Genomic DNA, 143,876 nt, shown 5'->3' on the forward strand with positions numbered 1-143,876 from the left:
ACAAAGCTGATCAACAACAAGCAAAAGCATTTTCTGGCTCCTCTTTTCAGGGACCTGGTCCCGACTTTGGGCAGTTCAGATCTGATCTCACAATCTGCTGTCACAGCCCCCTCCCTCACCCTCTGCCCCTTGCAGGGCTCCCTCGGTCTCCCAGCCTACCAGGCTCCTACCCTTCTCCTTCCTGCCATGTGGACCGTCCTTTCTCCAGAAGCTCTGGCCGTGCACAGTTGAGAGCACAGTATTAGAGCCAAAGACTTGAGTCTGAATTCCAGCTCCACCAGTTACAAGCTGTATGGCTTAGTAACTGTGCAAATTACTGAACTTCTCTAAAGTTCAGTCTCCTCATGTGAAATATGGATGGGATTCAGTGGAGGATCTCAGATGAATGGACCTCGTGAGTGTCCATTGGTAGACACTTAGCTCTTACTATGTGTGTGGACCCGATGCAGAGGGGAACAGGCTGTGCTGATAAACCACACTCTGCAAAAGGAGAAAAAAGCCCTGATTTGTGGCCTTTGCCACTTTCCATGTTGTAAATATCCCTACCTTGGACGATTTCAAGTTACCAAATGTCTAACAGGTTGGCAAGAGTCACACTTTTTGTCCCCAAAGGACAAGCTTGGTGTTGGTCTTCATAGAGCTCGCAGCTTTTTAAGAAAATCAAGAGCTATTTGTATAATTAATTATGATATATCTGTCCTGGCTCTAGACTAGAAGCTCTGGGATGGCAGGGGCCATGGTTTTTTTTGCAAAAAAATATTTTTTCACTATGTTATCCTCAGTCCTGACAGATACTATATACCTAATAATATGTATTGAATGAATGAATGAATGAATTGCTTCAATGACAAATAAAAACATCAAAAGTTGAGCTAAGAGCTGAGATGAAGATAGTAGGAGTAACTCTTTTAAATAGGCAGGCTCTTAAGGAAGAGAGATTTAAGAATTAGATGAAACAAGAATGAAGCACAATGTCTAGAATTGTAGAAAGTACTTATTAACTTGGTACATGGTACTTAATAGTTCCCTTTTTTTGTTCTTGGGGGCCAAATCTCACTAATATCTCAGGTCTCATGGTATGTCATTTCCTGGAACAGTATCTTCCTATTTCCAGCCCTGACTGTTGTCCTTGTGGAGACACCCATGTGGCCTGGAGGTACCTGTGTCTTTCCCTTGTCCCTGGCCTTGGCAACTGAGTTGGGCATCTTCACATTCCCGCATCTGTGCTCTGGAATGATCCTGGCTATTGGTGCCCAACATGGAGCATCGATCTTCTCTCCATCGGGGGTGGCTGGGGAGCCCGAGGACGGTGGGGGGATGCTTGCCAGGGTAGAACCGGTGTGGTTGTGAGTTCAGGTCTGTTGTGGGCACAGTCCAGTGATGAAGTCCTGGCAGATTCCTGGCTATCAACTTGGGCAAATCCCTGCCCCTTGAGGCCTCAGTTTCCTAATCTGTTGAAGGAAGGTTTGGACCCAATAAAGTCTGAGCCTCCTTCCAGATCTAACATATCAGTGGACATCTATGAAATGTCCTGATGTTTTCAAACTCTCTGGATCTCAAGAACAAGTTGTGGCTTCCAGATGGCCACAGAAGAGCCTCCAGATAGGACACACAGCCTAGACCCCAGTGTCCTGGGAGGAGGCAGGTCTGTGGAACAAGAGTCCTGGTGACCCCATCACCTCCGCTGCTCTCTTCCCCCTGCTGCTTGTTGTCCCCCGAGGGCCGGCCTCCCTGGAGTGCCCTGCTAGCTCCACATGGCTCAGCAGGATCTCATGCCACTGAGTATGCCCATATTTGCCAGTCCTCTCTTAGTACCCCATGTGTAGAAGTCCAACCTCTGCCAGAGTGCCTCTATCCCCTGGGAGCTCTCTACCATACAGAAAAAGATTTTCTGTTGGTTGGGGGCTCTGAGAGCATGGGATGGAGCTTGACAGGAGAAAAGGGAGCCAAACTCCACTAGGTGCCTACTAGGTGCCAGCCGTGCAGGCACAGCTTTCTGTGAACCATCTCATTGAATCCTCCTAACATTGTTGGGAAGCATGGCTAATTATCCCCATTTTAGAGATGAGGAGATCTAGGCTCTAAGACACTGGTTCACTTGCTCAAGGACACACAACTGGGATGCTCAAGCCTGAGTGGCCAGCACTGTGCGCCATGCTGCTTGGCACACAGAGCTCAAACCTGGCCTCACCAGGATGGCAGTCCTGTACCTCTTCATCTTCAACATGTCCCCTTTGCCTACCCCATACTAATCAAAACTCACACGACTCTCACTGATGTCAGGGGACCCAGGGAAAGGGAATTCTCTCCTATTGGGTATTTATTAGGTGCCAAAAATTCACTCATTTGCTTTTCTTCTATTATATCATATACCCCTTAACACAGGCTGTGGAGTTTATGGTTCATAAGTATTTGTAGAGTGGAAAAAGGCATGTCCCTTGCAGAGACAGAAATGGAGACTCTAAGAGGCTGGGTGACATTCTGGTCCCACGGCTGGTGAGGAGAGCTGGAACTTGAATGCAAGACTAGCTGGCTCGGGGCTCAGGCCTTGTCTCCATAGGAGGCCACATATTTCCAAGCAGGGTGGATTTGTCCTCCAGCCCAAAGTCCCTGGGGAGAATAGGGCTAATCAGCTGTGTTTACAAAAGGCAGGTGCGGAAGGCCCTAGACCCTGGTTACTCATTATATTTTATTAAATGCTGATATCGCAAACCCTCATAAATAGGCCAAGGGGTGGTAAGTCACCAAAAGGCCAAACCAAGCAAATAAGAGCCTTACTGATTAACAGACTCCTGCTTTCCAGGCCTGCCACCTGCTCAGCAATCGTGGAGGAGACCAAAGCCACTGCCTCTGCCACGGTGGCCGAGGATCAAAGGCCGGGCTTGTTTCCGGGCCCAGCTCTCAGTAATCTTGAAAACTAGCCATGAAAGGGGGCCCCTTGACATTGGCACTGACTCCTGGAGCCTCCTAAGGGCGTCGTTGCTGGGTGTCCTGCTTCCTCTGACCCCAGGAAGCACATTGTAGGGAGATGGGCTTTCCTCCTGCCCTCCTTGGGAATGTTTTTTGGGGCTTGGCTATCTTCCCTCCCACTGGACTCAGAGCCTCAGCTGCCACCACTACTACGGCCCTCAAGCTGGACTGGAGTTGGGGACACTGGCAAACATTCTCTGGTACCTCCAAGATAAACCCCAAAGTCTTCTTGGCTTCAGAATTTTCAAGAATAATCTTTATGGAGAAATAGAAAAAAAGAGAAGAAAAATGACTACCAAGAGAAGCAAACAACAGCTAAACAAAAAGTCTGCACAGTCACGGTCGTGGTTGATATTTGTATGAGCTTCCTATGGCTTCTGTAACAAGTGGCCACAAATTTAGTGGCTTAAAACAATGTAAATTTATTATGTTAAGGTACTAGAGGTCAGAAGTCTCAAATGGGTCTCTGTGGGCTGAAATCAAGGCAGGGCTGCATTCCTTCTGGAAGTTCTTTGCAGCTTCTAGAGGCTGCCGCTGTTCCTTGGCTTAGGGCCCCACAACACTCCAACCTCTGCTTCCATCAATGTGTGTCTTTCTCTGACTCTGACCCTCCTGCCTCCCTCTTCAAAGACCCTTGTGATTACATTGGGCCTGCTCAGATAATCTGGGATAATTGCTGCATTTTAATAAGATCTTTAATCTAATTACATCTGTAAAATCCCTTTTGCTATGTAAAGTAGCATATTCCCAGGTTCTGGAGATTAGGACATGGGAATCTTTGGGGGCTATTTTTCAGCAGATCACAGTGGGTTTGAGCTTTTTCTGTGATAATCACTGACAGACCTTTGTCCTAAAGGTCACCAAGCTTCTCAATGACCCAAAGACACAGCATCTCAGTCTTCTTTCTTAGGGCCCCACCCCCCGGGCTGTGTGAGCAGGCATTGGAGACCCTTCCCTCTGGGTGACCAGGTGCACCTTTGGGCCTCCAGGTGGGGAGGTCTTGATGCCAGCAGGCTTCAGCCCTTCAGCAGTGCCCCCTTGGAGCATTTCCCCATCCTCGGATCCTGATGGAACCTTGGCTTCTATTCTCAACCACATCTCCTTTTTGGGCTTGGTTTTAAAACCAGACTTGGCCATGCTAAGGTCATCATGAGTGACTTGGAAAAATTACTGCCTCTTTCTGACCTTCCATTTCTTCATGGGCACTAAAGGGCCCAATACCATCTCCTCACCAAGGCCATTGTGAGGATGGGCTAAAATGGTGCACATACAACTCAGACACCAGTAATGGTCTCCTTGCCCCTTGGAGTGAGGACAAGATATCTGAGAAGCACAGCTCGGATTCCAGTGTGCCCCCACTTTAACTGCTCCAGTGGTGTCCCATAGTGCTTACAGTCTAGACCCAGAGGCTCCCTCCTGCACGAGCCAATCCCTGCCCCCTTCTCTAATCTCACCCCAAATCATCGGTCTTGGCTTGAGAGGCAGCAGCCACCCTGGCCTCCTTCCTGTTTCCTGAACACTCCCAGCTCAGTCCCACTGCTGGGATTTGTCCCTGTTTCTCCTTCTGCCCAGAACACTCTTCCCAGCAATGTGAACGGCTGGCTCTGTACCAGCCTTCAGATCTTAGCCCACATCTCAGCTCCTCAGACAGGCTTGAGTCACCCCTAGGTGTGAACTCGTGCTGCTTTACTCCCTGGCTTGGTATCTTGTGTATTGCATCATGGCGCTTGTCACATTTCTGTCCTCCCAGGCATCCAGCTGTACCACGTCTCTCAGCCTGGTTTGCATGAGGTGTTGTTGGAGTCAGCGGGACTGAAGCCATGTTGGACCCTAAAACTGCATGGGCTGTAGGCAAATTTTAAAGACAGTTTTCTTCTTGGCATGCATTTCTCTGAGTTCCCTCCTTTCCATGGTTATTTGATATTGAATTTTGGTTATGGGACAAAATGACATTAGTCACATAAACGTGAAGTTGTTTTTCAGCAGCCTGGAGCTGCAAACTTGCATGTACTACCAGACCCTGAGGTAAGGATGGGAGCAGAAACCAGACAAGGCCTTGGCAAGACTTTGTACTGACTCATAGACACGGACCCCTCATAGCTCTCGTCCCCTTCTTTCCTGCTTTTCACTTTCCACGTTCTATTCCCTCACTCCCCTCTTTAAAAGTCCCTCAGTAAAACTGAGTCTTTGAGATAGCTTTAGTCTGGCCAGTCTCCTTCAGGTTTACTGGAGAGATGGGTTGGCCTAACATCTCTCCTCAGGTCACTGGTATTCCTGAATAAAAGCTGATTTCCATTTTACCAGCATTTGACTTTAGAGTGGTTTGCTTTTGTCTGAGGGCAGGCAGCCAGAACTGTGAGTTTGGTACAATTTTGGGGAGACTCAGCCAGGAGCTGATTTGGCCCTGTAACAGTGCAGCCCTGTGACTATGCCCTGGCCAGTGGTACGTGGGTGGGAGGGATGTGTCCTATGTCTAGTCCTGGCTTATGAACATCCTCTACATTGGCCCCTGTGTGCTCTCCACCCTGTCTGTAAGACCACATACAGGAGATCCAGTGAGGACCAGGAGTTCCTCACCGATGGTAGGTCATTGGATAGTAGAACCTGCTCCCCCAAATCAGAGGAAGGCCTCGTGATAAACACCCACATTAGCTCTCTCCGTGGGTGAGCAATAGATGTCTTTTGTGTTAAGACACTGAGATTTTGGAGTTGTTGGCTACTCATATTTGCTTATTTGTGTATTGCCTGGCCTTTCCACTAAAATGTATGTAAACTCCTTGAGGGCAGACCCTGGCTAACCTCAGCAACATGCACAGTCTCTGGTACATTGCAGGTGTATGACCAAAGCTTCTTGAATCAATGAATCAATGAATGAACAAATAGAATTGGCCCGAAACCCCTTTCTAGGCTCTGTGAAAGCCCAAAGAATCACCTAAGTTTCTGTAAGCTCCTGGGGAGTTAGGCTCAAGGACTCTGAGTTCCGGGGTTTTGCTTTCCTTTCTGCTGAATTCATTAAGTTTACGAGTCGCCATTCTGTCTTGATTCACGTTACAATAAGCCAGATCTGGAAGTCCATCCCTTTCTGTGACATACACACACACACACACACACACACACACACACACACACACACACACGCATGCACGCACACCAGAACAGCCCAAGGCCCTTGTGTGTCCAGGTACTTGACTAGAGTCTGTGGAAGGCAGAATGAGGCGTTCATCCCACAGCAATGCCTGCAACTTCCAAATAAAGCCAGCGATCCATTTATAAAGTTCCAGGGCCACCCGTGCCCTGCCCAGGCGTTTTCACCGAGAATTCCCTGTGCACACCGTTTTCACCATGGGCTAGTTTTCTGGTTTTCCTCTTCCTCTTCCACCTCTCCTTTATCCCCTTGTGGAAGGTTGTACTTTTTTCCCCAAAGATGGTTGCAACAATATGTCTTTTCTTGCATGCTCTTCTGCCATGTGACCCTGCCACCCTTCCATCCAGAGGTATGTCTCTGTCCCATCCCCTTGACTCTGGGAAGGCTGAATGCAATATGGAGGAAGGGATGTTCGCTGACTTCTGAGGCAAGGCAGCTTCTGACTCACCCACTGGGACTTGTGCTTTAGGAAACCTGAGCAGAAGCCACCATACTGTGACGAAGTCCTGACCACATGGAGAGGCCATGACAGGTGCTCTGGTCACCAGCCTGGCCGAGGCCCCCTGGGTAAAGACTGGGAAGAAAAGATCCTTTCAATGGCTCCAGCCTCCTGCTGTTGAGTCACCCCAGCCGAGGCCCCAGACATTGTGGCGCAAAGATGACCCCCCTGCTGTGCCCTGTCCTGATTGCTGGCCCACAGAATTTGCAAGCATAATGAAATTGTTTTACATCACTAGGTTGTGGGGTGCTTTCTACACAGCAGCTGGAGCGTCCCCAACCTGCTCTCCGAGGCAGAGGCGATTCCCCTGTTTTCCTAAGCAGAGCTGTGCAGCCATCTCTTTTGCTTTCTCTGTTGCTGCCCTCAGGGTCTCGTCCCCTGCCCCACATGGCCAGTAAAGGGGTTTTCCTAAACAAAACTCTTTAAGAGGTGCTCTGATAGCTTCAATTGAGATAAGCTGTTTTATATCTGCTAAGTTTTGGGGGTACAGAACTTGGTATGTACAGATGCTCAATTAATGTTAGGTCTTAATTCTGTATTCTTCTTTGAACTCCTGGGGAGTGGTAAGGTGGGTAGAAAGCTAGAATAAGGGAGTAACCTCAGGATTCCAGAAACATGCCATTGGCTCACATTGGACCCAGTATCTGTATCAAGCAACACCCAGCAATAAAGAGCTCCTACCAAGAAGTTTTACAGAGGAAATTTAATACAGAGAATTAGGTACAATGGTTTTGGAAGAGTTGAGAAGCCTTACAATGTAGGGTTGCCAGATAAAATACAGAACTACCAATTAAATTGTTTTTCAGATACACAATGCATTTTTTTTTCTCATGTAAGTGTATGCCCTGTGCAATATTTGTGAATACTTATACTAAAAAATAGATTTCTTTTTTTTATCTGAAATGCATGTTTAACTGGGCTTCCTGTATTTTTATTTGCTAATTCTGGTAACCCTACTCCAGAGGGACTTGGAAGCAACGTGGTGGAGGTTGCAACAGCAGGAAGCTTCCTTTCCTGAGGCTGGAGGGTGGGGCTGAGGCTGGCCAGCAGAGATGGAACCCTGGCAGGGGCTGTCAGGCAGAGACTGGAACAGGGGAGGAGATAAGCCACTGCAGAGATGTTGCCTGAACCATATCTATTTCTTTCCTCCTATCTCCTCTCTCCCACTGGTTTCTCCTACCCGAAGCTGTCGGCAAGGCAACCTGAGAAATGTAGTTTGCAGAAGTCAGGCCTCTGGGACACAGGCAGAGCAGGACAAGGGTGCTGGTCTCACACATAAGTTTCACCATATGTATCAAAATACCGTATTAGATTTCTACAACCATATCCTGAGCCCTCATGACGTTTGTGACACCATATCCAGCAATTTATATTACCTGCTTCAATCCTTAACCAAACTTTGAGGAAGGTGCTATTCTTTTTCATACTTTACAGATGAGGATATTCAGGCTCAGGGAAATCGAGAAACTTGTCCCAAATTCTCCATAAGAAGTATGTGGCAGAGTCAGGTCTTTGCTACACCAGGAAGTTTCAGATGGGGAAGGGCACAGTCAGAGAACACGGGGCAGTGTTGACTCATTGCAGAACATTGGGGCTGCCAGGGGTGTCATCTGAAACCATGTCCAAATGCTTCAGCTAACACTGTACCTGCAGTGCCTTCTCACGCTCTCCCTTCCTTAAAGTATTAAATTCACGAGTTCTTTCCTTCCAACATTCAAAACGCACATGTTGGCAGCCAGGCGTGGTAGAAAACAGCAGAGTATGGTAGTTAAGAGCTTGAACTCTGGAGTCGGATGGCCACTTCCAGTCCTGGCTCTGTCCTTTACTAGATCTGTGACTTTGGGAAAGTTATGGAAGCTCTCTGTGCCTCTTAATCTTCATTTAAACAATGGGGCTGACAATGGCGATGACGATGACATCTGAATTACAGGCAGGCCCACCGTGCACAGTCATGCCTGTTGCTCCCTGTTCAAGGGAGCCTCTGTGTCCTGGGCCAGCAGCAGCCCTGCCCACTGATGTGAAGGCTCGTGAATTCATCCACATGAAGCACTGGCACAGTGCCGGGCACCCAGTCTACTTCCAATAAATTTTTGCTGTTATGCCACATATTACAGAATCAGCTAAGTGCAGGGCCGTGTGGGAAGTATGGAGAATGCTAAAGTCCCCAGGACCATGTCATGGGGGAGGTGAGAGGTGGCAGGGACCACACCATTTTAGCACATTGTACTGAGTGCTCATTCGGGTACTGTCATTGTCAGGGCAGACAGAGGACAGAAGGGCCCAGTTCTGGCTGGAGGTGAGTTGGCATTCCTGTTAGGACCATGGAGGAGCGGGTCATGTAGAGAGTGCAGGGAAGGGCATCAGAGGTGGGGAATAGTCAGGGCGAAGGCATGGAGGTGGGCAGGCACACATGTGGGGAGAAGGGTGAGATGTGGGGTACAGTGAGGGAAAGATGGAGAAAAGGGGTGATGGGGCACAGAGACTGGAGAGTTAGCAAGAGGCAGGTGTTGTGGGTCACGCTGAGAACGCTGGCTTGTCTGCAGAGGCAGGAAAGATTTTGTACGTGGGAGGTTGCTTGTACAAAGCTCATGTCAGCACCCCCACCCACCCTCCCAGCCCACTCTCAGCCTTGGCCTTGCAGCTCCTTTCCCCCTGCCCTCAGATAGCACCCAAACTTGCAGGTGCTACATCCCAGAGTTTCCAAGCCTAGCCTGATCCCTTTAAAACCCAAACCTATCTGAACTCCATCCTCAGCCCTCAGTACCCTGCTAAGGGTTGAGGAAAACATGCTGCGTAACTTACACAAAGGGGCCCTGACATCCTGACCCACTGAGCTCCTTCCGAGCCGCTTTGCATTTGGACTGAGACCTTCAACATCTAATGGGGACAGCCTGTACTGTTTTGCTGTGAGCACTTGGATAAGTCACTGCACCTGCCTAACTGTGAAGCAGGTGGACTCTGCACCCTGCATCTCTGCAAGGATTGTGGGAAGCAAATATGACCGTGGACAGTAAAGTATAAGAAAAAAGTCAGCATTTGTGCATACTGCACAATATTCCTGGGAACACCTGAAGTGAGCACAAAGGATCCCCCTGTTCTAGGTCACCCCAGGTGGACCTTTCCATAGAAGGCCACTGCCGAAAACTCCACTGTCCCGAGCCTTTGACCTTGGGAGAGTCTCCTCCATGCCACCTAAAGACATGGGTTCTGAGCCTCATAGAGAATCAGAGCAGGAAAGGTCTTCCGAGATCATGCCACCCAAACTCCTTATCTTATAGATAAAACACCTGGGTCGGAGGAGGGACGGGGAGGTCCTATGACTGTCCAGTGGGTTAGAAATGATGCAGAGAGGGCTCTCTGATCCTGGCTTCTAGTCCTCCGCCCTCACATTCTGTTTCAGGAGTTCTATTTACCCACCTACGTATCCACCCAACTTTTAAAAAAGTGATGCCCTTTTCCATTCAACCAACCCTTATTGAGCACTTGGTGGATGACAGGCATTGAGAACACAAAGAAAACTGATTAAGAGCTCCCCATCGAAGGAGGTAGACACTTCTGATAAAATAAGGGCGGATGATTGTAGTGGGGGCTCTGGAAGCCTGGAAAGGGTCAGAGAGAGGTGACTGATCCCCCGGCCAAGGCTGGAGAGGGTAGAGGATGGTTTTCCAGTGGACCAGAAGCTGCTCCCACCTGGACGGCTAGGTCAAGGGCAGAGAAGGAGACACACCTGGCAGCCCAGCAACCAGCTCAGCAGGGCCGGGGGACGGGTGCTGGGGCAGATAGGGCCTTTCTGCACAGCTTGAACTCGATTTTGCAAGAGTCCAAGCAAAGGGATAACCTGATCAGTCCTGCTCTTTCTAACACGCCCACCCTCTGCTGTGCCTACGTGCCTCGGGACAAGGAAACTCCGCTCCTGCTGTCTGTGCAGTGATGACTGGAGTGTCTGCACACGCTGCATTTTCCAGCTTGACTTGGAAAGTTCGGCTGGTAAAGGGAAGCCACATGTATGTAACGGGAAGTCCAATTTCCAGGACGTGCCATGCAATAAGAGCTCTATTTGTGGAACAATTCTGTGGGCTCTGATTTCCTCAGAAACCAGATGAAACCTCCACAGGCCGAGGGACAATGGAAGGGCTCAGCTCTTCTCTGTGGCTGTTCCTGGTTCCGACCTCCCTCCTCTCTCCCCTCTCTCCCCGCCCCTTCTATCCCAAAGGTCTGCTGCTGGGAATGGATAACCTACACCCCTTAATCAGGGCTTCCAGAAGAATCCCCACCCATCCAACACAGGTCTGGGCAGCTGCCCTGAGACCCAGCCTGGAAGGTCTCACATCTCCCTGAACTCTGGTCATGGGCCCAGCAAAGGAGACGGTCCCCCAAAGCAGGACAGTGAGGGGATGGGGGTCTAAACTTTCCACTGCTGCTCACACCCTGAGACACCCTGAGCAAGTCTTTTAACTACTCAGGGCCTGGGTTTCCACATCCAGGAAAGGCGATTATTAACACATATTCTGGCCACCTCATAGGGCTCATTTTATCAAATGAGAAAATAGATGAAAATGTATTTATTTATTTTAAATTATTTATCATTTTTAGCATTTTTTAAAATTAAGGTGAAATTCCTATTACATACAATTAACCATTTGAAAGCACACTCCTCAGTAGTATTTAGCACATTCATGGTGTGTAACCACCAGCTCTATCTGGTTGTACAATATGTTCATTAACCCAGAACAGAACCCAATACCCGCTGGGCAGGAGCTCCCCACCCCCCAACCCACACTGGACACTCAATAAGGCACATCTCCTGGAGAAAAGCTCTCCATGCCGGTTCAGATGGGGTTTGGGAAATAATATTTCAATGTGGAGAATAATGGTTATGAAACAACAGGCCAATGAAATAAAATGCAAAAAATAGACCCCCTCTACGAGGGCAATTCTATTAACATACACCTGAACGCACGAGGAAGGGAAAGGAGGGCCGGCCTCCGGGCTTCTGGAAGGGAGGCTTGCCTTTCCTGACTTTCCTCTCCCTCCCCACCTTCCTCCCCTCCCAGTTCAATTCCTCACCCATGCATGCTACACCTGAACTAGGCTCGCCTCATTTCTGGGAATCCAGGGGTGGTCCCAGTCCTGAGGGACTCCAGTCCAGCAGGGGAGCTGCACGTCCCCCCGCCATGCTAAACCCAGCAGGGCTGTCTGGAGAGTGCGGGGCACAGAGAGCCTGACGCCAGCCTGGGCTCCACACCCCTGAACCTCCAGGTGGTCTCAGATCAGATATTTCATCTGTCAGAGCCCAGGTTTTCTAAGTTGCTCCTTTCTGGGGGTGGCTCAATTGAGAGCAAGAAGGTGAAGAAATTTTAAAAATGTGCATGTTATTTACATACACGTTCAACTACCACACCCAGTTTTCTCTTGGTGGTGGCACGGAAGCTTTCCCTATCTGCCCTGGCCTGTGCCCTTCGGTGGCCCCCCTTTCTCTTGGGATAAAGCCCACTTTCTCTAAAGATCCTGAGAGGCCTGGGTCCTACAGCCTGGCTCCCCCTCTTGCTACGGCCTTCCTTGTCCCTGGTGTCACGACACTGAGCATCATCTTCTTTGTGACTGGGACCTGCTGTCTCTCACCTCTGGGACTTTGCACATGCTCTTTCCTCTGCATGGCACGCCCTCCCCTCTTGCTTGCTTGGCTCACCAGCCCTGTCCCTTACATCTTGGCTTAATGGCCTCTTCCTCCCGGAAGCCCTCCTTGACTTCCCTAGGTGAGCTCAGGCCCTGTGCTCCATGGAACTCTGAGCCCCTCCTGTCACTTGTCACACTGTCTTCTGAGGGCCGGGTTGACCATCCCCAATCGGAGAACACAAGGGTTGCGTCAGGGCAGTAATGGAGCATCCTGCCATGGCTGTCATGGTGCTCTGAGCACAATAAACTTGGGTTGAATGAGTAAATGCACTCCTTATCCCCAGGCTCTCCTGGGGCATGTGTGTCCTCAGGCCAGGGCCAGGCCAATTGCCACAAACCCTGGGATGCTGCAGCCAAGACCAAGGTATTCATGCACAGGGAGGTGTTGGTGGTTACGGGAAGGGCAGGTCCCCTTCTCAGCTGACAGCCTTCTAGCCTCCTGTCCACCTCCCTCGAGCCAGTGCTCTCTGGCCGCATCCCATCCTTTCACACAGGCCAGAGCTGGGGCCGCCTGAATGCTGCCTGCTCCCACCTCACCCCCGTCAGGCCAGGCCTGGGAAGCATGTAGCCCATCTATCCCCTCCTCTGCCCCCTTCTTTGGGGGGAATAAATGTTTGCCAACCTCCATGGCCTTCTGATGCCCCGAATTGCCAAATCCAGCCACGCATGGGCTCCAGAGAGAAAGAGAGAATGCTGTCACACTGCAGATGCCTCGGGAAGACACCTGGGCTTTGAGATCAGGGAGACATGGTCCTCGTCGCAGCCCTGCCACCAGCTAGCTGGTGACTTGGGGCCAGTTATTTAGCCTGTTTAGTCTCATTCTCCTCATTCCTCTCCCAGGAACACCCCGCCGCTGCCCCTGCCAGCTCCACCAGCCCACCTGTCGCTCCTCACACGCTGAGCCCTCCCTGCTCTGCATGGCGTCCCGTGCCTGCTGTGCACCAGCAGCTCTTGCACTGACGCAGGGGAGACAGGCGGGAGATGGCAATGGGCTGGGACAGGAGACAAGAACACGGCATGTTTGGAGGATAAATACATAGACAACACAGATGAAGAGAAGGGTGCAGGTGGGGGAGGGAAAGAGGACTCAAGGGGAGTCCCCGTGGCTTCAGCAATTGAGTGGAGGGCACCCTTTACTGAGATGGGGAAGACTTGAGGACGTCTGGAGGTGGTGAGCCTGCCCCACCAGGACTGCCAGAGTTCCCAGCACACCTCCTTCTCTGTCGGCAGTGCCTGTCACCCTCCACCTGTAGCCTTGCTCCATCGTGGCCTCACTGTAGGATGAAGCAAACGATGCCCTTAGTTGCCATGGTGATTGGAAGTGGTACCTGGTGCTCCCAGTGTAGGTGCCCCCTGAGTATTACAGCTCCTGTTGCTCGACTTCCCTTCTGGGCCAGGCATGGGCCAGGCTCTGAGGATGTCACAAACACAAACTGATCCCGGGTTTCAGGGACCCCACCCCAAGGGTAGAGATGGATGAGTAGAGAGATCATTTCAACAGTGGAATAAGGAAGCTTTAGAGACTTTAGAAGGCCTCTGGGCTCCCATGGGGCAATCAGGGAAGACTTCCTGGAGGAAATGACATCTGATCTGGGATCTGAAGGTTGGCCAAGCCCAGAAGAGGCAGAAGAGCACTTTAAGAAGTGCCAACAGCAGACACAGGGCTCCTGGGGAATTTCATGCAGCCAGTGTGGGGCCTGTGGAACACGATGACAACGGAGGGTGCCGGGACCATCTCCTGGCTCTCTTAGAGACTTCGTCTTTTCCTTTTTTTCCTTCTCAGTATTAGCTCAAAAAGTGTCTATCAAGATAAGTAACTCTTGAATATTTACTAAATGTATACACACTGCTTTGTAATTAACCCTTTATATGTCCCTCAAATAAGTTTCCTCATTTTATAGCTATGACTATCAAGTCAAAGAAAAGGGACCAGGAAGACCAGGGATCTGCTGCAAAGCCGTGTGTTTCTCACCAGGTCGCTGTCCTTTAATAAATGTACTGAAGACAGAGAAATTCCACTAGAAGGTGGAATTTTTGTCTGTGTTCTTTATTGTTGTATCTTCAACCCTACAATAGTGCCTGACACCTAGTGTGCACTCAATAAGTGCTTGGTGAATGAATGAAGTGCTTTGAAAAGAAGTCTATTTTTAACTTTTCTAAATTTGCCATGGCTTCCCAGTGAGAGGACTCTCTTCTCTCACCCTTGACTTTGGGCTTGGCTTCTGTTCTACTTATTCATTGCTATGTAACAAACTACCCCAAAACTTAGTGGCTCAAAATGACAATACTAATTTGCTCAGATCTCAGATCTGTACTTGGGGCAGGTCTTGGTAGGAATCTCATTGCTGCTCCACATATTGTCAGCTGGGGCAGCTTGACAGGGACTGGAGTGTCCTCTTCCAACATGGTACATGCATATGGTTGGCAAATTGGTGTTGACCTTGGTTCCTTCCCTTATGGCTCTCTCCACGGGGCTGCTTGAGCCTCCTTGCACTATAGGTGCTGAGTTCCAAGAGTAAGCATTCCCAGAGATAGGAATTGGAAGCTTCCAGACCCTTATGGCCTGAATCCATAACTGGCATAGTCACCTCTGCCAGTCTGTGTTGGTCAAAGGAGTCATACAGCTTGTCCATAGTCAAGGGGAGGGGACACTGTTAGTGGGAGGATGTCAGAAAATTTGTGGCCAACTTTAATCTGCCTTCACCTACAATTTTCTTCAGCTAATCTGATTTTAGAGGACATGACACAAACAAAGGCTTAAATGTGCTTTTGCAGTGGGACTTGTGCCCTGTGCTCCTGCTTCCACAGATGAGCAGGCCAAGAAATGTGAGAAACACATGGAGAAGACGTGGATCCCACCTGCAGCCTGAAGCCCAGCGCGAGTGAGCAGGAGCCTGAAGTGCAGCCCTGCGGTTCACTGTGGTCTTGTGGTTGGTCCTGCAACAGTGTGTGGCAATAGCTCACTATATAACCAGGTTTGGGCTTCAGACAGACTAGTCGGTACACAGTGTGGAGGAGGGACTGGAGACTGGCAAGACAAAAAGCAAAGAAAGAAATTTATTACAGATGCAGAATGGCCAGGGACTGGTGACAAGACCACCATGAAAAGAGAAGGGGAGCACCAGGAGTGGTGGTCTATTCTCTGCCTTGCTCACTGGGGACTAGTATGCTTTTCCTGCAATGGAGACCCTCTTTTGGTAAACGCCTATTGCGCCTGCAGCACCCAATTTGGTATGACCGCCCGCTCTTCTCTGTCTCTGCTCAGTGCTCTTGACCAAGACAGAAATGTGCTTACCTGGGCTGGCTCTTTGGTGGTGAAGGAGCTCACCTCTAAAGTGCCTCTGTTTGGAGGAAAACTGAAAGTCCCCTGTCCCCACAGCCTTGGGGGGATGGAGCATGTATAATCATTAGCCAGGACTCTATCACTTCTAGCATAATTTCTCTCCAGGAACTTGACCTCCTTGGGCCTCACACAGCATCAGGTGCCTTGAAGGTGTATTTTACAGCATTTTCAGGGAGCTTTGAGGTGGCCCATGGTGGGGGCTTGGAGTGCGGGCTCAGAACCTGACCGCCTGGTTCATATTTGGGGTCCACGGCTGCCGAGCTGTGTGACCCTGGACAAGGTGGTTCCCCTTTCAGAGCACTAGTCCTCTCATCTGTAAAATGTGCATGTCAGAAAGACCACCTGCCCCCAGGGAGTGTGAGAAGCAGCTGAGTGACCTCATGTAAACACAGGAATGGCTGGAGCATGTCAAATACTCAATAGATATCAGCTTTCATTCTATTTAAATAGAACACATTCTAAAAGGCTGCTAGTCAACCAGCGCAATTCTTGTTTGAATGCCTTCTATGTGCCTGGCATTGTGCCTGGTGCTGGGCATTCAGAAGAGACATGCCTGCGAGAATGGGAAAGGCCTGGATTAATCAGCACAATCCATCCCTTTTCCAATATATCTTCTCTGACACCCACATTGCTCTACAGCATCTCCAAAAACTGTCCTCCAGCCTCTGCACATAGAGCTCCTAGGATGGGGCTCAGTCCCTCCTGAGACACCAGCTCTTGCCATCGCTGGAGAGTCTGCACTGGGAAGGTCAGTCGTGCACAGAACGAGCCAAGTAGAGATAATAGTAACAGCCACCAGGAGCACACAAAGCTCCTCTTCCACACAACAGCCTGTGGATAACAGAAGGCATAGACTGAGACTGGGTTGAACAGCCTTGATCCTACCGCTCTCTGACTCTGGGCCTCCTGTCCCCTGGGGTCCCTCCCTAGGTCTGTCTGCATCCCACTGAGGCTGAAGCATTGAGCACCGTGCCCAGGTTCACTCAGGACTGACCAGAGCAGCTCCAGCAGGCTTCTCACCTGCCAGATCCAAGGCCAGGGTGTGGGGTTTGTAATATCTAGATCTGAGTAGAGATAGTTAGTATCCCTCAACTACCAAGATGCTGCTTCACACCTTCCGGCTCCCCCTGTGGTTCTGTGTGGACAACGTGGCCCATCTGGCCACCAGACCTTGAATGGAAGCGACGGGCATCAACTCCAGTGGAGACAGTGAAGAGCTAGTGAGAGGTCTCCAGCTCCTTTTCCTTGTGCGGTGACCTTGAAGGCATGAGCTGCAGTGAAACTTGGAAATGTCTCAAGGTGAAAACAGCTGGGGAGCTGGAGTCGCCACATGGGAGGCTCACGTAGAATTGCGAAACCCATTAGACTTTGACCCAACAAGACATAAGCCTTTGCTGTTCTGTTTTAAGTCACTGGGATTTGGGAGTTTGTTACTGTAGCATCAGCCTGTGCATCCTGACCAATGCAGAGTCAGAGCTGGTCCTTAATCCTGGCTGATCAGTTACGAACTATGTGGCCATGAGCAAACAACGCTGAGTCTGTGTGCCTCACGTCTTCCATGTGGACAGCACCACTATTAATTCACGGGGTTGTTGTGAGGATTCAATGAAAAAAATGCATCTTAAAGCTTAGCACATGAAAAGGACTCAAAATGATGCCTGCCATGTTTGCCTAATATGCACTATGTCATTTCATACCCTTTTACCCATTGAGAAACTATGGTTCAAAGAGAGGTTGGGTTTTCTCATAGACCACACAGCTAGGAAATCACAGGAGGGTCAAGGAGAAGAGGCAGGAGTGGGAAGCCAGTAGAAATTCCAAGGTCCGGGCCAGTTGTGCTTTCTGGCAACACAAGGCCATGGAAAGCTCGTCTGCCAGTCCACACTTGCTGTGGGCTTTCAGCTTTTCCAGTCGGGCCTGCACTTTTTCTCTTAACCTATTTGCTTGGTTGAATGACAGAGATATCAATCTCCTTTTCTGGAAGGTGTTGGACTTTTTAGCATTTAAGGTCAAGTCCTTTTAAGTTCTGATCTTATACAGGGGTGTGCCTTTCTCAGGCAGCTTTCAAACTGTTTCTGGGTCCTACCCAAACCCTGTGTTGAAAGAAATCTAGCTGAAGGTGGGTCCATGGAGCCCTCTGGTGGCCATCACTAGGCACTCTCGGCCAGGGTCAGAATGAACCAGGCAGGCAGGGCTGGGCCAGCTCAACTGGTGAACCAGCCCATGGGCGCTTATCTCCAAAGTGCTCAGGTTGGGTTTGGAGCCAAGCTGAAAATCCCCTGTCCCCATAACTCTGAGGGGAACAGAGTACTGGTAATCACTACCCAGGACTCAGGACCCCAGCCCTTGCTTTTTAAGTCCTGTCTACACTCCTAACTCCCTGGCAAGTTGCTTAACCTCCTTGAGGCTCAGTTTCCTCTTTAAATTCTCCTCCACAGAGAGTCTTGTCTCCTGGCAGGATTGTTGGAGGATTAAATGAGATGCATGCAGGTAAAGCGCTCGGTCCATGTTGCTGGCGTGTGACGGGGAACTATGGTCATAATTAATGAGCTCCCACTTTTCATGGGTGCTGCTGCTGTCTACTGTCTGCCTGCCCTCGTGAACCCATGCCTTTTTTATTTTATTTTTTAAATATTGTTTGGACATATTTGTAGGGTATGGTGTGTTGTTTCAATGCTGCATATACTGCACCATTAATCCACCACTTCCCTTCTCCATCCCTGGCCTTCTGATGGAGAAAGAGACTTTGCTCAGCTCTGTAGCACCAGTACATATTTGCCAAATGAAACATACACAGAAAGTCCATTAGTTCATCCCAGTCCCAGGAGGCAGTCAAATCAGGAATCATTATTCCCACTTTGCAGAGAGGGTTATCTTTGAATCCAGGCTTTTGACTCCTGGGACCTGTGGGTACCCATGGTCCAGCCTCACCCTTCCCCTTACAAAGGAAAGAAATCTTCCAGCCATCTACAAATCCATACCAAGTATAGCTCCCTCCCTGTTTGGACAAAGCTTCAGAAAAGCCAGTCCAAGAGTTCTCAGAATGCTTAAAGTTGGACCTTCATATCTGAGATCTAAAGAAACCTCAGGACAACCCGCTTCCCACAGTTACAGGCTACAGGGAAACATCCCCTCTCGAGGGCTCAAAGGCGGTGTTCTGATCCCCTTTTCTGGTTCTTCTGTGTGCCAGGAGCATGCCAGCCAGGCACTGTGACATCCAGGGAGCCCCCAGCCCTGCAAAGAGACAGGGTCACTCCCCTGACTCATGGAACAAACCTGGAGAGTCCTGGGACCTGCAATGCCACCCCCCGCAATTACCCCAGCCTGTGGCTGCTCTTGTCCAACTCTGACAGCAACATCTGGGGTAAGGACTGATGTTTCTGCATCTTTCTTTGCTGCACATGCCAACTGGATGCCCACCTTTCCACATTTCCTAGTGCCAGCATCTGCCATCCTGCAGCCCACGGGCCCTCACACATGGCAGACTTTGCAGATGGACAAGTGTGTTTCCATCCAGCTTATGTCTTTATCCTGTGTGACTGTAGTGTCCCGTGGAGCTCACACACAGCCCCTGCCCTCGGAGGCCTCAGGTGTCTGCTCCCCCACACCGTCTCTGTGCCCTCTCTCCATCACCTGGAGCTGCTCCGTCTTGAAAACCACTCGTTCAGACACCACATGCGCACGGCCTCCCAGCCTGCCAGCCCTCGAGGGGCTTCTGTAAAGATCCTGGGTCCAATGTCTGCAGGCTCTACTTCCTCTCCTGCCTGCCCAGCCTCCCCAGCCAGCCTCTATTCCCACGTGCTCCCTCCTGCACCCATCGCATTGCAGGGTCTCCAGCTTTTTCGCCCATGGTGCTTCCTCCCAGAGGCCCCCTGGATGAGGCCAGCTGTCCACTTCCTATGTCAGGGCCCAGCCTCATGGACTGGCTCTTCCAACCTTAGCTGGGCCATCAACACCAGCCACCAGCTGACTCCATGTGAATTCCCTTCTCAGTTCTGCTCTGCATCCTCCTGATTCCCCTCATGCCCAGCCACCTACCTGTCCTGCCTCCAGGGAGAAAACAAATCTACCAGATGCCAAGGACCCTGAGACCGGGGTGTGTGCAGGAGTGGGCGGCTGGGGGCTCACGCCATGCTGAGCCATCCCAGTGGGGCCGACTGCAGTGTGTCGCCATCTTGTGGTCATGTGCCCACATTGCAGGTGTAATATGAGGCCAACCAGGGAAGAATTTGGGGGACACGAGGTCTGGGATGGAGTGGAGGGCTGGGGGTGTCTTAACAACGGATGAGAGGAGGGCTTTCACAGGGTGGGGACAGAGAAGTGACAGGGAAAAGGAGGAGAGGGAATTCTGGAATTGAACAAACCACTATAAGATGCAGAGGGAACATGAAAGCCCCAGCAACAAGGGCAGGAGGTAGTATCTAGAGAGTCAAGAAAGTAGGGAGGGGCAAAAAAAAAAAAAAAAAAGTCAGACTGGGCTCCTCAGCAGAGCCTAACCATCCATTTCAGTTTTGCTGACAGCTCTTTCTTCACTTGCGTGTTCAATTTTATTATAGCTAGCATTTATTTGAGGCTTGTCCCAGGCTCTTTTGTAAGCCCCATTGTTTAACACATTTATTCCTTAATGCATGTTTATATGTAGGTGTTACATTATCATGACTTTGTCCATGAGGAGATTGGGCACAGAGAGGTTAAGTAACTTGCTCAAAGTCACACAGCTAATAATTAGGACCCCATGCAGCCTGGCTCCAGGGCACCTGTGTGAATCTCTGCACCATCCTCCTTCTTGGAACTGCCTTCAGGTCACCAAGGATAAACATCTCAAAGGAATTCAGGAAATGTTTTCTTGCCTGAGCACAGAGTAACGCAGAAGCAGCAGAATGAACAGGAAGCTTGGATCCAGAGAGGGAATGCTCAGTCTGAATCCTCCTCTGGCTCAACCACTCACCAGCCCTGCAGGGCTGTTTCAAGAATTCAAAGGGATCATTCCCAGGGCGGTTCTGTGCAAACTATAAAGTGCCACACGAGTTGGGAGGTATCATTACTATTTACACCAATTTTACATTAGAGTCCCAATATGGATTTATGGATCTACTAAACACACACACACACACACACACGCACGCACGCACACACAAATGGGAGATCCGTGCCAGCTCTGACCCATGCTTGTGTCCACCCCCGCATGTACCTATCTCTGTCGGGGGAGGACAGACACTAACACAGCCCACATTAGGCCTGGCCAACATCATTTCATTCAGCACATGCTCCAGTAGCTGGTGTGTGTCTCCTTGGGCCCCAGAGATGCTTTGGCTTTGACCTCACACCGATGGCTGGTATTGTCAGGCAGCTGTGTACTGCTCCATTCTGCTCCTGAACCTTGGGGCATTTGGGAAGGGGGGACACTAACCCAGGAGGCCCTCAGGCGATGGAGCCTCAGCCATTTCAGGATTAAAATGATCTCAAATGAAAACAGCAAGAGGCAGCACCAACACACGACCCTCGCAGAAAAACAACAAACAAAACACACTCAAACGATAAAATAGGTCTTTTTAATTCACTTTGATTTGAATCATTGGAAATATTCAACAATAAATAAAACAGAACAGGAGCCCAGGAAGGCCGACTCTTGCTACCGTCATTCAAAATGCATCCTATGAGCAGCTGCAAAACAAACACAGAGAAGCGAAGGGGAACTGGAAGCAAATTTTAAAACATCAACAACCAAGCAGACAAGACTGCAAAGAAGAAAAAGTGCTCAAGAAACTTTGGCTTTGAAGGGAATTCAGTGAAATACAAAAGCAATTGTGCAGGAGGAAGGGAATGAACCCACGGTCATCCTAACGTGGCAGGCAATTCCTGACGCAGGTTCGGGGGTTCAAGCTGGAGTCCTGGCCCAGGACCATTGGCAAGTGGCAATCAATGGCAGTTTTGTGCTATGACAGAAGCTGAGTGATGGAACTGAGTTCAACCCGAGTGTGGATCGTCTGATGGGCTGGGAGGGAGAACAGGCTGGAATCAGGCTCACTCCCTGTAGGAAATTCAGTGCTTTTTTGGTAAGGAAAAAAAAAAAAGTTGCTAATGCCCTGAAATTGACAAACTGGGAGATACTTCTCTGCCTGTTGCTGCCTTTTCCTCCCAACTCTCCCTTCTTTTCTTTGCACGGGTGTCAGGTAGCACCCAGGGGTGCAAGAGGGGGTGTTTTCACTACAAACAAGAGGAGAGTTGACCCTCAAATCTGGCTAGCCCAGACCACGGGGAGGATAAGCAGCCTGGCGTGGGGACACGTTTGCTGCAAGCCAGATGACCACAATGGACACGACAACATCCCTGAGTGCTTCAGAGGGGCAAGGACAGTGGCTAATGTCTCATGGCTGGCATCCAGCCACCTTGAGCTGGGCAGTGGCCACTCAGGGCTTGGGCTTCTCTGGAGAAAGCATTTCCCATCATAAGCAGGCAAGGGAGAGTGGGTTCTTTCCTGTTTTCCACTTTACTTGTTTTCAGGCTACCCTGACTAGAACAATGAAAGCAAGCATCACAGTTCTAACCGTTCCCTGTGGCTCTGTCCCACCTTGGACTCAGAAGCCCCCTTCAGGATTGCAGTTCCATCTAAGGCTCCCAATCCGCCCTTTCCCCAAATCACCCAGATCTGACCTGCCCTCTCCCCTTTCTTATCTGCTTTTCCTATTGATGTTCTATCTTTTTGTATCTGGCTTCTTCCACTAACCCCAGCCCCTGTGGTTTGCTGGATGGTGCCTGACAAAGCCATTTCAAAAGGTGTCCATTTGAAGACTTTCTTCTTTGCCACGGATTCCTCCAGGGAGCCAGGGGCTACAGATCCTTCCTCCTTTCCCCCCTAACAGGTGGGTGAGGGGAGGGGAGGGCCATGCAACTCCAGCTGTAGGAAATCAGCGTCCTGGCTCGCTGGGGGACCCCACAGGCTGGGTGTTATATGAGATCGCTTGGGCCACCCGCATCAGCCCTTGCCTTTGAGGCTTCAGGTTCAGCCCCATGTGCAGCAGGCAGGGACTCCCCTGCTCCCTGCCCAGAGCCCCGAGCTGGGGTCCAAGGAGCTCTGCACCTGTGGAGTGGATAGAGCCCTGGGCTGGGACTCAGGCCCCGAGGGAGCCCTGCCATTGCCTCAACTGGTGCATTTAACCCTGGCCACAATGACTGGCTTTTATTCAGTTAAGTACACTTTGCTAAGCCAGTGGGACACAAGGAGATGTCTGTGGGGCTAAGGGAAAGATTATTGTCTCTTCCAGAGGGCCATGTGGGCACCCTGAGAAGGAGCTAAGCGCTGAGAGGCAGAACAGAGACTCAGTCACCCACTTTTCAGTTACATTTTTTCGTGATGCTAGGAAAGCCCATATCTGGATATTTTAAACATGAAACCAATAACATCCTATTTTTGTTCCACGTCTTTGACCTGTTCTGTCTTTTAAGATGGGTTCACTCTCGTTCTCTGGGCCTTGCTTTTCTCATCTGTAAAACGGGAGAGCTGAATTTGGTGGGCTTGAAGATATCTCACAGCTTGAACGTGGGGAGGGAGAGACCATACTGACCAGACAACTGACCTGGGCTGCATCCAGCTCAGACATGGGCACATCTGCACTTTGAAGACCAATTCTCACTCAGTAAAACCCAAAGAAGTAGATTGCTCAACCCGAACTTCCTAATTAGACTCAGCTTGTGGGAGAAGGGAAGAGTTCAGGGATCAACACTGCTCCCTGTGTCACTGCTCACTTTTCTCCAGTTTGTCCCCAGGATTAACCGCCAACTGACAAATGTGTACAGAGGTCTTCACATCAGCACACTGTGAGGTCCAGCCTTTGAGGATGTCTGCCCAGAATTATGACCTCACAGCAATCTATCAGCCTCTATCAGTCAAAAGAGTCATATGGTTTGGAGAATTTTAAAGTTGCAACAAGTTTTCTTTGTTTTTTGTTTGTAGGGATTCTGAATATTTGAGAATCTAATAAAAACTGTGGAAACTCTCCCCAGAAAAATGTTTATATGCAGACTCTGGGGAAAAAACAACTTTGGTGTGCAACTTCCGGGGACTCTTGTGAATGGCCGGAAGCCATCTGTGGACTGAGTCCTCCCTTCCCAGGATCCTGTAATCCCTCCCTCCCAGTTTTCAGAGGGGGACCCTGTGCTGGGGAGAGCAGGTCCCACATCTTCTTCCAAGACTGCATCCGTCCCACTCTACCAGGAAAATGTCACACACACACACCCCAAAGGAGCAGTGGCTTTTATGGAAATGCTTTCAACAGAAAAAGTGGTTTTTCTGATTAAACATCAGTAACCGGAGCCGACGATCTGATGCCTGTGGCTCACCCCTCTCTACCTGGCCCCAGTGAGGTTTCACTGAGTTCTGTAGACTCCTAGCCTGAGAATGAACTGATGTGCACAATGAGAAAGAAAGCAGGCGGGCCGGAAGTGAGGCAGCACAGGGCATTTCACAAATCCTCCAACCTGCCATCACGGGATCGCCCACCAGCAAACCCACACACCCTAGACACCCCCAACACCCCATGTCTGAGGAACCCTACAACCATTCTTTAAGCTCCGCATTCCCCAGCTACTGGTGAAGCAATAGCAAGCTTGATGAAAACACCAGGACCAGCAACAGAGCCCCAGAGTGCACACAATGTTTGTTGAATTTTTTAAAAATCAATAAATAATCAGGAAGACTAAAGAGGGAAAAAGAGAGTAGATGGGGAGTGAGAAGATGAGGTATGTGCCAGTCACCGTTGTTCCTTGGATGCCCCTACCCCAACCCCCAGGATGCCACAAAGGTGGCCAGCAGAGACTTGGGTCCTTGGGGAAAGTGCTGGCTGCTGGAGGTCCCTTGTGTGGTCTTGGAGGGTTACGGGCACCAAATCCAACAGTCTGTGGAAGTGTCAGTGGACATTCCATGGCTGATGTACCTCTGGGTGGCCTTGAGTATCACCTGAGCATTGTTCCAAATCAGGCCCTGGCTCAGGACTCTAGAAAAGATGTTCTCAGCTACAGAGGAGCGGGGGCTGCTGGTGGGGACCGGCTTTCCCGAGTTGGGGTTTTTGCCTCATTTCAGCCAACGCATGCATTTCTTCCCCAAAGGCACGTGGAATTAATCAGATCTGCACTCAGCCATAATCATAACCACCGAGAATGATCACTCCAGGGAACATCGACTTGGGAAGAGGGATCTTCGGGAGTCAGAAACACGTTTCTATGAAGATCTTTGGGGTGGGCAGCCTCTCCCCATCATAAATGAGCTTTGGGAAGAAAGGAATGACGGGGTTGTCATACCAAGTGAGAGGCCAGGCTTTGTGCAAAGGACATCATCTCGCCCTGAGTGCCAATGCAGCCCAGTGTGACTCTGTCCTGGAGGTAACTGTCACTCGGAAACATCCCAGTGAGAATCGGAGGTTAAGAGTCAAACCTGCAGCCCTTGGCAGTGGCATGTCTCTCTGCCCATCTCCCCCAGGAAATTGTCCTGACTTTCAGAATGTGGGAGTCTTTAGTGTTTGTACCCCCACCCCTGCGGCAGATGCCAGACTATTTCGTGTTTGGAGACTGGACCTTTCCCAGCATCTCCCCAGCTTGGAACAGCAGTGGAGGAAAGTTCTCTCCAACCAAGGCAGGTTCTGAGACCTGCTCTGCAGCCCAGCAGAGTTCCATGACCTTGCTGCGTAGATGCTGCTGGAGGATGGGCGCGAGAGGCTGTGTGTGGCACCTGGGAACAGCCCCAAGGCTGGACCTCAAGGCTCTCAGAACGGACGACCCCGGCCAGATGTTGGAGCTGGAAATGGAGAGGCGCCATCCGGTGCGTCCATCCTCGACTCTTCACAGCATCATCTCCCTGTGAAGATCCGGATTTTGTTGATGGAAGCCAAGGTGGCTGTCACGTTGTACTCAAAGTCCGCATCATGCACCCCCGTCTTGCGAAAAGCCCCTGCTGATGGGTTGTTCTCCCAGTAGTGGTGCCAGTTCCCTTTGCTGTCTGCCCCGAAGCCGTACAGGTCCACCTGCAGGGGAAAGCCAAGGTCAGAACCAGACAGCAGGCGGTGGGGGGGATCTCTGAGAAAGGGAGCCTGTAGACATTCCCAGAATCCAACCCGACAGTCAACACCATTGCCAAGGATTCAGATCAACCCTGCACTAGGTTCCTGGAACTCTTGAGGGCTTGGGAAAGCAAAAGCGTGGAGGTCCAGTGCCAGAAGGTGCCCGAGAAGGCACCTGCACATGGGTTCCCTGAAGGGCTGGGTCTCACCACTGGGGAAGGTGCAACCTCTTCTCCAAGGCTTGAGGAGCCACGGAAGGAGGAAGTGGAATGGAGCTGAGTGCAGAGCAGGGCTCTAGGGCCAGGCAAAGTGCCCCAAATCCCAGCTCTGCCACGTACATGGTGGACCCTGGGTGAGTCACATCACCTTTCTGAGCCTCACTTTCCTCATCTGGAAAATGGGACCAAGAATCGGGATCACAACAGGGCAGGTGGGAGGCGCTGATCCTTTTCTGCTGAGGCCAGTATCACCTGGTCCAGGGGCCCTCACTGTCGAGTGGGTGGGGGGCCTTCCACACAGGTGGCAACACTGATGGAGCACTTACTGTGTGCCGAGCACAGTGCGGGACATATCAAAGTCCAGGCACAGCTTTCACAGGGGCCTCCGGGTGGGTGCTTGGGAAAGTGGGGACCAACTCAGGTCTCAGCCTTCAGAGCTTATAACTGATGGTGATCATCAACTGAGCAGTCCCTGGAGGGACCGGCTGGATTCAGGGCTCCCACAGTACAGAGGAGGGGACAGTGACCCGAGAGGCCAGAGGAAGCTCCTCTGAGGTGACATTTGAGGTGGGTCTTGTAAAATGAGTAGAAGATGACCAGGAAGAGAACATGTGGAAGGACTTCCAGAGAGAGGGCATGCTATCTGGGCTAAAGGACATTTTCATACTTGAGAGCTGGAGACAGTGGGGGCAGGGGACAGCTCCGTGGCAAATGCAGCTTTTTCAGTAAATGCCAGCATGGACACAAATCTGCCCAGAGCAGGGACATTAGTGTCAGATAGGAGGAAGGAGATGAGAGTCACATTTCTGAGGCACAACCCCAAGGGGTCTGTGACCAGTGCGCTGGAGGTGGGGGGTGGGGACATGGGAAGGAAACCCACATTTCCAGCTGCAGCCACTAGTGGCTTGTGGGAAAACAGCCGAGGCCAAGAGTGCGGACCTACCGCGCAACCCCCTCGGCCCTTCCTGGGATTTCCAACCTCAAGCCCAGAGGGGTGGGGTTGGGGCTGGGATGCATGTGACATGAAGGGACATCAGAATGCCCTGCGTGAACCCAGGACCAGAGAGGAGGCTGGGGAGGTGGAGGAGGCGGTGTGGCCCTCCCTCCTGCTCCTGTGCCCGGGGTGGCCGCAAGCCTCAGATTATCAACCCCATGGACGGCAAGGCAAGGCTGTGTGGGAAATGCATGCTCCAAAGCTGCTGGTTCTCAGCCTCGGTGGACAGTGGAACCCCTGTGTGCCCTGCTCTCACCCCAGGAATTGCGGTGAAATTGGGCCAGGATGTGGCCTGGGTGCTGGAATTTAGCTCCCCAGATGACTCTAAACGAAAAACTGAGGTGGAGACCATGGCATGACACCACTCTCCCTGATGGAATCCGATCCTTTATTTCCCTGCTACATCCGAGGGTCCTGGTTCTACCACAGGCGCTCACACAGAATGTGCCAGAACTTGTGCTCCTGAGAACTTTCTCATAGAGCACTGTCACTCCCTAACACCCGCTGTGAGACAGCATCACAAGCCCCACTGTAGGAATCTGGGCTTCTGGAAGACACGGCTAGGCCCTCTTGCCCACCCTCTCTCAGGAACACAGAGTGGTGTGCCTCCTCCTCCGGGCAGCCCCCCGGGCACGGGGCAGGGTGGCCTACCTCATCACAGACGTGCATGGAGAAGATGACCGAGAGGATGCCGGTGGACGGGTAGCGGCCGTGGCCCTGCAGCCAGCTGTCGAAAACGTACTTGATGAAGGCCGGGTGGTAGATCAGGATCTGTGGGGTAGATCAGGAGGATGTGGCTCTTCATGAGTTACGGTCGGCAAAGGACATGAAGCATCTATTAGGTGCCCCCCCACTGTCATGGCCGTGGGGACACAGCCACGACAGACCTGACATATACCCCTGCACCTGTGGGCTTCCGTGAGCGTGGGAAAGGTGGGCCCCGCCTGCATCACTAGAGGGTGCTTGGAAGTGAAAAGACCGGAGAGAGAAATAAAGTGGAGCAAGGCCCTAAGGCACGGGGGCGAGGAGCACGTAGAGGTGATATTTCAACAAAAATCCAAGGAGGCCAGGGAGTGAGACATGAGGCTGCTCAGGAGGACGTTCCAGGGAACAGCATGAGGTAGACAGGGACAATCAGAAGACACGTACACCCAGCCACCCCTTCTACCTTCACTGGCCAGAGTCATCGCCAATCCTTCAAAGGACCCTATGTGCTAGGTTTCCTTCTCCTCGTGTTACAGAGGAGGAAACCGAGGCTCTAAGAGGTTAAGTGACGTGCTCAATGTCACACAGCCGGCAGTGGCCAAGCTGGGAGGGGTCCCAGTATCAGGCTTGGTCTTGGTTCCACCACCCCACAGCTGCCTCGAGGACAGCAAAGAGGACTTCTCAGGCAGTAGAGGGTGTGAGTGCATGTCCAGGAAGCCAAATTCCAGCCCCTAGGAATGGACCAGAAGGGTGGACTATGAGGTCCCTGGTGAACCGTTCATCTCTCAGTCTGGCCCTAAGGTCCTGCTGCCTCTGCGAAGCTCTCCCATCCATCCACCAGCTCCACCCTGTAGGATGCATGTGTGGCTTCTTCCCTGTGGCAGCTCGGCCCAGTGCTAAGGGCAGGGTGCTGGAGGAACAGGGGGACTTCAGTTCTAGCCATATCACGAACTAGCTGTGTGTCCCTGGGCAAGTTGCCTGACCTTGCTGAGCCTATTTAAATATGACTGCGTGTGCAAAGGGCCAGTGTGGTGTGCACTTCACTTCCTTCCTTCTTCTACCCTTTGCCCATCTCTTGGCCAGCCCCATACTGAGGACCTTTTGGGGAAGATGGGGACATGGAGAGACAGGAGGTGAGGTGTGGCTTTGAGAAGCTCACACCATACAGGAGCGAGCCTCAAACTGCACCCTGCGTTGGCATCTCTGGAGGGCTTGCTAAAACCCAGACTGCTGGGCAGCATCCCATGGTTTCTGATGTAGTAGGTCTGGGGTGAGTTTGAGGATCTGTGTCTGTGACAAGATCCCAGGTGATGCTGGTGGTCCGGGGACCCCACTTTGAGAAACTCTCCCCAGCAGGGAAGCTCAGTGGGGTTGTGCCTCCATCAGCCAGGGGTCCTAGAGCCTTAAAAACCTGAGCTTAGAGTTAAAGGGCCTGAGCCTGCACTCACCTTATCCTGTTTCACCTTGATCTTCGGGGGAACGGGGATGTAGGTGCTGCAGTTGGAGAAAGAGAAGATGGTTAATGTGGGCAGGGGGCCTCCTGGGCACACAGCTCTGGGGCTCACATCTAGAGGGTGAGGTACAAGGAAGCGGAGGGCCTCTCCTGCCCCCCCACTCCTTCCCTCAGGGACACCACCTCCCTACCCCACCCAAGTCCCCTCCCACAGCAGCTCCATTACAGACAGCAGAGGGTGATCTTGGCTAATTCGAGGAGGGTCTGCTGGTTCCTGCCCCCATGCAGGCTCGATGACAGCACAGTTGGAAAGTAGGGTGGGGGCCAGCAGCTGGGGTGCTGGCTGCGGACGGCCCACACTGCCACCTTCTCACCCAAGGGGCTATAAGCTTCCCTCGGTGTAGGTAGAGAAACCCCCACCACGCTGAGCTAACTCTGGGGTGTACTTCATGCTCCTGCGGAAGGAGGCGCTGCAGAGACCACATCCTGGCCTGGCCCTCCCCTGCTCTAGGCAGCCCCCCCTTGCTCTCCTGAGGGCACAGCCCCAAGCAGTGTCCTGGACCCAGGTCCCTGGCACCAGCTTTGCTCCCAGGAAGCCCAGCCTAAGACGAGGAGGCTTGTGGAAATCTGGACATCAAAGCCACTTCTCTGCAGGAAGAATCAGGGACTTAGGAATTGGCCCCAGGTAGGAGCACAGGCTCTGTGTCAAGTTCAGCCTTGGCCAGGTTGCTTGGCCAAGCCTGTTTCTCACTGGGAGGATGAAGCTAACAATAATGACTATTGTGAGGATACAATGAGATATCATGTGCCATGTGCCAGTGTGGTGCCTGGGACAAAACAGATGCTCAGGAAATGTGAGTCCTTGCTCTCGTGGAAGCAGACAGTGACTTATCCATTGCCAAAGTCCTCAGTGCTGCCCTGGCATGGGGGGCTGGTCAGGGGGAGCAGGGGCAGCCAAGCACTCCCCATCCCCCCACTCCTGCACTTTACAGTTTGCAAAGCAAGGGGCTGCTACCATCGGGGCAGAGCTAACAGATGCGAAATCCTTTCTCTGCTACTGGAAAGTTTCCAGGGTGCTTGGGGACGCAAACCTTGGAGTCCATTTGGGAGACCTTAGTAGGAGGACGGCTAATGCCTGTGGTTTGTTCAAAGAAGTGGGAGGAAAGGGGGGCAGGGAAGAGTTGGGACAGTCGCGGGAGGTGGCCCGTAGGAGGTGGGGCTCGGGAGGGAGGCATCCCAGGGGTAGGCATAGCCAGGGAAGGGCATGGTGGGAACAGAGGTGCCCACGGTGGCAACAGCAGGGCGGGTCTGTGGAGGGACTCACTGGGAGATGGTGCCTGTGGTGGTGGCGCTCACCACCCACTCCAGGTCGATGGTCTTGAAGGGGACCAGGACCATTCTGACGTTCTCCCCCAGCTCCCTGAAGCTCTCGGGGTACATGAGGTGATGGGTGGTCTTGCTCCCGACATCGGCCTCAAACCCCACAGTGGGTGCCTTGTTCATCCTGGAAGGAGAAGGGAGAGAAAGCTGGGTGGCAGGACACGGGCAACCTGTGGTGTGACCTCAGGTGAGTCACCTTCCTGCCCTAGGCCTCTTCTTCCTCATCTGTAAAATGGAGACAGTTAAGACACAGTTCAAAGGCTTTCATCATTTTTTCCTCTTTTAGGATCTCCAGTCGGTCTAATCAATTCCACCAATGATTACCTCTTATGTGCAACCGTATCCAGTCGGCATCTTATGGTCCTTTTTTAGAGTCGAAGAAACCTGAGCTCAGAGAGGTTGTCCCAGGCCACAGAGCTACTAAGTGGTCACCCCGGACTCAGGTCCATTTAACTGCAAAACTGACCCTCTGCCTCTCACAAGGGACATTTCCACTGGACATCTGGTACATCGGCTCCGAAAGGCCAGGTGAGTGGTCTAAGGATGTAAAGTCAGAGATCACAGAAACAAGAGACGATTCCTGAAGGTTGTGCTGTGCTTCTCGCCCTGGGGCACTTGTGAGTGGTGTGGTGCAGATTACAAGAAACCCAGGACAGACTTGGGGCATCTTCCTGAAATATCTCTTTTACTTGGTGATGGGAAAATATACTTTACATTGAAAGCATATGGCTCTATTATAGCATAGATGGCAAAATGGGGATAAATTTTAAAAATAAAACAAGAGTCTTCAATCTGGCCCTCTCAACAGGCCTCCCTGTGCCATGCTCCTGGCCCACTGGGGACACACTGTGCAGTTTCCTCTCTGCATCCAGAGAGGCATATCTAGTCCATCCTGCAATGCAGAGATGAGGAAACTGAGGCCTGGAGAGAGCAGTGAGGGGCCTGGTGTCCCAGGTAAGTCCAGGAACAACCTACTGACCCTGAGCAAAGCTGCTTCCTCCTGCTTCAAGAAGCCACCTAGGGGCAACATGGTGGGCTTGGGCGAGGGTCTGGCACTCACCTGAACACGAAGTCATGGTTGTCTATCTCGGGCCCATACAAGGACTCTCGTAGGTTTCCAGAGTTGCCCACAACGGCACAGCGCCGGCAGCCCACCGACCCCTTCTCCAGCACGGGGTCCACATCCCCGGGCACCACTCTGAACAGCTCCTTGATGGTGTCATTCAGGTTAGTGGGCTTCTTCTCCCGCTGGAGCTTCTGTGGGCAGAGGATAGAAGGAGACACTTAGTCTGCTGTGCTGACTCTGGCTGGGTGGGCTCAACCTCGTGGCTGCTGAGCCCCCAAACCATCTGCTGTTGTTTTTGGGGACTTCCCGGGTACCCTGCCCTCTGCTGAGCCCCTGGAAATAGAGACAGCTCAGACACACCATCTCCACCTCCTCCCCGATAAGCTCAAGGGCTACTCAGGCAGCTAGAAAGGAAACAGACCATTCATTCATTCTGCACATATTTATTGAGCATCTGCTATGTGCTAGGCACTGCTCTGGCTACCTGCGACAAGAAGACCAGCTGATAGGCATCAGGCCCATGAGAGAAGCATCTGGTAATCTAGCTCAGATCTTCACTCCATACCGGGTCTCCCAGGCCCTGCTCATGTGACCTGCCCAAGCAGAGCTCATCTGCTTCCCCAGCCTGCTCCTCCTGTGGTGCTCCACTCTCTCTCTCCAAAAGGCCCTCCATTCCCCTAAGAGTCACAGCCGGAAACTCGGAGTCAATCTCACTCTGCCCTGGTCCTTATCGAGTCCCAAGCCCAGACACCTGCAAGCCCTCATTCACGCCTTAACAAGAAGAGCAGAGAACAGGTATTGGTGCCAGCTCTGCAGCCCCGGACAGGGCCAGGCAGGCTGACGGCAGTAAGGCATCTGTGTATCCTTATGTCTCCCACAGCTGCTCCCGCCCCAGGACTCCTGGACTCCAGCAGACGAAAGAATCAGCTGGATGCACAAAGGCCTCCGATGTCCACCTACCGAAGTGTTTCCATCCTCTGAGACCTAGCTCAAGTGCCAGCTGTCTTGACACCCTCCCTGTCCCCCAGGCAATGTCAAGCATTAGTTGTATCCCGAGGGTGACCAGTCAGCCTGGTTTGCCCAGGACAAAGGGGTTTCCCTGTATGTAGGACTTTCAATGCCAAAACCAGGATGAGCTGGTCACCCTACTGGTCCCCTCCCTCTACATCTGGTCGGCCCGCTGGTGCAGGTGGTGCTGTGGTCATGCTGTGTAGTGTCTGCCTGCGGATGCGTCTGCTTTCCTCGCTCCTAGTGATCCCCGGAGAGACTCCACAGAAGTCCTGCATCTGACCCCGTCACCACGCCAGGTGTGCATCTCCTCAACTGCAGATGGGGAAGGACACTCCGGGGCCAGACAGGTTCAGTGACTTGTTCCGAATCCAAATCAGGATTTGAACCCAGGTTTTTAGAAACCCACCTTAAGGTTTCTCCCACAACACAGCTGCTATCTCTGGTCCCGGGAATCTCGACCTTTGGAAAGCCAGCCCCTGGGGCTGGGGGAGGTGGGCTGGAGGTGATTCCTATCAGCTACCCCAGCCCCAGGGACAGTGAGTGGCTAGGAGAGGAAGGTGTGGCTAGCGGTTGCTTTGGCCATTATTCAGATTACTGACCAGGGAGGTGTGCAGAAAGGTCCCGGGCACCCAGTTTCCCCTTTAGATGGAAGGCATCAGAATCCCCAAGGGGAGCCACACCCAGGTCTCTCCTCTGCTTAAAACCATCTGGCATCTCCTCTAGCACTAGACCACTAGACATGCCGCAGAGAAACACAGGCAACAGTATCCAACCACACTTCACACCCACTAGGACAGTTATCATATTTAAATGGAAAATAATAGGGTTTGGTGAGGATATAAAGAAAATGGAACCCTGTGTATTGCTGGTGGGAATGTAAAACACTGTACCTGCTGTGAAAAACAGTTTGGTGGTTTCTCATAAGGTTAAACACAGAACCACCATATAACCCGGCACTTCCACTTCCAGGTACCCACCCCAAGGAACTGAAAGCAGGGTCTTGAACATACATCTGGATACCCATGTCCACGGCAGCATTACTCACAATAGCCAAAAGGTAGAAGCAGCCCAAAGGTCCAGTGATGGATGAATGGGTAAGCAAAAGGCGGTACAGATGTGCAATGGAATATTATTGAGCCTTAGAAAGGAAGGAAATTTTGATAGAGGATATACCATGGATGGACCTGGAAAACACTCAGTGAAATAAGCCAAACACAGAACGACAAATACTGTATGATTTCACTTACGTGAGGGCCCTAGAGGAGACAAATTCATTGATACAGAAAGTAGAAGGGTCGACAGCAGGGGCTGGGAGGAGGGGATAAGGGGAAGTTAGTATTTAATGGATACAGAGTTTTTATTGGGAATGATGAAAAAGTGCTGTTTATAAATAGTGGTTACACATCACCGTGAATGTACTTAATGCCACTAAATTACGAATAGTTAAAATGATAAATACTGTTATATATTTTACCACACGAAACCACCATCCAGATTAATCACCTGCATCTGATAGGACTGCCTGGAGAAGCTTCTTGCTCTAGAATGTGCAGACAGTCACCTGGGATCTTGCAAAGCTTCCCATCCTCACCCAGTAGCTTTGGGCTGGGGCCCGAGATCCTGCATTGCTTGAAGGCAGCAGGTGCTGCTACTGCTGGTCCAGCACTCGAGACCCCTGGGGTAGAGGAGCACAGCCAAGCTCCCCTGCAGGAACCCAGCAGAGGTCCCTACCTGGAAGGGCTCCCCAACCTCATGAAGATGTGCTCAGGACCATAGAGTGCCCTCATGTGTGCCGTTACCTGGAGGAAGCATGGCACTGTGTGCTGAATTAAGGAACAGCATACCATGCTATATTCATCATGCAGTGACAGGTACTGAGCACCTCCTAGGTGACACATGTGCTTTGGAGGCCGTGGACATGTATTGGGAGTGTGTCCTGTGCTTCCTGGTGCGAGTGCACAGCCCTCATGCCCATCACTGACTTACTTCCCTTTAATGACTCAATTAAGAAAACAAAGTAAGTTTATTTGAAAAGGAAACCTCACATCTCTAACACAATGGAAAGCGAGGATTACCTGGCAGAAGTAAAAGGTAATTGTATAATACGATGAAAGCAAAACCACCCTATTCAGTTCCAGCTGATCCTGTTGCTTGCCCAGGCAAGCTGTCCTCTCTTTGCTAGAATGAAGACTGGCAAGTACTAGAGAGGTGCATAATAAAACATCGAGCCAAATTAAAGTCCTTGCACTGCAGAGTCGGAAAGGAATTAAGAGCAGGTTTCCTCTCTCCGTGATGCAATGTTCTTCTATGTCCTGCCTCATATGACCTCAATTCACGTGGCCCACACTTTAGGAATCTCGGATCTGTTCCAACCCTTCATCGGCAAAAGGGGAGACTGAGGCCTAGATCTGGGGAGGGACTCACCTGAGGTCATATAGTGAGTGTGTCAACAGCAGAGCCAGGTAGAACCCAGGTGGGAAACTGAGCTGCCTTTCTGTAGATTAGCATCCTAAATCTCCCACTGACCAGATAACTCATCTCAGACGGTTACTCAGTGCTACACCACTGTTTTCCTTGGGAAGAAATATTGTTTTTCTCAGCCTTTTGTAAATGACAGTAAAGTACTACAGGGCTACTGATATGAATACAGGCGAGAAAGTTCAAAGACACTCCTTCCCCTATCTCCCCAACTAGTTTCCAAGTATATTCCCCTATATACAATCAGCACTCAATAAATGCCTGCTGACAGGTGGCCCAGGTGAAGAAGGGACTAGGTGATAGTAGCATTTAATGGGTAGTGACCAGGGGTGCTGCTAAAACATCCTACAATGCACAAGGCATCCCCCCATGACTAGGAATTATCCAGCCCCAATGTCAATAGTGCAGAGGTTGAGAGCCTGCCCTATTCTCTATCAAGCTCAGTTTACCACCTCCTGCACCAGGCACTCAAGTCTTTGAGAGGGCAAAGACCCTGCCTGTCCCATTCTCAGTCACATCCCCAGAGCCCCCTTCCAACACCAGGACTTAGCCGGGTCTTCTGATTCACAGCACAGTGCTTTAGACCCTTCTAAGTTTCATGCACATCTTCTGTTCATTTCAAATAGACCATAAGCTCCTTAAGCACAGGAATGGCTTAAAGAAAATGCTGTATGGGAAAGTTTGCCTCCTGCGGGATGTCTCCCTGGTCGTCTCAGCTACACTCAACTCTCTCTTCTCTTAGCACAGCCTATAAGGGACTTCATGAGCTATGCCCATGGCCACAGTCACACATGGATTTTAGGCATGATTCTCTACCTCCTGCTCCCACACATGCCTTCTCACACCTCCAGGTGATGCACACATGGCTCCCTCTGTCTGCAGTGTCCTTCCTCCAGAATACACTCAGATGACCTCTCTGCTTCTTTCATGATGAACTTGGCCATTGCCTCCTCTGGGAAGCCTCCTCTCAGAGCCCCAGCCCCCAAGGAGCGGTTAGATATCCCTCCTATGTGGTCCCCGATCTCCTGTGCCCAATTCCTGCATAGCATCTATCAACATGGTTTGTGATTGTCTGTTTTCCCTTCTTTCCCTCCCACCCCTGAAACCCAAGAAGAGAAGACAATGTCTTTTCCATCTCAGTATAGTGGTGCTTGGCATAGAGTAGATGCTCAATAAATAAGGAATGCATGCATATTTCTTGCTCCCCTTAGAGCTATTTTGCATTCAACAACTGGAATGACCTTTCAAATGGGTAAATCTGATCATGGGACTCCCCTGATAAAAAGTCTACAGTGGCTTCCTGTTGCACTTAGAACAAACCCCAGACTCCTCAGCATGGGCTTGTCTACTCCCAAACCTCCTCTCATAGCACATTCCCTACTCGGGGCACCCCAACCACACCAGGCTCTCCTCTCCTCCAGTACAGCCAGCTGGTGCCACCCCAGGGCTCTTGTACTTGCTGTCCCAGGGACTGGCAGCACATTCTTCAGGTCCTTCCATGGTCGATGACTTCTCTGCCTTTGGGTCAGTTCAAGACCTGCCTCCTCAGAGACCTCCGTGTGGCCCCTAATTACTTACAGAGACCCCTCTCCAAGTTTATTTCCATCACAAACCTCATTGGACCTTCCTCTAAGCACTTCCATCTGAACCCCCTTGCTAATTTGTTTCTCATCTGGTTCTCCCAGCCAGAATAAAACTCCACAAGAGTAAAGACCTTGTCTCTTTTTTTTTTTTTCATTTTGATACCTAGAGTGGATGAAGAAGTGGCCCCCCTAAAGATATGTTCAAGTGCTAGCCCCTGGAACCTGGGAGCGTGACCTTATTTGGAAAAAGGGACTCTGCAGATGAAATTGTCAAGGCTCTGTAGATGAGACCATCCTGAATTCAGGATGAGCTCCAAACCCAATGACAGGTGTCCTCATAAGAGACGGAGAGGAAGATTTGAGACACAAAGAGACACAGAGTAAGAAAGCTACATGAAGTGGAGGCAGAGGCTGGAGTGACATGTCTACCAGCCAAGGAGCACCAAGGACAGCCAGCAGCCACCAGAAGGTAGACACAGGAGTGGAGTGGATTCTCCCTCAGAGCCTCCAGGAGGAACCGATCCTGCTGACAGCTCGGTTTCTAACTTCTGGCCTCCAGAACTGTGGGAGAATATACTTCTATTGCTTTAAGCACATCTGTGGTAACTTGTTACAGCAACCACAGGGAGCTAATGTAGCACCTTCTGCTCTGACATATACAATAGATCCTCAATGAACAGTTGTTGAATGAATAAATAAATGAACCATAATCTGAATCCTGCTAAATCCCCGGCAGGGCCCCAGGCGCACAGCAGGGCCCTGACATTTGGCTCTGGGAGCCCCCCCCCCCACTCACCCCCAGACCCCACGCTCAGCCCCAGGCCTCACCAGCCACCACTGGTAGGTGTCCTCCTCCAGGAGCGCGTTCCGGGCCGTCAGCAGTGGCTGCATGGTCCGGTTGAATCTCTCGTCGAACCAGGCCGAGACCCCGCGCTGCCCGACGCAGTGGGTGCAGGTGCATGGCCTGTACTTGATGAGCTTCTTGAGGTTCTCCGAGAGCTCCAGGACCATCTGCTTGGGGAACCAGGTGGTGGGCACCGTGGTGTGGGTGTAGTTCAGGAGGAAGGAGGTGAGGGAGACGAGGAGCAGAAGGAAGGTCAGCAGTTTGAGGGTCCTTTTCCTCATGGCCACCATCTTCCCTTCCTGGAGGGGGCCTCCCTGGGACGGGCTAGAGGAAATCCCTCCGAATTGAGGAGAAACACGGACGAGAAAGATCCCAGGGATGGAGACTCGATCAGAAGGGACAGCGGGAATTCCCAGGGAGGCCTCAAGGGCTGCTGCGGCCAACTCCACTTCCACCAGGGGACGGCCACCCGTGTGTTCTGGACATCACTGCGTGGTCCACAAAGGCCATTCGTGTCATGTTGGCTGTGCCTGCCATAATTTGTCGTCTCAGGAAGTAAAGCAGCCTCCCTCCTCTACAGTCCTTAAAGAGCTAATGGTGTGTCTTGATGAAGCTCTAATCGAACTTAGTAACAGTGATTTCGTTTTCCATCCAAAGGGGTTGAGGGGTAATTAATCTCTGTGACAGTCCAGGGTCCCTCGGGGGTGAGGATCTGGAAGGAAGGGTCTTTGCCACCCTTGTCCAGAAAGTGTGGTTTGTGACAGTCATTAATTAGAGCTTTGTCTTTCCCCTGGTGTCGCCAGAGACGTGGCGGTTAAGTGGCCAGCTTGACGAAGGCACAGAGGGTTGTGTGTCATCTGTGTGAAAAAAGAAAAACAGAGGATGAAATTTTGTGACCTTGCTATAAAAAGAATCTCTCTCCATGCCTCCACCAGGGTGCATTCCATGGGCCTCCCCTCTGTCATCAGCCAACTTGACAGGTGGCAAGGGATGACTTATTTACCCTCTTGAGCTTCAGTGAGTGAGTGAGTGTATGTGTGAGTGTGCACGTGTGTGTGGACGGTGAGGAATCAGCGTCTATTTGAGAGGCTGTGAAGGGGCGTGGGAGGTGTCCCATCCATGTATCCTACAATCGAGACCTAGCACATTTGAGCACGCCACAGAAGTTTGTGACATGCTTCAGTGATGCTTGCGTGGTGCGATGTACACGGAGATTGTTAAACACATGTTACTTGCCTTTCTCTCCTTCACTCTCTTCTGGATTCTGAATTTCAGCAACAACAGCAGCAAAAATGGTATGGTTAGGGAGAGACCCAGGCTTCCACTTTCCCTGGCATTCAGGCTCTGCCAGTTGGCCTGGATTCCATAGAGGGGGCTTTAGACAGCCCAGGTTCAAGTTCTGGTTTAGCAGCTGTGTGGTCTTGGGAATGTTATTCAACCTTCCTGCCCCCTCCACCCCCAGTTTCTTTTTCTGTAAAATGGGATAATAATATCCCTATCTATAGGATGGCTATTTATAGGATGGTTATGAAGACAAATAAAACGATGTATGTTGAGCTGCTGGTATCTATTAGGCAATTACTGAACTCTAATTTTCCTTTTTAAGTGGATAAAGGAGTGAATATTCCTCAGTGATCCACTAAGGGCCAACATGATGATATATATATTCATGTATATCTGTTGCCTCAGAGAATCCTTAAAGTACACAGCCAGCAAGATACTAGTTTCCCTTTTTGTCTTAGAAGAAACTGAGACTAAAAGAGACTAAATGACTTGCCCAAGGTCATAGGGAAAGGAGGAAGTGGGATCTGAGTCCAAATCCCCAGCCCTCCAATTCCTTGTATCTGGAGGGGTTGGGGGACCAGGAACAGTGGGTGGGGCCTCTACTCTGGAGTTGACACCCATCATGTTAACTAGTCTTTAGATTACCATGGTTGGAGGGATAGAGAGAACAGGGAGCACATTCTATCAAAGAAAAATGGGGACCCCTCAAATGCCCATAGCACAATTCCCCAGATCTCACTGACGTCTTAGGGCTTCTGTCTGGTACAGTTGTGGTCACAGCTCCACAGTGAAGTCTGATCTCTCTGATCTTTGCCTGGGATGCTCCCCCCCCCCCATCCTGATTTATCTGATCCATTCCTCCCCATCTGCAATGTGTAGCTCTTTAACGAGAAGGATATTTTTTTTCCAGGAAAGTGAGAGTTGAAAGAGAATTGATTACCTTTCAGTTGAGTAGAATGGCAGCTCAAAAACCAGATTAAATCCACAATGCCTTTCTGGAGACATCCAGGGCTCAAGACATGTTTGGTGCAATGCCCTACACCTTCCTCATCTCCAAGCCCATTGTATGCAGGATAAGGTCCCCGCTCCTCAGCTCAGGTGGCAATGTCATCTGGTACTGGCCCTTGTCCACTGCTCCACTGTTTACTTCTCACAACAACCTGGCTTGTATTTATAACCTACTGGTGTCTGTAACTGTCCCGCCCACTCCTCCCTGCTCACTTCCCTATCTCCATCTTGTCATCTGTCTTCTTGCAATTATTCATCCAGTTATTTTAAAGTCCAAGGAGCAGCTCTGTCATTTGAGTTGGATTAGCCCCCTTAGCTGCACAGGTAGGCCCCGATTTCACTTGGCTGGCGGAGGTTCCCCGCCCTCTTACCACAACAATTGGTGCAGGGATGAGTGTCTGTCTTAATCCATCCAATCGACTGAACCCTGGGATTTTTGTCAAGATGGAGGAAACTTTCCTTCGTTCTGGCTCCTCTGTTGTTTAGATACGGAGCATCATGCTGGCCATTTTAGTAGCTCCTGGGGAAGAGGTTAGAGCTAAATGAGGCCCAGAAAAGTGGCACTAAATCCCTGATCTAGCCATACCTGTAGCCCACCTACACCTTGATAATTCAGTTACATGAGAGAATAAATCCCCTTTATTGTGTAAAGCAGATTATCTGTAACTTGAAGCAACATGCCTGACCCACAGGTTACAGTTGCTCCTGCCTCTGGGCCCCAGCCCACGCTGTCCCCACTGTCCAGAAAATCCATCGCACCCTGCTTGCTGGGTGGGCTCAGCTCATGCTGAATCCTGGACGGATTCTTCAGGGCTCAGATCGTGCTGAATCCTGGAGGGAGCCCCACCCACTCCTGGGGTGAGCTGGGCCTCTCCTGGCTCCCACGGTGCCCTGGCTCCACTCTGCTCACTGCGTTCTTATCTGTCTCCCCTCTGGACTAGAAGCAACATGAGGATAGAAACTCGGTCTCACCAAGGTTGTGGCCCTGTCACCTGGCACGCACTCGGTGTTCAGTGGTGGCTGGTAGCATGAAGGAATGCAGAAACAAATGGAGGGAAATGCAAAGGCTGACAATCCAGCGGGAATTCTGAGCAAAAAAGCACACACGAAGAGTCAAAGGATGCGAACTCTCACCAGGCCATGCCACCCATCTGCTGTGTGACTGTGAACAAGTCCCTAACCTCTCTGAACCATTCCTTTAACTGGAAAACGGGGCTGACAACACAGATTCTGCTCACTGCTCAGGGACATCAACCTGTCAAGGTCTATCCGTCCATCCAACTCACTGACTACATATTTGCTGGTCTCTCTGCGGTTCCAGGCACTGAGATCGGTGGTTGGGATATATCGTGAAAGGCTCTAACGTGTGAGCTTTCTAGGCATTAGCAAGGCCCCGGGTACTTCGGGAGAAAGGAGGCGGCTATGGTTGGATCAGAGACAGGAGGAGCAGGAGATAGGGTCAGACAGGAGCCAGGCATGTAGGAAGGTGACAGCATGCTGGGCTATGGAAGCCACAGTCAAGACTAAGTTTTCTCTGAGTGAAATGGAGATCCACTGAAGGGTATGAGCAGAGGACTGACATGGTCTCACTACATTATCTTCACAATGAGCAGGGCCCAAGATGCCCTTACTGACTCTGTACACCCAATGCCAGGGCAGGACGTTTTCCTAAACAGATGACTGTTGAACCATGTTGATCAAATGTGATTCTGGATGAGAGCTCAGGTTCCCTACAACCTCCTAGGGGTGGGTGAGAGCTGGACAGGGGGCAAGGCTGAGCTGCAGAAGCTGTGGGACCACGCCACTCTCCTCCCATCTCTGAGGCCAGGGTGCTCATTTGGATGCCACCTAGCGGCAGAAGCTTCTGGGCTGGTATCAATCAGCCTTTGAAAAGCCCTGGAAACAAGTGCAGGGTAAAAGCAAGAACACCCCTCCATCCCTTCCTGCGGCCAGGGAAAAAAGGAGGACTGGGTGACTTTCCTGCGCCCCTTCAAGTGTGAGGCAGCTGGGGACAAAGTCCTGGCTTGCTGAGATGGGACCCCAGCCAACACGCCACGGGCTGAAGATCTCTGCAAGGCAAGTATGCGCTGAGGGAGGCTGCGAACCCTAAAACCGAAAGAAGAGGCTCCCTGTTCTTTCTGGCAGAATGGCAGGGATCACCCGGCCACGTGCTGGAAAGTGCACACGACAGTCTGACAGGGTCAACAGGATCATACTGACTACTGTCAGCACCCTGTGGAGAACTCAGAAAGTAAGTTCCGAGGTTTCCCCAAGGAGGGGTCCCTAATGAAGTTAAACTTCTCTGACACTACGGAGTTGGGGGGCAGTTACCAGCAAATGAGAGGATTGCTTGAAACTCTTGGAAATCCAAATGAATGAACCACACAGGGTTTTGAATGTAAACACCTGAACTGTGGGTGGTTGCCATAGCCCAGGACCCTCCGGGCACTCTGCAAAGCATAGCCCTGGCACTGCAGTGTTGGAGAAAAGCCGGAGTGAACGGTGCAGGCTGCTGGCCATGTTGAAGCTTCTCATAAAGAGTGGCCACCACCACCCCCAATGTGACCCTCAATCGACTGGGTGAGGAGGGTAATCATCAGACTTGCGTCTTCGAAATGACAAACAGGTCCAGAGAAGGCAAGTGACTTCTCCAAGGTCACCCAGCAAGACAGTGGCAGATCCAGCACCACCATGACCCCGGTCCTCCTCCGGGGGCTTTCTACGTAGCCACCGTTCATCATTCTACTTCATCAGTACCTGCCCTTATCTTTACTATTTCTTTTCTTATAATTTCTTTGGGTTTGATTTATTGCCATTCCAACATTTTGAGATTTCCATCTGATTTTTTTTTCTGGTAAATTTCTCCATCTTGACATCTGTCTTCTTGCAATTATTCATCCAGTTATTTTAAAGTCCATGTCTGACGTCCTGTGATACCTGGATGACATGTGGGTTCATTTCTATTGTCTATTTGCTGTCTCTCTCTGTCTTTAGTCATTTGGTTCTGTCTCTCGGCATGCCTGGTGGCTGTCAATTTTGTGTATGACAAAGAGGTACAGACTCTGGATGAGGCTGTCCTCATTCAGGGAGGATTTGGTGTTCCCTAATGGGCAGGGGCACATTGCCTTGTTCCAACTGGGGGTTTTACTTTTCATGATGTCTGGTCTATTTCTGGTCTGCCCTTACCCCTGCAGCATAGCCCTTTTCGAAAGACGGTGGGGAATGTCTGCCATGGTGCCTCTTTCCTATAAGTCCTCTTCTCCAATTTCCATCTCCCTTGCACTGTGAGATTGCCACGAGCTTAGTTTAGCTTTTCTGCCTCTCAGCTGCTGCTTTCTGTTTGGTTTCTTAGACTCTGGGCCCATGCAAATTAAATACTGGCAAATGCCTTGAAATAAAAAAAGAAAAAAAAAAAAGAATAAAAAAGCACAGAATATGAGTTCTTTTCTCTGTGGGTCCTTTTGCTCCAGGTTCTTGGTCCCTATGGTGTTGGCTGACTTAGTGGTCCTGAACTCATTCACTCACTCTATCTGTCTTATCCCCAGCCTTGCAAGGCTGCCAGACACCCTCTGTGCTGCTGTTCTCTGCTCATCCTGTAGACCCTTCATCTCATACGAATCAGCACAGACCCTGTGCAGGAAGGAAGCAAAGATGATTGGGCGCCCCCGATTCATTTCCCTCCTCTTGGGGATCTCTGTCCCTCAAGTCCTGGCTACCTTGGCTGTTCTCTAATGCTTTCAAAAAGCTGGATTTCTATTTTTTTCCAGTTTTATAGTTCTTGGTGGGGAAAATGGTGTGATACAAGGTTCTGCAGTAGCCAGAAATGGAAGCCATGGTGCCTTTACCTTGCATCTCTGTGTTCCTGGTACCTGGAGCAGTGTCTGTACGCATCAGAGGCTTGGCAAGTTTGGCGGGGCCTCTCTGCCAGAGGTGCCCCGGCGAATCTCACACCAACCGAGTGAGCAGATGGTGGAGAGAGGGGACAGATCAACAGGCGGCAAAGTGGCAGCTGCGCCTCGGCAGCCACCAGCCCCCTGCCCCACGGAGGCCCGTCTCCATCTGCTCTGACTTGTGTCTAAATGTCCTCATCACTCCGGCTCTGGGACACACAGTGGGGATGACTTCCGGCTCAGCACATCTGTGGATTTAGCTGCCGTGAACCTTCCGATTGCTGGAAAACAATCCTCCCACATCCTGGCCTCTGGGGTCCTGGCTGGCTGGCTTCCCATGGGGTAGCACAGGGTGGCCCAGAGTACGACCTGATTAGTGAAGGGCCCTCAAACCTGCTATTAAGAAAAATGACTCTTTCTGGAACTGTTCTCCAGCCCTGCTGGTCACTGAACACTCGGAGTCCATCTCTTCTGGCCTGTGAAAAATTTGCTAGTGGATCCCAGCCAATAGTTGTCAGAATAAAACATGGTACAGACAGACCTGGGTTCAAGTACTGGCTGTGTGCTCTTGGGCAAGGCACTTCACCTGTCGGATCCCCAGTTCCTGAATCCACAAAATGGGACTAACAATGCTCACACAGAAGGCTGCTGCAGGGTGAAATGACTTGCACCAAGTGACCAACTCGGTTCCCAGCACAGAGTGGCTCACTACAGAGCTCAGTTTCATTCCTCCCCGCTAAGTTGTAGGCTCCTCATTTGTAAAAAGTCCAGCAGAACCCCTGGCCTGTCCGACTGGCAGAGTCAGTTTAAAAGACCAAATAAAATCAAGCATCAAAAAAGACAAACAAGGGGTGTCATAAAAATGATGATTCTGGCCGGCTGTGTTAGTTGCTTCAGTTCCTTGAGGCACTGACCGGGCAGCTTTCTGCTTCAAGACCTGCAGGGAAGGGGTCCTAATGCACTGGGGGAAGGTCAGAGTTGCCAGGGGTCCCTAGACCCAGAGGGCTTGCAACAGTCGTGCTTCGGGGTGCACAGGAGTCGGGGTCAGACACACCTGAGTGTGCAACTAACCTGGCCTTCCTGGGAGAAGGATCCAATAGCTCCATTTTCCACTTGCCAATCACTCTCTCTCTCCCCACATGCTTGGGGACTCAGGTGCATCCTCCTCTGGCGTATCCAAGGTTTACACAACCACAGGAAGGACAGGGCCATCCTCATGATAACCTCCACTTGCCAGTGTTGGGTTGGGGGCCATCTGGTCCTTTGTATTGTCCTTTATAGTTTGCAATGCACAGTCACAGCTGTAACCTCTTTGAGTCTTTCTGCAGCCCTGTGCACAGGTTTAAGGGGTCAGCTAGACCTGGGTTTGAATCCTGAATCTGCTACTCCCTAGCTGTGGGACCTAGGGTAAGTCAGTTTACCTTGCTGGGCTCAGCACCCACACAAGCAAGATGGAGATAATCAGATCTCTTCAAAGGGACACCTGACAATTAAGTACAGAAATACTTGTCATACAACGGATGCTCAATACATGGGGGTCACCTTCACTGCCAATTTATGGATGAGGAAACAGGCTCAGAGAGAGGAAGCAACTGGACTGAGTTTACACAGCCAGGAAATGGCAGAGCCGACTTGGACTCAGATCTTTTGTATCAAGAACAGAATGTTTTCCCAGATTTGGGACCGATGTTTAGATGTTTCAATCCCTCCTTCCTTCTTTTCTTCTTCCTTCCTTTCCTGTATACTAAGCAACCGCTCTATGCTAAGCATGGGGTCCCAGGAAGAAAATGCCAGCCATAGAAACAAGCGTGCGGAATTTCCACGTGCCCTGGGCAGAGTCCCTCGGGCCTCTGTGGTATTACAAGGGGGTGTGTCTGGCCTCTCCTTTAATTCTGCACTCGGCGAATTGGCCTAATGAGAAACCATAGCCAAGGGAGTCGGAGCAGGAGGTTCCTGCCTGGAAGCCTTGCTGGGGTGGCAGAACCAGCCTCACCCTTGCACTCCTGCTGCATGTCCATCCCCCTGAAGCTAAGGAGTGCTTTTGGCTTCACGTAGCTATGCTGGTGACAAGGTGACGAGGTCTTCTCTTGCTGACATCTCTAACCTTCCCTGCTCCCTGGCTATCGAACACAAGGGATTGTTGTGACAGGAGATTGTGCAGAAAGAAACCTTCAAGGTGAACTCTGCACACTTGCGGTTCTGATCAAAGAATGGGACTTGGGGCTGGGAAGGCCTCTGCAGTTCCCATGGCTCAAATTCCCTGTTCAAACATCCCCACGCATCAATCCTGTCTGCTCTGAGGTCTTTTAGAGCACCTTTCTTGCTGCTGCAAGAGTCCCTGTGCTGGTTACCATCTACTGGAATGACGGTTTGTCCTACCTCCTTTGGGCTCCTCCCTGTACTGCAGGGTTGGAAGCCTGGAAACTACATTTCCCAGCCTCCCCTGCCCATAGGCTCTGGATGTGGTTGAGATTTAGCCCATGATAGTTGGGACGGGAAGAAGGAAGAGGCAGGTGCCTTTCTCCCTCCAGCAGTGATGGAGGCTGCTGCGTGGCTGCCCAGGGACTTCAGTACTGCCTTCCTCCACCTCCAGGCTGCAGGGCAGCTGTGGATTCTTCACTGGCTTCCTGAAGCTTCCTGGCCTCTGGGTCCCAGCCTGCAGCAGTGTGCCCCAAATATCTCAGAGCTTACATCTTCACTGCCCTTCCAACACCTTTGTAAGCACTGGATCCCCTGAGTTAAATCTTTCTGCTTGAAGCTTTTGCTCCAGTTTCTTCATTTATAATGTGGGGATAAGAGTAGTACCCACCTCATAGGGCTGTGCAGAGAAATAAATAAATAAATTCAGGTAAAGCATGATAATGGTGCCTGGCGCATAGCGGGTGCTCCCTGAGTGTTGGTTTTATCACTGAAATCCCTCGGTGGTTTTGGATTTCTGGCACGGAGCACCAACTAACACTCGCACCCCGGCAACACTTCTGTCTCACTTCATTTAACAGATGCAAAAGCTGAGCTCAGAAAGGGGAAGTGACTCACCCAAAGACATACAGCAAAATCGTGCCAGAGCTGAAAAGAGAAGTGAATCCCCAAAGTCAAAAGCACACTTGGCTCCTTAGAAAGAATCTGCTGTATTCTGTGGGGTGACTGCCCTAGCATGGCTGTTTCAGCCCTTTCCTGGGGAAGGCTCTCCGAAGGCATCATGGGCTGCAGTTAAATAGAGACAGAGCAGGCAGAGCTTGGGGTGGAGAGAGGCTGGGAGTTGGTCTGGTTGTTGCTGCCAGGGGTGAGGCACTGAAGGGAAAATCCAAAAGGAACTGAGCCCTTTGCTGTGTGACCCCGGGGAAGGGACATTGGCTGCCTGAGTTTCAAGTCCCCCATCTATAAAAAGGGTGTTAAAAACCATCCCTACTTCCAAAGTGGCCACACAAAGCCATGATATTAATGCTATGGACAGTGAGTCTCTCTGCCATTTATCGGTTGTTACTGGACGTTATTTCCATCTTTCAGTGGTGGGAACAGAGGCCCACAGTGGTCAAGTGACCTGCCTGAACTCGAGGCCAGTGAAGCTGAGATTCTGGCTAAGGCAGAGACCAGCGGTGGTGCCAAGTTGAGGGTGGACCCTGCCCTGGGTTCCTGAGTCATAGAAGAGGGACCAGCCTAACCCCCCTCCAGGGTGGGGATACGGGAGTGTGACATCCAGCTCAGGGCCTGGCGGGGGTGAGTGTGACTGTCCCTGGTCTGCTAGCTCCAGCTCAGCTCTACCCACCCTGAGCCACCCACGAAGTTGGCAGCTGTGCCCCTGTGGTCGAGCAGAGACCTGGACCCACTTGATGCTGCCCTGCACTGCCACCCCAAGTCAGGAAGAATCTGCGTGGAGGCAACCAGATCCAGTTCCTTCCAGAAAACATCATCACAGAGAAACCTGGACACAGTGAGGCATGAGACGTAGCCCTGGCCACTGCAAGGTAAACAGGTGGTGACTAGTTCCCTGTCATTGCTGGGGCTTGGGTTGGCTGTTTCTCTCCTTTCACAGAATAAAATCCAGGTCCCAAATGAAGCCAGCCAACAACTGTGCTGCCCTGAGGCTCCTTCCTCCTGTGCCTCCCAGCACAGAAGGACAGCCTCTGCCCTGGGCAGCAGCCAGGTAGCATGGCCGTGACATGGAGCCACTTCAGGACTTGAGGCCAGTCAATTCCTCATCTGGGAATGGGACAATGATCCCAGCCCCTGCTTACCCCTAACTCCATGGAATAAACAAATGAATGGATAGCTGATTAGCCCAGACAGTCACTTTCCAAAGATATGGCCCCTCTATTTTAATCCTGTTACTTATAATCTTGAATATTGAATACACATCAGAATCAGTGCAAAGGGTTTATGGATGTATAAACTGCCCAGAACAATTCCTGGCCCTCACAAAAGGATATTTAATATTAGTATTTAGATATTTAATATTAGGAAAATGTCACCTTCCCGGGACCACCATTCTTCTGAGAGATTAAGAACTGTGTGTGTGTGTGCAAATGCATGTGTATGGTGGATGGGGGGGTGGGGTTAAAATGTGAGTTGAATGGATGTTGTGTGCCAGACACGTAGCTCTCAATATCTCCCTTTGTTTTGTCTTGGCAACACCTCTTCTGATCTGGACGCTGCCCTCCCCCTTTGCAGAGCCTCTCACTTTCATTCTTTCATTCAAAAATTCCTTACTGCGCACCTGTTACCTGGCAGTCGCTCTGTCAATGCTGCATAGAATAAAGGTTAGAGAAAGTAAAAGTATTTCCATCCTTCTCCTGAAGCTTACCACATGGTGGGTGGAGGCTGAGATAAAGGAATCACTCAAGAAACTCAGAACTGCTGAGATGGTTACATTTGATGTGTCAGCTTGGACAGGCCATGGTGTCCAGCAGTTTGGTCAAAGACTAGCCTAGGTGGTATTGGGCAGGTATTGTGCAGATGTGGTTAACATCTACAATCAATCACCAGATGCTAAGTAAAGGAGATGACCCTCCATAACGCAGGCGGGCCTCATCCAATCAGTGGGAGGACTTAAGAACAAAAACTGAGGTTTCCTGGAAAAGAAATCAAGTCCTGCCTGAGTTTGCAGCCCTCCAGCCTGCCTGATGGATTGTGAACTTGCCATCCCCCACAGCTGCATGAGACAGTCCCTTGAAATGAATCTCCTAATATATGTACACACATTCTACTGGTTCTGCTCCTCTGGAGAACGCTCACTGATATGACAGCCTGGCACTCTGTGCAGCAGAGAATGGGAGGGGCCAGGAGGTGTCCTGAGGAAGATGATATGGCCTGAGGCCTGCGGGCTGGAGGGTAACTGGGCAGAGATGACACAAGCCTCCCAGGCAGGGAAGCTGCAGGTGCAAAGTCCCATCAGAGAGCGGGTGAGTCTGAGCAACCGAAAGAAAGAGGGTCAAGTGGAGGTGACGCCCAGAGAGGAAGATGCTAGATGGAGGTGGAGGGCAGGGTTAGGCCAGGCATGGTCTGGCAGGTCCACAGGGCTGAGGCTGCATCCTGGAGCCATGAGAAGCCCCACTGGGGTTTCCCAACCAGGCTCAGGTCAGGTGTGCCTAGGTCACAACTGGTAGGAGGCAAAGTTGGGGCTGATGGATTGCACCTCCTACAGAACTGTCCCACGTCCTGGTGCTGCTGCTGGGTGGGGGCTGTGTCTGTTGCTGTGGTAGCCTGGCCCTCCAGGTGCTCAAGTAGAGAGATGGGCATCTTTGTCCTCTCTTCTAACCTCCTCTGCCCTGCTCTGTGCCCAGGGCTGAGCTTAGCCACTGACTGCACTGATGGCTCCCATACTACCAGGCTTCCTGTGCGGTTTGGCCAAGCAGAAAGTAGGCAGGAACCCGAAGGGAGAGGGGACTGGGACCGGGTGGTCATTGCCCTGGTGCCCTCCCTGTGGGGTAGCCAAAGGCTGGAGGCCTCTCGTTCCTATCTTGGGGTCCCAGTAGGTCTTCGTCCTCTTCTCTCTTCAGCCCTAAGGTTGGAAATGCCTCACTCTTTCCATCCCCAGGGACTGCACCACCCCTCTGGTTCCTACACTGTGCTGCACCTTTGCAAATAACCTTTCTGCTAAAGTCCCCTCCACTGTCTACTCTGAGTGCACCATCTCGTGGACGTTCAGCCTGCACATTGCATAAGTCCCAGGAGCACTTAATAAGGTGTGGTCTCTGCCCTCAGCACCCCGCAGGCAGCCCTGCCTGGCACTGCACCCCAGAGATCCTAGCTGCTCTCAGGGCCACTCTCCCTGCCCCCCCCCCCCCCCCCAGCCTCAGAGGCTCTGCACCAAGAGCTGATTAGGCCAGCAGAATCCCCTGGACCCTGGCTCCCCTCCCACACCCTGCTCCAGCTGCTGCAGGGGTGCTCACCTTCAGTAGGTCTTGTCATCCAGGCTCATCAGGCTCATGCCACTGATGGCACCAGGGGCAGGGACAGAACCAGGGGCTCCCTCTGCACCCCCAGATTCCAGGCTCTCTACATTCCAGGCCCCAATAAGCTCCCTCAGACTCCCTGGTGACACCACCAGCCCCCTCCCCAGCACTGCCTCCCACAGAAATGCAGCCGATGCCAGCGGAGCCACAGGGCAAGAACCTTTTGGCTCATAGCTGCTCCAGTGGGTGACTTTAGTGTGACCACCCACCGATTCTTGAGCCCTTCTCTGCATCTGATCTGCTCTATCCTCTCCCACTAGTTCACTCTCTGGCTCCTGCTGGGCTTATATATCAAGCTATCAGGAAGAATCCTTATTGTTGTTTCTGCAGACAAAGGCCCCCCAGAAATCACTATCCAGATCTGCTGGCCGCTGGTTGGTTCCTTCCTTCTCCCAATCCCAAGATCTATTTGGCAGCCCCAACCACCTCCCTATCTTATCCGTGCATGCCCTACCCATCCCAGACAGTGTCAATATCTGAGCCATTTTTTTGTGTGAATGCCTGGCTAAAGCACCCAGTGGGTCTTCACGCAGGTACCCTTATTAGCTCTGCTTTGCAGGGGAGGCAGCTGGGCCTTGAGAGGCTACACCTTCCCAAGCTACACAGCTTCTTAGGACCAGCCACGGTGTGAAACAAGCAGTTCCAGGTCCTAGGAGGGAGATAGTACTATCAACCCATTTTATAGATGGGGAAGCTGAGGCCCTTGGACTTAGGTAGCTAATTCAAGGTCACACAGATAGAAAAGGCGAGGGCAGATTCCGGAGCCTGCTCCTCAATGCTGCACTGTTCTAACTCTCACCTGGGTATGCAAGGACACCTGGAATGCTTCACTCAACATACCTGGTGGCATGTTTGTCTTCACAGCCTGACAGTGAAGTCCCAGACCTGGCCAGCTCCTGGATCCAGCACGTGGCAGTTCAGATGTATAAATCTGTTCATGAGGAATCAGTCCCTCCAAGAAGGTAACACCAAGGGCCTTGGTGATTGACAAGTGGCAATTTAGTAGCAACTGAAGGGACAGGAAAGGCTCTGTGGAGCAGTGGACACAAAGACAGGGGAGCTTTGCATTGATGGAGGGAGGTGGAGGGGTAGGGTAAACCAGGCAGAGGATAACCCCCCAAAAAGCATGTAGGGGTGGTAATGGGGACACTTGGCACAATAGTGGAAAACAGGGTGCCCTTCAGAGTGGCTGCAGTGGATGACGGAGCCAGATCATGGAAGTCTTCAGGAGCACAGACTTGAGGACAAAGGCAGGGGTGAGCCACAGCTGGTTCATGAGCAATGTATGGTAGTGATTGTAGCTGGCATATGGAGGCTGGACTGGGGGGGGGTGCACACAACACCCCGTGGGCATCTGGGGAGCAGCCCAGTCTCCACCTCAGTGACTTGGGAAGCCTGTCTCCTTTGGGGCCTCAGTTTCCCTGCTCCTCCCCGCACCCACTCTTGCCCACTTCCCCCACTGCCAAGAGGTGCCAGCAGGTTGGGAGAACCCTTTGTTGTGCTTGCAAATCTTTCTCTTCTTCCCCTAGTACCTCTTGCTCATTCGCTTGCTGGACAGCTGGGGGAGAAAACAAAGATTCTCCCGAGGGACGGCCGGTTACCTCAGTTGATTACAACGCAGCCTTATAAACCCCAAGGTCACAGGCTCAGATTCCAGAATGGGCAGTTTGGAGAAGCGCCCAGAGAAACATGATGAACTGGGATTAGGGTCACATGAGAGGAGCGGGGTATGTTTCATATTTGCAGCTGCACAAAAGGAATTTAAATCCACAAATCTCTTCATGCGTGTGGACTGAGAAGTGCTAAATTTGGAATCGGAAGACATCCAAACAACATTAGAAGTACGTAATGTGGTCAAAAATGTAAGGGATCACCCTATATGCATGGCCACGCTCACACTTGTCCCCAGACAAAGAAAAAATTTCCCGGATTTGGGTGGTACAGAAATCACGACAAAGGAGACCGCTGAGAACAATTAACCCCCCATTCCAACCCATCTCCCCGCAGGGGCCTGCGGCTGGTTCTAAAGTTTTTGTGCTTTGTATTTAAGTGAGAGCCCTGGCTGCTCTGGAGCTGAGATTCAGATAGTCTGACATGCGGCTTAAAGAGATACCTTTCTTCCTTGTCCCCCTGACTTCTATGGAAATATTTTAATTCTACTGATTTACAGCGGCATCCAGAAGGCTCCCGAAGGGTGTGGGGGGCAACCTCTAGTGAAATCCAGAATGGAGATTCAGATTGCAGTATAAATGACTACCAAAATAAAAAGGAGCCCACCACCCACCGGGGTTCTGAGACAGGTGGGAGCGTCAGATGACAGCAGGCATCTGGCAGGAACCATCTGCAGACACCAAGGGCTGGAGTGGTGTCATGGTCTCCAGCACGGTCTTTAGATAAAACCGCCCTGGCCCAACACCCCCAGAGTCCCCGGGAGAGAAGGAACAGTAGCTCTCATCAGAGAGAGCCACACGCTTAGCTCTGCAGCACCACTCTGGGCCCGAGCCATCTGCTGTGGGGCCCCCTCTGAGCCCAGCACTGGGGAAAGGAAGGAGACCCTGCACCCTCACAAGGAGCTGCCGAGCAGTCCATCAGAGCAGATGTGCAAGGATCGGCATCATGGGGCCAGGGCGCTTTCAGGGCAGCAGACGCCTGGTGGCCCTGGCTAGTAATGACCCGTGTATGGTGGGTGGCACCCCCAGAGCCACGGGTGGCTGAAGGGACAGGAGGCTTGAAGTTGGGAAAGTGAGACACTAGTGTTGCTGTCTCTCCATTTGTACCCACAGCTGGAGACTCCTGGAGAAATCCATGCAGATGCTTGCTGGGCAAGGAAGCAGGGGGACCTGACCCTAATGTGCTCCAACACTGCGAGGCACCGAGCAGGGAGCTTCTCCTAGGTCACTCATTTGACCTTCACATTAGATCTGTAAGGGGGGGGGTGCTAATTCCTCTTTGATAGTGAAGAAATGGACGTCAGAGAGAGCTGAGGTCACTTGCTCAAGGTCACACAATGAATGATGAACCCGTGGTTCCAAGGCAGCTTTGAAGCCTGTGCTGCAGTGGCCGAGCCTGCGATGAGTACTGGATCTGGCAGGTGTTTGTAATTTAAACTACAGGGATGATGCTGGGGGTCGGACAACACCCCAGAGGGCTTTCTCCCTTTGCTGGAACTGCATGCCCCCTCACTGTCAATTCCCACCTTGAGTAATTAAGTTATGAAGGTGTCTCATCATCTAACACTTACTTGACCAAAGCAGCTCAGGGAGGGTCAAGGACATTCTCAGGGTCACACACCTGGTAAACCATGGATGGAGGAAGAGAACTCAGGTCTTGCTTCCATTTCCATGGAGGAAAGTGGAAAGAGGATGGGGCCTGGCAGCTACAAAGCCTCATCAGCTGTGTGACTTGGACAAGCCACTTGACCACACTGAGACACACCTGGCCTTTGTATGCAAAACAGAGACAACAATCCATGCCTCAGGAGTTCCAAGAGAATACAAAGAGAAAAGGAAGTGCTTTCACCTCCAGAAGGGCCATGACCTGTCTGATTCCTTCTCTAGTAAGAGCAGATAGGTCTGTGCACTGACTTTGTGCTGAGTACAGTTCTAAGAGCTGATCTAAGAGTTTTGTTCCTGTTAACTCACTGAATCTATTACTATGCCCATTTTACAGATGGGGAAAATGAGTCCCAGAATGGTTAAGTCACTTGGCCCCGGGGTTGTACATTTGTAAGAGTGAAGCTAAAAGGTGACCTAAGCAGTGCAGCTGCAGGGTCAATACTCTTCATGCTAAGCATTATCTGCCTCTCAGTCTGAGCTGGTCTCACAGCCAGAGACCCTGGATGGACTCATTAGCCCTCCTGAGGACACGTCCATGAGGGCAGGGTGATTTTACCCCCACTCAGCCCTACTCTCCCAACTTCAAAGCGAGCACAAATGCTACTCACCTTCTGTCCAACGAGCCAAGTCTCGCAGGAGGGACGTAAACTGAGTTACGGGTGACTGACTGCCAGAGATAGTGTCTATCCTTCAGTGGTGTTGCAGGGAAGAAGTTGTTCTGTCCCCCCAATGGGCGTTCAGCACTGGGCGTCTGCCACCCACCCCATGTTGTAGTCTGTCTTGAGGGCTTGGACGGCTTGTCCCCTGCTGCCCATTAAAGGGCCTCCTACCTGGGAGCACAGCATTTTAAAAACGTCTTGTTCTGCCCTATTTGCTTTAAAACTTACAGATGTCCTTTTACCTCCTCCTAAAACGCAGTGGTGGGAGGCAGGCTCTGCAAAGGTTGGCTGCACTCCTTAGATCTTAGAGAGAAATCAAGGCTAGACAGGTGGCACGCCTAGGGATGTGTGTGGGTATGGGGGCCATGCACAGCACTAGGCAAGAAACTGTGACCTGAATTCCAGCTGTGATGCTTTGCCAGCTGGGGGAACCTCCTGGAGACTTCCTCATCTATAAAATGGGGCAATGCAAACCCTTGTCTTTGAGCACCCTGAGGTTGGTGGTGGGACCCATGAGTTTGCATGTGAGGGACACGGCATGGTCACCTCTAGCCCTCTGGTTGTGCAGCCCAGGGCTAGAGTGAGGTACAAGATCTGAACAGGGGCCACCCAGCTATTCCCTTTTGCTCTATTCTCCTGCCACTTTTCATCTTCTTCTCTTTCCTTCTCCAAATGAATGGCCAACACCACCTTCATATCAGGGAAGACAGTGGTAGGCAAATTGTGTGTGTGTACGTACGTGTGTGTGTGTGTGTGTGTGTGTGTGTGTTGTGTGCTAGAGCTCATATAAAACAGTATTATTCTCAGTAAAGAAAAGGAATAATCAAAAAGCTAGAAGGATAAATTCTTAGGATGAGCTTGTTTTCTCTTACTAAAGCACATATTAAACACATGGTCTTCAGATTCAACTAGTATTTACGAGGTCCTCGCAATATGCCTGGGTACCCAGGTTCTCCCTATTTCACAGACAAGGCATGCAGGCTGAGAGAGAATAAGAACCTTCTGATAAACCAAGGCATAGGACCAGTCTCAAGAATCTTCACTCCCTTCTGTTTGCTGAGCTCAGCCTCTAGAAGTTTTGGCTGAACCATCATTGTCCCTCAAATCTGGAAGGGTTCACTCGGAGCTCAGGCTACAGGGACGAAGGAGATCTTTCCCACTTTATGATAGCCCCTTGTTTCTGACCCAGGAGCCTCGGGTCTCCTGCCAGGATCCATGAAACACTTGCAGGCTACCTTGCGCCAAATCCCAGGTCTTGCACCCTCTCCTGCCCTCCTCCTTGCGATTCTCTGTTCATGCTCTCACCTGCTCCAAAGCCTCCAGTGAGTTCCCTCCACACCTGGAATAAACTCCAAGGATCTCATCACGGCTTGCAAAGTCCTACATGAACTGCCCCCTGCCCACTCTTGACTCCATTTCTACGCCTTCTCTTTGCTCACTCTCTTGAGCCACACCAGCCTCCACACTATTCCTCAAGCACGTCAACCACAGGACCCATGCATAGGCCGTCTGCCCTGCCCAGAATTCTCTTCTCACAGATATCAAGGTCACTCCTTTACTCAGTGCAGGATGCTAGGTTAAATGTCAACTCCTTGGAGAAACCTTCCCTGAACCCTGATGTGTATTACCTTTTCCCCACCTCAGTGTTCCTTACCACACTTGTAACTACCCGAAATTACATATTTATGTGTAGCTGAAAGGACTCGCCATGCAACAAGTTTCTTGAGCTCAGGGACTTTCTTTTATTTCTCACTGTGATCCTAGAAGAATGACAATATTTGTACACTATCTTTAACAGTCACCTGAAAGGGAAGCATTATCCCCATTTTATAGCTGAGGAAACCAAAGCTAAGAGAAGTCCAGCATTTGCAACTGGCCCAATCTCACACGAAGTAAGTGCGAGAGCTAGGGTTCAAATCCAGATTTTCCAGTGCCACCCTGTTGTTTGGAGACACTCCTCCATGGGTCTCTTGCATTCCTACACATCTTGCTGGGTGGACTAAGATCACAAAGCTCTGACTGCTATGAACCTGGGTTGCATTTGTAGCAACCAGTCATGGGACATGAGGAAATGTCTCTTTTGGGACAAAAAGGCTTGCATGCTGTTTGCTACAGAATGATGGATTCCCAATTCAGTGTTCCTGTCCTATATTGAAACCCTTTGCAGGTGCAGGCATCTGCCTGGCTCCTGTGGGACTTAGAGGGTAAAGAGAATAGACATAAACATGAAACTCATGTTCCTTGTTGGAGTGTGAGTAGTAAACGCCCTCATCTCGGATCCAGGAGTCTCATATCTTCTGCCACCTCCATGAAACACTAATAGGCTAATGTACTGGCTTGTAAGTGAGTAGGAAAAAATCAAATCCCAGACCTTACTCCCATGCTGTTGTACTCTCCACATATTAATGTATTTTATTATCAATAAAATTATCCCTGTTGATGAAATGACTTTCTGCCTCACGCCTCCCCCCAGCTGGTGAACTTCACGTCAGGGATCCCCTTCCCCAGGAACTTTTCCTTGGTCCCCATCTCCTTGCCTTCTTCCCAGGATTCATTCGCTACTTGGATGTATTAGATGGAATGGACCAGAAGAAAGAGCAATTGGATTGAAGTAGAGGGCAATCTTAGCCTTAGTTAGTAAATACAGAATATGTTAAGCCAATAAATTTCGGACAGACATTGGGAAAAAAAGACAAGACAGAGAGGTGAAAGTTTCTGAATATTTACATTTTTGTGACTACAAGAGTAGGTGGATCCAAGAACTCTCTGGTGTTTGCCCAAATGGAGAAAGTGGTCAGGTTGAGCCTGAACTGCTGTTTAGGGCACAGACTGTGTGTTGTTTAGTTCTGTACAGCTGGTACTGTGCCCAGCACTCACAGGCACTTGTTCAATGGATACATGGACAGATGGATAGCCCAGTGATGCTGCCTGATGACAAGCTTTCTGGTTGACCATAGGGCTGCCGGCTCCTTAGGGAGGAAACAGGGGCAGGGCTGGCCTCTGAGTCCCACGGGGCCAGAGCTTTCTGAGCTTCAGGAGCTCACAAGCCAGTAACCAGGCATAATTGCTTTCTGATTATTATTTTTCCAGCTGAATGAGATTCAGTTAATGGAAGACTTAATAAGTCCACTGGGCCCTGAGGAAAGAAAGACATTCTATTGCTCCAGGAAATGAGTCTCTGGTTCTGCAGCCACAGGTCCCAGGTCAGGGAGAGGTGAGGACAGCCTGAAGCTCTCGCCTAGGTGTCCGAGGCAGAACCATCAAGGTAATGCCCCCTTCACAGGGCTTCTGTTTGCTAAGAGAGAAGGTCTACAAAATCAGAAAAGGGCTGACAGAAGGCTCTGCCCATGTCTGGCTGCTGCCTTCCTTGGAGGCAAAGGCTTATAACATTTCAGGATCACAGAGGCACACACAGATGATCACACCTTTCTGCTTTATTTTCTGAGGTGCAGGGAGGGAACAAGACTTGCCCAAGGTTGTACACTGGTTTTATTGGCACAAGACAAAACTTGGGTTCCCTAACTCCCTAATCATGTCCCTTCAGTACACCCAGCTCCATGAGCTACTCCAGCAGGAGCCAGGTGGGTTCCAGTGCCACCACTTGATGGAGGGGAAACTGAGCCCACAGATGGGAGCCTAAGCTTAATGGCCTTGCCAGGGCAGAGATCTGTCTGCCTCTGGCTTCTGCCTCTGCCTGCTGGACTTTCTTTCTTGAGGTCAGTGCAAGGTTAACATACAGCCTCCAATACTGCTTCTTCTATCTCTGTGGTTTCTGAATCCAGGCTCCTGCTCTGCTTGGAAAGGTGGGCCTGAAACAGCAGATTACCGTGTGCTGAAAACTCATGGTCCTAGTTCAAAAATGGTTTTGAGAATAAATGCAAAGCAAGAACATGAAACGATTTCAGATTTCACCAGAGTGAGCTGTGCAGAGGATTAAGGATTGTCAGCTAGTTCCTGTTAGAGATAAACCTATCTTCTGCCCCTTTCAATTGTTTTTGATTTTCTTGCTACACAACCACTTCCCCTTGCCACACTCTCACAGATACTTACAGACAATAGATGGAGGGGACGGTAGAGATGAGCAGTAACTGTTGGTAGGAGGGTGGGAGGCAAACATGCGGTGAATCAGACTCAAAGAGTATTTTGGTGCACTAAGCATACTCTGCCTCAGGACCTTTGCACATGCTATCCACCAGGAATGTTCTTACTGCAGATCCATATGGCTTGCTCCCTCACTGCATTTATGGTTCTGCCCAAATGCCCTCCTTGGAGAGGCCTTCCCTGGTCACCCTAAAATAGTATCACTGTCACTATCTCTTGCTCTGCTGCAACCCCCTTCACAGCCTTCATCAGGAAATGACGCTCTGCTGTATACTGGATTACTCATTTGCTTGTTTGTCTGTCTTCCCCCAGCAGGAGGCCACGAGTTCATGTCTCCTTACTGCTATATCCCCTCTGCTAACAACAATGGTAAGCCCTCAACAAATCTTTATGGACTACAGATAGAGTGGGTTGTGACACAGCAAAGCTCAGAGCTCAGGGGCAAAGGTCCACTCTGAGTTAATGCATTGTGAGAGATGGAGGGTCTTGGGCATTTCTGGACCTCAGTGTCCTCATATGGAAAATGGGAAGATCTTAATGGTAACTTCTAATCAGCCCTGTCCAGGGACAGCCAAGGAGAGCATCCAGCTGGTGCCAGTGCCCTCTGACCCTTGGTGTTTGCGTTTGGAGGTTTCCCTCTCCTGGGTGAGCTCTGCTTGTCCCTGAGCAAGCAGACCAGCCAGCCTCAGGGAGGGGAAGGCAGAGCTCAGCCTACAGGCTTCCCTTGGCTTTTGCAAAAACAACAAAACTAAAAATACTACAAACCACACTGCCTAACGGTATAACTGCCCAAATCTGTGACAGGCAACCATGAGTGCTGCCTGTGTGCTCCTCTGTGGCAGGGGCAGGACGTGAAGCTGACTGCACGTGAGGGGCACCTGACCCCCAGGGGCCCACGGGATCTGGGTGCCAGAGCGCCTGGAGCCTCAGAGTAACTTCCCTGGCAAGGTGGACCCAGGCATCTGACATTCCTGAACCCAGGTGAGCTGTGGCTCTGGATTTGTCCTGACCGAGGCACCCAGGAAGAGATGGGGCTGATTTCATGAAATATCACTCCCCTTCCGAGCTCTCTGCCTAGGCATTCTTTCCTGTCCTCCCAGGAATCTGAGCATCATCGGAACACAACACAGAGTAACAAGTCTTTCCTTCAGAGAGCCCACACTTTGGTGGAGGATGACAAACCTATCAACATGGTTTAAGGCAAGAAAAGCAGGACAATTCAACACACAGTTTCTGGAGTCAAAGAGAGCCGGGTCCAAACCCCTGCTCTGCCACTTACCAGCTGTGTGACCTCAGTGCAGTTCCTTAACCTCTCCAAGGTTCAGTTTCTTCATCTGAAAAATAGAAGAAAATACCCAAGACTTCAATGACCAGGAAGCACAGTAAAGATCTAATGAGAATTTCCTCAGGGTCCTCAGCTCAGAGGTGCACAATCAATATTTAATGCTAATGTGGGATGACTTGGCCCTGTCAAGCCTCCCAGTGTGGGGAGAGGACAGCACAGTTACCTAAAGAGCATGGGTGGCACTCAGAGGTCCTGAGTGTTGAGGTTTTGTGTCCCAAACTGTAAAACAAAACCTCTGCACTGTGTGATCTCTAAGACCACTTCCTGTTCTAACAACATGATACCTGCCTGCCCCAAAGAGTTTCAACCTATCGCAAAAGTCAGGGTGGTGGGAGGAATGAATCAAAGATGTCCCAGGATGAGGGGCTCCTGACCCAAATCCTGAAGGATGAATAGGGTTGGGGTAGACAAAGAGGAGGGTGTGCTCTTTATCTGGGACCTACCACATGCCTGGCACTGGGTTAAGCCCTTTCAGCTATGACAGTACCTCAAAAAGTTCATGAAAAGGTCTTTTAATTCTATTTTTCCACGAGCTTTTTGAAGTCCTCTCATACATTATTTAACCTAACAACAGTCCCTTGAGGTTGCTCCAGCCTCCCCATTGTACCAAGGAGGAAACTGAGGCTCAGAGAGGTTGAAGACAGAATGGGGGCTGGAAGCCAGGCCACAGGTCAGAGGCCATTCTCTCTCCCGGGCAGAGGCATGTGCAGGTGGCACCTACTACAGGGCTGGTGGGAGGACACAGATGACATTGGGTGGGGGGCCGGTGGGGGTTCTGACTCTGGAATATTCTTCAAACCGGCAGGAAATATGGTTGTGCGTTTTGTGAGGGAGAGAAAATTTGTATCTGAGATCCAGAGAGGCGGTGGTGCTGTTTTAGCTTTTTTCTAAATGCCGAAGGGGACCTCACTAACCACGACAGCAACAAATGATAATAAGACTCTGCTGCGGGCTTGCAGCAGCGTCAGTCACAGCTGCTTTTGCTCCTGTCACCTGGGAGGTGAGTAAATACTTTCCTGCCAGGTGACAAGGATGAAAACAACTTTCTGAATGGTCAAGACTGCCTGGGCTTCTTTCTGTCCCTCTCACCTGAGTGCACCTGCGCCGGTGGCCTGAGCCGGTGACGTCTGCCCAGTCAGTAATGGGTGACCCAGAGGCCCGCAGCTGTTAATATTACCTTGTGGCCCGCCCTGGCCAGGGGAGGGAGGAGGTGCCAGGAGGGGGCGGGGCTGCCCTTGACCTTCCAGGGAAACAACATGAAAGGAGGAATTTTTTAAAATAGCAAAATAGTTTAATTAAAAGTAATTACTTTCCAGAACAAGCAACACGTGTTGTGTTGGTTGCGTCCTTTCTCCCTCACGTGCAGGGAAGCCTAGGTGGGGACAGGGCCTGGTATTCCAGTGTCTGGTGGCCCTCAGGGCTGCATATGCGAGAGTGAGGGGCAGGGGTGGGGACCCAGAGCACCTGGGTCAAGTTCCCAGCTCCACCACGGCTGACTGTACACCACTGGTGAGTCACTTAACCTCACTGTGCCTCAGTTTCCTCACCTGTAAAGAAGGGATAATGACGGTGCCACTTCTTAGGATTGTTGAGAAGGTTAAGAGGGTTAATGCATATGAAGTGCTTAAAGCCTGCATGGCATGTAGCAAATGCTTTCTAAGGGCTGGGCCACCACGACCACTGCCACGACCACCACCACCATATTATCTACTCCAGGCCAGATGCTGCACATCTCATGAAAGGTGTCTTTGTTCCCATTTCCCAGACAAGGAAGTTGAGGCCGAGAGAATAAAATACGCTGAATTAGTCATCGTATCAATCATTAATTAGCAGCGACTTGGGGGAGGCCAAGGACTTTCACATGCTGCCCTCCTACTGACACTGCTGGGCTGAGCCACATTAGGCAGAGAGCTTGGAAAGGCTGTCCCTGTGTCCTCTGATCTTCTTTTCCCCAGGTTACAGAATCCCTTGCTAAACAGACAGCCTCAGACACAGCCCTTCCTAAGTGAGTCCAGATGTGGGAAAGGTAACACAAATGAGGAAGGAAAAACCAATGCAGGAGTTTTGAGTGTTGACGTGGAATCCCAAGAGGTCGCTCTGAGCCTGCTGTTTCACATCTATGAGGGGCTACTCATGGTCAAGAAAACACTCGAGCTCATAAGCAAGACTCAGAAACTTCCCAGACACGAGGCAGAAAGAGTGAGTTCTCCTGATGCCTATGCAGTCTCATTGGGGGCAAGGGCTTCAGAATATGAATTTGGGAAGGGACACAACTCAGCCCCTAGGAAGATCCTATGTTGTCATGATTTAAGTGCATTAGAGACTTAGGACAGTATCTGGCTTTCAAGGAAGCATTGGATAAAAGCTAGGTTGCTATTAGTGCCAATATAACTATACTTAGAGACAGAGCCTTCAGGAAGGTAGTAAGGTTAACTGAGGTCATATAGGTAGTGGCTGCTGTGGATTGACTGAATTGTGTCCCCCAAAGTTCATATATTAGAAGTTTAATCCTCACTACAGCTGTTGGGGGTGGGAAATCCTATTATGGTAATTGAAAGGTGGGTCCTTGAAGAGATGATTAGATTGTAGGACCACACAGTAGTGAATGGATTAATAATGGTGGTCAGAGGCGTGGTTCTGAGGGCTTTAAAAGAAGACCACGTGAAAGTCTCTCTCTCTGCTCCACCATTTTCTGCCATGTGAGATCCCTGCATTTCTGTAAAGCCACAATCAAAGAAGACTCTCACCAGATGTGTTCCCTGGACTTTGGACTTCCCAGCCTCCAAAACTATAAGCAATAAATTTTGTTTTCTTTATAAAATATCCAGTTCCGAGTATTTTGTTACAAGCAACAGAAATGGACTAATATAGTGACCTAATCTGATAGAAATGGTGTCCTTCTGAGAAGAGGAAGAGACACCAGAGATTTCTCTCTCTGTGTGCACAGAAGAAAGGCCATGTGAGGACACAGTGAGAAGATGCCATCTGCAAGCCTGGAAGAGAGCCCTCACCAGAAACCAACTCTGATGACACCTTGATCATGGACTTCAAGTCTCCACAACTGCGAGAAAGTAAATTTCTGTCATTTAAGCCATGCAATGTGTGGTATGTTGTTATGGAAGCCCTAGAAAACTAACACAGGGCTATAATTATCATCCCTCCTTTACAGATGAGGAAGCTGAGGCACAGGGTGGTGAAGTACCTTGCTGAAGGTCACAGAACTACTAATGATAGAGCCAGGAGCCAGACCCAGGCATCTGACTGCACAACCCAGTGTTTTATGGCCAATTGTAATGACTTCTTGCCCCCACCTCTCATTGTGGGAGGACTATACCTCCCTGATGTTGGGCTTGGCCATGTCACTTGCTTTGGCAAACAGAGTGTGAGCTGTTATGATATGGGCCAACTCTGAGCAGAAGGCTTATATTTGACTACGTGGTTCTTTCAGTTCTGGCACAAGCATGCACGCCCTATTTAGTCCTGGACCTTAGATCAAGGAAATTCATGTAACATCACTGATCCACAGCTGATCTGCAGCTTACCCATAGTCTGTTCACTCGTAAAGTAAACAAGAAACATGTGTTGCAAGTCACTGAGCTTTGGGCATGGTTTGTTATGTAGCAAAGCTGACAAATACAGAGTTCCTTTTGCAATTATTCTATCTTCTGACAACAAATGTTTGATTTGTAAGAACTGAGTAGGAGGTCAGAAGTTCTGACTTCCATCCAGGTCCTGCTATTTAGCAGCTCATTGGCCATGGATAAGCCACTTCACATCTCTGAGCCTCAGTTTTTTCATCTGCAAAATGGGGAGAATAAGAGTACCCATGTCCTGGGGCTGTTGCAAGGATTCGGTGAGAGATCTTAGCACAGTGCCTGAGACATGGTGGGTGGTGATTGGGATGAAGGTGTGGTGTGTGAAGCCAGAAGATGAACAGGGCTGGATTTGAGTCGAGTGCACATCCTTACAGCAAGGACTTCCTCGGCCACACTGTGTGGGAGTTCTACATTGTACAGGAGGAGGGGAGAGTTGGTCCTGCTCAGGGAGGCAGCAGGAAGTAAGATGGGGAGGCACTGGGTCATTGTAGAGAGAAGGCTTGGCTCTTCCAGGCCCAGAGAGTCACAGAAGCAGGAATGGAAAGCAGGGTGAGAAGGCACCTGGATGGTCTGACTCCTCTCCCCCATCTCCAGTCCTGCCTTACTGATGAGAAACCCAGCCCCAGAAAAGGGGAGTGCCTTCCCCAAGATTGCACAGCCAGCTGTCATCAGAACTTGGATTAGAAACCCGGCCTCCTGAGACCAGCTCAGGCATCATTCCATTGTCTCCTGCTCATTTAGGAGAAATGAGACTCATCCCTTATAACAGCTTGGGAGGCAAATGTCCAGTTTCTCTACCCTTGTGGGTGGATTTGCCAAAACTTAACACAATTCAACAAGCTGTTCTTGAGTCACTTCAAAATATCTCTTTCTTTTCTGGGAAAGAGCCAAGCCCATTCACACATTCTCTGGATCCTGGAAGCAGAAGTAGGTAATGAACTTGGAAACCAATTCAGGGCACAAAATAGGACTTGGTGGTCTCCACTTTTGTTTTGGGGTTCTTATTTGTTGGTTTGTTTTCCTCCAAGTCCTTTGATGGGCAATGTGGGGGGAGAGTGTCCATGGGAAAGTACAGGCTCTGCCCTCAAGAGTATGAGGTAGGTTGCTCTACATTGGAGAAGAGATGGGGAGGAGATGAGACTGTCAACGGTTCTGGAAAGAGGAGAAGAATATGACAAGGCAGAAGGGAAAAACAATTCCAGTCTTGGAGGGTAAAGTTTGAAAAGGCAGAGAAGAGGACAACTATTCCAGGTTTTTGTTTTTGTTTCATTTTGGAGAAGGGGGGGAGAGGGAATTGCTAAGGGGTAGAAGAATCCACAATATGAAAGTTTAGGGAGTGGGGTTGGAATGAACCTAAGTCCATTCATCTGCAAAACGGGGACACTGAGGCTGAGGTTAACTCCACAAACTTCTGAGGGGTGGTTGATAATGTAATACCTCTGAAACATCCCAGAGTAGACACCGAAGACAAGTTGGAGTTGTGCTACCCACGCAGCAGCCACTGGTGAGAGGCAATTCTTCACAGGTCCCTTGCACCTCTACGTGTCTCACGAGCAAAAGCACTGATGGCTGCTGTTCTGGGCTGTTCTTTCAAGGATGCATAGAGCATGGAACATAGAGATAGTGTCTTTCCCTGGAGCAGGGCTCAGATCTGCATACTGTCCAGTATAGTAGGGATAATGGTCCCCTCTGGTAGAAAGGTTGGGTAGGTTTGCTTGTAGCCCATTAAAGATCATGGGACTTAGGGGCAAATAGGGACTCATGATGCAAACATGAAGCTCAGGCTGCCCACTGGGCTGTGAGTGATAAAGTCCTTTGTCTCTGATCCAGGAAGCTCATGTCTTCTACCAGCATCTGCCAGCAGGCTAATTTGTTAGTGTACAAGTAGGGTGACATTTCAGGCTTGTCACAGTTCTTTACAGCCACTAGCCTCCTATACCTATTTTTAATTAAAATAATATTAAAAGTAAATAAAATTTAAAATTCAGTTCTTCAGTTTTATCAGCCAAATTTCAAGTACTTAATAGCATCATGTTGTTAGTGACTACTTAACTGGGTAGTACAGACATAAACCCTTTCCATTGTTGGGAAAGTTCTATTGCAGAGCACTGGTCTAGTCACTAAGAGCACAGCATACAGGGCCAGAACGACCTGGCTTCAATTCTTGTGCTACTACTTACTGGTATAAGGCTTTGAGTAGGTTATTTAACCTCTCTTAGTTTCATTTCTTTATCTATAAGATGAGAAAACAGGACTGACCCCAATGGGGTTCTTGTGACGATTACAGAAGATAACACATACCAAAGTGCTCAGTCTAGCCCGGGCAAGTGGTGAGGGCTCCCAAATAGGAGCTAATATTTTTAGGCACTGAGCAAGCAAACACCAGCTCGCCTCTATATTACAGAGGGAGGTGGTGGTGGGCAACAGCAAGAAATTGGATTGGTTGGAAGGATGGTGGCAAACTACAGAGGGACCATAAGAGCTAAGCCCAAAGGTCCGGCCTTTGGGAGCCTCAGGAGTTGTAGGCAGAAGGAAGGAAAGACAGGACTCCAATAATTCAATATAAGAAATGGGTTTTGTATGCTCTAGAGTACAGGTCATTTGGTGTTTGAATAACTCCAGGTGACAGTAGGGAAGGGAAATGAATGTGCTCACACGCATTTTTGGAAAGTCTCATTTTTTTCCAACTGCACACTGATTAGTACAGGGAAACCACAGGAAAAGGTTCATGGCATGACTTCCCTCTGTGCTCCCTGCAGTTCTGCAGCACTTTATGGGGCTGCCTAGAGAGGAAGATAAAAGAGGATGGCACAGTCTGGTGATCCGCCGCCCCTGCCCAAGCTCACAGAGATAGTGGGGAAAGAGCATCGGCTGTGGCCCACGAGACTTGGGTGGAGACCCTGACACTGCCACTTCTAGCTGTGAGGCCTCAGAAAGGTATTTCACCTTTGTGAACCTTGGCTTCCATCTGGCACAGATGGGCATCGGAAGGACCCCTGGGGGTGACTGGGAGAGTTAAATGAGATAATATATGCCAAGTTCCCAGAAGAGTTCTTGGCACACAGTAGAGACACTGAGAAGAGAAAACCCATTGCTTCTGTCCTCTCTGGGCTGGCCCTGAGGATAAGTAGGAAACCTGAGCGGCACGGAGGGCTGGGGATTAGTAATCAAGAGATGCCAGACTTTCCTTAGGTAACAAATGACTCCCACTGACCCCTGGAGTTGCTCCACTTGAAGAGGCAGGTTTCAGGTTTTTGTTTCCTCAGCTGGGGTCAGGCTACTTGAAGGTGCTGGGTCCCTGCAGAGAGGATGCTATTGGCAGTCTTCCCAGAGGCCTTTCCAAGGCTGGGCCACCAGCCCTCTGCTGCTATGAAGGATGGTTGCCAGAGCTCCCCTTGCTCCAGAGATGCCGCTGGCAAACAGCAGCTGCCTCACCTGGGAGGTGACCACTCCCCAACCCCTACCAGCCTGGGCAGCCCACAGACCACAAGTAAGGGATGTGGGGCTACAATAAAGCTGGCCCCGTTTGCCTCAGTGTGGGCTCAGCACCACAGTGCAGTTTGTGCCTTGGGGTTCCCCATGGGATCAGGCTGAATGTCAACTCCAGCTGGGAGCATGTCCTTGCTCAGCAACTCCCCCTGCCCAGTCCTGCTTCCCCCTCACCTTCTCCTGGAACACTTCCTCAGTAATGCACCTGCACTGAATCCCTGCTTCAGGCTCTGCAAGGAGGGAACTGAGACCTCCTGTGTGAGGCTGGTCTGAGCAGTGACCATCAAGAAGATAGAATCTCAGAAACAGGGTACTCTTACAAGTTCAGACAACTTTTTCAAGAGCAGGGAGGGTCCTCAGCAACCACCTGGTCCAGACTCTTGGCTTTATAAGGAGGAACCAGAAGTCATCGCTCATTAAGTAAAGAGTCACTGGGTCCCCAGGACACGCCTGGCCCTTTTTCGGATGCTGGCAATACAATAATGAACAAGGTAGTCCCTCTCTTCTGGAAGCGTACACATCAACTAAATCAGAGCAAATGACAGTAAATGCTTTTGCAGAAAACTCCGTGAAACTTAGGGGGCAAGTAGGTATGACACAAACTTGAAACTCAGGCTGTCTTCTGGGCTGTGGGTAATAAAGTCATTTGTCTCTGATCCAGGAAGCTCTGTCTTCTGTCAGCATCTGCCAGCAGGTTAATTTGTTAGCTCGCAGGTAGGGTGATATCTCAGGCTTGTCACAGTGCTTTAAGCTACTAGCCTCAAGAGGCTATTTTTAATTAGAATTAAAACTAAAATTTAAAATACATTTCTTCAGTTGTACCAGCCAAATTTGAAGTGCTTAACAGCCTCCTGTGGTTAGTGGCTACTGACCTTGAAAGTACAAGTATAGAATTTCCATCCCTGGGAAAGTTCTATTGCAGAGCACTGGTCTGGTTGTTGAGTGCTCAGGGTACGGGGCCAGACTGACCTGGGTTCAGGCCTTGTTCTACTACTTACTGGCTACGAGACTGAGTAGTTACTAACCTCTCTGAGTCCCATTTCCTTGTCTGTAAGATGAGAACAACGGGTCTAACCTCATGGGGTTTGTGTGAGGATTAGACAAGGTAACACGGCAGCTGACAAGGCAGCGGTGTGGGAGATGGTGAAACTGGGTCCTGCAGAGATGGGGTGTGGATGGCCAAGTGCAGAGCCAGTGGGCAGTCACTAGGCAGACACGAGCTTCAAAAGTGCATGGGGTAATGTCACAGGACAAGGTCAGCACGGGAAGTAGGGCCTGATCGTGTCACTCTGGGAGGGCAATGACTGGTCACCAACAAGTTAGTGAAGGAAAACTTCACATCACGATTCCCCTCCTAGTTCCTGGCTCTGGTCTCACTCTGTCCTTGGGAAATGTGCCGCATATCCATCCTCACTGGACTTCCCAGGGCAAGACCATCTATCACAATGGACATTTCAATACCAAAGATTAAGCCCTGTGAATAAACCAGTCAGTGGCCTTTCGAACGCCAGCTCTGCTTTCCAAAGTGCGTCTCTGTGCTCCATGCGAAGGTGTCGACCAGACCTGCCTCCAGTCAATATTGCATCGCCTCCCTTCATCTCACAGCAAATGAAATGCGGGTTGCAGGAGGCTCAGGAATGCCTGCCGGACACCATCAGAGATGAACTGAGGCAGCGTGTGGGCTCTCAGCAACAACTCACTCCTGTCTGAAGGCAGGTCTGCGGTGCACGTGCCGGGCAACTTTAACCCAGGCTACAGTATATGGAGCCTCAGTCTCCTCCTCTGTGAAGTGGGCATGTTAGAAATCACAAGGGTGGACTGAAGGTGACTCACAACTCAGTGCCCTTCTGAGCAGTGTCTGGTCTCCTCATCACGTGACCGGGCCCAGTGGTCCTCCCTGGCCTGGGCGACCACTGGCAGCAGACAGTAGCAGGGGACACAGGCAAAACCCAACACTGGGGAAGGACAGGGAACAGAGTGGGAGTTTGAGGTGGCCAATCTCTGGTTCTTTTCTCCTAAGCCCTCACAGTGTATGAGTCACACAAATAGTCAGTGACCTTTCCAAATAAGATTTTAAGTGATAAACAGAAGTGCCCGGAGCCACAGCTGAGAGAGGGCAAAGAAATGAAAACCTTGTCATTTTCCCTCTTTAAATCTCCAGCATTATTATCCAGTGCCTGAATTAAATCCTTCTGATATACTTGCACATTTAGGCAGTAAATACTCATCTCAGGGGTTTTAAAAGATTTACAAATACATTTTGAAAATTCTTATCAAGCCCAAGCTTGCTAAGGACAGAAAAGCAAGGTTATCTGGGATTGGGGGCTTTAATTAATAGCATTCACAGGGAGGTAGACCTGCATTAAGTCTGCAGTCCTTGCAAAAGTAGTAAAGATTAATATAATGGAATCGTTCCAGCTCATCTAAAACAGAAGTGCGGCTGTATTTACTGAATACCTACTATGTGCCCCACGCTTTCCACACAACAGCTAACATTTACTAACTACTTAAATGTGCACTGTTTCAAATACTTTGTATGGATTTAAGCTACTCAATCTTCCAAACAACCTGTCATTATGTGCCTTACTGTCGCTCCATATCTAGGCAAGCATAGAGAGGTAAAGTCACTTGCCCCAGGCCACACAGCTAGTAGATGGCAGAGTCAGTACCTGAATCCAGGTCACCAGGCTCTGGAGCTGATGCCACCAGCGAAACACTATCCCCAGCTGTCTCACTTCATCTTCGCTACAGATGTTTAGAGTCACGTTCTATCATCTTCATTCTTAAGAAGAGGCTGTCAAGATGCAGAAAGGTGAAGGGCCCTTCCCAGGTCACACGGCCAGCTGCAAGTCCATGCAGGGTCTGTCCACCCCCCCAGGCCTCTTTCTGCAGCGCATCATGAGGATAACATGCTAAGGGTGGGGGAGGAAAGGGTGGGACAGTCACCCCATCCTTCAAATTCAGAGAATCTAATACATCTCCCCACTTGCCCTTTGCAAAACCAGGTTGGGTGTTTGTGTTTATGATTAAAATTTAAGATGGGAAAGTTTTATTTTTCTTTACTTAAAATATGTTAGCATGTACTTGTACACATTTGTAGGTACAGTGTGTTGTTTCAACACATGCATATACTGCACAATGATTCACTTAGGATAGACAGCGTAGTTTTGTACCCATTAGTCCACCACCTCTCCTCCCCTCCTACCACTCCCCTCACCTCGCCTCAACCATTATTCTTCTCTCTTCTTCTATAAGAACCACTTTCATTTTTTAGGTTCAACATATGAGTGATATCATGCCATCTTTGTCTTTTTGTGTCTGACTTACTTCACTTAACATGATGGTTTCCAGTTCTGGAATACTACTTAGCTATATTTAAAAAAAAAAAAAAAAAAAATCTTATCATTTGCAGCAACGTGTATGGAACAGCAAACGAAGCACTGGTGTAAGAAAACCTTCGAAATAGGATCAGAAGAAAAGTGTGGGGGAGTCTCTGCCGAGTGTAAAATTCATGTGCGATTCCTTAAGATCAAACCTGACAACCCAGTCCACGGAAGGGTCCAGATTTTGGGGGAGGAAAGGGAAGAAAGAGGACTGATGGCTCCCATGGAAGGAATTCGGGGGTCTTCACTCGGGGTCCCACTGGGGCTGCCAAGGACCAGGTGGCTGACCTAACATGTCTCTCAAGACACGATGGGCCCAGTATCCCCTGAGAACACACTCATCAAGGTCAGCGGTAAAAGCAAAGGTCGGGGAGAGACACAGAGAGGAAACCCATCTGGAGCGGCACCCCCAATCCAGCCCACCCCTTCTTGGGGGCTCCCAGATGCCTTGGCCTTGACTCGTGCCTTTGCCTCTGTCTGCAGCCAAGCTCTCTCTCACTTCTGCCATGGGGGGCTCAGGACCCACCCCAAAGCAGGCCTTGCACAGACCACCCGTCAGAATTCCTCGCTCCTGGGGCAGCTTACTTGTTCCACTCTTGAGTACTTTCTTTTCTCTCTAGTTTATTATTATTTTTTCTTTCATTTAATCTTGGAGTGGAGAAGTCCTCTGCTTAGTAATAAAGTTCCATATTTACATACAGAAAAAGATATAAGAAACAAACTCTCAGGCAGGCTGGCCAACTGTTTTTGTCACTAAAGCTTTATTGGAACACAGTCAGGCACATTTGTGTACTTTTTTTTTGTAGCTTTCATGCTACAAAGGCACAGTCAAGTCACTATACCAGACACTGTACAGCTCTCAAAGCCTAAAATATTTACTATGGGGACCTTTATAGAAAACGTTGGCTGACCCCTGCGCTAAGAAATCAAATGCCCTGAACGATAGGGAAAAGTGAATGGTAAACCGAGAAGTACACCTACAGCACATGTCAGGCACCTGGCTAATATTCACAACACACAAGAGTTCTTATGAAACGACAATCACAAACACACACGCACGCATCCTAATTTGAAAAAATGGAAGACAAAAGGCAAATCAACACAGAAGGAATGCAAACGACCAATGAGCTGCAAAGAGTAGTTCCACTTCATTATCATCAAAGAGACACAGACAACAGTGACACATCGTTTGGTTTCAGGGTCCCAGCACGGGCTCAGAGGGGACCAAACCAGGGCCATTTTCTCCCCTCCCCACTCCAGCAAGGAGCCTGGAGTGCGAACTCTCTCCATGCTGTGGAAATGACTGAATGAGCAGGAATCAAAACAGAAGGGGGCCTGTGGCTGTCCTGCACCCTTGGCTCCTTCTGATAGATGCCCGGGCTTTTCCTGGGCATTTCCTCTCCTCTACTGTGTACCCTCTTCGTGGGATCATAAACCACAGGCTTTCCTCCCATGACAGAAGTGAAGGGGTCCCTGCAGGCTGCTCGTACTGCTGCATGCTCTGACAATGACATTCTCTCCTGAGGCTGACTTCTGAGCAAGTGAGCAAGGCTACAAGGAATGGAGCAGGGGGCTGCATTCCTGGGGCACTAGGTAGAGAACGGGATCCAGACATTACATGGGGCTGCCTGCTAAGACTCTTGAGGTCTCCTGGTCCCTGGACTTTCTCACGCAGCCTTCTAGGCCTTCAGTTAAATCCCACAGGGCTCCCACAGTTTGCATAGAGGAGAGAAGCAACACTGCTTTTCTGCCTGGCCCTATGGCTGATCCCAGGCCCTATCTGGAAAGTCCACTTACCTCTCGCTGCCCAGCCAAACCCTGCTCACACTTCACAGCCCACATGACCTATCTCTGCCCTCCTTAATGTCTTTTGGAATAACTCAACTCTCCCCCACTTTACTGGCTTATCCATTTCCTGGACCCCTCTGCTCTCCCACCCACAGTCCTGGCCTTGGCAGAAGGCCCGTTTCAGAGGGTTAGCTTCTTGCCACCACCCTGGGGGAGAGTTCCTTCCCATGAGATGCCAGGGGACTGGCCCACCTCAGACTACACCTGTTCCTGGCAGTACCTGGGCCACCTCTCTCTGCTTTGCCCTCACGCATTCTCCTGCACTCCCTCTGTTCCAGTCTGTTAGCTCTATGTCTGTTCCTGAACTCCCTAAGCTTATTCCTGCCTCAGGGCCTTTGTGCATACTGAATTTTCTGGCTCCTTCCTAACATTCCTGTCCCAGCTCAAATGTCATCCATCGGAGAGGAGAACTATAAGGCCAAAAATAGTTTACATTTCTTGAGCCCTTTTCTTGGCAATTTAGATCCATTTGCTCAACTGGACTCTCACAATAGCTCTGTGATGTTGTCAGGGCAGCAATTATTAAAATGGCCAGCCCAATGTCACAGCTAAAACACCATGAGCTGGAACTGCTCATAACTCTCATAACTCCAAGCTCAGGTTCATTTCCTAAGCCACGTGGCTGACCACAAAGGAGGGCAATAAAATCTTTCACTCCATCTGAGATTTTACAGGCAGATTCTTTAAGAATTCCAGATCAAGGGCAAGACCACGTCCTTCGGTCAGAATCCAGGCGTCCAGTTGGAGGGACGTTTCAGAAAGAGGCCAGAGTTGATCTTTGCACCTTCAGAGGTGAATGTGTAAGTTCAGCAAACACATGAACCACTCTCCCTGGACAGGATTAACACATTGGCAGCTTCCTGCCCCCTGGCATGAGAGCCGTTTCCTGCTGGTTGATGGCAAGTCAGAATTTGCCCTGTCCTGAGCTCCTGGGTAGGCTTTTAGTGAAAGCATTTTGGGGACATTTTTGGCAACACAGTGGCTGGACGGTCCCATGGATGAGGGCCTGAAAGCCCCAGCCCTACGCTGGACTCTGATGTTACAAACTGTGTGAGTTTGAAGTCCTTTCCTTTCTCTGGGCTTTAGTTCCTGCCTTGAGAAGGGTGGTGAGGTGGACAACACGCCTAGACTGAGACACAAAGGGCCTGTGCTTTGCAGCCACCAGAGTCACTAACTCTCCAGGGACTTCCAATAAGTCCCTAAATTCCAAGCCTCAGTTTCCTAATCTGTCTAATATTGGACTAAATCTGAGGTATGGAAACTTGCCTCACAGGCATATTTGGTCTGTGCCATACAGCAACTGACCAAACTTCCAATTAGCTGCAACTTTTAAAAATCAGAAAACTTCACCTCTAAAAATACATTTTTTTTTTTCCAGATAAAAATATAGACCTCTGCTTTCCTTTGAAAGGGAAGGGACGATCCAGGAACCCTGGCCCACACACTCCACAGCAACAATCCCTGGGGCTGAGCATCAGCCATTTTTTGGTTAGGCTTGGTCAGTTTTACAGTTCACTGCAGGCACCACTACTCCCTATTGCTCGTCCAAACATTTTTACCCATTCATATCACCCATGTGGTCTTTGAGGACTTATGAGACTGTGACCCCTTGACTACATGTTCTAAAGGTCTCCTCTGCTTCTGCTGTCCATGACGTTCCTGACATTATTCACATGCCAGTAGATGCTGCCCTGACATCCCCTGGGGTAGACGGTGGAAGCCAGCCAGCATGAGGCCAAGACCTTCAGGGCCACCTCCCACTGCCCTGTGGAAGGGAGAGGTCCTGCCTCTGCCAGGGTTCTGATCCCCTGGTCAGCAGAAAGATGATAGCCTCCGAAACGCACCAACCAGCCATCAGGCACATGGGCTCTCCTCCGTGACTGCAGCCCCCTGTAATTACCTGCTGCGTATAATAAAGGCCCCGTTTAGAAATCTTAGAAAGAACCCCATGAGGAGAACTTTTTCCTTGGTCATTTCCTGATCACTGAATTTCAGTGCTGGAAGGGACTTTAAAAAAGGCATCTAGTTCAATCTATCATTTGATGCTTAGATCTCTTCTAGCGAGGCTGACATGACTCGATCGAGGTTTTACTGTTTGCCCCGCACTGGTGGAAGCTGGGGATACAAAAGCGCAGCCCCACCCAGGAGTCCTCCCAGGCTTGGAGGCCAGTTGGGTAAAGATAATGACGAGGAAGGACTGCAAGGACTCTAACACCCCAAAGCTGCCATCTGCTCAATCATGCAATGTGCCAAATAATTCACATAAATCATCTCACCTAATTCTCAAGAGGTACTACTTTTAATCCCTGATTTGCCTGTAAGAACCTGAGGCTCAGAGAGGTTAAGGCCCTTGGCAGAGGATGCACAGCCTGTAGAGACTACAGAGGTGGGTTTATAAACATGACCTCAGCCTGTTATGCTACAAGGGCAGCCTGAGAAGTGAAGAGGAGAGGCCTGAGACCAGATCCTCCATAAGGGGCAAATGTCTGTCCATGCTGAATTCTGGAGAGCAAGTAGAAGGAAGAGGGAGACCAGAGTGGGGTGGGGGAAGGGAAGCCAGAGGGGCCAGGCTGAGGTTAGGACAGGCACAGAGGTCAAGGGCTTCATTAGCAATCAGAGAAACACAGATGAAAACAGAATGAGACATTGCTTGACACCCATTAGCCTGGCAAAAATTAGAAGGCACCGGGATGCCAAGTCTTGACAGGCGTGTATGTACATGAGAACTCGTGCCCTGCTAATGGGAGGGTGACCTCGTTAGCCACTCTATGGAAGCTTCTGGCAGCACTGGGGCAAATTACATATAGGCATGGTCCATGCTCCAGCAATTCTACTCCTGAGTAAAAACCAGAGCTATGCAAACTATCAAGCAAATTCTGGAATATTCTTACATATGTTAAAGGAAGAAGAATCCTGGTTCACAAAGAATTTAAAATACCATGGGGAAATATTTCTGTTATAGTGTCAAGGTGGCAGGAGTCAGGAAGCAAATGGGACAACACTAGAGTCACCTTATGGATAACAGAGTTACCTGGGAGGTGTCCAGAAACACGTCAGGCACACATCAAGAACTCAGTGAAGTAATGCGATCAAGTATTGCTATTTCTATCAATCATGTTTTGGGACCTTTGAGCAGGTCTTTACAATTTTCCCCATTCATTATTCATTCATTCAATATGTATTTACTGAGCACCTGCAATGGGCCTGGTAATAATTTTTCAGGTGGGATAGAGCTACAGCAGGGAACAAAACAGACGAACAAAGCTTAAATGCTAGGAGAGATAGAGAACAAGCAAAGATGTGAATGCATCATAGGTCAGATGTCCACAGGGCTGATGAGGACAAATGACGAGTGTGGGTGGAGCAGGCGAGAGGTGAGTGCAGGAGCGTGTGGAATGCACAGGCTGCTCGCGCGCCATTTGTGTATATTCCATGTTGAATTCCATCGTGTGGGAGGCAGCCCCCTACTCCAGTACCACGGAAGCATCTGTGTCCCAACACTTCTTCCTTCCGAGTGTACCTAGATGTCCCAGCTTCAAGTGAAATTTAACTTAGATCATCAGGGCTCCTATACCTTAGCCAAATCCTTGAGAAAAGACTCACTGAATCTAGGCCCATCCGCTACGTTTTCTGAGTCAGGAGCGTGTGGGTTTTGACCCCTGTTCAGCAGAAACATGAGCCCTTGCAAGGAAGCACTGTCCCTGCCAGCTCCGCCCACCACAGCCTCGCTCTATGACAAAAGGACATCCACCAGGGTATCAAAAGCCTCAAAAAGTACTCTCCGCTCCCACCCTGTAATTTCCCTTCTAGGAATCTATTCTGGGAAATGGCTCAACATGTAGACAGAGTTTTGTGCCCAAAGATGTTTATCATCATGTTATTTTTAATAGCAAAATGTTAGCAAGCTCCTACATGCTTTACATTAAGGAAAATATTAAGTAAATCATGGTAGGTTCAAATATCTGTTATAGGATGGAAAATTCTGCATCATTACTAAGGCTCATGAAAAAGTTAAAACAACATGGGGAAATCAGCGATACTGTTAGATTGGGGAAAAAAAACAAAGAAAACAATTTCAAAATCAGAATTACAGTTCAGTATGTTTTAACCATATAGAAACCAAAACACAGAGAAAGAGAGTAGTCTAAAATACTGAGATATATACATTTTGGGAGGGGTGGTTCTGTGGGATTTTGGGGTTTTTTCCTGGTCCTTCATACATTTCTCTCTTTTTAGGATTTTCTTCAGTGGTCATAGGCTACTTTTCTGATTGGAAAATAAAACTACCAAACAAAACAAAACAACTAAAAAATGGTGCTATCTTTAAAAGCTTCTCTAGCCACCCAGTGCTGGGTGGAGATTCTCCCAGAAGCCTTTGACCTGAACACTCCCCCAAGTACTGTGTATAACAGGAGAGCCATCCCAGAATTTGGGATTTTAGTGCCGAAGGTTTACGCCCAATGCAGAGATGGAAAATAGGACGCAACACAGGAAATCAGCAAGGGAAGGAAGGTAGAGGATGTGTGGGAATGTACACCCAGCAACATTTAAAAAAACAAATAAACATACAAATGGCTTCCCCACAGAGGGAGCTCAGGAACACTGTCCCTGGATTCTGAGGCTCCCCAGGGAAGCCGGACCAACTCCTCTCTCCAGTCCCCAACTAGAAAACCCACTTTCACCCAGGGGCAGACAAGTCCCTTCTTTACTTCGAAGCACTGTCACAGGCTTAGTGTGGTTCGACCTCTGTGCCTGTGGGAGTGTATTGCAATTCCATGTCACTGCCAAGGGTCCGAGTCTCAGAGAAGCCAACTGACTTGCCTGAGGCCACAGAGCAGATCAGGAAGTGATCTGACTCCTGGAGTACTGGACCCCACCCCACAGCTGGTCCATGGGGAAGGCTGGGTTCAAATCCCAGCCAAGTCACCCAGTGGCTGTGAGATCTTGCTAGTTCACTCCTAGAAGCCCAGTTTCATCTGTAAACTGGACACAATGTAGTACTGACCTAAGCTGTAACATGTGAAGCCCCTGGCCCCTGCAAGCACACACTAAACACTATTCTTACTTTGTCCACACTGTTGTCCCCAGAGGACAGTCTTTCTCTGGTCTCCTGGTGTGCCCTAGTGCATGGTCTCCCTCCTACCACCCTCACCAGGCAAGGACAGGTTCTCATCATGTCTGTCCTCAGAGCCAGTGTGGAGTAGGTGCTGGGAAAACGAGCCTTGGAGGGAAGAGGCAGGGATGGAAGCTCAGAGGAGAGATGGCTCTGTCTAAGGAGATATTTGGCATAGCATTTCCCAACTCGGCTTTCTGGCTTTATGGAGTTTCTGGCCAACTGTGCTCAATTCACATCTAATCCCAAACAGATGGGGCTGCTCCCCGCCCCTGCCCCTGCTGGGTCACTACCCACTCCCTGGGCCCTGGAGGGCAGTGGGGGCCTCCCCCTTCTGAGCTGCAGAGAGGGGAGAGGCAAGGCTTCCTTGGGGGAAGGTGGGTCACAGCCTTTTGTAGGGGATAGAGCTCAGTCCCCCAAACACCACAGAGCACACGGGAGACTGGGAGGTCCAGGACTGAACTCACAGACCCCACCCCACCCCAGTGCATGCCTCTGTCTTAACACACGTCACACCATGGTGACAACACAGGTGGATAGCCATTGCTCCCTGCATACCCAAAGGCAGTAAGGCCTAGTGGTTAAGCACATGGACTCTTCAACCAAGCTGCCTGAGTCTGAATCTGGCTCTGTCAAATCTTTGCTTTGCTGGGCATCCTTGGTCAAGTCACTTAACCTCTCTGTGCCTTCATTTCCTGCTCTGTAAAGTGAGGATGGTGATGCTAAAACTGGCACCTACCTCAACAGGGCACTACAAGGAAGGATCAGGAGTTTATGTAAAGCAATCAGAAGGGTCCCACCACAGATGGAAGGAGCCGGTGGAGATCAGGACGGCATGGCCGGCCACTTCTCCGCTGTGTCAAAGGCACAGCTAACTCTCATGGGATTCTTAGGACATCCATGGAGGCCTGCAGGGGGTCGGCACCATCCCCAGGTAACAGATTTGTGACTACTCAAAGAATGTCTGTTAAGCTGCTTGCTGTGTCTGTGTGTGTGTGTGTGTGTGTGTGTGTGTGTGTGTGTGTGTGTGTGTGTGTGTGTGTGTCTGTGTGTGTGTGTGTGTGTGTGTGTGTGTGTGTGTGTGTGTGTGTGTGTGTGTGTGTGTGTGTGTGTGTTAGGAAATAAAATCAGCATGTGCCATAAAGTCCCCAGGAAGCAAGCAAGGATGGCCAATTGGAGAATAAGTTCAAGTACTAACAGGCCAGCAGGAGACTGGGCAGGGGGGCCATGGGAGATGAGGCTAAGACACCCCATCCTTGGGACCTTGGCTCCAGGCCAGAGGTGGGGGTGGGGCTGTATGATCCCAGGTCAACCTAGCGTCACAAATGGCTCCCAGCAGGTGCACGGCATGACCAGTCTGACAGTTCTGGAAGCACGCTCTGGCCTCAGGAGTGGGCAGAATGTGGAGGAAAGGATGTGGGAGGCAGACAGATGCATTCTGAAGCTGGGAACCACCCAGGCTGGGCCCTGGGGGCACCTCAGGCTCCAAGGCCTCAGGGAGGAGTCTAGTCTAAGGGCTGTCATCCCAGCCTGGGGTCTTCACCGATGCTCACTGACCATCTGGCTATGTGCATCCTCTCTCCAGGATGGCCGACAAAGAAGTTGGCTCCAGTCAGGGGCAGCCCAAAGCCCAGGGCGAGGGGTCTGAGAGGTGTTTTCAAGAAGCAAAGAAAACACCTTGCTCATTCCACATCGGCTCAAGTTCATTCCAACAGGGCCCAACAGAAGATTCTCACTCTGCATCAATTTCTCTTTCAGGAGCTAAGGGTGAACAAACCCATGTGCAGCCACCAGCCCATGGGGGAGGTCCCTTGAGGGTCAAATCCTATTTCCCTTCAAGTCTTAACTTGGATGATATGTGCTTTCATCTGTACTAAACAAAAGAAACTGAGGCCCGAAGTTCACTCAGACAGCAAGCGCCAGAGCTGGGATTTGAACCCAGGACTGCCCACCTCCAGGGTTAAAGGCCTTCTACCTCATGCTGCAGCTCTGAAAATTGGAGCTGAGGTTCTGTGTCCTACCAGGGTCCACGTGAAAACACAGGGAGAATTGGCTTCTCCTGTTGGCTTTGCCTTTTGTGACTTCACCTTTGGAGGCAGGCCAAGTGCCACCCCAAGAGCGAGCATATCCTTCAAGTTTGTGTTCTAGGAGCCTCACTTGCTGCACCCTTGTCCTGGCCTGTTTCCAGGACTCAGTTTCTTCATCTGTAAAATGGGACACTGCTATTTACTCCCTGTTCTGCCTCACGAGGTGTTTCAAAGATAGCCTGAGGTTGTGTCTACTACAAAATAGAGGTCATCCTTGTGCAGGAGCAACAGGGCTCAGGAAGGGCACCTGGCTCTCTGCTTTGTCCCAAACCCATGCCCACGGCAGCTAGAAGGGAGCAGTCTGACAGCAGATTCATGCATGTGTATACTCTGTCTCTGTCTGGCTCACACTGAGCACAGAGCTGTGGCCCCCATAGCTGTGCCCCCACTTCCCCAATCTGCCATTTTCATGAGAGTTGCCACTGTGCTGCACACCAGGCTCTCCTCATGTCTACGTGGAGTCCAGCACTATCTGTTGGCTCTATTGATTCCCAGCTCTCTGGCCCCACTTTTATCCCTTCATCTGCCAACTGAGCTGGACCCCTGATCTATTGGGCCTTGGGTAGTAGAGGAAGGCAGTGGTACTCAAAGTGTGGTCCATGGATCAGCAGCCCCAGCATCAGCCGGGAGCTTGTTAGAAATGCACATTTTCAGGTCCCACCCCAGATGTACTGAATCAGACATTCTGGCGGTGGGGCCAGAAATCTGGGTGAGAACAAGCCTTCCAGGTGATTCTGAGGCAGGCTATAATTTAAGCAGCACTGGGTTTCATTATGGATCCACCAGTATTTACTCCTTCTCCCCCACCATGGAAGTGAGAGTGTATTTTTTCATTCACTGGTGTTGAGTTGACCATGGGAACTGCTTTAGCCAATGGAATGTGGGAAGAAGTGCTGGATGCCAGTTTAGGACCATGATCGTAAGTGGTTTATGTGCCCACCCCTCTGGGAGCTTCTGACCTCCATCATGAGAAAAACATGCTTCAGATAGCCTATGACACTCCAGTGGGGGCCAGCTCAACTCGAAGACTAAACCAGAGCGACCACATATGACCCACAGCCACGTGAAATCAAACCGAATGCTCTTAGGCCATTTTGTTTGTTATGCAGCAAAAACTGACTGACACACACTCTCTGCTCAGTCACTGCCATATATTGACTCTGGCCAGGCCTCTGTCAAGCAGACAGCCTGGAGATAATAGAAGATACCTACCTCTTAAGTTTTCATGAAGACTGAATGAGTTATCATCCCAATTTTTCAAATGAAAATGTGAAACACAGAGAGCTTAAGAATTTGCCCAAGGTCACCCAGCTAGTAAGTGGTAGATCCAGGACACAAACCTAGGCAGTCTCCCCTAGAAACAGAGCTCTTGACCACTAGGACACCTCCTCCAGGTGACATCAGCACCTTGCAGGTAAGCAGACCCTGCCACTTCTTTCAGCTCTCTCAAAGGTAGCTTTGAATTGGGAAGGCTGGTCAGGGCACTGGCAGCCTGCATTTTGGCAAGCTTTCAAGCTGAGGACGCCCCCCTTTTGCAAGCATGACCACTGCTCTCAAACGCGGTGTGTCCTGGACACCAGAGACCCTCACCCTTGCTGTGTAGTTTGCCATCCATCGCTTACTCTCCAGCCAGAGCCTGGGGTCTAGTCTCCTGCAGATTGTTGAAGTGCACATAGGAGATAGAAAGAGTTTGTGAGGATACATAAGGTTCCCCAACCATCCAGAGCCATCAAACCTACCTGGTGGCCTCATTAAGGGGTTTGCCTAATCATATAGTTTGCTTCAACTAGCCAATGTCTTCCTTTTTATCCAGACAGTTGTCTCCAAAAAGAGGGCATCCACCACGGGGCCAGGAGCCTGATGGCTTGTGGGTTCCTAAGACGCAATTACATGTCAGAGAGAAACCAAGGAAATGCTGGGACTTTCAGGCGACAGAGAAACCACTGTGAAACCCTGCAATTACAAGACAAGAGCAAAAATGTGCGCTACCACAGCCCCTGGGGCAGAAATAGCCCAGTGTGGTTTCCTGGTCTTTGAATGCTGCACACAGTGACGTCAGAGTGGTCGCTGGGAAAGGGGCTGGTTGGATGAAGTTTCCAGCTGAGCACGATGGGCAGGGCGCGCTGCTCTCCCCTGACACAGAACGAGTGAGGGAGCTGCCGGGGGGAGAATGAGGAAGCAATGACAGGAAGCCACATCTGCTGCGGGACAGACTCCGTGATAGGTGCACACTCAGACACATCACTGGACTCAGCTCTCAGAACAACTCAGCCAGGTCAGACCTTGTATCGCCAGTTGCCAGATGAGGAAACAGAAGGTCAGGGAGGTGAGGAGACTTCCCAAGCCCACCTGAGTACTGATTCTTGATTCCAGATCTGACTAATTCCAGGCAAAGTATAAGGTGACAGATTATTGTACTCTAGGTGTGGGGTGGACAGAGAGGAAGAGGGGACAAATTTTGCTTCAGTTTGCCTACAGGTGCCAAGCCAAAGGGGGGGCTTGGGTTTATGGACAAAGCATTGAATTAGTAATTGAACCACTCATATTTATATCCTGCCTTTACTAATGCTGTGTGACCTTGGGCAGATTATTTGAGTTCTCTGTGGGACCATATCCTCATCTAGAGAAAAGAGGTTTAGTTGGTGGGGGGGAGAGTGATCCACTCTGGTCCCCTGCAGCTGAGTCCTTTCTATTGCATGTCAGCTTGGAATGGTGCTTATGAGCACCAACCTTGGTGTCAGATTGCCAGGTTCAAATCCCAGCTCTGTCCTAAGCCACTTTGTGGCCTCAGGCAAGTAACTTTTCTGTGACTCAGTTCATCCTGTGCGAAATGAGAATAATGATCATACCTACCACACAGGTTGTCATGACAATTAAATGAGATAATGTGTGTGGAGCCCTTAGAAAAATACTTGGCACACATGAGGCACTGCAGAAGTGTGTGTGGGGACTCGACTCGAGGCAAGAAAGAGCAGCTTGTCTCTTGGGAGGTCTCATGCCTCACCACCTCCACCTGCCTGGCCCCCAGCAGGGCATCATGGAGAATTCAATCCAAACGGGCCCTGGCTAAGGCTGGGTGCTTAGAAATCTGGAGGTGTTGCCAGGAGGGAGGCATTCTCAGGATGTCAGAGGCTGGAAGGCTGAGCCTGAATTCCCCTAGGCCACTCCAAGGGGACTAAGCCTCTCCTCACCCAGAGTTCATTAAGATCATTCCAAAAATGGTATACCCAGAAGAGAGGATTCAGTTTAACTCTCAGGGCCCCTGGAGACCACACCCAGGCCTTCTGCAGCATTTTGTGCCGGGAGGGAAGGAGCAGCACGTAGCCTAGATCACTGGTCTCAGTACCCACAGAACTACTATTCATTCGTTCATTGATTCACTCACACATCCTTGGGGCCTACCCCGTGCCAAGCACTGTGCTAGGAATTGATGGGGCAATTCTGACCCTGACACAATCTGTGCCCTCCAGGAGTCCCTGTCCAGTGAGGGGACACAAGTAATTAGCATTGGGTGAGGACACTGGGTTACACAAGCAATTTCCTTCTGTGGCCTAGACTGAGCCAAGACCAGGGTTCAGCAAACGACGCCCCATGGGCCGAATCTGGCCTGCCACCTATCTCTGTAAATAAGGTTTGATTGGAACACAACTACGTCCATTTGTTTATGTATTATCTAGGGCTGCTTTTGTGCTACCACAGCAGAAATGAGCAGTCACAAGAAAGATGACAACCTGGTCCACACAACCTAAAATATTCCTCCTGACCCTTTACAGAAGACGTTTGCTGACCCTGGCTCTAGAGTATAAGGGCTCTGAGAGCAGGATCACATTAATCCTCACCACCCTGGAGCCCAGGGCAGCTTCAAGCAGATCAGACACTCTCCGTCCAATGTGGCCAGATGAGAACACACAGCCACGACAGCACATCAGGGGCAGTCTCCCAACGGCAGTGGTCCTTGTGTTGAATTAGTAAGGGCTGCTAGATGCACTTGTCAGATGAACAAGCAGGGGAAGGGTGTTCCAGGCAGAGGACAGGCCTGTGCAAAGACGCATGGGGAGCTGCAATGAATAAGCTGGGGTTGTGGAGCCTGCGGGCTGCTATGAGAGCTGCAGGGGGATGGGCTCAGTGCAGGGCAGGCCAGGTGGATAGGGCTCCAGGGCCAAACCCTATAGAGATAGGTCCTCACGTTGTCTGGACAGAGCCGCCAGGTAATGGCTTTCTAGCTCTGTCTAGCCACGATGCAGGTGATGCAGGTGGAGTTCAGGCTGCAGTTTCCAAGGCAGACTCAGACCCTGCCCCATGGAATTTAGCATCTAGTGGAGGAATTTGAGAGGCAAGCGCCAGGCAGCATGAAAGCCAGAGAGAAAGTGAGCGGGTTCCGTGAGGGAGAGAGCATCTGAGAAGGACCTCAGGGGCTTCGAGATAGGGCGCTGCTACTGAACAAAGGCACAATGTCACAAAGCTCAGGCCCAACCGGCTGTCCCATTTGGTGGTACAGAAAATTGCAAGGCCCAGCTAACAGGGGAGACAGACAGACAGATGACTGACTTCCATCTGAAGTTGGGGATGTGAGACTAGAGGTCAGCATGGGGTATCACAGGACCCAGAGGAGGGGCTCCAGGCCCAGTGATGGGCTCAGGCTGCTTTCCCAGAGGAGCCTAGGAAATCAGCAATAGGAAGCCCAGCGAGGGGACTGTGTCACTCTTGGAAGTGCAGTGTCACTGAAGGTCAACTAGGCCCCCTGTGACCTGCCCTACCCCTTCCTCTAACTTACCTACTAACTCCTCACTAGCTGACCAGGCTCCCTGAGCTCTTGCTGCCCGGATTCCTCCCACTTTAGCACTCAGCAATGGCCATGCCCTGTGCAGGGTGTGTTCCCAAAACCCATGTGGACGACACTCTCACCTCCTCCAGGTCTCTGCTCCTCTTTCTCTTCTCCATGGAGCCAACCCCAGTCACCCTCCACCGTCAATGCTCCCAAATCCTCTTACCTCTCTCGCTCTTTCATAGCACCTCCCATCTTCCTACACATCCTGGAATCTCTCACTTGTTGACTAGGTTGTTTATCAGAAGCCTCCCCCATGAGACTGTAGGTTTGCCAAGGGATTTTTGTTTATTCTTTTACTGAATCCCCAGCTCTCTGAATCTTGCCTGGCCCTCCTAGGCATTCCATTGGTATTTGTTCATTGAATTAATAAATAAACCAAGTGGGAGTGACATGGTGAGTCTGGACTTATTCGGAATGTCTTCAGGTAAGTGTCACATTGAGGACCTTGCTGCACAGAAGGCAGTCAGAATTGGAGCGAGCAAGCGCTTCAGGAGAACTTCTTGACTCGGTCTCCACGTGCTCTAATGCAGTGCTTAGACCATCAAAGCCACAGCTTGCTTTATTTATTTATTTATCTATTTATGTATTTTAACCTGTGTGTATCTTCTTTTTTCTTTTCCTTTGGTGGCTGGCCAGTACAGAGATGGAACCCTGGGCCTTGGTGTTACCAGCACCACACAGTAACCAATGGAGCAGACCTGCCAGCCCCGCCATGTGCATGTTCAAAGGCTAGGAGAGTGCACTTTCTTTGCAAATCATTCTGAGAGCTTCCTTACAAAAAGCATCTCAGGAAAAGGCTCCCAGTGTGAGAGGAGTGGCCCAGAGTTGCCGAGGAATTCCTGGGGCCTTTCTTCTTTGATTTCTGTAGTGCTGGGGCCAGATGTTTTCCGTCAGGCAGCTTTAGCAGCAGACAGAGGAAGAGAGAATGAGGAACAGTCAGGAGCTGTCACCAGGTCATCTACGTGGGCTCCAGAAAAACAGAGGCAGACGTGGCGTCTGCAAGTGCCCTGGAGCCTAAAGCCTCCTCTGTCACCTTGGGTTCCCCACAGGCATGACCATGCTCCATGTGGCAGCCCCAAACACAGTGGACTGTCCCCTCAGTGTCCCTCAGTTTTAGTGAGGGGACAGGAACACTGCCTTCAGAAATGACTCCTAGACATTTGGATTCTTTTTTTTTTTTTGGCGGCTGGCTGGTAGAGGGATCCAAACACTTGACCTTGGTGTTATAACACAAGGCTCTAAGCAACTGAGTTAACCAGCCATCCCGACATTCAGATTCTTAAAAATGATGTGAAATGGGTGACTTTTGCTGTAGTGACTCTTGCAACTTTTTATTAGCTTTAGTATATGTACTCTATCTAGGATAAATATAAATGAATATATTATATATATTTTATATAGTACATATGCATGTATATGCACATATATAGTATATGTACACGGTATGTATGTATGTGTAGACAGAGATATATAACTTCACAACATTTAGTTCTACCTGGCTCTGTTCTAAGAACATTATAATATTAATTCATTTAACTGTTATAATAATCGTATGAGTTTGTGATTTTATCCCATTTTACAGAGGATGGAAGTGAAGCACAGAGAAGTTAAATATCTTGCCTATGGCCACTTACCTGGTTGCAAGCGGACCTGGGATGTGACCCCACCCCACCCAGCAGCCTGCTTGGAAAGGCACATACTTGACCTCTGTACCCATGGCTCTTAGACTATGTTCCAGGGACCTCTGGGGGGGATCAAAGCCCCCACTGGGGAGCCCATGATGTCAATACCAGCTTCACAGTAACTCAGACATCCTTTGCTTTTTCATTTTCATTTTCTGAGTGTACAGTGGTATTTCCCAGAGGCAAATGACATCTGATTTCACAGCAGACTGAAAGCAGAGGCGGAGATGAGAAACCAGCTGTTTTCCATAAAGCCAGACATTTAAGAGATTTTTAAAACAGTACCACTCTTCACTAATATTTTTTGTTTGTTTTGGTAATTAGATATGTTTCATGAAAATGTATGTTACATCCAGACAAACTGGATATGCTAAAAAAAAAAAAATGAATGTTACCATATGATGGATTTATTATTGTTAGTTTTAAATGAAGTAATACTATTCAAATAATTCTCAATTTTAATATCTAATATGACACATATTAACAGATATAAACAAAAGCCATTTGGGATCATCATAGCAACAGTGTAAAGGGGCCGGTCCCAAGACCAAACAGTTTGAGGACTGCTGCGTGAGACCATGCTGTGCCGCTCCTCAGTAACGAACATCCTGGTGTTTCTGAACAGAGCGCTCTTAGCGATTTGCCAGGACTGTTCTTTCTGCCCAGTGCAAGATGTCCCTGTTGCGGGATGTACAGCATAGTTGGTCCCCACCTACAAAATGCCAGAAGACTCTCTAGGTGCTGGGACAGCCAACAGCCCCTCCCCGGTGTGTGTGTGTGTGGTGGGAAGATGCTGTGTGAGGTCGGGAGGCAGAGCTTTGAAAGGACACCGCTGCTTCACTCTTTCACTCTCGCCCTCATTCCCATATTCATTCATTCAATCCACCAAGCAACAAATTAACTGCTGGTCGGGGCTGATGAAGCTGCAGTAAATTAATTTGTCTATTCTTGACTATTTTTAATTCAGAGGAATTACTCAGGAGCTATGGCTCTCTGGATTTCCACTGGATGCTGGAATTCTAGGAACCCCTGAATGTCCATGGAATGTGGGCATTCTAGTCCCCTACCGGTTCTATGGCACTCTGAATTCCAGGGAGACCTTTAATTTCTTCAAACCCTAGAGTTCTGCAAAATTCCTCAAGTCTGTGGGACCAGGCAAATGATTTACCTATGTTGCATATACCCAGAATTTCATGATCCTTTTTTGTGATATTTCCCCTATGAATGATCAATACCCCACGTTTTCAGAGACTTGAGGTGAGCCACGGGCTCCCGTCCAGCCTACGCACAGTGGCTCATTGCCACTCCCCAGCCACAGCACATTACCCCAGGCAATGAGAGGCATGAGAATGGGCTCTTTCTCATACTAGGAGCAAGTTACTCTGTCCCCACTCCCTGTCCCCTCATGCCTGCCTCCATCCCCCCTCCCCACCCCCCATCTCTCTTTCCTCCCTGACCTGGACACTGGGCCCCACTGAAAGCAGATCCACTTGCCCATCACATGATCCCACTACTGCTCTGGCCTCTGCACTGGTCCTTCTCCCAGTCTCTGCAGGGATCACCTTCCAGCTCTTATCCCCAATGTCCCTTCCTCTCTTCCTTCCACAGAAAAGTCACAATTGGTAACAGACGGCAAGAACCTTTGAAATATTTTTCAGTCTCTCTCTGCTGGGAACTTATCCTAAAGACACAGTTCAAATAAAGGAAAATGCTAAAGGCGATACTGTGCTGTTTATAATGATGACTATATACTGATATGTATTGCATGTAAAAATGTAGCAACAGGGAGAGATGGTAACTTAAATATGGTACTGCCACTTGATAGATTATTATACAACCACATTGCATAATTGTTCAGGGCAATTCCAGAAACTCTCCTCCTTGACCCGAGTACTGGGGACTCAGTGGGGAAGGAGATGGCCCCTGCCCCCAGGGAGGTTCCGGTTAAGTGGCTGCCCTTCCACTGAGGCTGCAAAGTGCAGGTAGTCAATTCCACTGAACCAACAGAATAGCAAACTCATCTCCCCAGCCCCAGAGGCCTTCCCTTCCTTCTCTTTTTGTGATGACCAATCCTCCAGCATGAAGGATATTTTTAGTGCCATTGAGCTTGCCAAATGGATTTCAGTTAGGCTGGCTTTGGGTAGCCTCCCATCTCCTTCCTCCTCCTCCCTGTACCATACATATCAGAGAGCACTGTGGGCTATTCTAGCAGGGAGAGTTTCCAGAACCTAATCAGGGGCATGCAGACCTGTAAAGAGCAGGTATTCTGGCCAGAATGCAGACCCAGTTGTGAGCAAGACAGAGAAGGGTCCTGTCCCAAAGTTAGAGGACCAGGAGCTCACAGATACAAGATTCTCCCATTTCCCATTCTCCTAAAGCTGGAGGAAGAGGTGAGCGGATGTAGGAAGGCTGGCTGATGCCTGAGGAAGCTGAAGAAGTGGGAAGTAATCCGCAAGGGAGCCCAGGCCTGTGTCCAGCCCAGCAGAGTGGCCAGCTAGCTGGACGTCATGCTTAGCAAACCAGAGGCAGGGCTGGCTCTGTGAGGCTCAGACAAGTGGACAAACTGTGCCCATCCTCAGATCTCCATTCTCAGCTCCAGAGATGCAGACATACCTGACCCAGGAGAGCGCTGAGTATGTTCCCACGAAGGATGAAGCACACACTCTGGTTCCTCACAAAGCTCCCAGTCTAACGGGGGAATGGACAGGCACATGGGCCTTGCACAACCAGACCGTGTGGTCTGTAGGATGAAAGAGAGATACCTACGGGGGATTGGGGTGCAGAGGGAGAAGCCCTGCAGCTGAAGATGGGTGGAAATGGGGGAAAGGATTCCCAAAGAGGCAACACCCCAGCTGAGTTTTGAAGAAGGGATGACTCACCAGGAAGGCAAGAGGAAAAGGGCACTCCAGGTAGGGAACAGCATATGCAAAGCACACACACCCTGTCCCAGAGACATGACAGGAACTTCTCCTGGAGTGAAGTCATTTGGGGTGATGAGAACATAGGATGTATCTATATCTGTATTAGTCCATTTCCTGTTGCTTATAACAGAACACCTGCAACTGGGTAATTTATAAAGAAGACAGAATTTATTGCTTACAGATTTGGTGGCTAGAAGCCCTAGGTACAGGGAGCATATCTGATGAGGGCCTTCTTTTTTGTGGGGACTCTGCAGGGTCTCATAACAATGTAGGACATCATGTAATGAGGACTGAGCAGGGGTGCACTCAGGTGCTCTCCTCATAAAGCCACCAGTTCCCACCCTTGATAACCCATTGCTTCATTAACCCATTCAAGAATTAATCCATTTGTGAATTTATGTATTAATGGTTTATTGGGTTTTCACAGGTGTGGCACTAGGGGCTTTATAAAGAGAGGAAGAAGTACACTAGGACTCACTCTTGCTCAGTCCTGCCTATGTGATACGCTGTACCACCTCGGGACTCTGCCCAGAATCCCTGTGAGACAGGAGACCGTAAGCAGATGGTGCCCCTGGATTTTGCACTTCTCAAAATTATAAGAAATAAGTGCTGTTGCTTTATAAATTACCCAGTTTCAGGTATTCTGTTATATGCAATAAAAAAAAGACTAATGTAATATCATATCTGTATCTCTATCTATAAACACATCTATATCTAAGTATCCTATATATAGTACAGGCTGTTAAAGATTGCTGTGTGTCTATCAGGACTCTAATCACTTTTACATGCACTAACTTATTCAATCTTCAACTTTCATGCTATTGTAATCTATTATGCCCATTTTTCAGATGAGGAAACTGAGGTCAAGAGAGGTTAAGTGGCTTGCCCTCAGTGGTACAGTATGTAGCGTAAGTGTCATTTGAATTCAAGCCACCTGCCTTCAGAGTCCACAGTGTAAATATTACTCTGAAGATTACTCTGTGATTAGCAGAAGGAGGCATGGGGCAGGGAGAGCAGAGTTGAAGCTGGGGGTCTTGGTGGGGCCCAAGTCATGATGAGCCATGTCCATCCTGCTATGGAATTTGGACTCTGTCCCAGGGCCATAAGGGCATTGAAAGGTAGAAGGACACGACTGGATGCCCTTCAGAAACAAATGTTAACTGTGAATGTCCAAATACCTATCAGCTGGGCATGGCTGGAATAAAAATTAGTCTTTTGAGAAAGACACAGTCTGTGGGTTTGGCTTTAGAAGCACATGGGAAATTTCCAAGCTTCTGGTGGCCCCCCTCTTCCTGTAACACTGGTGTTGTCAAGGCCTCTGGGCCTGGCATGTCTGTTCCTTCATGGAAGAATGACTTTGATACAGCCAGATAGCCTCCCAGAGCTGGCAGGGGAGGAGGCCCTGGCTCCGTCCCCACAGCTCACCCATGTCCCGCCACTGTGTGGCTCAGCTATAAATAATAATAAATGTCTGCAGTTTAATGAGCATTTACTATGGGCCAAGCACCGTGTCCAGTTTTTTGAGTCATCATGTCATTTAACCCTCACAAAAGCCTGGCAAATGGGTACTATTAGTATCTCCTCTCTCACAGATGGGAAACTGAGTCACAAAGAAGTGAAATACCTGCCTAAGCTCCAACAGCTGGAAAGAAGCAGGCAGGATGGACACACCAGTCTCTTGAACCCTCTACAGCTTTCACATCCGTGTGGTGTCCATCTCCAGTGGGGAGAGGGAATGGTCCCATTTTATCAGGAAAACAATGGCAAGCAGATGAAGGCCACGCAGGTGGCAAGCGGCAGAATCATCTTGAAGCTTGTTCATAGGAGCCCCGGGCCTTTGCTTCTTCTGCTCTAGCCTGGTTCTCGACCAGGGCTGTATCTTAGAGCATCTGAGGAGGATAGTTACTGCTGCTGGCTGCCATGGTTTGAGCTGTCAGGTGCCTGAGCTTTCTAGAAGACAGTCATGATTGCAAAGCCTCCAGCTGACTACTGAGAAGAGCCCACACTCTGAAGTCCAGAAGGTCCCTGGGTCCCCTGGTGTGTTTTACAAATGGGAAACAGGTACAGGGAGGACACTGGGGAGCCACTAAGGGCTGCTGGAAGATGCACCTAGTGCCACAGGGAGGGAAAAAGCTAGGCAGAGAGCAAACAGCAGGCTGGACTGCAAGTTCCATGAGAGCAGCAGCGACCATGTCTCTGTTCTTGGCCACTGTCTCCCCACATCGGGCATGTCACAGGCACTCATGGATGGATATGTGAATGAATGAGCTGGTTACAACTGTCCAGGAGAGGGTTCAAAAGGCTGAGGGAAATCCAAGCACTGTTAACACTTAGTCTTACTTTCTTAGTCTATATATAATTAGACTTTCCACCTTTACACCTAATAACCAAAGCATTTCACCATGCTGGTGAAAACTCTTTGCACAGATCAAACACATTATTTCATTTTAGGACTGTACTTAATTAAGCTATTCTCCTAATATTGCCCATTCAGGGTGTTTATTGCTATAAAAGGATTAGGCAGCAAGGAGACTGGGCTCTTGCTGCGTGGAGAGGCAGCAAGAAGACTGGGCTCTGGAGAGAGACAGTGTGCCTTTGGAGCCCAGCTAGCTGTGTGATGGGGGTAAGTTACTTAACCACTCTGTGTGCCTCGGTTCCATCATCTATGAAACAGGAAAACGACAGCAGCTGGCTCTGGGGCTGGCTGTGGGGTTAGATCTGTCAATGGGCGTGGGGTTGTCAGAGAAGTGGACAACCTGGTCAGCCTGACGTAAGTGCTTGTGAACACGCCACCAGCACACACTACTTCTCGAGGGCAGCTGATTCCCTAGAATGCATTTCCAGGGATGGGATCACTAGGTCAGCCTGTAAAATTGTAGGGAAAGTGCCTTTGAAAAGCCCAGCAGCACTAAGAACAAAGATCTTTAGCCTGATTTCCATTAGCCCCAGAAAAAGGACTAAGAGGACCCAGGTGACTAAATCCATCCTACCATGGAACACCAGTATTCCCACTGTCGGCCTTTCTGCCAAGTGTTTGTCCATACTGTGGCAGGACACAACCCCCCTGAACCCAGCTCAACCCCGCAGGCTCCAGGTACCCATGAGAGAAAGCATTCTCACCTCCAGTGCAGCACAAAAACCCAGCAGAGGACCGGCCAAGCCGAGGACGCCTAAGCTCCAGCCCCTTGGCTGCACTCCGCTCCTCTAGGGCTAGCATTTTATTTTAAATTCATAACTTTGTATTGTTTTTTCTTAGACAGAAATCCCAAACTGTATAAGCTTCAAGCTCCCAGAACCAGGACCGCACCCTGCATACCACTGATCTGTTAATTTCTCTGTTTCTCCCACTGAATTATTAACATCTTGAGGGCACAGCTCTTATCTCATTCCGTATAACCTCCAGCGCTTGGCAGAGTGCTGGGGACCTGGAAGGCACTCAATGAGTGTTTGATGAATGAATGAATGAATGAGTGAATGAGAAGGAAAGAAAAACACAGCCTGAACAGAAAGCGCTCTCCTCTTCATTTCATTCATTTCAGTCGGATCCTCCCTTAAAATCGCCCTGTACAAGTTACTTCTTTTCCTCCTCGCAGACTTTCAGAGAGTCAAAGATGAGCCCCCAAGTCTCCTGTGTTCCAGGGAAACAGTGCCTGTACCTGCAGCTGCTGTTCTTTTCTTAAAGGTTTTCAGCAGTGGAAATTCCACCAGCTCTTCACTGTTGCCCATTTTAATAAATATCTAGTGACGTCCATGAGGTCGTCCTATCTAATCAGAATGCCCCAACCTGCAGTCTGTCTCAGGGCCAGCTGATAACATTTCTTTCTCTTTTTTTTTGGAGGAAATGCTTGAGTACTGAGGCATGTGACTCTGCCCAGGCCTGGCTCTGCAGGGGAGGCCACAGGCCCCTGCAGGGGATTAAGTCAGTCCCTGCTTGTGCTCTGACCAGTAGCCCCTGCCGTCCTTCATGCCTCACTGTCTGTTCTCTCCCATAAACAGTGTGATTGGGTTCCATAAATATCTCCTCTGAGAGACCCTTGCAGGGCTCCATCTGAGGGAGGCAGACAGGACACACGGCTCCTGGGCTGGGGAGTGAAGGACGCCGAGTCATCACCATGTTCCGGCTGACCTGCTATCCTGAGGGCCAGAGATCTCTGGTCAGTGAGGACAAATGCTACCTCCACCCTCTCCCTTTCTGGTTTTTCTCCTGGGACAGTGGCGTAACCCTGGACCTTTCGATCAAAATCTGACAGGCAAACAGGCACCCACTGTAAGTCTGCCACTTTTACTAGTCGTCTAACTTTGCACAAGTCAATTAGCTTCTCAGGGCCTCGGTTTCCTCATCTGTACTTGGGCCACTGGGTTGATGTCAGCAACAGCAGCAAGGGAAAGTGTCTGAAATGGGACCTGGTCACAGTTTAATAAGTGGTGGTTGGGGGTGGTGTTGAGAGTGGGAGTGGGGTGACAGCTCAGCATCACTAAGACAGATGTAAATTTCAGGAATGTTCTAGCATCATCAGTATGAACTCATGGTGGTTTTAATATATAGACAGGTCCATTTGGAAACGACCTAGATGATGCTATGGAGGTATATGTGGATGCCTATATGTATGTGTATAAATATGTGTATGTGTATAAAAGTGTGTGTGTGTGTAAAGGGTTGTATCTGTATGTCTGTATGTGTGTCCATGTACACTGTTCTCAGCTCTGCCTGCTCAGAGCACCTAGACACAATGCTACCCTAGTAGCAATGAACATATCTAGTGACCAGACGTTGGTTTCTAAACTCCATTCTCCACTGAAAGGAACCAGGGCTCCTTGACAAAATGCTGATTGCACAGCTGGGGCAGGGAAAGTACAAGACCAAGCTAGAATTTCTTGTGGTGCCAACAAGTAAGAAAGCGCTCAAAATACAATGAGGAAATCTTAAAAAGACATGAGAGCCAGGTCCCACTGGACAAATTTGGGGCACTTAAATATCAAAATAGCTAATGATAACAAAGCATTAAAACCTATTGAATAAAGCTAAAATCCATGAGTCGACACTAATATGAAAAAGGAAGGAGGGAAGGAAGGAAGGCACAAAGGAAGGAAGGATGAATGAAGGAGGGAAAGTTTTCTACAGTTGAAAACCAACTAGTAAATGAAAAAGTAACAGTAAAATTAGAAAAATCACTGTTGGCAACCATGATAATAGTAAAGTAGTTTGAGCAGGAAACCTCAACAGATGCTAAAACTAATGGCTGGTAGACAGAGGAGTAACAGGATATTTACAGTCTCAGAGCTTCTCCCCAGAAGATGCTTATTAATCACAAAGGTGAAATAGCAACTTCACATGGAGACAGCTGGAAGATGCCGCCGACCCGTGTGATCCAAGCTAACTCCACCAGTAGTGAGAGGGACCCTCACCCACGTCTCGTGCCTCCCAACACAACACACTGAGAAGGACACCACCTCTCTGACAGTCCTCTCGAAAGCACACACTCTAAATCTAATCATCAGACAAACCCGAATCAAGGGACATTCTTAGCCATTTCCAGCCTGAACTTGTCAAAAAGGTTAATGTCCTCAAATACAAGACTAAGAAAGTTTTCCAAAAAAGGTACACGGCAACTGGATTTTCTTTGGCTATGAAGAACTTTATTGGGGGTAATCAGTCAAATCTGAATAAGGTAAGAACATCATATAATGATATCAAATCAATGTTAAGTTTCTGACTTAGATAGTTGTATTATGGTTATAATTGTCTGATTCCAGAAAAAAGAGAGAAAAAAAAAGGATAAAGGAATATAGTAAAATGTTAACTTTTGAAAACCTGGGTGAAGGTTATCCAGAATCTTCTTGGCTTTCTTGCAACTTTCCTGTAAATTTTCAATTATATCAGAATAAAAGAATTGAAAAAAACTGAAAAATTAAAAACAATGCTCTGGGTTCATATGACTAAGAAAAAATAAATACAGTGCTTAGCACATTGTATGTGCCCAATAATGTAAAGCTATAATAATAATGATAATGATTAATAGTAATAGGAGTAATAATAATTTTTAGCAGAACAGTGCATCTGGCACATAATAAACATGAAATAAATGGAAAATATTATCACTGTTATCTGCGTCATCATCAAAATCACTATTATCATTCTTAAAGTGTTTCATTCCAAGAAAGAACTAAAAAAAATAGTATTATTAGTATTTCTCGTAATTACTTAACATCTGCAATAAACTTCATTCTTTGAAGGTTTGTTATGCGAACACCTATTTAAAATGTATCTAGCACTCACTCATTTGCAAAAATGAGATGCTTGAGGACCAACCAAGAAAGAGAGGCAGGGGCCACATTCAGATCTATATGTATAGGATACACATCAATTGAATTTTTCCTTATCAACTGAATCTCTGCTTTGTTCTTGCTAGTTCCTGGGTAGCCCCAAAATGAGAAAGCCCATCTCCTAACACCCAACCTCTGGCCTTTGCCCAGACCCGTTGGCCATCTAGAGTTGCTTCTCTGTTCCCTCTTGGGTCTCATCACTAAAATCCGTGCATCTCAGTAATTCTCCCTTGCTATTCCCCACTTACTCTGGCTCATGCGCCAAGTAAAATCTGTTGTGCCCCCAATCCTGTCCCATCCAAGATGGCGGGACTACTGCCACGTCCATGGCTCTCCCCACCGTGCTCAGCCTCTTTCTGGGATTTTGTAAGTTTCCAATGATCATCACTTTGTTCGACATGATCTTCAAAGTAAACCTGTGGCCATGACCAGGGACCTATTGTCTTTTGTCTCCATCCTTCCTCATTCTTCCAAGGCTCATAGATGCCATATCTTTAGCTCATTTTATTCCTCTCCCTGCTTCTTAACTCTCTTGCCCATATCTTCACTCTTGGGAACACTGTGGCTCAAGCTCATATCTATGTCTATCTGCTTGTATATATAAAACTAATAAATCCCAGTGTCCCGGTGGCTTAGTTACTACACATGGTCATACACAGAGACCACAGGTTGGCTCCCCAAAGAAATTTTAAAAGTAACTTCATTCCTGCATTAGACAGGTAGGTAGATGTTCTCACCAAAGATTAGATAAAAAACAGCTACACACACACGCACACACACACACACACACACTCACACCAGCCTTCCTTCTTTTTCCGCAATGGTTGCAATCATGCCCAAGCTGGGTTAGAGATCAGCATAGTGACATCCCACGGTAATGGCCATTTTTCCCAAACCAACATTCTATGCTGATGAGAATGTTCTCGGTCTATGCTGTCTCTAGCCACAAGCCAAATGTGCCTGCTGAGTATGTGAAATGTGGTGAGTCTGACCGAGGACTGAATTTTTAATTTTATTTAGTTTTAATTCATTAATATTTAAATAGCCACATATGGAGTGGCTCCATGGTGACAGCTCAGCTCCAGATCAGGGGTTGGCATGCTTTTCCTGTGAAGGACTACAGAGTAAATATTTCAGGCTTTGCAGCTACACGGTCCTGCCTCTGTCATAAGGACTCAGCTCTGCTGTCATGATGTGAAACCAGCCACAGACAAGACCTGAACACACAAGCGTGGCTGGGTGCCAAGGAAGCTTTATTTACCAAAACAGGCCAGGGTTTGTCCCATAGGTTACAGTTGTTGACGCTTGACCTATGACACTATGGAGTGCCATGCCAGACCTTCCTTGGGATGACAGGCACTTGTAATCAGAGGATGCTCCCAGTGCAGGTTTTTCCTTACCAGTGTTCATAAGAGCTCAAAAGGCTCTCCTTGGAAGAAAAAGTGAGGCTGCACGAGCCTCTAACAGGTAAGCACATTTCCCCTTCCAGGGCCACTCCTCTTTATAGGATGGCTCTGGAAAAGCAGGTGTGTTACAAAGAGACCAAGAAACAGCGGAACGCCTCCCCTCCCCCTGTTATCCATGGAGGACACCAGAAAAGACAGCACATCTCACTCGTGCAGGGAAAGATTAGTCATCTACCTCAGTGAGATGGGTGACTGTCCATCTCCCACCCTCAAATGGAATTGTCTTGGCCAAGGAGCTCAAAGAGTGGCTCACCACAGCCCTTGGAGATGGGAATTACCTCTCACTGGCATTTCCAGTTCAGGAAAAAGGGGTCTGAAAGTGGTGCCAGCTGGAAGGGAAGAGGAGAAATGCACACGACGGTTTTGACATTTAGTTCATATGTTGCTCTTTCAAAATGAGTCAAGAGACTGAAAAGGCATTCACCCATTTGTCCACTCACTCACCCAACTGTTTACACATCAGTGTTTTAAATGAGCACCTATTCTTTTCCACACACCAAGCCAAGCACCAGAGACTGGGAGGTGAGTAGCCCTAACTCCTGCCTTCCAGGAGCTCAGCCTGATGCAGAAGAGACAAACACACAAATAGTTCAGGGTGACGTGATACAAGGATGTGAATGATATTTGGGAGAACTTAGGAAGACATGACCAACTCAGTCTGGAAGAAGAGATGATATTTTCAGCTGCTGCTTGAGCAGAGCACAAACGAGCTGCTGTTTGGCAAAAACGAAACAGGGCTTGGGGAAGGTGTCCCCAGGGACAAGGGAGAAGAGCGATGTAAGATGTGAAAGTGGAAGTGTGAGATCAGGCTGTGGATGCAGCAGGCTGAGGCCAGATGGGAAAGGGCTTCAGAAGACTTCATCAGACGGTAAGAGTAAGAGCAGAAACTCTCAGCTGAGCTCTGCCTGGGTGCCCAGCACCGAGAGGTGTGCACGGCATACATTTTCTCATCTAATCACCTCACAAATCACAGAGATGGTCATGCTGCCTATTCCCATATCGTGGATGTGCTGAGGCTCAGAGAGCTTATGGGAGGAAGTTTGCTGAGGATGACAAAGGCAGTGAGTGGCAGGGGACAGACCACACAGAGAACACCCCCATTCTGTCTGGCTCCAAAGTCTTCATGGTAACCAGCACTGCAGGAATGGCCCCCGGTTTGCTCAGGCCACCTGTGTGCACAGCCCTCTGCTGGGGCCTTGCCTCCCCTCCAGATACATGGAGTCCAGTTCTCTACCCTTTCAGTCTGAACTTGGCCGTGTGATTTACTTTGGCAAATGGTCCAATAGCAAACACGACACAAACAAAGGCTTAAAACGTGCTTACGTATAGAATTTCCCCTTTCTTGCTGCTGAAAATCATTCTGTTGCCACATTAACCAGCCTGAACTAGCCCCATGGAAGGTTGGAAGTAACATGGAGAGAGGCCTGAGGCTTCCCAGCCATCCCAACTGAGCCCCCAGGCTTGGGGGTGAGGACGATTGAGCCCCAGCCAAGCTGCGCAGATAGGAAGAAATGCTCATTCACCCAAAGGAACGGAAGAAATAATAAATCTTTGCTGTATTCAGGCACTAAGGTTCGGGGCTGTTTCTTATGCAGAGAAAGCTAACTGATACACTCACCAAGGCTATCTTTACACTGCCAGGAGTGGCAACACAGAAGGGTAAACCTGCATGTTGAAGAATGTCAAGGAAGAAATGTCAGCTTGTGTTGGTGGCTGTCCAGAGACGATGAGGGCCAGAGGGCAGGGCAGTTGCAAAAGGGGAAGTTGGAGATTTCAGAGCTATTTTAGGTGTAGAATCAGCAATACTGAGTGACCACCTGAGCCCAGATTTGTCTAAAGGCATCTGGCTGGCTCTGGAAGCCATGTGTGGTGTTGACTATAAACAGATTCTATGTGGAGCCCGCTGATGGGGGCAGGATGTCTATACAGAAAATACACAGTGGCCAGCATCAGGGCAGTTAGGGCTCAGTGTCTCAGGGAATGGAAAGCTGTAGGAAGGAAACTCTTTCTTTTCAGCTCCTGTAGTCTTAAGTGAGAATTCAGGCAGGGCGCTCGCTGCCCCAGCCTCTTTACTGCTCCCGCCATGGTCACCTCCTCCAATGCCAAGCCCTTTCTCAGCAGCAGCCAGAAGGAGCCTTGCACGTGATAACTCAGACCTGCCTCCCTCTCAATACCGGCTCACGCCATCCCCTCTCCCTCCGTACATCTACTCACCCTTCAGACTTCAGTGTAAATGGCACTTCCAAGAGACATTCCTGCTGACTCCCCAGACTGGGTAGGCACTTCCACCATGTCCAGGATTCTCTGCGCTCCTACAGAGCATGTATCACTAGCTTGTCAGCTCCATGAGGGCAAGGGTGTGTCTGTCCTACATACCACAGAATGCCACCACCCAGCACACTGCTTGGCACATGACAGAAAGTCAACTGCTGTTTCCTTGAAAGGGAGAATGCACAGAACAATCCAGGTATCACACTTCCAAGAGGTTTTCTTTGACACGCCCCCTTTCAAACTCTAAGCTGGGTTAGGGACCTTACCTTGGGGTGCCCATGGCTTTCTGTGCTTATCTGCATTCATGTGTTTATCTTCCTTTCTTTCACTTAGCAAGAATTTACTAAGCACCAGGAATCACCTCAATCCTATTGTCAATTGCTCTCACTAGACTGAGCACCTGAGGGGCGAGGGAGGGGGCTGTACGTTACTTGGCACTAGATTTCCCCACCCTTGCTCCCACTGGCTATTGTATTGGTATACAATCATAATTAATGAATGAATGGGTGTAAAAGAGATGAATCTCGGAGTATCGGTTGGGATGTGGCTGATTTATAACCTAGAGGAAGCTGCAACTGAGTTTGGGCCCTATGTATTTTACATCTTACTAAGTCACCGGTAATCATGACAATATGAAAACCCACATGCATATACGCATATACAGGATACGTAATTGTTCCCTGCCATACATAAGACATAAAGGGGGGGTCTGTGAATTCAATTTAACAAGGAGTCCTACTCTCATCTGAACCTCAGGACTCTGACTCCACAGACTGGCGCCTGAAGACACCTGTGATCTTCAATTAAAGCCTGAGACTTTCCTCGGAGCAAAGCTAATCCTGAACCAATTCTTTCAGTGGTCTTGAACTGACTTTACAGAAAGGAAGTTGGCAACTGCAATGGATTCCAAACCCCAACTGGGGAGCTTGCAATCAGGGGGCTTTTACAAACTACAACTAAGCCCCAAATGTGGCTCACCTCCTGCAGCCTCAGTTTCCCAGCTTCTCTAATGCAGCACTGGGGCGTTAAATACACAGAAAAGGCAATTATCCCACTGTCTTTCTGCCGCTGATCCCAGGAACAGCCTAATTAACTACTTAGACTTGCCTTTTGTTTTTGAACAGGAGCCCTGAAAACCTTTCCTAAAATGCCATGTCGCAGCTCTCTTCCCACCAGTGTCTGCTGCCATGCCTTTCTACATTGCTTCCCCGTGTCCCCAACCCTTCCAAGATTGCTTCCAATTAGGAACAACAACTGAACTCTCACCACGGAAACATCTGTAAGGCACATTCCTACACAAGAACCATGCAAGGAAGACACATCAGATACAGTCCCCATTTTCAGGGAGGCCCAGAAAACCTCATGCAACTCTCCACGATCACAAATAGGGAAGTCAGGGCCCAGAGAGGTGGCTCCTCTGTCACAGAGCTAGACACCATGGGCTTTTGACTCTGGGTTTGGTCTTCTTCTCACTGCCAAGCTGACCTACTCTTCCTCTCGCAGCGCATTTGTTCCTGTCGCTTCCAGCCATCCAAGGGCAGTCACTAGTGCCAACCCAGGACCTAAGCAGGGTAGTGCTGGGCTCAGCCCAGGAGACTTGAAGGCAAGAACACTGGCTACCAACTCCAGCTGGAGCACAGATGAGGACACGTTCCAGCCAAACAAACCACGGTGATGTTCTTATTTCTCCTGTTCTGGATCCATAAATTATTCCTTCTTTGCTCCTATTAGCACATCCACCACTCCCAGCCCCCTTGTGCCATGTGATATTCCTTTCTACTGCACAATTTAATACAACAAACCTCATAAGAGATTTTGTTCTCCAATTTTGTTTCCTCTCTGAGTATGGTGGGACACTGGAAGTAAAACTCAACATCATTCTTGCAGGAACAGAGCCAATTTGCTTAATAAATCATAGCTTTTCCCTCCAAGGTAAAAATAATCACCTGAATAATTGTTAACACTGGATCTGGGCTGGCATTTTTAAATTAGAGGAATCTTTTCTCAGAGGCGTGTGGAGATGTCATGTTCCAAAACAGTGTGGCCTGCTTCTAGGTGTGCCCGCCGGGGAGGCCGCGCCAGTCAAGCTATGTGATTTTAGAAAAACATCCTTTCTCTGAGCCTCTGCTTACTCATTGCAAAACGGAAACTGTACCTGCTTCAACTACTTCTCAGGGTCATGCTGAAAAGCAAATGAATAAAAACAACATGAAATCATTCTGATAAAAATAAAGCAACACTACTAGTAGTAACAGCAGTTAACATTATTAGATGCTTACTAGCACTTTGCTAAGCTTTGTACTCAAAAGCTCAGTTAATCTTCACCATGTCCTAGGATGTGTGCACTATTATTTTCACCATTTTGCAGATAAGTAAGTGAAGGCTTGAGGAGATTAAGTAACTTACTCCAAGTCATATGACTAGTGAAGACTGGAGCTTGAATTAGAAACGAATTCCTAACCTGACTCCTGTAAAGTCTGGGACTAACACAACTTACTTCACATCGGCATTGACTGAGCCTTGGCTGAGGCTGTGCCATGCCTGGTATCTGCCCTGGTGGGGACAACAGTACACTCTTGGGCTCTGCCCTGGAGGAGCCCACTGCATGGGCAGGGGGTGCACAGGCGCACAATCAGGCACCCACACCACTCTGCACCCAGGGGATGACTGTAAATGTATAAGTGGGTGGTTCCTTCATCTGAATTCCTATCCAGAACATAATGCTCATGGAGAATGAGATCAAGACTGAGACTATCTGGCCAGATCAGTTTACAAAGAGGACAGGTGACCCAGAAGTAGGGAAGAGAAAGGGCAGAAACAAGCTGATAGAGGAACAGTGAGAGGTTATAGCAGGGCTGCAGGCTGGGCTTTGTGTCATGAGCAGGATTTAGAAGCAGAAATTCTGGGTGTGGGAACCAGGAAGGCCACTGCCGAGCTGTGAGAAGTTGAGCAGGGAAGTACAGAAGGTTGGCCCCTCAGGGTGGAGGCCCAGGGCCCAAGGAGGCCAGCCCGGCTGGTGTGAGACTCATCACGGACAGAGCTTCATGCAGGAAGCACGTGTGCTTGTCAGGCAGGGCAAGCTGTTCTGAGCTCGGAGCTTCCCTCTCAGAAAGGGGCTCAGCAAGTCGGGTTTCTCATGAGGAAGAGGAACTCTGAATTCAAAGGCTGAATGCTGCTTTGCTGGGAGAGCTATTACCATCAACAGTCACTACCATGGTTGACTCTGGACAAGGCGGACTCCATGCTAGGCATGCCAAATGTGCGATTTCAATCAAACTTCACAGCAGTCCTCTGAGACTGGTGGTCTCACCCCCATTTCACAGATGTGCCAATTGAGGCCTTGAAAGAGTGACACAATTCACTCAGGGCCACTCAATTACAAATCAGCAGAAGGGAGATCCAAATCCAGGGCTGTCTTGAACACAATATCCCAACTTTTGTGCTCAGAAGACTTACGCTGAGCTGTATGCTGAGTTCAACTGCAGAGACAGCTCCAGGGTGGCTGTGGCCTTGCAGCACACCCCGTCCAGTCCCCCAGGGCCCAGTACATGACCTTTGCCTGGCGTAAGAAGTCCTTCCAGATCCACCAGCCCTGCTGGCATCAGCACTCAGCCCACAGGGGCAGTGACAGATCCAAAAGATAATGTGACCGAGCCGTTTACACTGCAGGGATGGGGTTGGAGCCGCTCCACTGGCCCCTAACAATGACGACCCAAAATTCTGCACTTGACAGAGAGAGATGGAGGCAGAGGCAGGCAGAGGGGCTGAAGGCTGGAGAGTGGCAGCTTAGGATGAAGTAAAGGAGAGAAGTCCTTCTGAAGTGACCATGGAGGCCAAGCTGAAGTGACCACAGTGACTGCCCATGACCAGCTCAGCATGAGCGAGTGAGCGGCCTCCTCCTATCCTCCTCCCCACACCCGCCGCCTCTGGTTCGGCTCAGCTTTGAGGAACATTGAGGGAACATTGAGATCTTCCCGAACACTGGCTGAGCCCATTTATTTGGGTTTCTTTACTTGGACCGAGGGCTGCGAAGACAAAGGAGTGGCAGGACATTTCACACCCGCTGTCTGCACTGCCCGTGAAGGAGGCGGGACACTTCCTGCAGGGAACTGCTCGAGCTTTTCCAGAACCAAACTGTGCTTCAGCCTCTGCCACGGCTTTCTCTTCACCAATCACAGCCCAGCTGGGTTTAGAAGTTCATCCTCCCCCGTCTCAAATCCAGCAGGTTTTTATTGGGAGGGATGGCACGGCCCCCTGCTGTGTGCCTCTGTGGCATGCTCCCTGTTGTCATCAATGGCTCCCTAGTTCTGTCAGCCACCATGCTGGAAATCTCCAAGTGACTTTCCATTTCCAGTTTCTCAGCACCCTAGTGCACTCTGTTCTCAAACCCTGGGGAGACAGAGTCATCTATCTTCTCATGTTGGAGCAAACGCTCCAGACATGGCTCACAATACCCCCCACCTGGATGTCAGGGGCAAGACCAGTCCCCCTGCCGCCCACTGTGAACCTCACCCACATGTATTTTCCTATAACACCGTGGGTCTGATGAAATACCTTTCTGCAGGAAGAAAAAGCAACCTTGATCGCACCTCATTACTGGAAGAACACAGATGACCAGGACAACCAAGCTGGGGCCTTGGCATTTTCTTCCAGTACCTCTTCCCTCCAGTCGCGGGAGGAAAGGTGCCTGGCTCGGTCAGTGGGTTCCCTACAGGGCCTGCCCCTGTCCACGTGCCCTCTCTACCCTTACTGCTGCTCTCAGAAGGTACCATTATCTTCTGAGTCCCAGCCTGAAGACCGTCTCTTCTCTGGGGACTTCCCTGCTCCACTCGTGTTTCACCTATCTTAGCTCTCGCCCAGAAAGATGGGTGGCATTATCCCCACAGCACAAGTGGAGAAACTAGGCTCGGACATGGAAGCCACTTGCCCTGGATCTCACAGTGAACGAACGGTGGGCCTGGTGACTCCAGAGCGGGTCCTTTCCCCGCTGGACAGGAGGTGCCCCCTTGGTCCTCCTGCTGGGTGAATGAACTTGCCTCTGCACGAGGGAGCTGCCTGCAGGCTGAGCAGCTCCCTGCAGGCTTGACGTGCAGCACAGGGTCTGCCCAGAACTGGGCTCCTTCCTCAGATCCGGGAGGAAATGAGAAACAAAGATGTGTCTGTTTTCTAGGCAACCTCAGCCGAATGAAGGAGGCAGAACTATGTACTTTGAAACAAGACTTTGTGGATGAGAGGAAAGAAGGAAGGAAGGAAAAAGAAGGAAGGAAGGGGGCCAAGGAGGGAGGGAGGACAGAAAACTTCTATTGACCATGGAAACCTTGGGCCAAAGGACAAGGCTGACAGCATGCAAAGTCTGTCTCTGGTGAATGTGACCTAGAGTGCTACCACTAACTGCCCTATTTATAGCCCTTTGAAATATGGCATGGTGAAGGGGAGACTTTATTCTTTTGGCCTCTTATCTGATTCTCAGGGACAAAGTAAAGGGAGGTGGGAGGGAGGTGGACAGAGGTGCTGTTAAAGCAGGCAGTGAGACCAGACAACACACTGGGTCCCTTTCTACAACGTGTGTGTTTTAGAGGGAAACATTGGGATATGGTGGAAGAGGGTGTGTGACAGCCCCCCCAACTCGACCATCCCAACCTCGGGGACCTTAGAGCAATGGCCAACTTCACCTTTCTCAATTGCCAAAATACTGATAAAAATAATGAGCTTAGAGCCCTGCCTAGAGGTTAAATGAGTCCAGAAAGCCCAGTACACAGTATTTCCTGGGCAGAAACTCAGGAGGGAAAAGAGGACAGACATCAGAATTCACAAAAACTGTCACAGACGTGCTCATAGGGAGGTCTAGAGCTGGGGAGGAGGGCAGCACCAGGAGACTCTGTGCTGCAAACACACTGGGAATTGTCTAGTGGAAGAGGGCTTGGTGCAGCGAGGTCCTAGTAGGACACCTGCCCCCATGGTCTGTGGCTGCTTCTCCTGCCTGCTATGGTGGGCAGAGAGGCACAGGAGGCATGCTCTCTAGTGTACTCTGAGCTGCCCAAGGCAGGAAGAGAATCCAGTGGGGAGAGCAGGCCCTGGCAGCATTACAGCCAGCTGGCCTCTAGCCCTGGCTCTGCCCACCAACGCACTGAGGAATCACAGCAGCCAGGCCTGGTCTGAGTTGTCTTCTTAGCTGTAAAATAAGGGGCAAGGGTCCTAAGGTCCCTTTCATGGCTAAAATCCTTAGGGATGTCTCACCTGCCTCTGATGTCCAGTGGCCACACCCCAGCTGTATAAGCCCAGACAACTTTCCCAGATAGCTTGGAAAAGCCCCACCCTACCACCTCCTCCAGGAAGTCTTCTCTGGTGGAAGCTGTGTGAGGAAGAGCTAGAAAGATCTCCACAGAGCTATCCAAAGGTCAAAGAGCCAGTCACTGTGCGGGGCAGAGAGCTCCCTATCACTGGGAGTGTTCAAGCAGCTGCAGGACAACCACATGGTGGAGTATCAGTGAGAAAACTCTGCTCAAGGGAGGCTGAGCAAGAGGCGGACTGCTGATGGCAATGACGCATTACCCACAGTGTACATTTAGCAAACACTGTGCCAGACACTTTCTAAGTACTGCATTCACTCATGCAGTGCTCATGTAGTGCCTTCTGGGCAGTAGGTACCATTATCCCTACTTTATAGATGAGGAAATGGAGGCACAGAGAGGTTTAGCAACTTGCTCAAGGTCACACAGCTAGGAAGAGGCAGAGCCAGTGCTTTTACTGAGTGAATCAATGAATCAATGAATGACTCAGTAGATGAATAATTGAAATCTTGGAGTAGGAGAAGGTTGCACAAGGGCACTGCTAAGTCTCTTTACAAATGCTACAATTTTATAATTCTTTATTCACTTCACACTATCTAATCATGCAACCTCTATAACATTATCATTCAACCATCTAACCACACCTTCCCCTCCTCAAGTAACAGTTATGGTTTATGACCCCACAGCTCAGAGAAAAAGAGAAAACCTCCTTTACTGCATCCTAGGGGCAGGTTTCTGATGATGCAGAGGTATTCTGATATTCAAAAGTGTCTCTCTGGCCAGTACATTTTTTTCCCCTCATTTGGATGTTTGGCATTTCATAGACAGCAGTTTAATTTATAAAATCCTATAGTTCACGGATCACGCTTGCTTAGCTCAGTTTGTTCCATGTCACAGAGAAAGAAAAACAGCAGCAGGCCTTTTCTTCAAGCCATTTTAAAAGGTCTATTTTTTACTTGAAATTTCTATTAGATGGTGGAAAGAAGAACTTAATGTCTGCCTAATCTCCCCCACCTTCATTTTAATTTCCTTTTTTGCCCAAAGACTAAATTTTAAAATGTAAGATTATGCTTTAGAAACATGCAGGAATATACCCCACAAAGACATTCTTGCTTGTGGCAGCTAATATGTTTCCTAAGCAACAGTCTTTATTCAGCAAACCCTCCACCAGGTGGTGGGATTAACAATGTTTTCAAGTAAAGGGTACAACAAACCTTTCTCTCCATCATGAAGATGTTATTAAAAGGGAATTTTCCAGTGTTGCAACAGCAACTTTTACTAATAGTTTTACTTGAAGCAGGTTGTCCCCAAGAGGCGCCTATTTAGGGAGCTGGGTAAGTTCACCTGCCTGATGACAGACTTTGAACTCAAACTCCCTACTCAGTCCTGTCTCTAACTCCTGGCAGGCTCAGGGCAGCTCATGTCCGTCCTCAATCCCCAGGCACGGTGGGTTCTTGGAATTCAATTTATGACAACAAACCGAAGGATGAGAGCTTGCAATAAACAATGCAGGGATTGACCTGGAGATCTCAAAACCAAACCAGACTGTAAGAGGCAAGACAAGCCCAGAGAGCCAGCCCGAAATGGAAAATCGGAGAAGACTTGGAGTTCCAGCCTTTGGGAGAATGAAGCTGCTGGTAGAAGACTTGGGAAGCAGCAAGTGAGGATAAAACAGGGACTCCTGCCAAAAAGGATGTTCCAGAACCAGCCACTATGGGACATGGGTGGCATGGCACCCCTCTGATTGAGAGCAATAGGATCACCCTGGGAGTTACACAGCCCTGTGTCTGAGGTCTCAAGCTTAGGGCAGAAATGGGGCAGTTATGAATCCCAGGTTTGCCGCTTTCTAGCTATGTGACCTTGGTTAAGTGACTCAATGTCTCTTAGCCTCAGCCTCCAGATCAGTAAAATGGGATCAGGTAAAAAGTAAAAACATAGGCTGTCCAGGGCTGTTGTCAAGACTAGGGAACTAAACTTATAGGAATGAGAAATTCTAATGAAAGCATGCAGCCTGGCCTAGCCAAGGTGGAGGTGCTCCTGGGAGGCCCTGGGCAGACAGAAACCCAGACACCCTAACACCTCAGCTCTGAAGTTAAACTATGGAGTTCTTCTGGAAAATCCATCCACTGAAATTATTTTCCTTAAAACCTTACTTGAGGTGGGCCCAGACCAACCTCTTCGCTCGCTGCCAGTTAATCAGTTTACCCTCCAAAAATGTGCAAGCAAGATTTCCTGTTCCCAGACTGTCGGCAGGATTTTTTTTCTCTCCCCTTGCCTTTCTGTTATAAAGACTGCCTAGGCCTCTGTTCCTGACTCTGACTCCATCTTCTAGCGGGCAAACTATCTAACTAAGTGTCTCTGAGTTAGTCCTTGACAGGTCCTTTCTGCAGGCTCCACTGTGATGGGCCTGCCTGGACAATATCATCCAGACCCTTGGCTCCTCCCGAGTCTCACCTGCTGCAGTTCAGCTCTCTGACTTCCTAATGCTCCGGCTGGTTCTTGGCCAAGTCTGTTTCAGGTTCCAGTTCACGCATAACTACTCTGAGTGAACTGTAACTGGTGGCTGCAGTCACTGCATGACGTTGTGTTATGTTACTATGAGAATAAAATTTTAGCTCCTTGAGCTGACTCTAGGGTTTTACTGGGATGTGGAGACAGATTTATGCATTGTTGCCACTGTGACCAGGCTCAGCCTAAATAGGCGCCTCTTGGGGACAACCTGCTTCAAGTAAAACTATTAGTAAAAGTTGCTGTGGAGAGAGCACAGCGGCCAGGTGGTGACAGCAAGGTAGTGGGGGGTAGGGAGGAAGCCAGGGGCTCTCTCAGGGTTAGAGGCCTGGATCCACCCTGTCCCAGCCACATGACCTGGTGCCAACCGTGTCACCCTGCTGAGCTTCATTCCTTGCCTGTATAGTTCAGAGGGGAAAGAGCATGGGGCTCCGAAGGGATAAACCAGTGGAGACGTGGGATGGTCTAGGCTGTTGAAAGTGTGACCCACGAAGAATGAAAGTCATTTCTGGCACAGAGAAGATCTGGATGCAGAGGCCAAGTGACCTCAGTAAGTCATTTCCCCTTTCTGAAGCCACATCTTTATCTGCAAAATAGGGAAGCCCCCTCATTGCAGTGTAACACACAGAAGAGGTGAACTGAGGGCCACACAGGGTCACAGCTGTAGACGCTAGTGGCTGTGAGTGCTGAGGTTGGTGTCTGTAGAAGGTGTTTGGCTCTCACACCACTGGGAGTTCTCCGCGGTCATTAGGGCTCCAGCACACAATGGGAGGGAGGGAGTCCTTCCTTCCTCGGCAACACAAAGTCAGGGGAGAAAGACTAGTTTTTTCTTTTCTTTCCTTTCCACTGAGCCTTTTTATTTTCGAAAAGGTAAATGCTCAATTAGAAGGATTTCTGCCTTTCATGTGGAGTTGTTTTAGGCTTTTTGAGCGTGAAATAATATTTTGGAGTCATTTCACCCTCTCAGTTAGAGAAGTAGCTGGGTTTGTGTTGGTTCTGCTTTTTCGGTTGGGTTTTTCTCAAGAGCTCTCTACTAAGTAAATATGCATAAAGGGAATTTTTAGTCACTCTGGCCTATTAGCTTACTGTGGATTCAAATGTATTTTTTTTTTTAATGTGGCAAAATCTATTACAGTGCTATCTAATCAGATTTGATTTTTTTTTTAATGTTACTAATGAAATTCAGAGAAAATACTTTCTTTGCACACCCAAATGCAGACTTTCCAAACGTCATTTGCAACCCTCCTTTTAGTTCTGTCCAATAATTTGGAACTAATGTTTTTTTCTCCTCAAATTTTCTTAATTATTTTAAGTCATTTTAAACTCATATTTTATATTCCCTTAAGGACTTCAAAATCATACCTGGTTAGATAACTGTTAGGTACAAGAGTACTTCAAAAAGCTCATAGAAAAATAGAATTAAAAAATAATACAAATTCTTCCATGAACTTTTTGAAGGTCCCTCGTGTTTTAGAGAAAAGAAAAAAAATACACACACACACATAGAGGCAGACAAAAGGGTCCAAACATCCCCAAACTAATGGAAAGAAGAAAATTTTTAACATATGAATATTCAAATATTCTTTGAACCCTGAACGTGCTAAAAGGCCACCATAAAGCATAACCCAGCCCTTGCCCCATCTGAATTTTAATCTTCTTAGGAATAAAAAATAAAGATCACTTTGTTGAGTGACCTTATGTGCCAGGACCTATACTAGATTCCTTAATGAATAGACTTGTTTCTTTTTCACATCAAGAGCACAAAGTATATCCTCACGATACAAGTCAGTCATTTGATCCCTGAGGACTAAGTAAAAAACCTTGGACTGAAACCCAGGCAAATTTCAGTACCTAAACCGTTCTGCTTCACATTAAGATGCTACTGGTAACAACTGAAGGGTCTCAACAAATCTTAAGTCTGATGTGTGTATTATACCTCTGACGTGTTTATTCTACTAGGGGCCATAGAGCGCAAAGCTACATGGCCTGAGGCAACGTGGTTTTCCTGCTGATCCTCAGGATTCTTACCTGAAACGTATTTGACTGTACATATCTGTGGAGTACAGTGTTGAATATCCATAGCTGTGTGCAATATATGATGCTCAAATCAGGATGATTAATATATTCAGCATCCCATAATATAATCATGTTTGTGGCCCTTTACCAATTACACATCTTATGACTGTCTATCTACCCCACCCTGGCTGTGGCAGAATCAACTGAGATGAAAGGTGGGTGCAGGGTTTTCTCAATCTGCCTCCAGGCCTGCTCCTGATCCCCTTCCATTCCACCCTGTCCCCCAGGCTCCGTGGAGAGTTCCCTGCCTTGGCTTCTGGGTGGGCTCAGCTGGTGGGATTGTGGTGGGCAGGCAGGACTAGGCCAAGGTGGCAGACTTGATCCTCCTGGCTCCTCCCCTGTCAGGCTGAAGAGGGGACTCTTCCCCAGAGGCTTCCATCAACTACTACGGCGACGCTCTCCCAGCTCCCCTAGCCCACCCCTCCCTTTACTGCTTCTCCCAGGCTGGAATCAGGGCCCAGGCACTGTGGATGATCTCCCTAAATGCAGGCGGCTCCCATCTCTGGAAACACATTCTGTGCTAAACTCTGCACTCAACGTTTCCTGCTGGAACCCAGAATGGTGAGATGTTTAAAATGCTTGGCACTCCTGGGCACACACTAAACCTGGGTACTTTCTCCCACTTGTTGCCTGCCATGCCAGTGACCCCTACCCTCTAAATCATTGTATAAATCTGAGATAAAGTATACAGACAAGTATTAAGAATAATGCATTAAGTTTTATTTCTCAAAGCAAGTGCAAAACAGCCATTCTGTTTTATACACAATCATTCTGAGACCCCAGATCCTTTAAGGCTCACATCGTTTAGGGACCTGCAGGCTGGCTGGGCGGCAATGATTAATCCCAAGTAAACAAACCAGAGGCCAGGACCTATGGGAGAAAATGGGGGCCAGAGCACTGAGCCCATAAAATTCCCAGTTCCCTCCCCTCTCCAGAACCAGGAAGAACAGACTTATGGCCAATCTGTTATCTTATTTTACTTTATTTCTCTTGCACAAACAGGACACAAGACACTCTGATATCGGTTCTAAGCATTCAAAAACACACTTTGCTCTCCTGCAGTCTGACTCATCTCTAGAACACCCCAGACAGCTCAGCTTTGTCAACAAGTCCTCTGTAGTTCCTCAAGGCAGAGGGAAACTTTTCCCATCCTCTCTCAGCACATGTGTATTTCTGTTCTAGTGCAAACCACAGGCAGAGTAACTCTTTATGTCCCCATGTCCCATCTTGAAGACACTGTGACCTGTGGGACAGCAAGAGGACAATGACCCCGTGTTCTTCCATCTCTGTATCTCAGCATCTTGCATGGTGTCTGGAACGTAATAAATCTCCAGTAAATGTTGGCTGAACTGAAATCAAAACAATCTGACCACCACTAACACCAAGAAAATCAAATAAACAATAAAATGCCAGGCTTTCCAAGGATATGTAGGTTTCCAATAAGGAAACAGATTTAAATGCATGGAAAAGTGTGGCTTTGTGGAAGAGAGAGCACAAAGGGTTGGCTGATTTGGAGTTCATGAGACCAAACCAGCTCTGTTACCAACAGTTTCAGTGACTTCCCCTCTGGGCCTTGATATTTTTGCATTAAAGTAAAAGGGTTGAAAAAAAGGTTAATTTTCGCTCATAGATGGGCCACAAAACAGACTTTGGCAAGGTTGCCATGGTTCTTGTTCTCAATGTGCATCATCTGGGAGTCCCCACAGATGTCACCTTGGCTCTGTCAGGTTTCAGACTTCAGAGTCTGAAACTTCTGGGCCATCTTTGAAAACACATCATCAAGAACTGCTGAAAAATAACTGTGCAAAGCAAGTGTGAACTCCCAAAGGCCCTGCCCTGCTCCTTGAGAGGAAAGGTGCCCTTGGCATAGGGTAGTGGATAGGCCAGCCTCTCCAGGCCAGGGCTGTCTGGGATGCCAGGAGAGTTTTGAGATCAAATCTGGATCAAACATAAATGAGGTGAGGGTTGTCTTCATAAAGAAAGGCTTTAATGAACCCAAGGTCACTGTCAGCAGAACTCCAAAGTCTTTCTTTTTTTTTTTTTTTGTCCGCACCACAGTCAGCCAGTGAGCACACTATATAGTATCCAAACCCGCAGCCTCGGCACTACCAGCGTTGCACTCTCCCGAGTGAGCCATGGGGCCGGCCCCAAAGCCTGGAATAGTCTGGCCTCCAAGTTGCAAAGCAGCTGAGTACTGGCACCAGGACTCAAATGCAGGCTGTCACGGTAGCCAGATCAGAGCAGGATAGAGCTCCCAGATCCTCAGGCCTGCTGGAAGGGATGCTGAAGTTTCCACACGGATTACACCTCTGAACAAAGCTGCATGTAAGCCTCAGTCTAGAATTCTCTGTGACAAGACCAGCTCTTCCATTGGCCTGTGGGGTATGTGCACGCATGCATATAGGACTCATTGGCAAGCCCTATAAGGACAAGATGAATAATGGATTTTATTTCCCACTTTCTTGGTTGCTTTTTGTGGTGTGGTAGGGGGCCTGGGGTGAAGTTTAAGGTTTAGTTCCTACAGGGCAAAGCCCTGTCAAAATATAAATTGTTTGAGTCAGCAACCTTCTACACAGGAACTGACTAAAGCAAGGTTAACTGACCAGGAGGTTCCGAGTCACATATCCGTGAAGCCCTTCGTCAGGTACTGCCAACTGCTTGCCTTCAGGGTGGTGTCCTGGCTTTGGGGGCTGCTTGGTGGACAGAGGAGACAGAGATCTACTAAGCATGTAGCGCTACCCCCAAAGATCTAGGACCCAGAAGAACCTCTCACTGCCTGGACCACATATGGCTCCTTCCCCCCATACCTGAGGGCCAAGGGCTCCTGATATCAGTGATAGCCAATTCTGTGGAGGTCCCCAGACTTCAGGAGGAGTGCCGGTGAGTCCAGCCTGGACCTCCACATCTGAGCACAGCCCTGTCTACAATTAGCAAGAAGTTAGCTGCCGCCTGCTGCTACAGAGCTACCAAGAGCGGAATCCACACCCCCTCAAGACCCTCTGCCATCATTTTTAGCAACACACCCTGTGCAGTGCTGTGGCCTGCCAGCCAGGGGAGGTGAGGTGAAAACCCTGTGCAAGCCCAGGCCCTGGCCTTTTCCCAACAGCGCCACCTGAACAGTATTTGGGCCTAGCAAACTGCAAGGATGGCAAATTTCAGGACTTGTGGGATTTTGCAAAGGTGGGAGAAGAAGCCCTCTATTCATTCTTTCATTTATTTATTCACCAAAAACTGTGTGATGGAACTCCTTTCCCCCAGACTTGAAGTCAAGGCATATACATATACATATGTGCATACATATACACACACACAGTGTATATGTAGTGAACATATTTATTACATATACATGTGTACACACTCACACTACATGTCATATCTTCTGCAGAACACATTTAGGAGAGAGTGGTAATAGTTGCATTTTACAGATATGGAAACTGAGACTCTGAGAGGTTAAATCTCATGCCCAGAGTCAAAAGAGAAAGATGATGGGAGACTAGAAGAGCCCCCACTCAACACCCAGAACTGGCCAAAGGGAGGGGGCAGGGTGAACTCTGGTCTCTCGTTTTTAGCCAACCACAGTATCTCAGAAAAGGGCCATGGCCATGGTGTGTGGGGCAGGAAGGGGAGGTTTGGGGAGGCTTAGTGAGCAGCCCCCTAGGCACAAGGCCGCTGGTGCCCCTTTTCCATGGCAGAGCCAAGCGGCAGTTTCCACAGAAGCCGGCAGGGGGCAGTGTTCCTTGCCTTTTCGAGCCTCGGGAGCGCTCGGGAGCAGCGCCGGATAAATTTAGAGACCAGGGGCCTCCGCCCGCAGCTTCTAGGAACGTGCCAGTAGAGCCTGACACGTAGTAGGTGTACAAGGTGCGTCTAGAAGCCGACAGGGCTTGACCGCGTAGATGAATTTGAATTCCATAGTAGAAATGGGAAGGAGAATGGGGGAAGAGGGCGTTCTGGCCCCTGCCAGCGCCTGACATCGCGGAGGCCTTGTCAATCAACACGCTGTAAGGACCTACTATGTGCTAAACTCGGCGGCGAAGACCTGGCCATCTCATTCCCCGCTCCTCCCGTTTTCCCGGTCGGCGACTTACTCCACCTCCTCCCATCTCATCCCCACCTCCCCACCCCCCACAAACGGTCGCAGAGCGGGGGTGGGCGCTCGCTGTCTCCCAGGGGAACCACCTTTGCACAAATCGGCGGGGCGTGGGGGACCCGCGAGGGGAATATGCCAGGAGAGGCGAGGGGTCCCCGGAAACGAACACGTGAAAGCCGATGCGGCGACAGGGCGAGGGAGGCATTGCCCTCCGGGTCAGGGCTGTCTCCCGCTGCAGGACTCGCCGGACCCAGGGGACGCAGTGACCTGCCCAGCCCCCACCCAGGTGTACCCGCACGGAGCGCACCACCGAGCCCCGCGCGTGGTCTGCGCAGACCGGGACCCTCGCGTAGGAGGGAGCAGAGACTCGGGGCTCCGGTCTCCGCACAGAGCCCAGACCATCCGGACACCCTTCCCGGGAGACCCGGCTGCAAGACAAGGCGAAGGCGCGCTCGGGCCGGCGTACGTGTGCCAAGCAGGGAGCGCAGCCTCACCCCCATCTCAAGTTCAGCCGCGCTCTCTCCCGCAAGGTCACGCTCCAACACTCACACGCAGAGACAGGAGACAGGAGGAGCTGAAAGTTGCGCCACCGTCCCGATCCCGAACTAGCAGAAGCCCCACCGTGGCGCTCTGCCTTGGTGTCACCGCTCCCCGCCCCTGCCCCGCGCGGGTCATTCACGCGAGAGACGCAGACGAGTTGCTAACTTTTGTCAGATTATTTCTCGGCAGCTGAGGCGCCTAACGGGGTTGGGGCGGACTCGGAGTTTCGAGTTGCCACCAACGCCACCTCCGCCCAGCTCCCCTGCGCGCACCCGAATCCCCCCACGTCCCCCCAAGCCGCGTCCAGCTGCCCGTCCCGGGCGCCAACTTCTCCCCTGAATCCGGGGCAGCGCGGGCTGGAGGTGTCGCCGGGGCCGAGAGCCCCCTCCCGGGTCTGCGCCTGCTCGCCATGGATTGGGATACTCAGACTAGATCCGGACACTGTCCCCCAGCCGCTCGGCCAGGTCACCAGCGGCCTCCGCGCGCCCCCGCGGTGTCCCAGCCCGTGACCCTGGCTCCGCTCCAGGGCGCCTGAGCCCCGCCACCCAGTGGGGTCTCCTCCCACCGGCGGCCTCGGCCCGGGAGATCCCAGACGGGTGCTGGGTGCAATGTCACTGGGGCCGCTCAGGGGACCGCTGCTCGGGACCCGGCGTAGGATCCCAGCTGAGCTCCCTCCTGGCAGTGACTCCAGTAACCGCGGAAGACCCCTGAGCCCGAGCCTCCTCCCAGCCCTCCTTCATCTCCGAAAGACCCCGGGGGTCGCCGCGGCGAGAGATGGGGTCTCCCTGCGTGTCTTCCTCCCGGCGGCTGGGGTCCTCAGTCCCACGTCCACTGTCACACCCTCCATCCCTTCCGTTCCCGGGTCCGGACAGTCACCGCTCCACTCGGCGGGAACACACACCAAACTGCCCGAGCCCCAACTCTGGCGGACGCAGCCCCCGCGCCCCGGAGCAGTGCCGGGCTGGGCGCGCGCACTCACCGCGGCTGCAGACACGCTGGAGTTTCCGGGCTGCGGGCACGAGGGGGCCCCGAGGAGCAGCCCAGGGCGAGGGTGCCTGGAACCCTCGCTCCCTCCGCGGCTCACGTCGCCTCCTCCTGCTTTCTCTCCTCCTCTTCTTCCTCCTCTCCCTCCCCCCTCTGGTCTAGGGCTCTTTGTCTTTGCAAAGTGTCGGGACTGTCTGGCATCGTGGGGCTCCGCGGCGGAGGCTGGAGCCCGGGAAGCGGGGAGGCGGGCTGAGGACGGGAGCGGCCTCGGGAACACCTTCCCCCGGGAGTAACGGGAGGAGGAGGCGGGGCGAGCGCGGCGAGCGGGGCGGGGCCGCCTTCCCTGGCCGGCCGGGGCCGGACCCGGGTCCCCGCGCGCCGCCCTCCCCCGCCTCCGCCCCGCGCCCCCCCCTCCCGGCCCCGCGCTCCTCCTCCGCCGCCTCCCACCTGGACTGGGCTCGGCTTTCCCCTCGCTCGGGGCTTCCTGCGAGCCGAAGATAGCTCCGCCGAGCCACGTGGACCGCAGCGGGCTCGGCGGAGGTCGGGCCCGGCAGACGCCGGAGGCGGCGGTGGTGGCGCGGGCACCGGATCGCCGTCCCGAGAGGGGCTCTGCGGGGACAGTTCCGCACTCTGCTCTCAGGCCGCCGCCCACGAGCTGGCGAGGCTAGGAAAGGGCGGCCGGGGGACCGGTGGGGTCAGCCTCGGGGAAGAGGCGACAGGCGCGCACCGAGAGGATGTGGCAGTGCTCAGAGGAGCTCGGGTCGGGGGCGCGGTGGCGAGAAGGGGCCGATCCCCCTGCTGGTGGCCGAGCAGAGCCACGGACTTCCTCTGAGGGCGCGGGAATCAAGGTGGGATTCAGGGAGCGGGAAAGGAGAAGCGTGGCTGGGCTGGGGGACTGGTGAGGACTGAGGCCAGGAGCCGCAGAGCCGGACATCGCGGCCCGGCCTCGCCCTGGCTCGCCGGCCTGCCGCCGCTTTCCCCCTTTCCCCTCCCTGATGCAGAGGCTGCAGCAGGCTCCAGAGCAGGGCAAGGGCTTGGCCATGGGAGACAAGCCTGGGGCTGGGGCTTTGAGGGTTGGGGATATTAGGTTTGCGGTTACTTTGCTCTCTCCCTTGTATAGGGAAGTGGGCGGTGGAGCCATTTTGCTGAATGGCAGAGTGCAGGTCTTAGACGCTAAATGCTTACACAAGATTTATGAGGCATTTTTAAAAAATCTGGGTTTACTGCTCTTAGACCCTTGCTGGGACTATGTCTTTCGCAACTTATCTGAGGAGTACCTAGAGGAAGGCGGCACAGCTTAGCCTAGGGGTCAGTTCGTTCCTCCAGCTTCCATTGCTGCAATAGGAGAGATCAGCCTGGATCAATGCATGTGTAATCTTGGACTAGTTACTGAATCTGTCAGCTTCCTCGGTTTCCTCATCTGTGAAAACAGGCCGATTAACAGTGTCTTTCTGATTAGGTTGTTGTGATGATTGAGTGCATGCATAGGTGTGGAACCCTTAGAGGTGTACTTAGCATGTAGTGAGTGCTCATAGTTAGCTGTGCATGTAGTAGACTTCTCCAGTGCCAGGTCCCTGCCCACAGCAGGGAGGTGGCCTGTCCTAGAGGATGGAGTGGAGGTACTGAGACTTCAAAGACTTGGGAGAGAGAAGGAGAGATATTCAGAGAAGAGAGAAACAGAAGAGAAACCAACTTTCAAAGGCAGGGGACAGGTAAGAAAATTAACTACTAGAAAGGGAAGGAAAGGAGGAATACCATGCACAAAGAACATGTGTCAGGAAAAAAAAAAAAAAAAAGCCAAAACAAAACAGTGAAACAAAAAGTGCATGCATCTGAGAGCATTCTTCAAGGACCCCCGCCAGCTGCAATAGGGGTCTGCAACCTGGCTAAGTTTCCCTCCCTCCAAGAGTTTGAGAGAAGAGTTTTGAGTGTTTTGTGACCTGCTCTGAGACCTCCTGCCTGATCCCATTGGTTTCTGTTTGGATTCTAGAGAGGGGTGAGCTCTTAGGTCTACCTGGAAGCATCTCACAGGCTTTGCTTTTTCTGAGATTTAGGCCAGGGTGTTCTCCTCACCTGGTGTTCTCCAAAATGCTTGTGTGTATGGGAGGAACCTACTGTCCTCTCTAGCAGCAGCATCTTCTAGCAAGAGAGGCCTTCTAACATGGACCCTGAACCTCTTAGTGACTGGAGGTGTGGCTTGGAGCATCATCCAGTTCTGATTCATTATCTGAAATACAAGTCACCACATGCTGTCCTCACAGGGACAACTGACTGCAGGGCCTCATTGATTTACAGGGTTTATATCTGGTGGTTGTTTGCCTCTCAACTTGACTCTGAGCTTGCTGTGGATAGGGAATGTGCTGCATCCTGCTCGCTGCCTGCTGCAGCACCTGTCCCCCTGCTGGCTACAAAATAGATGCTCAACAAAGAGTTGCTTGGGTTGGCCAGGTAGCTCAGCTGGTTAGAGCTCAGCCTTGTATCACCAAGGTCAAGGGTTCATTCCTAATCAGCTGCCAAAAAATTGTTGCTTTGCTCCCCACGGATTTGTCACCCCACTTCCCCAGGGTGACGGAGCCACAAAGGATTACTCAAAGCCCATCTCTTCTGAGCAATGAGAAGCCCCAAAGTGGTTAATCTCCCCCAGAACCCTCAAGCATTCCTTCCTTGGGAAATTAACCATGAATTGGGGTTCTCTTCCTGCATTTATTCTCCAGACCAGGAAGTTATAGGAAGAGAACATAGATGGGGTTATAGCTAACAATATTTGCTGGTAACTTTCAGTGAAACAAGCCAGAGGACATTCCAGTAAGACAATTAAGTGATCCATTAACAAAAGCTTGATCTCAGCAAACATTCCTTTCTTACAGCAATTTCTCAGTATCTTTACATATCAATCAATGACTAGTCTGTCTTTGAGCCAGCAACCTTGCTGTGTTACAAATCTTTATCTTACACCAGAGCCTGAGGAAAATTTCTTGTCCTTTGCAAAGTCAATATTTGAAACTGCAAGGCTTTGGAAAACCAGGCCCTGTGAAGTACATTTGCTTTATGAATCCTCTAGAAAAAATAAATAAAGAATTGCTAGATGAATTAATGAAAGAAGTGTTGTTTATTGCATGGGTCAAATAAAATGCTGTATAGGGAAGCACTTTGAAAAATAGAAAATGCTAGACTAATATGAGATTATACCACTATATCCTGGAAGATTCTATGGAGAGAGGATCAGATTAGGCAAGGAAGTAGCCCCAGGTCATCCAGCTGTTCCACTTTGCAGCCAAGAACCCAAACCAGCTCAGGGTTGGTAGTTCCCCTGGATGACTCCACAGTGAGATGGAAATTCCTCACTAAGTGACGTTGTGGTGAAACATGCATAAATCATCACCTCATCTATATAAAAAGACATGCATAAGATTCATCTTTCTCCAGTCTGTGATGGGTTAGCCCAGGCAAGGCCTTTTCTTACAGCCTCCCTTCTTTCTGTTATAGTGCATTTCTTCCCAGGCACTAACAAGGACCTCTCTTTCTCTCTTTTTTGTCTGGAGTTGTGACATTCCATACAAGCAGGACTAGACACCTTGGACTGTTTCCAGAGGCCCAGATCCGGGGCTACATGTCAGAGGCATGTGTATGCATTCCTCTTTGTCTCCTTGAGTGTATTTCCCAACATGCCCTGCTGGAGGACGACTGGTGACAGTCATTACTGGGAGTGTCTGCACAGTGAGTTCCCCCGGGAGCCCTGACACTGATTTAATGCTCGCCGCCACCTACCACGTTTTCAGAGCACCAGCAAAGCTCTCAGTAATAATGGTTAAGGAAATGGATTTCATCCTTCCCCAACCCCGCTTTCTTGGCACATCAGAGTGGAAAGATCCTAATGGCTTCTGATCCCATTTGGGTGATTGTGCAGAAAAGAAAAGGGCTGCCTTGCTTGTCAGAGATGAGTTTCAGAGGTGCTGGGCATGTGGTGTTTTGTGTTTTGGGCAGTATTTTACTTGGGGCTCTTGGGGCTATGAGGAACTCGCTCAAGTTTCATTAGAAAAAAGATTCAATGTAGGGATGTGCAGACTGAAGCTAAAAATGGGAAGCTGGAAGGAAGGAGACAGCCCATCTGTCTCTCCTTTCTCTCCTTCTCTCTCTGTCTCTCTGCTCTGTTCTCTCCCTGTCCACAGGCCATCTCTGTTAAATCCTGGGATCTGCCTCAAGTTTTCTGTGGGTTTATGGCCCCAGTCCCCCTACAACTTGGCAACTGGCCATACAGTGCATCCAGCTTCACTTCCCACAGCTGGTTCACTCATGTGCTACTTTTTCCAGGAGAGGACTGATTGACAGGCCTTTTCCACAGGGTCATGGATCACCAACCCAACTCTAAAGTGACTGCCCTGGGAGCGTCAGCCCACCCCATGAGTAACAGAGTAGAACGACAGCCCTACAGGAGATTTTGCATTAGGGGGAAAGTAAGACACACGGCCCTTAAGCCCCCCTCCAACCATGAGAATCTTGGAGGGCATTTGAGTTAGCAGAACTATTAAGCAGAACCCATAAAATCTACCGCACACTATTTACATATATGAGGCCCGTTGTCCATGCTGAGCCAGCTGATTAGTCTCAGTCATGACCACCCTAATTTCTTTGCCAGAATTGGCTCAGGAATGAGTAGATTTAATCGCTAGTTAGACCACCAAGATAGAGAATTATACCTGAGTCTCCTTGAAAAAAAGATCTTAGTATAAACCTTGGAAAGCTCATTTCCAACTGGACCCGAACAAAAAGGTATTTTTACAGTTTCTCTGGAACACATTTTGTGCCTGTGAAGGAAGCCTAATTGAAGAAAAATAAATCCAGAGTCTTGATCACACTATACCTGAAGCCTACCTCTGGGCTCTCTGTGGCATGCATCAGTAAAATTCTTTTGTTTAAGCCACTTTATGTCATGATTCTGTTACTTGCAGCTAAATGTTTGATAACTAATATACGACTACAGCCAGATTCATTTTCCTGAAGCCTCTCTCCTTCCCTCAAGTCATAGCCCAGTTGAAAATCTTTAAAACTCTAATGGCTCCCCGTTGCCTAGAGAAGTAAGTTTAAATCTCTGAGTCCAGCAGTTAAGGGTCTTCTTGATGTGGTCCGAATGTATGTTTCTCACATGTTTTCTTTCAATACTCCTCTTTACAAACCCTTAATTAGCAGGCATGACTCAGCCTGGAACCTCTAATTAAATGACATGTTATTGAGTCCTTGAAATCAATATGGATCTCCATTTTTCTGGGCTGATGAAGCCCCCGAGATGTACAATTGTCCAGAGAGCTAATTCAGGGCCTTGCATGAGGAAGGAACCCTGCCTCTTAGTTGTTCTCACTGTTCGCAGTCTTTCCCTGTCCTGGGCTGCAGGATCCATAAAAGACCAGGGCTCCTGTGTCCTTGTGGTAGGGTCCAGCAATCCCATGTGAATGAGTTTCCTAGGGCGGCCATACAAATTACTACAAACAGGGTGGCCAAAAACAGCAGAAATTTATTCTGTCACAGTTTAGGAGGACAGAATTCTAAAATGAACACATCAGCAGAGTTAGTTCCTATTGGACATTTTGAGAGAGAAACTGTCCCATGCCTCTCTCTTGGCTTCTGGTGTCTCCTGGCAATCCTTGGCATTCCTTGGCTTGTAGACCCATCACTCCTATCTCTGCTTCATCTTCCCATGGCTCTGTGTGTGTGCATCTCTGTGTGTGTGTGTGTGTCTTTGTCCATCCTCTTCTAAGTACACTAGTCACTGGATTTAGGGCCTACCCTAATCCAAAATGACCTTAACTTATTTAACTAATATTATATGTGAAGACTCTATTTCCAAATAAAGTCACATTTCGAGCTTCCCAGTGGTCACAAATTTTTTGGAGACGTTATTCAACCCACTATACCAGGGACACTGCCCTCCCGCACTGCTCACCCCTCTTTACAGTGCTACCCTGGAGCGGCGGCTTCCATTCTCCATAGCTGTGTTGGAGTGAGCAGGACTGAAGCCATTTTGGGACCTAAGACTACATGGGCTTTAGAAAAAACAAACAAACAAACAAACCCACCACAGTTGTTTTCTTGGCATGCATTTCTGTGAGTCCCCTCTTTCCCCATGGTTATTTGATATTTTGAACCTCGGTTACAAGGCAAGATGACATTATTTACATAAATGTAAAGTTGTTTTCCAGCCAGCCTGGAGTTGCAAACTTACCACAAGACATGTACTACTCAGACCCTGAGAAACTAAGGAAGACAGCAATAAAGCTATGCTGATTCCACCCTGAAGCACATCAAAATCCAACAGGACCCTAAAATAACATCAAGGACAGGAACAGAAGCCAAACAGAGCCTTGGTGAGACCTTGCACCTGGCTCCTTGCATGAAGCCCCCATGGGGACGTCCCCCTCCCTCCTGCTTTTCATTTCCCACGTTCCATTCCCTCAACCGCCTCTTAAAAATCCTCACAGTATACCTGAGTCTTTGGGATGGACTTAGTCTGACCTTTCTCCTTCAGGTTTACCAGAGAGATGGGTTAGCCCAACATCTCTCCTCAGGTCACTGGTGTTCCTGAGAGTAAAAGCTGACTTCCTATTCTTCCAGCATTAGACTTTTGAGTTGTTTTTGGGCAGGTTGGGGGCAGGGAGGAGGCAGCCAGACTTGGGTTCAGTAACAAGATTTTGGTGAGCCCAACTAAGCCAGGAGCTGAATACCCTGGGGTAGCAGATTTTGGCAAGCCTCAGCCAGGAGGTGCATGCCATGAGTTCTGTAACAGATTTTTGGTGAGCCAAGCCAAGGTTTTTGTTTGGGGCAGGCAGCCGGACTTGGGTTCAGTAACAGCTCCTGCTGACATCCAGCCCTGGAGATCCTTTTTGTCTTTTTCTTTCTAGTGTTCTCAGGAGCTGACTCCTGTCCCTTTTTCCAATGTAAATGTGTTCAAGTTTGATTTCTAAGAAAAACTGACAATCAACAACTTCTAATTTTCCCCAGGCGATAGTCCCAGAGGCAAAGAAACATCAAAGGCCTGAGTTCAGTCTTGAAATGAGGAAAATAGGATTACATAGGGTTCAAAAACACAAATTGATTTTTAAATAAAGAGTCCTGCCATACCTATTATACCAGTGTTCTGTACACTTTGGTCAACCAAACACCCACCATTCATTCTAGAAGACCCACCATCAGGCTGTGCGCAGGGACTGGTGGCTTTCCAGAAGGCTCCCCACCACCTGATTCCTCCTGTCTAATGTGTCCACCTCTTTTCAACGTAGAGCTGCCCCTGCTTGAAGTCGGTACGATTGTCCCCTGTGCAGCTCTCATACCTGCTACTTATAAAATGCTGTTTCTCTTAGAACCTGTCATGCTTTTGTGCCTCAGTAGTTACATGCTTATTAAGTTATACTGTGTGTTCTGTTAGGTGGAAAAATCCTGGAGAAGAGATGCAATCCTTTCTTCCTTCCTTCCTTCCTTCCTTCATTCAACAAAAATTTATTGAGCACCTACTACATGCCAGAGACTGTGCTAAGTGCTGACAATGTGGAAGTGGAAACAACACGGTGTCCATCCTCAGGGAATTCAAGTTTGAAAAGAGATGGACAAATTTCTCGTTATTTCAAACATTTGGGCAGTTCTATCATTACAAGGGCCACTCAGCTCTTGGCTGAGGCTCCCCCAAATTGATACCAAACTCACAGGTCCGGCTGCTTGCCCCCATATGAAAGCAAACCACTCAAAAGTCAAATGTGGGTAAAAATGGAAATCAGCTTTTATTCAGGTATACCAGTGACCTGAGGAGAGATGTTAAGCCAACCTGTATCTCTGGTAAATCTGAAGGAAAATGGCCAAGTTAAAGCCATCTCGAAGATTCAGGTTTATTGAGGGGTTTTTTAAGAGGGGTCCAAAGGAATGGAAGCTGGGAAATGAAAAGCAGGAGGGAGGGGGACGTGAGCAGCAAGGGCTTCATGCAAGGTCACAGGTGCAAGGTTTCACCAAGGCTCGTCTGATTTCTGCTCCCCTCCTTGCTGTTATCTCAAAGTCCTGCTGGAGAACTGGAATCAGCACAACTTTTTTTATGTTTTCCTTGGTTTCCTAGCATTCTAGATAATATGTGCAAGTCGGCAGCTCCAGGTTGGCTGGAAAACAACTTTACATTAATGTAAATAATGTCATCTTGATCCATAACCAAGGTTCAAAATATCAAATAACCATAGAAAAAGAGGGAACTCAGAGAAATGCATACTAAGAAAAAAAAAAAAAAAAAAAAAACCAACTGTGTTCTTTTAAAATCTTTTAGAGCAAATGCGGTTTTAGGTCCCAATATGGCTTCAGTCCTGCTCGCTCCAACAATCTGATATGATAGCAAGTGTGTGTCATGATATTACTTAGAGGATCAGTTTCTAGGGTCAGGTCCCTGCACTCTCACCATGAAGTAAGTGTGTAAGCAGGGTATGTGCAGCCATCCTCTAATCATGCAGAACTCTGTAAGCCAGGCGGAGGAGTCTGGATTTTGTTTTGAGAGTGGCTGGAAGGAAGCTCTTGGAGAGTTTTACGTAGTGGGTGTTGGCAGATCTGCATGCTGGGCAGACTCCCCTGCCTCCCCCTCCCAGGTAGCCTTGTGGGTGTGGAGGGGTTGTCCAGACTGGGAGAAATGAGACCTATAATTTCAGTCATATAAGAGATGCCAGGGATCCAGCTTAAGGAAGTGGCAGAAGCCTAGAAAGAGGTAGATGCATTTCAGAGGAGGTTAAATAGGTAGACATCCATCATTACTCAGGGACAGTGAGGAGGAGGGAAAAGCTTATATTTCAGTTTTCCAACACAGCAGGCAGAGGCATTGCTAGTTATACTGTCGCCCAGCATCTCCTACTTCTTTTTTGCAACAGAATCACACTTTAAAACTCACACACACACACGCACGCACGCACGCACGCACGCACGCACACACACACACACACACACACACACACACAGTAGCTGGAGAGGCAGCAGCCACCTTGGGGGGCAAGCCCAGCATGAGAAAGGTGGGTGAAAAGATAGAAAGATCTTTGATCTAGGAAGGCATTCTCAAACAGTGGAATCAATGCCAGTGGCGTCTTATCTTGGGATCTTGTTTTGTGGAAGAAAATACGCAACAGTACTCAGCCCTATTTTTTTAGGGTACTGTATTGAGGTTTTTTGTTACTTGCAACCCAAGTATAACCCTAACTGACACTGGGTGGGTGGTGGAAATCTCCAAAATATGGCATCTCCCAGGAAGGAGGAGAAGAGATGAGCGCTGTTTGTATATATCACGTTTCAGTATTTTGTGGAACCTTCAGCTGTAGCAAATCCTAGTTACCAATCCTGCATAACAAACCACCCAAAAAGTAGAGGCATAAGACAGGTATTTCATTATGGTCATGAATTCTGGGGAATTTGGATGAAACTCAGCAGGGATAGCTAGTCTCTGCTCCACCATGTCTGGTAATGCTTGAAGCTGAGAGTAACTGGACTCATCTAGAGGCTTTTCCACTCATGTGTCTAGGATCAGGGATGGGCTGATTAAAGGCTGGATTCCACAGGGACTGCTCCCTAGAGCACATCTGTTTGGCTTGGGCTTCTTACAGCTTGGGGGCTAGATTGTGAGAGGGCATGTCCCAGGAGGATCAGGTGGAAGGCACATGCCTCTTACGACCTAGCTCCAGAAGTAACATAGCAGCACTTCCTCGCACTCTATTCTTCTCAATGGGAGGAGTAGGAAAGAGTTTGCAGTCATGTTTTAGAAAGCCACATGGCCACAGACAGCTGCATTTGCAGTGCTGGAGAGCCAGACTGGTTCCCAGCCAACGTATATAGGGTGGTGGAAGCCAGGTGTGGTTAAGACCGCCTGGGGATATTGTGGAGAATGAAAAGAAGGCCAAGGACAAAGCCCTGAGGACATGGTGATTCTCCATAAAGGCTTATGGCATAAATAACCCATTCAAGAACATGACTCCGTATAGGTAACCCCTTGGGTCAGCAGTTCTTCAATCTGGCCTAAGCAGGAAAAGGATCTCAGCTGACTCAGCCTCCAGTTACCTCCTGGAGTCAGACAAGGAACGCTTCGAGTTCTGCTTCTCACACTTTAATGTGCACAAGAATGAATTCAGGAGGCTTGCTCTAAACATAACTCTGGTCCTCTCCCAGAGATTCTGATTCAGTAGATGTTGTGGTCTGAACATTTGTGTCCTCCTCCCCAGAATTTATGTGTTCTAACCTAATCCCCAGTGCAACCGTATAAAGAGGTGGGTCCTACAGGAGGTAATTAGGTCACGAGGGCAGAATGGGATTACTTCCCTTATAAAACAGACTTAAGGGAGCCCATTTGTCCTTTCTGCTGTGTGGGGACAAAGCTAGAAGGTGGCGTGACATCTATGAAGCAGGGAGCAGGCTCTCACTGGACAAGGAATCTGCTGGCACCTTGATCTTAGACTTCCCAGGCTCCGGTACTGTGAGCAATACATTTCTGTTTATAAATTATCCAGTCTAAGTTGTTTTGCTATAGTAACTCAAACGGACTAAGACAATAGACACACAGTGGGGTCCAGGAATCTGCTTTTTTAATACAAGTCCCTCCTGTAATATGGCTGCAGGGGCTGAGCCGACCACACTTAGATATAGTACAGTACACAGCCACTCATGCATAAATCCCAAGGAGTCAAGGCAATCTTTTTGCTAAGATGTCCCAACTTCAAGTCCCAGCTCTGTTACTTTGCACCTGACTTCTGACAGTTTCTCTCTCTGATGTCAGTTTTCTTATCTGTACAATTAGGAGGTTGAGTTAGAGCAGTGTTTTCTATCTATGCACTATGGAACCTGATGGGTTCCACATTGGACATCTCTCTTCATCAATCAATTTAGCAAATATTCATTGAATATCTGCTATATGCCAGTCCCTGGGCTAGATGTTGGGCATAAAGGGTGTACAAGATAGGCACATCTGCCCTCAGAAGGCAGATGTTCTAGGAAGGGAGGCAGGCCAGGAATTATAGGATCAATGATTAGTCATCCTTATGAAAGACGCTTCAAAGGAGAAGCACAGGGTGCCATGAGAAGGGATAACAGAGTACACCAATGGCTTAGTCCTTTCCTGCTGTTATAACAAAAATACCTTAGACTGGGTAATTTATAAACAATAGAGATCTATTTCTCACAGTTCTAGAGATTGGGGAGTCTAAGATCAAGGTGCCAGCAGACTCGGTGTCTGGTAAGGGCTGCTCTCTGCTTCAGAAATGGTGCCATCCAGGTGTCCTCACGTGGCAGAAAAGGCAAAGGGATGAATTTACTCCTTCAGGTCCTTTTATAAGGACACTAATCCTATCCTTGAGGGTGGAGCCTTCATGGCCTATTCAACTCCCAGGAGCCCCACCCTCTAATACCATCACCTTGGGCTTTACGTTCCAACATATGACTTTTGGAGGGACTCTCACATTCCAACGTTAGCAGCGGACAAATGTCTACTTGTGCATGTGCTTCTGCTTGGGTTGCCATTTGCACAGACTGTTCTCAGGGAGGAAAGAAACCACTGGGTTAGGTGATCTCAAGGGTCATTGCAATTTGAAACCATATGTTCTATGATGTCTTTCTGTGACTTTACCTCTGAGTCAAGTCATCTGGGCAGAATGCAGTTACTAGATTTGAAATCTGTCTTAGACCCCAAGGTTAGCACCTTCATTCTTGCAAATAAAGGGCTCTTTAGGAATCAAAAATATTTTATGTCATGGTTTGATGATATCTAAACACCAGGACCTAAACCTGGGAAACTGAGTGAGAGATCAGACACAGAAGACTGAAACACAGCCCTGTTTGATGCAGGAAGCAGCAGAGCAGAGAGACTTGGGGTGGGGGCCCTGGGCTTGTGTTTGTGTGCTTGAGCAGTGCATCAGATCTGTTGGGCAAGTGGTTTACATTTCCGAGTCTTCAGGTTTTCATCTGCAGAATGGGCATCATGGTACCTGCCTTTCAGAGTCGTTTTCAGGAGAAAGATTATATATAGAAAATTAGTAGCTCGATGCCAGATACTTAGTAAGCATTCACTAAGTAATGGCTATTATTAATTTAAGTATCTTTCCTATGCATATTATACTTGTCAACATATCTGCAAATGTTTTATAAATGAGAATGGAAAATTACGTAGTGTGGGAGTTGCCAGATATCAGAGCTCTGCTGGGCCATCTGAATGGGAAGGAAGCCCTGTAATTCTTTTTTACAACATGTGCTCACGGTGGTGGCCTAAACATTTTGGGTTTGCCCCCCACCACCCTTTTTTTTTCTCTTTTGCAAAGGAGGCCAAGTTATTCTTTCCTAGTTGAAACCAAACTTAAATATCCAAATTTGGAATATAAAATCTCCGTGTTTAAAAAGAATGAAGATGACATACATATATGTTGTTGAAAAATAAAAAAGAGGCACAGAAATAATTTCTCTGTATTTTTTGCAGTTTAATAGGTTGCTCTTTGAGACTGAACTTGAAAACCTTTTTTTCTTTTCTTTTTTTCCTTTTTGATAGTTAAAACTATACAGAGAATGCACAAATGAGGGAGTACTATGACTTAGTGGTTTGTGGAGTGGAGCTGCCTGTGTGAACTTGGGCAAGATGTTTAGCCTCAGCTTACTTGTCTCTAAAATGGGGATCATGATAGGATAAATGTCCTAGGACTGCTGCAAAGGTTAAATAATGGGCCATGCATACAGTAAGTGTTCAGTAAGTTAGCTATTGTTATTTTTATGTGTATTGATTTACCAAATATTTTGATGTTGACTTACATATTTTGAACTGAAAACTCATATGAAAAATAAATTAAAATTAGTTTCTTGCATTTAATGATTCTGGAGGCATCTAAATCTACCTTGAAATTGTGTTGGGAGTTATGCCTCAGTTGTAGGAGATGTGACATCTTGCTGATAATTTTTGGTGTCAATTAGATAAAACCATTTAAGTCATTAGGGTGCTTTAGGACTATATTCTATTCTATTCTTCCCAGACATGGGGAGAAGGCCAAATTATATAAAACAGTAAGCCAGCTGACTGGTGAAGAATCCTGTGGGTGGTTGGTGGAAAGCATTCAGAATTTATCTATGCAAATCAGGTGATAGTGTCTGCAGCACTTAGAATTAGGTTGTATGGCAGAAAATTTAAAACAGCAGTGGCTTAATCAGGTAGAAGTTAATTTCTGCCTTTTGCAAGTCCCAATAGACAAGGCTGGTGTGGCATTCTGCAGCATCAGGGAACCAGGCTTCCTCCACCCAGTTGTTCCACAAGAGTGTATGATAAAGAAACACGGTCCATCCCCAAGCTTACCTCATAGTCCAAGTTGGCTGCTCCAGCTCCAGTCATCACGTCTTTATTCCAGGCATTAGAAAGAGAAAAGAGCATGCTCTTTATCTCTGAGAACATTTCCTACAGATTTCCCACAACACTTCTGATTACATCTTATTCCTCAGGCTACCCCTAGTTACTTAGCTGCAAGAGATGCTGCTAAACACAGTCTTTATCCTGGGAATACATGTTCTGAGGAGAATGGGTACTTGGGGATTCTGTGCTATAGGATAAAAGAAATCAGATCACTAAACTTAGATCAGGGTCAAGAGTGCAAGAACTGGTCCCATCTGTAAACTGTAAACTTGGTGTTTCTTGTTTCCATAGTAACTAGAAAAAAGACTGATTGTGCCCAACTGTAACGAAGAAAAAATTGTTCCTGTACCTCAGTCCCTGAATTCTGGCCAGAAATCTCAGGCTGTTAAGTCATAAGTTTAGGGTGGAAACTTCTTGTGATGTTGAGTAAAACTTGTTTATTTTAGTGCCAAGTGCCTTTCAACCCTGAGAAAATTTAGAATTATATATAGAAATGAGGAACTAAATCACACAAATAATACTGTGGGGGAAATCAGCATATGTTTGGTATTTGAGTTCTATATAATTTTCAAAAAGCTTTTGACATATTAGAGACAGATCAGTCTTATAATAGCAATTTAAAATGTAACTGAGTAGTCATTTAATTTAGACTTGTAGTTTTTCACTGAGAAACTTTAAAGAAAATATTTTTTAAATTACCATGTTTGATTGTTTATAAGAACCTGAGAGTCACTCTTACATATAAGTTTAGTTATTGCTTCACCTGATATTTCAAGTTCTTTTGCTTGTCATATCAGTTGAAACATTGGAGGAGGCTGGCCAGTTAGCTCAGCTGGTTAGTTTGCAGTGTTATAACACCAAGGTCAAGCAAGGATTCAGATCCCTATACAAGCCAGCCACCAAAAAAGAAAAGAAAGAAAAAAGAAAATGTAAATATTGGAGGGATTTAATGTATTGAATTGTTATCTGAACTCATTGTTTGAAGGCAACTAGGTTTATTCCAACATTGAACAAAAGACCTCTTGAAAGCAATGGTTAAAATATAGTCTATGTTTCAACAGATTTGCAAGTTGAATTAAAAGGCCTAAGGAAAACTGAATTTTTGTTTATTTTCACATAAGTACATTTTTAAACTCAAACTAACTTCACCTTTATTTTTATTTATTCATATACAAAATAAGAGGTATTTGGGGATAATTTATTTTTTCCTTATTAGTGGAACTCCTATTTATTTATTTGTTGCTACAAAGTAAATTTTACAAGAAATCCATTGTTGGCCTTTGTTTTGAGAAATGATCCTCCCCAGTGGCAGGTAGTTTGGGGAGTTTGTCAGCGGAGGGACTCCCCTTCCTTGGTTATAGGGTGGCACATTTTCCACTCCAGGCCCTTCACACATGCCACTTCCTTGGAGAGACTGCTTTATTTCCTTCCACCTGGAGCACTAGCATTTCCCTTCCTGCTTCCTGTTGGTTAGCACAGTAGTAAGAAGCACTGATTTGGAAACCAGATTTTATGTGTTCACATAACAGCTCTGATGCTTCCTAACTGTGTGACCTTAGCATTGTTACTTAACTTCTCTGACTCTCAGTTTCCTCATCTATAAAACCAGAATAAATAATAGTATTCTCTTTCTAGCGGTACTGTAAGGAGTAAGTTAATATTGTAAAACTCTTAGAATAATAACTAGCACATAGGAGGTGCTCAATAGTTAATTATTATTATTATTTATCATTACCATTATTATTATTATTAAGACCTAGTTGCTGAGTTTTTCTTTCAAGTACGTGAATGAAACCACATTATTCCATTGAATTCCTTTTGTCCCCTTACTTTTTGACTAGGGCTAGTTTCTATCTCTCGTAAACAAGGTTTTCTGGCCATAGCAAGCCCAGTATAAAGGAAGATATCCTTGGTGCAGGAAGTAAAGTCCCTGGTCTCACCTCCTTGACCTCCTTTACCAGCTACACTGTAAGATCAGAGGCCACTAAGTAAAATGTTTCAAAACCAGCTAGCTTCGATTATGTTAAGGGATCCTTCCTGCTTTACATGCACCGATTTCCTCCTCCAGTTACGTCTGTGGTCTTGGGAGCATGTGCAAAACAGTGACTTCAGACTCTGCACCAATATCCAGGGAGGATCTACGATATTCAGAAGGCTCTTGTTAAAACAGAAAAATAAACTGAAAATTTTACAGTATATTCCACAAGGGTCAATGTAAGAAGGGTCAGAAGAGGGGGAAGAAGCGAGGAGGAGGCGGAGAAACAAGAACTACCATTACTGCTCCTACTCAGCAGCAGCATCTCATCTGCATGCAACCATTCAATGTGTTCTTCTGTGGTCCCCTCTCACCTGTGGAATAAAGGTGACGAATACTCAGCACGGCACTCACAGACCTTCGTGGACTGCTCTTGGCTACCTCTCCATCTCCAATCCCACTCCCACCACGCTTTATGTTCCAGCAGGGCTAGACTTCTCCTACATCCTATGTATTCCTTGTGTAATTCCTTCCCGGCCTGTCGTCTGGGCCGGCTGACAATATCCACTTGTCCTTCAGCCTCAGCTTCCATGTTGCCTTCCTTGAAAACAGTCCCTGACTTCTCCAGACATGTTGTTGAATTGCTTTCCCCACAGCCATCGCACTTTGCACGCAACCCCGTTTGGCACTCAGCAGATGTGACCTCCTTGAGAGCAGGGTCTTTCCATCTCTTTATGCCCACTGCCAGCCTAGCCTCTGACACAGAGCTGATGTCCCTAAATATTTTCTGAGCATGGTCTTCCCTAGACCACAGTGTCTCTCTGATGTGCTTTGCCTTCCCGTGCCTGACTGTTAGTCTGCTATCCCCACTGGATTGGTAGTTGGTGTAAATATTGGTTCAATGTCTGCATCTCCTCTTAAACAGATGCTTGATGAGGCCACAGACTGTCTTCTTTTTTTACAGCTGGGTCCCTATTGCCTAACATGAGTGACTTAAGATGCCCAAATAAACATGATTTGACTAAAATAGCACATTCATCAACTTATGTATTTGCATATATCTCTGAGTGCAAGCCCACTGTGACCTTAAATGAAAAGACAATCTCAGGCAAATAGACGGACTGTCATGTTCTGCTTGCCTGAACGCAAAGGGTTGTCTGAGCTTCTCCCAGAAGCAGAGCCTGTTACTTAGAATCTGTAGATGCCAGGGTTTGGTGTCAAGATGAAATGATTCTGATATCTGAGAGCAATGAGTCTGGTCCTGTGATACCAAGGTGAAAAGAAAGCATGTCAGTGCCACTCTCTGAGGACAGTGTGACAGTGTCAAACCAAACTCACAGCGAATGCCATTAACTCGGACTGAAGGGAAATGTTAGGATGTTCTCAGAAACGAGACCCAAGGCAGGGAGATGATCTCCTGGGTGCATGGCTCTCTTCCTCAGATCCCCCACCCGTGACCTTTCAGCCTCTTTCTCCTCCAAACCTGCAGAGGAAGTCCATGGCTCTGAAATTCTCCATTGGCATTCTTCTAGGAAGGGGACAAAGGAAACCATATGTATTGTTTATTTTGTGCAATCATTTATTAAAGAAATAAGAAATGCTTTATGAGAATACACAGACAGCATCTTGCAATAAAATGAAATAAGAAACAAACAAACAAACAAACAAAAAACCTACTTACTTATCCAAAATTATTGCAGAAGCTGCCACAGCCACATGGAGTCCTGTGCTGGGCATCCACCATATGCCAGAGGTAACACACAGTCTGGCAGGCAGAGAAAGAAACAACAACAAGTGAATTCTAATCCAAATGGTGTTTTTCCTCCAGAACTGTGTTTCATTCCTTGTCCTGAAATTTTGATCATAGCAGAATATTCATCCATTCCACCTCACACATCTGTCCCAGACCATTTGGCAACTGTCATCCTTTTTATTATGTATACAATGGGTACCTGCCCATTCAATAACTTAAAAATAACCAGGAATCCAACCAGCCCCACTGTTCACATCCCCAGCACCAAAGCTTAGCTATCTGCAGTCATGCTTGGTCAGTGGACCCCAGAAGAGGCTGCATTGCAGAGCAGAGCTTTCAAGTCCACCCGATCCAAGCTTGTGGTCTCCCCCTACAGTTCACGCTGTAACCATGGACGAGTTAATTAACCTCTCTGAGCCTTCTTTTTCTCATCTATAAAATACAGAGCAACTTGCCACAACCTCACAGAGCTCTTGTGAGGACTAATTATAGCATAATTTATATAGGTCTTGAGACCATTCATATAAGATCTTAAGATCTCTGAGACACAAAAGTGCTGGATTCATTTTAATTCCTGGGTTCTCCTTAGAACATCAAGGGTCAGATCTGGCCAGATACTTCAAGATTATTAATTCAAGCCTTTCATTTTATTGCTAAAGAAACTGCAGCTCAGAGGAACTCACTGACTTCCTCCGAGTCCTGCACGTAAATTCAGGGGAGAGTGGTTTGTTCATTTGTATGTGTAATAAACACAAAAACAATGCTTACAATGTATCAGGCACTGTTCAAGGCATTTTGCAAATATTAACACATTTAATACTCACATAAACCCTATGATGTTTAGGGTTGTTATTATCTACACTCTACAGATGAAGAAACCGAAGGTCAAGCTACTTCCTAATTACAGGCTCATAATTACTGGAAGAAGAATGCAAACCCAGGCAGTTGGCTCCAAAGTCTGTGCATTGAATCGCTGTCCTGGGCTCAACTCCTGTAACACCACGCTTCTTTAATATCCAACTACAGCCAATCTCTCTCTCTCTCTCTCTCTCTCTCTCGCCCTCTCACCCCCCTTCCCACCCCCCTTTCCAATTAATAATCATGAGAGAGAAAATACTTTCTCTTAGAAAAGGCCTGCTGTCTCAGCCTGGGTTTCCCAGAAAGCAGGGGCTGATGACAAACTTACGTACTGCTACTTTACGAAAGAGAATGAGCCCAGAAAAGCTGGAGAAAGACAAGAAGGGAGGCAGGCAGAGGAGGCCAGAGAACAAATTGGAGGCTGTGTTGCTGAACTGGCCGACACCGGGTACCAAGTACCATTGATGGTTCTGTCTCCTGGGACTGTCTTCAAGTTGCTCATGAAAAGACTGGTGGCCTAGAGGGAGAAGAATGTGCTCATTGGTTTGTCCCAGGGGTCATTAGCTCTCCTGCACTGACAGGGTCCTGGTGGGGCTCCAGGCATCTCACACCTCAGCAGCAACAAGAGACCCACCAAGAAGGCTGTCATGGTGGGCAGCCTGAGCCCATGCAGAGTGGAGGTAGAGCAGCCACAGCTGGGATGGAAACATGGCCCAGGGTGCAGAGACAGGGGAGGCTGAGGGGCCAAGGCTCCGGGCTCCAGGAGGAGGAGATTGTGTGGTACACCCACCCTATAGAAGTGGGGAATCCTCTTGATACCCAGGTGTGGCCAGAAGTGCCCAGTTTAATGTGTTTTCCTCATTCTAACTTCATCCTTACGCTAAATGTCTGTGCTGTGTGACACATTCCTTAATTTCTATCACTTTTCTGCTTACTAAATGTGATATTATGAAGATCAAATAAGATTGGGCAGAGAAGGGACACAGCCACGATTACACAATTAATTGGTGGTAGAGCCAAAAGAAAATTCTAGCTTTTCCGGGGACATGAGAATACTTTTCAAGCAGCACTTCAGAGTAAGAAACTTCCTGCCAGCCAGCGGCCAAAAGGAACTCTCATTGCAAACTTTACAGAGCAGTCTGTAAACAGCTGTTCAGCCCCTCTCATCCCTGCCGTGCATCTGGAAGCGTCAACTCATGGTGGTTGGAGAAAGGGGATTCTCCTTTATTCCCTAATGTCTAGGTGTCAAAAAGAGTTTTATACTCTGTTTATAAACAAACGTCCCTACTTCAAGGTGGCATCAGTAGAGGACGAATACACCCCTACTTTGTCTTATTGTGAAACAGGTTAACTAAGCACTTAAGAGATTTGATAATCTTGATAGAATATAAAATAAAAATAATTATCATTTATTAAGCACCTCTTAGGTACCAGAGACTGTGCTAGGTGTATATCCATGGTTAATGTTTTTTATGCATTTCTTATATTCCAAGTACTGCTCAATGCTGGGCAACCCGTACAACCCATTCAACCCTCCCTACAGCCCTGTGACAGAGGTACCACTGTGAATATCTCTATTTCATGCATGAGGAAAATTAGGCTCAGAGAAGCTCAGTAACTTGCATCACGTTGCACAGCTGATGTGAGGTGGAGCTGGGATTACAGATCAGGCATCAGGTTCTACAGTTCATGCCCTAGATTTCTATTCATTGCTCTTTAAGACCCACCATGACCCAAATTTGGCCCCTGTGTTTCCAAGTTGCAAGCTTGCCTGCAGGATAAAGTGCAGACTCTTGAAGGATGCACTGCCCAGCCAGGCGGTTGACATCCCCACCAACCCCTTTCTCTCCTATGCGGCCTCTGCCTGCACCAGAAAAGTTGCAGTCTAAACCCTGAATCTGCTACATGCTAGCTCTATGATCCTGAGTGAGTCATCTTCACTTCTCTGACCCTCCATGTTTTTATCCGCAAAAGGAGAAAAACCCCTTCCTTTACAAGGGTCTTGTCAGAACAAGTAGGCAGTGTGAGGATAGCACCTAACTCAGTGCTAGGAACACAGAGTTCAGTCAATGCCCCATTTTCTTCCATTTCCTCTTCTGAACTTCTGAACCTCAACTGAAATTAGTTTGCAACTTATCTGCCTGCCTTCCAAATGCCCCCAGCCAAGATGCTTTCCTGCACTTTGCACATGTCTAGGGAGTGAGCACACTATGTTATACTTACCAGGTCATGCATCTGTCCTTTTCCAGATTTATTTGAGGGAAAAGCTTCTATTTTACCTCGGTAAGTGCCCCAGAGCCTAGCACAGTTTCCAACATAGAAAGAAGCTTTATAGATAAATGTCCGTTGAGTAAAGAAGGAAATAACTAAATACTTATACAACACGAATGTTTCCTGGTCTGTAATTGGACCTCAGTAATTACTCGGTGACTTGGGATTTACTTGGTTAGATCTGTGCATGACTGCATTAATCTCCAGAAGAACACAGTGGAGAGGGATTGTTTTTTTAGCTTTTCTGTACTCAGTTCAGTTCAATAAACATTTCATTAACAGCCACAATGAGCCTGAAGTGGGTACAGGCAGGGGCTGATGCTAATGAAGAGTGCACAGCCCTGCCCTAATTTCTAGGCTCATTGTGCCAGTTCTTTCAAACCCCTGCACAAACTAGCCACTTGAGGAGCATTTTTAATGAATACACGTTTGCCCATGTCCTTTGCCCGGACTAACAGCTCAGCAGAAAAAGCAAACAGGCAGGCTCCAAGATATAAAGAGATTTGGGATGTTTGCCTTCTGTGTGCATCTCTCTCTCTCTCTCTCTCTCTCTCTCTCTCTCTCTCTCTCTCTCTCTCACACACACACACACACACACACACACACACACACACACGCGCGGTAATTTTCCAGGTTTAAGAGTGAGCAATCTCATTTCAAGCAGCATGGAAACAGTGGGCCCGCCTCCTTCTTCCAGCTAGGGATTTTAAATAGTTTTATAACTGCTTAATCATGACTTAATTATGCTTGCAATGAAACATTTCACACCAAGCAGGAAGAACGAGCTCTGTGCATCCTTCCACGTGCTCTGACTGCTCTAGGACTGAAGTAGCCAGCACGGGAGCAGTGGGGAATACGAGCGCTCTCTGGATGGAGTCCACCCCACTGTCCCAACAGCCGGCTTGCTGTTGGATTCACAGGCAACCAGTGGTGTCCACATCAATTAACATGATGAGGAGGAGCAACAGGGCACTGGGGTGAGGCCATGGAGGCTGACGTGCCCCTACCTCCATTGTGGCCAGTGGTTGACAGACGGTCCCATGCAATATAATTTTACTAGAATCACTTTCATGTGAAGAAGTGGAGTTTCCAGGAGACTGTCTGAGTTTGCACAGACAAGTGGCAGAGCTGAGCTCCTTTGTCCATAAACCTGTTAATCGTTCCACAGGGGAGTGCAATGAGGGTGGAATCAGACGATGCACGAATATGGCCTGTGGTAGAAAGGCACATGGCCGGGACCTTTCCCCTTTGTATCTGGTATGACTTCTATAGCATACTCAGATCTTAGCGTAAGCTCAGTGAGTTCTTACACATGTATGCAGGTGTGTACAAAAATGTCACCTTGATCACGTTATATGACATTCCCAATACCCCAGCCTGCTCCCATCTAGGACTTCTTAATGTAAGTGTCTATCTCTTTCTTCCCCTTTTCCCTTCTCCCAATGTACAATACCCCCTTCCATCCACTCTCTTTTCTTCTAGCTCATAACTTGCCGGGACACAGAAGACCTTAAGATGCAGCACTACATTGGGAAATAGAAGTTAACTGGAAAATTACCACAATGGATTGCTGCTCTTGCTGCTGTTATTGTTTTCACTGGGCATGTGCTGAATACAGTCATAAATAATATAATGGCTCTTTACAAAGATCTTGAGAAGTTCCCTACTCCAGGGAATTTTAATTTCTAGGACGTCATAAAGACATGGCATCAACATGTGGCCCAGTCACAGTTTGTGAAGCTGGGAAAAGAGTCTTGGACCCAGCCCTCCTTGTCCTATTTCTTGTATTTCTAGAAATACCCTTGGCAACTACATGACTTGGAGGGAAGACTGCCATGAGGGAGGGTTGGTTCTACCTCCTTTCTAACTCCGAGTTGTGCCACTAACAAGTTGTGGCCTTGGGCAAATCGGAAAACACAGGGAGGACTATTTGTTTTGCCTTTCTCTGTGCTTTAAAGGTGGAAATGCCTTAATTCCCCAGACCTCTCAGGCCTGGTTCCCTCCCAATCTCAGGCCAAGAACTGGGGCATTGCTGGCTTATATACAGTCTCTATTTATTCAGAGAAAAGGTGCACCTGCTTAGTGGGGCCAGCCCCACAGGTGCAGAGCTAGGGAAGCAGGTGGCCCTTTTTGGAGAAGAAAAGTCCCACTTGTTTTGAGCAGGTGTACTACTGCACTGGGGCACACCATTTGGCCAGAAGAGAGTGGGCTCGATTTCACCCTTTACTTGTCATCCCATTTGTGCAGGGCACAACCTACAGAACCGTTTGTAACAACCCTGCACAAAGTCAGCTGTTGCTCCAGTACATTTGCATTTTTTTGAATCCTTGCTCTGACTGTGCCACTTTAAGATACAGATCAAATGGAACCTTGCTGGTAAGTCTTTTTGATTGTGCCCGACCAGTTTGTTAAAGAGTCTAGCTATCTGCTGGCTCCTGCAACTTGCTCGATGCCTGCACAAACCTCTACCACGCTGCTCTGGAGTCCTGTGCCTTGCTTCTCCTCCTCATCTCATGAGCTTTTGGGGATAGAGAATGGATCTGCTGCCTCTTTGTGTTTTATTCTGTACCCAGCACAGTGTCAGTCTTTCGGTCATGCTCAGAAAATATTAGTGAAAGTAAGGAAAGAAGAGAGGGACAGAGGGAGGGAGGGAGGAAAGGAGACACCAGTGGAGCTGCTGGTAGGTCTTTCCCTTCCCTGCTCTCTCAGCCCCATGTTGCCTATGCTTCTTCTGTTGCACTAGAACTGCAGCTTGCTGTGCACAGACCTGATCTCTGCACCTGCTTTTCATGCACTAGCCTGACCTTGTGAGGCAGGTGATAGGAAAACGTCTTTGCATTCTCCTAGCACCTGGCACCATACCTAGCACGTGGTGGGGCCCTACCACTGACAACTGAATTGAGATCAATCAAGTTGAGAAAATAATGAACAAGGCGCACTCCACATTCCCTATTTGCCTTCCCCTAACATCCCACCAAGGTACTGTCCTGGCCCAGTGCGACGGCACCCCTGGTGGCAGCCACCGCCCTGGTCTCTCCTGGCCCTTTGCTCCTGTGCTGACCCAGACCATTTTCACTCCTGACCCACCTGACTTTAACCTCTCTGATGAGGCCACAGGTTTGGATCTCCCTCCATGTGTAGAGTGAATCCTTGGCATGTGTGAGTTTTCCTCTTTTGGTTCCGGCTCTTTGTCAAATCAATTCAGAAGACCCACTATAAACTAATTTGTTTAGAGGAGTGGTACTCAATCCAGGCTCAGCCAGTCCTCAGTTTTGTTGTTTTATGCTTTCTAAGGCTCAGTTTCCTCATCTGTAAAATGGGACAATGATTGCTATCTTGCTGGGTTATTGTGAAGACTAAATAAGGTTACCCATGAAGACTACCCGACATGTGTGCATGCGATTTGCGTGGGCTGTTCTTATGATTATTCCCTAATCCAGCATGAGTTCTCTGGAATGGAAAGACAGTATTTTAGGCTTTGTTGATTACATAAGGTGTCTGTCATATACACACACAAACACACTTTATATACACACACACACACACACACACACACATTAAATAAATTCTTTAAAAATGTAAAATACTAAGTTCATGGGCCATTATATACATATTTAATGGTGGATTTGTCTGGCAGGCTGCTATTTACTAGCCACTGCATTTTTCATATATTAAGAAATTGTATTAAGTATCTGAAGGAGTCATTGCATTTTTATTCTTTCACTTATTCTTTATTGAATTCATGCAGGAAAAGATACTAAAGTGTTTTGTGTGTATGTGTTTTTTAACAATCAAGAGATTTGTAACATTTGTGGACTCTATCCCTCAATGATATACTCTGTATCAAAATACAAGCTCCCTTTTCCTGAGCATCTGTATGTGTCAGTCAGCTCGGGCTGCTATAACAAAACAACCACAGACTGGATGGCTTAAGCAGCAAACATTTGTTTCTCACAGTTCTGCAGGCTGGAAGTCCAAGATCAAGGCACTGGCAGACTCAGTGTTGGGTGAGAGCTCACTTCCTGGTTTACAGATGGCCACCTTCTCTCTGTGTCCACACAAGGTCGAAGGAGCGGGGAAGCTCTCTGGGATCTCTTCTTACAAAGGCACAAATCCATTCTTGAGGACTTCACCCCAATGACTTAATCATCTCCCAAAGGCCCCTCCTCCTAATACCACAACCTTGTTGGGTGAGGATTTCAACATGCAAATTTTGGGGAGACTTATAAACATTCGATCCGTAACTGTCAGTCATCGTATCCAGTATTTTACCTACATTATCTAATTTAACCCCCAGAGGTCAGCATCAATGTCCTCATGTTATAGATGAGACCAGGGAGGCTCAGAGAGTGGGTAAGCATTTATCCAATGCCACCTAGCTTATAAGAGGCAGAGCTGGATCCCATGCTCGATCCTGATCCATCAGCTATTCCACACTATTCCCCATCAAAGAGATGGGAGGAAGAGTCTGCTCAGTATTGCCTGTGTAGATTCTGTGTAGATTCTGAGCATCTTCTCTGCTAGGAGTCTCTAACCCAGCAAAGTTGGGAAAGTATCTGAAAAGAACCTTCATCAAGTCCAGAAAATCCTCAAAGAATGGAAGGCAGCAAAGACTAAGCCACTGCTGAATCTCAAAGTTGCCTAGAGAATCGCAGGTGCACATAGCTGTCGTCTCAGTGGGAGAAGGGCAGGGAGCCAAGGCCACTGCAGGGGCAGAGAGGACTCTGAAGGAGAAGCCATTTGGGTTGTTACATAAGCTTCCACATGGACGAGCGTCCAGATAAGTCAGGAATCCAAATAAACCAGTGACGGCAGAAAGAAAAGGAGGGGTTTTGCATAATATATGTCAGAATGATAACTAAATAAATACCCCACCAGAAATGAAATATTGATTTCATTGGGAGAGCAGAACATTCTGTCTTGCCAAGGGTGCTGAGATCAGCCTTTGGCCAATAAACAAAACAGTTTATGAACTTTCCCCTTCAGATGACATTTTGAAGTTTGGAGAGGTCTGTTGTTGAATCAGGATGCTGAGCCCAATTATGATGATGGTTATTATTGTTATCTTTATTTCTAATGGTAAAAATCCTTCTTGAAAGTCTGAAATGATACCCCATAGAATGTTTCCCAAACTGTCGTGTGCATGCAGACACCCAAGGGACTTGTTAAAACACATTTTCTCATTCAGTTGGTCCGGCTTCCACCTTAACTCTGTATTTCTAACCAGTTCCCAGGCCATGCAAAGCTGCTGGTCCACAAACCACACTTTGAACAGTCAGGCTCTCCAGACCACATCCTATGCAAATTGCCGCTGCCTTAAATGATCTCTAACATTCACACAGGTCGCTATGGATTTATCTCTAGCTGTGTTGTAGCAGAAAGAGCCCAGAGCTATGGGTCAGAAAACAGGAGTCCAAATCGTAGTCTGACCTTTGTCTGTAATGAGGTCTTTGGCCAATTATTTCAGCTCTCATTTTCTTCACTTGTAGAGAAAATAAATACTATTCCACAGAAATGCTGGGAGGATTAAATGAGATCGTGTGTGTGGCAAGTGCTCGAGATGTGTTCTTTGTGCATGTATCTGGGTCTGCAAGCTCTCAAAGGCAAGCCCTCACTTCACAGCCTCCAAGGAAGCTCCTGGAGGCCAGAGGCCAAGGTTGTCCCAGTTCATTATTTCTCCCAGATGGAGCATTGAGTCTGTGCTTGAGAATTTAGGAAACCAGTTTCTTTGCCAGCATGTTTTCATCCCTTTCTCAGCCCAGAATATTCCTCTCCTTCTTCCTCTCTTTGTCCCTTCCCTCCTCTCCCTTGCTGTCACCAACGCCCCACATGCTTGCCCGTAGTTCCCTTCCCCCAAGATTCATCTGGAAGTTTGCCCTCCTGTCAGGGCAGTGCCTTTCCAAGCCCCGCCTGGGCAGCCCCCTTGAAGCATCTAGAACAGGGACCACTCCCTGCCTCCCAGCAGAGAGGGAAGAAATGGCTGCAGGAGCTCCCACCCCTCACCTGAGACTGTCTGTTTGCACCACTTCTGGCACAGAAGCCCCCAAACCCTCATGACCCACTACTTGGCTCTGGTCATTGCACATCAGGTGCAGGCTACTCTCATTGCCTCTCCAGTGGCTGCTGAGTTACACCAGGAGTGACCTCAGCTGCTGCCACAGGTCCAGGATTTAAATGTCAGCCCTGAGGACCCTAAAGGCATGAGTAACAAAGAAAATGTGGATACATTGGACTTCATCAAAATGAAAAACTTCTGTGTATCAAAAGACATTATCAAGAAAGTGAAAGATAACCTCCAGAACGGGGGGAAATATTTGCAAATCATATATCTGTAATGGTCTGCTATCCCAAATGTATATAAAAACTCTTTCTATTCAATAACAAGAAGACAAACAACCAAATGGCAAATGGACAAAGGACTTGAATAGATGTTTCTCCAAAAAGGGTATACAAATGGCCAATAAGCACGTGAAAAGATGCTCAACATTGCTGGACGTTAGAGAAGTGAAAATGAAAACCCACAATAAGACACCACTAAGATGAACAGATATATGGAAGTAGCTAATGTTGGCATGAATGTGGGGAAAGTGAAACTCTCAGACACTGCTAGTGGGATTGTAAAATGGTGCAGCCACTGTGCAAAACAGTCTGGCGGTTTCTCAAAAGTTGAACATAGAATTATGATATGACCCAGCAAATCCACTTTTAGGTATATACTCAAAATAGTTGAAAACGGGTACTCAAGCAAATCCTTATATGCCAATGTTCATGGAAGCACTATTCCCAATAACCAAAAGATGGAAACACCCCAAATGTCCATCCGTGGATGAAAGGATAAGCACACGGTGGAATACACATGCAATGGAACATTATTCAGCCATAGAACGTAATGAAGTTCTGATGCCTGCTACAATATGAATGAACCTCAAAAACATGCTAAGTGAGAGAAGCCAGATACAAAATGTCATATGTTATAAAATTCCATTTATATGAAATACGTAGAACAAGTAAATCCATCGAGACAGAACACAGATTGGTGGTGGCCAGGCACTGTGGGAGGAGGAGATAGGCAGCAACCACCTAATGGGTAAGAGGCCTTAGTTTGGAGGTAATGAAGATGATTTGGAACTAGACAGAGGTGGCAGTTGTACAAGACTGTGAATGCACTAAATGCCATTGAACTGTACATTTTCAAATGGTTAAACTTAGGTCACGTAATTTTGCCTCAATGGGAAAAAAGCATCAGAAGAACTAAAGATACCAATAAACATTCTTTTTTCATTAAAAATCCTGACAGCGTCTAACTGTGTGACTTTGGGCAAGTCCCTTGATTCTTCCGAGCTGTGTTGCTTGTTCTGTAAAATGGACCCCATCTTTCCCTGCCTCGCTGAACTGCTGTGACGATTAGATAAGAAAGCTTCTGATATCAGACCCTCCAAGGACATTTTTAATAAAATAAAAAGATGTCAAATGCTTACTACATGTCAGTTAGAAATCAACCTCACTCATTTTTCCCTTATCCATTCTTTTAAAATCTGTTTTACTCACTGTTCCACATATATTGTCATTAATTACACCTTCCATGACACTTGTCCTTTACATATTCATCCTCAACTGTAAATCTTAGTTTCTTATCATAAATCCCAGAAAGGGAGAAATAATATTCCTCCAGGCTTCTCGGTGCCTGACCCAGCACCAACCACAAAATACCAATGGTAGCTGCCATTATGGGATCTTGCAGCATGCTACGTCCTAGCGTAAGCACTTTATCCACACTGTATTTTACTAAATTTACTAAACCATGCTCAGTTCACAGATGAGAAGACAAGTTCAGAAAGTGAATGGTTTCCCCAAGGTCACAGAGCTGGCAGGTGATTGAACCGAGATATGACTAAAGTCTGTCTGACTCCAAAGACAGAGTTGAATTCCTAGATTACATCATAACGATTTTTTAAAAAGTCTTTCTGGATTGAGTTTAATTTGTTTCCATGATTGGATATGAGCTTTGAGAGAATCTTGGCAGGAAGAAAAGGCAGCGAGATGACATGAAAAGGCACTGGTCTGACAAAATGCAGTCTCATTCAAGTTGGCCATTTTTCTCCTTGGGCCTCAGTTTTCTTATCTGTTCACTAGAAGAGCTGGATTGTTCCCTCCATTGCTGTAATGGTGCGAGTACCTAAAAGAGACTCATTACTTTACACTGAGAATTTTAAGCTTCCCTGATTTTGGTGTCGGGGGAGGTGCCTCGATTTTTTTCAGGGGGAAACCATAGAGAGTCATTTCACTATGGGAAATGGCCCCACTCCCATGCAGTCACCTAACTGGTTGTCAGACAAGAATTAGGACAAGACCCTCCGATCTCACAGTGGTGGGGGCTTCACAGTGTGCTCGCCTCTGTGCTCCATGCTGTGCAGCTGCAGTAGATATGGTGGGCTCTCTTGTGAACTGCCCAGGACCCATTCAGGGGAGGCTCATCCCTCAGCTGCAGAGAGTGCTGGTGGCTATGAGCTCTCAGCTGAATCCCTCCCCAGCAATTTCCCTTGGTCAAAGGAAGCTGCCTCCCCCAGGGTAACTCCCTGTGCCCAGGCTGCCTGCATCCAATGACTGGTCTGTGCGGGGCACAAAGCCAGGCCTTCTGGTCCCAACTTGGCTCAATTCTGCAG

At 48.9% G+C, this 143,876-nt stretch overlaps 1 protein-coding gene across 4 annotated transcripts; it reads right to left on the minus strand.

Annotated features, from left to right (window-relative positions):
* Nucleotides 1–21,166: 21,166 nt before the first annotated feature.
* ST3GAL1 (ST3 beta-galactoside alpha-2,3-sialyltransferase 1) lies at nucleotides 21,167–115,264 on the minus strand. Of its 4 annotated transcripts, XM_063079511.1 has the most exons (10): nucleotides 114,980–115,264; nucleotides 59,426–59,480; nucleotides 40,682–40,796; nucleotides 40,081–40,229; nucleotides 37,402–38,274; nucleotides 31,496–31,692; nucleotides 30,380–30,559; nucleotides 29,051–29,096; nucleotides 27,549–27,668; nucleotides 21,167–25,649 (listed from the first exon to the last, which is right to left on the minus strand). In XM_063079511.1, the coding sequence occupies exons 5-10, from the start codon at nucleotides 37,705–37,707 to the stop codon at nucleotides 25,476–25,478; spliced, it is 1,023 nt and encodes a 340-aa protein (XP_062935581.1). In that variant the 5' UTR covers nucleotides 37,708–38,274; nucleotides 40,081–40,229; nucleotides 40,682–40,796; nucleotides 59,426–59,480; nucleotides 114,980–115,264; the 3' UTR covers nucleotides 21,167–25,475. The 4 variants fall into 4 exon arrangements, with proteins under 4 accessions (XP_062935581.1, XP_062935583.1, XP_062935582.1 ...); XM_063079513.1 differs by lacking the exons at nucleotides 59,426–59,480; nucleotides 114,980–115,264 and adding an exon at nucleotides 42,896–42,915; XM_063079512.1 differs by lacking the exons at nucleotides 40,081–40,229; nucleotides 40,682–40,796.
* Between the last annotated feature and the right edge of the window lie 28,612 nt (nucleotides 115,265–143,876).

Source organism: Cynocephalus volans, chromosome 15 (genome assembly GCF_027409185.1).
Source record: "Cynocephalus volans isolate mCynVol1 chromosome 15, mCynVol1.pri, whole genome shotgun sequence".
Classification (NCBI taxonomy): domain Eukaryota; kingdom Metazoa; phylum Chordata; class Mammalia; order Dermoptera; family Cynocephalidae; genus Cynocephalus; species Cynocephalus volans.

Coding starts and splice junctions, on each gene's coding strand:
- ST3GAL1 (XM_063079512.1), bottom strand. CDS start 37,707: ATGGTGGCCATGAGGAAAAGGACCCTCAAACTGCTGACCTTCCTTCTG. Junction 31,693..37,401: donor ACACCTACCAGTGGTGGCTG/GTGAGGCCTGGG, acceptor CTCTGCCCACAG/AAGCTCCAGCGGGAGAAGAA. Junction 29,097..30,379: donor ACCACAGGCACCATCTCCCA/GTGAGTCCCTCC, acceptor CTCCAACTGCAG/CACCTACATCCCCGTTCCCC.